We start from the raw sequence: 144,179 nt of genomic DNA on the forward strand, positions 1-144,179 counted from the left end.
AAAAAAAAAAAAAAAAAGAGAGAAAAGAAGAAAGGAAGCAGTGACTGGTCTCACATAGCCCTGGGACATTGCTGTTGAAATTTTTTATTGAGAAGATGACATCCTAGAATACTTCAATAAATTCCAACTTTTTGAACCCAAACTGTAACCATATTTGTCACACATTTCAAACATGTTTTGACTGACCCTACCTTACATTTTTCGGCCAATAAATGATTTGCCTGGACAATTTCAGCCAGATCTGTTTACAAGCTTTGGGGAAGCTCCAGCTGATGTGCCCACATCACTGCATGGGCACACAGTGTTTGTCCTCCAGAGGAATCTGGCACAGGAACCAATCTTTGGAGCCTTTGTTTGCCCTTGGCATGTCTGCTTTGGAGTTTTGTGCCAAGAAGGCACCACAGAGTTTCCAGAAAATTAGAAATACTACAAAAAAGAATGACTTTTCATGTAGTGGTGCAACAGTACCAAATATTTATAAAGTATTCTGACAGCATTCTTGTCATCTGGCTGGCAATTTCATGTAATCAGGTTTCTCCTTTAGTTCCTGTTATATTAATTTATTAGTTTGTGGATCTGAAAAATTGCAGTTCACACTCTGTTCAGCTTCCAGGTTCAGACTTATTGTTTTAAAAAATGCACAGTGCAATATGGAAATCTGGGCTTTTTAATGCAGTTAAATTTTTTGGGGTGGGGGGAAAGACACATCCATGGGTAACACCTGTTTTGATGCAATTAAAGCCCTACAGCAATGTATGGATAAAATACTTCCAGAAAACCTTGCTCTGTAGATTTTAAAATGATTACAGGACTAAAAGGGTTGTAAGTAGTTAGTCCCTGGAAATAGATTGGTAATGATGGAAGAAGATTGATTTGAACTAACCATTGCCCAGGTGCAATGTAAGGTGTGAGATAGCTACATTTAAAAATGTAAAAGAGTAAATGGAGAGACAGGTGCTGCTTATGCTGAAACTCACCAGTTGTGGTGTACACAAACTAAGGTAATGCTGCTAAAACAACATCAATTGAATTATTTTATTTTAAAAAATGATAAAATGTGTCATTGGCTCCTCTGTCCTTTCCTGCACTAGTTGTCCCTTAGCAACTGTCTCTGTGAAAGTCATAAATTTGGAATAAATCAAATACAGCACAACTTTCCCCAAAGCAAACTAAGTCTCCCATTTATTTCTGTGCCAAGTGCTCTCCTGCAGCAAACAAGTGCAGTTCTTGAATCTTTACAACCCAGCCTGTTGTTTTCCTACAGAGAACATGTGGAGAAGGTGTAGGTCCTTGCTTACACTGAGATTTTTCTCCTTTGTCTTCCGGACTGGCTTGATATTCACTCTGGATCTGTCTTAAAGCATAGTACAGAGTACCCCAGGCTTAGACTATTGTGCATCCTCTTTCTTTCCTCTCCTCACATCCCATGTATGTTGTGTCCTCTCTGTTTGCTCCCAAGCTTTCGTCTAGGTGGATTTTTGATCACTGTGTTTTTTGAAATCATTTCAATAAATTGGCAAGAAAACAAATGAACAAGCAAAAAACCCTGCTGAGACATTTTCTTGCAGGAAAAGCCAAATGTGTAGTGGCTTCAGCTGGCTGACATGGCCACTGGATGATGAATTTGCCTGTGACTTGTTGGAGAGAGGGAGCAGAAGGGACTTAAAATGGAGACACAGCCAGCATGTGTGTGGCTGCATTGTGGGCAACTGAGGATCTGAGGAGAGGAGGTCAGGGATCCCAGGCTGGGAAGACTGAGCTCAGGGTGTACCTGAGCTCTGGAATGGGGGCTCAGTTTTGGGAGGCACTAGGACACCCTTCTACCTGGACATCTTTCATCATCACCCTGGCCATAGCCAGGGACCCATCTCCTTGGCTTTGCTGTGTGGCTCCTTGGCCATTCCCACTTGTGGCCTTCCCATGGCCACTTGGGGAAAACAAGGCAAAAAATAGCTGTGCAGTTCGTGTAGTGCCTCGACCCTGTACCTGTACCAGGTGTTCCTCTTGGTACTGGCTGTTTATTTCCATGGAGAACTGTGTTGTTTACAGATTTATTCTTGAAAATTAGTTCAAGAGCTTTAAAAAGCCAGTAATACTGCTGTGTTCTCCGGCCCTTAATACCATAATGAATAATTGTAATAAATGTGATTATTATTTTTTTGATAAATACTATACCAACAGAGCATCCTAAGAAACTATAGCAACCAACTAACAACAACAACAACAAACCTTCAGAAAAGCCCCACCAAAACCCTGCTTGGATGTAATTTGCTCCAGCCATACCTGGAAATCTTTCTAATCTTTGCATTAAATCCAGCCACGGCAAACAATCCCTTATATAAATTGACAGTGCAGAAGAAAGCCAGGAAAGCATGCACTGAGAGCTACTTGCTCCTCAGTTTAATTTCAGATCGTTTCGTGATTCACTTGCTCTGACCCTGACTGCTCACTTGGTTTTGTTATACTTCAGTTGCCTTAGCAGCGGGTAAAGGCAAGATTAAGATATTGTCTCCCCAGTCATAAAGACCCTGGGTAGAAAAAAATGCAATGACTCTGCCGTTAGGTGGGGTGGAAGGGTCACTAAATATATTAAGACAGAGTGAACTAAATTCATCTGCAATAATACCACATGTGGTTTGCTAGAGTTAGGGCAGGGGTTGTTTTGCCCCAGTATGCGTTGTTTTCTCCCACCTTTAATGAACTAGAGTGATCTGTCAGGGTTTAATCCAATTACTGATGACATTGGAGAAAACAGCAGCAAAAGTGGGCAGGACAGAAGAAATGCATTAGCACAGAAAAAGCTCATCCTTCCCTAAAGAAGCTGGCTGAGAACAAATATTGGGAATTGTCAAGTACCTCTTATTTTGGTTCTTTGCAGAATTTAAGGTTAATCAGTTCATTTGTGATTATTTAACCAATTAAAAAAAAAAAAACCACAACAGTATACAAAGGAGCTGGCTGCAGTTCTGAACAGTAATTGAAAGTAAGTTTTTCTTTCTATTTGCTTTATATAGGAGTTTAAAATAATGACAGAAAGAAATTAAAGTAGGGTTGTTTAAAGAGGTGTCACTTTTAAGACAAGTCTACAGGACTATAGTGAACTGAAGAACAGTGCCTAGCACCACAACCAAATGTTCCTCCAAGGGCTTCGAGAATGATTTTTTTTTCGTTTGTTTCTAAAGGAAGGATATTACTAATGTGTTTTGCTCATTCTATTAAAATTAACTGTATCTAGTTACTTTCTTATTTGCGATGATTTCTATCATATTTGCAAACCTAACATACGCACATAATATGAAGTCAGAAGTACCTAAACCAATAGCTGCCCCATTGCGTGTAGGATTTTGCTTGGCCCTGCTTGAAGGTTGTATGGTGGGACCCATCATTTGTAGTTCTGCTCCTTGCTGGAGCAGATGATTCCCACATCACAGCTCTCAGGACAAGAATACAAAGTTTGAGTAGTTGCACAAATAGGCCATTGAATTAAAGAATCTGCGCATGTATATGAATTTCCCATTTTTATTTCCTCTGCAAGGATATCCTGGCAGCCATGGAGGAGCACAAAAGCTGGCAAAAGATAAGAGCTCAGAAAGTTACCCTCGGTGCTGCTGAGGTTCACACCACTTTGCTCACCCTGGTCCCCTCAAACAGCACTCCTATTAGCAGCATGGTTTAAACAGTGATTTATTTTCTAACATGAATATTTTCAGCAGTCCTAATTGCCTAAGATATCCAGATTTCTCATGCCTGCAACTCGAGGTCTCTTTGAAGCAGGTTAGTCCGTGTGGATAGCAAATCCCAGGCCAAGTCTGTGGACAGCATCTCACCCCCGTGTCACACACAATGGCCTGACTGTCACATCCAGAATTCACTGCTGTGACTTTTGGCAGTTTCAATTTAATTCATTGGCAATAATGAGGCTGGTTCAAGCCCACAGATGAGTTCTTTCAGTGGCTGTACTGCCTTTTTTAGACAGGTGGGAAAAAAATGCATTTTGTAGCGTGACTGATGTCTGTTGGGCTACTATATTTAAGTCTAATAGACTTTTAAAAATCCTGTCTTAGCCAGCAAGACTTAACTTCATTAGATTTGAAACAGGAGATAAATGTTAGCCACTGTGCAGTCTTTGATTATACTCTGGGGAATTTCCTAGGGTTAAATTAACCACAGGGGAACTCTACTCCCGTTCTTTGAATGCCAGGGAAACATATTGAAAAATACAAGGGAAAAAATAATTATAAAACTGAAATGTAAAAACTATAAAGTTCATCTTATGTATAATCCCCAGTGCACAATATTTTCTGTATACTTGCAACATTTAATGCTAATTATACCATTTATTTTATATTTTGTTTTTACTTTATATAAAAAAAAAGCGCCACACCACCATCAAGAGGATTTGACCATAAAGGGAGTTTTGGAAAACTACCATTTCACCAGACTCTGTTTAAATTCAGGAGGGAGATAATTTAGCCACTAAATGTCTTGCCTTATCCACAACATCATTGGAGAATTGCTCTCCAGAATTGCTTTCATCCCCCAGCTGCTGACAATTTAGCAGTGCTGCTCTCCTTTAATTAATCTCTTTGAATCTACATGTAGAAGGTCAGAGTCAATGACTATGATAGAATGAGCAAAAATTTTTTTCCAAAAAATGTGTTTTGGAAGATGTGATGTCATTGGTATCAAACCCATTTTTATCACTGTATTTTATCTTATTCTTGGAAAATATGAAATGAAAGATTGTTTCTAATTTCATGTATCAACAAAGATCTCAGCAATTTAGTCTCCAAAAAATGAAAATTAGCCAGTTTTGGTTTTCTTTTCTTCTGCTGATTTTTTTTCTTTTTTTTTTTTTCTCCTCATCCCACAATTTTCAAATGGAAAATCAGGGGTGGATGACAGAAAGATGGAGTTACCATGTGTAAAAATAAATAAATCTTTCCTCCCTCCAAGAAGAGTCAAAAAAAATTAAGAACATTTGTGATTTTATTTTATTATTTTATTTTATTTTATTTATTTTATTTTTTAACACTCTTAAAAATGTTCTCTTCTTTTTGTATAAACAGAAAAACAGATTAATCAAAGCCCAGCCCAGATCCCAGATCCTCAGGTCAAAATTTTCCTTTACAACAATATGAAAGAACCACTATTTCATTTTTCCAAAAATCGTCAAAAATAAAACTGCTAAAATTTTCCTTTACTTTTTCAATTTTCTTATCTTGCGAATGAAGTAGGATTTCTGTCCAACACATGAAGAGCCTGAAGAGCTGTATTTTATATGAGCCTGGGAAATAAAGAGGGAAAAAATTTATTTCTTCTCCAACTGAATATAGTGTTTCATACAAAGACATCTACCTAGTCCCTAAACTGCTCCTTTGCTCTTTGCTCTGTTGTACAGATACTTACTCCAATCTTTACTACCTCTTCTCCTGCTTGATCTTATGCTGTGATTTTAAAGAAGCAGTCCATGCCTCTTCCCACAAGACATAAAAATGATGAGTTTAAAAAATGTAGCTGTGTGTATGTCTTATGCAAGAAATCTGTTATGTGCCTGGACACTCGATGCCACTTAAATATATCAGGCTAGTGACATGCCTCCTTCCTTTATGAAATAAATGAAATGTGCATTTTCTTTTCTTTTCTTTTCTTTTCTTTTTTCTTTTCTTTTTTCTTTTCTTTTCTTTTCTTTTCTTTTCTTTTCTTTTCTTTTCTTTTCTTTTCTTTTCTTTTCTTTTCTTTTCTTTTCTTTTCTTTTCTTTTCTTTTCTTTTCTTTTCTTTTCTTTTCTTTTCTTTTCTTTTCTTTTCTTTTCTTTTCTTTTCTTTTCTTTTCTTTTCTTTTCTTCTCCTCTCCTCTCCTCTCCTCTCCTCTCCTCTCCTCTCCTCTCCTCTCCTCTCCTCTCCTCTCCTCTCCTCTCCTCTCCTCTCCTCTCCTCTCCTCTCCTCTCCTCTCCTCTCCTCTCCTCTCCTCTCCTCTCCTCTCCTCTCCTCTCCTCTCCCTCCCCTCCCCTCCCCTCCCCTCCCCTCCCCTCCCCTCCCCTCCCCTCCCCTTCCCTTCCCTTCCCTTCCCTTCCCTTCCCTTCCCTTCCCTTCCCTTCCCTTCCCTTCCCTTCCCTTCCCTTCCCTTCCCTTCCCTTCCCTTCCCTTCCCTTCCCTTCCCTTCCCTTCCCTTCCCTTCCCTTCCCTTCCCTTCCCTTCCCTCTCTCTCTTTTTTTCTTTTTTTTTTTTTTAGCTTTTTTAAATCCTTGTGATCTGTGCACTTCTTGCACAGAACCCATGTTACTCATGGCTTTTACCGACTCCTTATGCATTTATGACTGTCAAAAAGGTCATGTGTTTCACCATTTTCCAGACTACAGGATATATGGAAGTTGGCTGCCATTTTCACTCATTGGGGTAATAGGAGATGCTTCTGGCAGTCTTCATCCACACCTACACTCCTCTTTCAGTGTAATATCCTTTCAACAGCCTGCAGGCTTCAGACTAGTCTTGGCAAAGCTTTTTGCTGAGAAAAGGCTAAACCACAATACCAAATGAGAAAAAGAGCATGGCAATACATTTTTCAAGACTGATTTTGAGGGTCTGGGCTAGCTTATGACTTCATTGTCATTATTTCAACTTCACACACCCCTGCAAGGTAGGATGTACAATATTGCTTCTATTCTAAAGATGGAAAAACAATTAGTTGATTTAATTTAAACCTAAAGAATAATGATTCGACACTTGAGCTTCAAACCAGGACTTCACTATTCCTAGCTTTACAATGAGTCTGTAGCTACAGCTCAAATAACATATCTTTCCCTATAGTATCCTTATACAGAGAATAAAAGATGATCACAAAAAAATAGTTCATGACCTGAAAACCAGAGGTTTGTAGATAAAATCAGCAAAAGATAGGAATTTTTGTTATTTTTTTTTTCCCAAAATAACAATAGCCTTAATTTACACTAGATTCTGCTAAAAATAAATAAACAATTAAAAGATAGGGGAAAAACATCTTTCAGTAGGGCACGTTCTGAAAAAGAAGAGATATAATAGGTGTAAGAAAGCAGAAGAATGGGATAAACCACAGGAGAGAATGAAGACACATATGTGAATTGGTATCTATTGTAAGATAAAGTGATCCATGAGCACGGGCTGTGTGTGCTTTTTAGAAATAAAGATACCAGAATCCAGAGGTCAGGATGGATGACTCAGGAATACAAAAGGTCGCCCCAGACACAAAGGGGTGTGTGTAAGAAAGAAGATGGTTGGCATCAGGCAGTATCTGGGATGAAGTTAAGACAGCGTAACACAAAGGAACAGTGAAAGAAGAGACTGTGAAAAGAGTACCGACTATGCTAAAATAAATATTTCTTTTTTAGATGCTGGGGAGCGATACGGTCATGTAATCTGCATATTGCCATAACAGTTGCTATAGCGAGTGTAATGTACTGTATTTTTTTTACCACCAGGGAGACTGTTGCAGCAGACTCAGAGCTACATTAGGAAGTTGTGCTTAACAAGTCATGTGTGATTTTACTGTCAAACTGCAAAGTGCTGTTCTCCTATGGAAGAAGGCTGTGAGTACTTTCTAGGAGTTGATAAACACCACATGATGCAGCTTTCTGGGAAAAACAGAACCCTTTGAAGCATTTCCAGCGAAACCCTTAGAGAGGGGAGCATATTTTCAGATGCATGATTCTAGGTTAAACAGCTATGTCCCCCACTTGTTTACAAAGCAGCTCGACAGCTGTTGTGAGCCGCTGGCCCCCTTTGGACAGACAGGATGCATTTGGATCTGTCACATGGAGCCACCGCGCGCCTCCGCCGCATTACTCTACAAAGATCTCATCTGAGATCTGCTACCGGCAAGACTGAAAGCCTCACTGGCTTTAAGAGCAGCAGATGAGTCGTTTCATCCCTGCTTTAGCTTCCTTTTTTTAACTCTCGAGTCAGGGAAACATTTTGAGTGGGGAAATTTGTCCTGGGAAAGCTGCACCTTGCTTTATACATGAAAAATAAGTTATAAAAATAACCGGCAGTAGCGGGTTGTTAGCAGAATCGAATTGAAGAAAAGCCTGCAGCCTGTCTGAGTGCTGAAATGGAGAGTTTCCAGTCTGAAAATGAAAAGTTTAATTAAAAGAGCAGAATAAATACTGATTTTGCATCTATATTCAGTATTTGGGAAATCAGGCTGAGAGGACCCACCTCCCGAGCCACGGTCCCGGCCATTGGGAAAAGACCCAGAAAACATGGCTGAAAACAACCCCAAAACAGAATATCTTGTAGACGCCAGTGAGATGGGGAAGGGATGGTGAGACGTCTCTGTGTAACCTCATATTTTAGATGAAGACACGTGCCTGGGTATGCTGATTTTGGGGGCTGTGAAGGGCTAGGAATGGGATAACCTGGTCTGGGTGGGAGGCAGGGTCAGGGGGTGTCTGTCTGGCTGCAGGGAGGGGACAGACACCAGAACGTGCTGAACCTTGGAGAAGGATGGAAAAGAGAAGCTTTCTACTGAATGAGGAGCGCAGCTGGCCACAAAACCTGTGTCTGATTGCTGTATCTGGTCTCCAGAGGTCGGACTTCCCCAGCATGTGTGTGGGATGTGCAGCACGCACGGGACTGGCTGGGATTTCCCTGGTTTCAGTGCAGGATCTCCTCTTGCTGCTATGGCTGCTGGGGAGCAAGAGGGAAACAGGACAAGAGCAGTGAAGGGCCAAAGCCACCAGCCTCGCACCAGCCTGCTCGGCAGTACACGGATCCTCTGCTGTCTGCTCTGCTGGATTTTTCCTGCTAAATAGCTCGCAATGAACATTTACTTCAATGCTGTCTGTCCGTCAGTCCTTCCGCAGCCTGGTTATGAAGCCCATAGCAATCCTTTAGCTCTAGGTAATGTGTTACTTGAAGCATTTATGTCTATGCAGTATCTCACTACAGGTGCTTCTGCTTACCTATGTGCAACTTATTCCTCATTTCCTTCCCCCAGTGACGTTTTTCTTCTAACCAAGGCAGAGGCAAACAAGTGATTTGATAAATCTCTCTCAGCAAGAGCTGCATGTCCATCAGGGAGGGTGACAGGGGTCCCCTCTGCCTCCAAAGCCCACACATCACAGGCGGCTGGTCCCTTGCAGCCAGCGACAATATTGTTTCCTTTGCCCTTCTTACAGCAAGTGGTCATAGCAAAAAATTATGGCTGATGGTATGTGACAGGCCTACATCACATTTTGACATTAGCTTTTAGCTACTGTTTTTTTTTTTTGTTTTTTTTTTTTAATAGCTGCCAGTGTGTTCAGTCAAATACCTGTCTGTCATCGCAATCAGACAGACCTTAATGTGTCTGTATTATGGAAGGGGACCTCGGCTCCTTTCCAGCACTTTATTATGGCCCCAGCATAGCTTTTTATCACCAGTTCCTTACGCATAGCTGTCCCTGCTCTGCCACAGAAATCTTCCAAGTTGGCAGCTCTGGTGTCGGCTGTCATTAATCTTCTCCATGCTGCAGAGAGCGGGGGGCACGGGATGATTTATAGCAATTCCCTGTTCTGACACAGGTAAGTGGGGCTGGATCCTTGCTGCTGCTGTGAGTTGTGGCCCCAGGCAGCCTGGGAGTGCAAAATATGCCTTCATGCACCTGCATCTTCTTTCCTCCTCAAACAGTTAAACAAGTCTGGGAGGTGGGTGGAACATGCATTTTAATCACATTTTAAAATAGCATCGAGGTGGTAGTGCACCGGTAAGTGAAAGGTTAAACACTTTGACACCAATTCAGAATTAAAAGCAGTAATCAGACGTCTTTGTTAGTTTTGTGAAAGCAATATTTTTCCCAGGAAGGTTGTGAAATGCACATCTTCTACCTGTGATTTCCCAGGCTGAGGAAGTTCTGGCTTCTATTTTAAGTGCCGTTGTCAGGTTTTACTCCTGACTTTTTATTCTTTGAACTGGCAGGGACCTGGAGTGATGCGCGGGAAGCAAAGGTTGTGCCAAGCAGAGATCAGCATCGAAGCCTTGAGCCAATTAAGGAGCGACGCTAATGGGCTCTCTGGGACTCCTGCTAAGCCTTCCACGCCAGAAAAGATGATGCCCACAGCACAGGGCTGAGCTGAGCATTTAAAATCTAGAGAAACGAGAGCAGGTCTTCAAGTCTTCGTTATTAAGCAGCTTCCCTACTGGTCGTGGTGAAAAGGAAGACTGTTTTATAACGGGAAGACATACAAAAGATTTCTCTTCTTCGTGAGCGTGTGTGTGTGTGCAGGTGTGTGTTAGAGCATCTCCACAGCTGATATCACAGTGCTGTGGGGACGGCGGTGGCTGGCACGTGGCCCTCTGAAGGCGCCGTGCTGTGCCTCCTTGTTTTCATGTGGGAAATCCCGGCCGTGAACGACAGCCCGGCAGCCGTGCCGAGGTGGGACACGCTTGTTGGGGAATAAAGAGTGGCTCTTTTTTTTTTTTTATTTTTTAACTCAGCTTCAGCTGCTTCCAAAGTTAAGCTGGGAAAAAAAAAAAAAAAAAGAAAGCGCTCATTCTGGAATGTGAATCCATGAGGGCCTTACAGGAATATAAATATAGCATCTTATCTTGTGCTGCTACAAACTCCCACACAGACCAGCCCGGAGGCAAGCGGAAGAAGTGAGGGCTGCTCATGGTAGCTCTGGCTGCCCGTGTGGGCAGCTGGGGCTGACATCTGCTGATGGCATTAACATACGGGAGTGGAGCCCTGCCATGTGGGGCACAAAGGGCCTGGTGTGGAAGTCATGTTCACCAGGGCACTCTTTGGCCATCGAGCCTTCTATTAAATGTTGCGTGTGATCCACAAACATGTTATCACCTCCCGTGCGCAGCCGTGACTTTCCTTCAGGATAACTGAGAGCACAGTAAGGTGTTTTGGGGCTATCTTCTTCTCCAGTGGCTGGACCACAAATGCCCTCCTAGCTATGGGGCCCAGGGCTTCCCATGTCCTTGCTACCTCAGGGCTTTCAGGCCGGTACCACTGTCTGAGCAGGCCCGAAATAGCTGGCTAGCTGTGCTCTCAGAAGCGATTCCGTTTTTAAACATTTCATTCTGTTTGCAGTCTAGGGCCATCTCCAACCCGAAGCCCTGTCATAATCTGGTGGCACGCTGGGGCTTGTTTACAAGATAAACTAACAGCTGCTTTCCTCTCATCCCCTGCCCCTGATTCGAACTTGAAACAGGAATTATCTGTGTGTGTCAGAACCAGAGGAGTCAAAGCCTCCTTGGAGATGCCCTTTGGGCCTCTCTTTCTGCTACCTTGCGAGCATCTTTCTATTTTCAGGGATTGCAACCCAACACCTAATCTTTCAGAGGCACATGTATTGCTCCCAGGGAGGCATGTTAGGAACGAAGGAACTGATTTTATTTTTTACCCCATGGATTAACCCACTTCTGCTTATCAGACTACCTCAGCATATGGCGTTTGAAATCTGGATCAGAATGTGTAGGTTTTCAGGTCCTACGCGTGATTTTTCAAAGTGGTCTCATTTGCTTTCAAAGCAATTGACAGAAAATCCGTCCATTTTGGTTTTCATGCACCTGTAGTTAGAAATATATGAGGGGAAGCCTTAGTATTTTTTTTCCCCTGAACCGATGTTTAGTGACTGCATTAAAAGGCCACACACAAGCTCCTCTCCCATTTGCATATCAATACTTAGCCTATTAGAAGCCAATGGAGTGAGGGTCTCGCAGTACATACCCTCTCGCAGCGTGACGCTCAGACTTCCCATGACATCCTTTCTTCAGCTTTCATGTCAGTGAATATTATATTGCGATGCCTTGAAGCCAGGATAAACTGGGGCCGTTAAATGTTCAGAAGTATGCTCAATCTGTGAAGCTTGCAGCTGCTCCACTCTTTTGATAATGCTAGTAAGCAAAATTAGTAAATAAAATAAATGCTCAAGGTTCATTTGCTGCGCACCCCAATACATGAATTAGAATAGAATTGAGGACATCAAAGAAAAATAAAAAACAGGCAAGTAATAACATGTTCCCCTTAGGCCTTCTGCTTAACCTAAATGTTATGTTAAAGGGATAAATGGGTAAACTGAATTATTACACACAGTGAAAAGGCAGAAACGAGCTTTGAGATCACACCTCTCTTAGTAAGATCAGCATTACCTCCTTAAGACCGATATATATATATATATATATATATATATTTCACCAAGAAAATGTGACATGGTTAACATGAATTTTGCTTGTTATTTACCCAGCAGAGTGAAGTCCTGGTGTGGCCCATGAGGCTGCAGCAAGGTCTTGCTTCTTCCCTCCCGTTCCACCACCCCTTGTGTGGCTGAAACATCGGAGAAGTGGTATATCTGCCACAGCTGCTTGTGAATTAACTGAAATAGGAAGGTGTCCCAGGACAGGGCATTCTCAAGAAGTTCAGGTGACAAAGGACACCACATATGTGGAGGGTGAGAGCCCACAGGCAGCAATGCTGGAGCACCACATGGTGGAGAGAAGTTGTGCTGGTGGTGTGAGATGGGACCTGCGACACAGGCAAGGGGAAGGTGAAGGCACATGCAGGTGACTGGCAAACCGTGGTTCTGGTGCTGCTCACACACTGCCATGTTCTTCTCCTCCTCCGTGCTACTCTTCCGTTCTCTATGCAAAGAAAATTGTTGAACACTTGTGAGAGTTGAGTTTCACTTGTGTCACTTGTGACACTTGAGTTTCTCAAGGCAACATTCTCCCAGAGCTGCAACAGCCCTGAAAATGCACAGCCACCTCCCTCTATCCTACTAGACTGTGGACCCAGGAGGGAAAAATGCATTGGCATACATGCACCACTAACTCATCCTACTGCTGGATTAAAATGTCTTAAAATTTTCATCCCAGGGATTACACATTTGAGAAATGTTCCTCCAGGAGGCTCATGTAGTTGGACTAATGGGGTAACCACAAGAGATGGTGCCTGAGGGCGTGACCCTCATCTATGGCAATGAAGGTCTTTGTCACTGATGTGACAACAAGCAACCCAAAGAGGAATGGGTGGAGAAGATCCTTGTGAACCTCCACCCCCACTCAGTTCTCATGTTGAACTGGAGTTGTTCCCTTTACTGTTACGAGTTAGCACATACGAGAAGTTCTGCCAGAAGAAATGAGTTACTTTTGGTGAGAAGGTATCTTAAATAATAATAATAAAAAATTGTCTCTGCTTTCTTCAAAGCCAGTGGAGTGTGTCAGGTTGGTATGTTGCAAGATGCAGAAGTTGTATGTTTTTTAAAGAAGATCAGAAAGAACAAAAAATAAAATTGAATAAATCTGAAAGTGATTTTACATGAAGCATGCAGAAGAACAAGATCAAATGCTGGAGTTACACCCTGGATCTGCTGACTGGGGAAGGCTACATTTCCCTCTCATAGCCTGTGCTGCTTAACATATGATATGACTCATGGCCCTGTGAAATATTCACCTCTATTAAACCCCAGCCATCTCCTCTTTACTATGAAGTCAATTAATTAAAAAAACACACCCTTAAAATAGGAAAATCAATGGTAGAAAAAAGGATTGCTTTGGGAACAGTGATCAGAAAAGCTGGAGTCTTACAAAGGTGAGGTAATACACTAATATGAAAAATAGGATCTAGCAACAGACTCATTTAAGAATATGCTTTCTCAAAAAAGACACTGACTATATGAAGTGATCGTATCCAAAAACTGCACTTGAATATGGAGGAAATAAAGTGAGAAAGTATAGCACTACTGCAACTCTGGGGTTGAAGACTGTATTCTAAAAAATAAAAAATCATTGGAAGTTTAAAGTTAATTCATCAAATTTCTCTCATCTACAGTATGTATTCTTTTTTTTCTCTCCCTCCAGTGATTGAATGTACCACTTGCGGTGTTAACATTAACTCCTAATCTGATTTTCTGTATGCTTAACTTTACACTCTATGAGTTCTCATTAAAACTCAAAATGTATAAATTTAAACACATGCTTAGCTCTTTGCAGAATTAAGGTTGCATGTTGTGAAATACATAAGATATATAATACAGTTGCATTAAAATTACAACAGAATTCCTGGCTGGATTTTCCTGGTCACTTTTGTTATTTTAATACATTTTTAAAGGTGAGTGCTTTTAAAGATTGTGCTGCAGCTGAAAAATGTCATTGGAATTTTATAGCAGAACACACTTTGCCTACCTAAAACAAATATTTGACAAATACAATACTCTTTCTCATTTCAAAGTTATGCATGAGTAACTTACACTTGTACAAATTATGTTTGAGATTTTGTCCCAGTTTTTCCCAGATCTTGTTCTGCAGAATTTATAGAAATGTTTCACTGGGAATGTTCAGTGGGAGACTGTCAAGATGTCTCTTAGCTTTGCCAGGACAAGTCATATCTTCTACCTGATTTTTTTAAAAAGTGGTCAGTGATATTCCTGCAAATCTCACAGTTTTAACAAGCTTTCATATAGGGGATCTCATTTCCTTTATTGCTGGTGTAGAACCATGGAGATGTGAACAACGAGAATTTCTTTCTCTTTCTTAATGCTTTTTGTCTTATCTAAAGTCAGTGTGGGTACTTTCATTTTCCATGGAAGTGCATAACCCCTTTTCTAGGTCCTGCCATGCTCCTGGCCTCAGTGACAAGAATCTCCTCTGCTGCAATCTCACGTGATATCCTTCCCTTTCCTCGCTGGAGCCTGTTAGCAGCCTGAGCTATGGAGAGCAGCTTCTGGTGTCTACATTTAGGTTTGATGTGCTGATAGCAAGCAAAGAGTAAGGTAAAATGACAGACCTCTAGCACATCTCCTTAAATTATTAGTATTTGTATTATCTGTCATGTTTTCAAGCCAGTTTTCACCGCTCCTTGGGCAATTTCCAGGAAGACCCAGACCAGGTTGGGCAGGAAGAGAGGAAGAGCAATTAATGGGACCAATGTGTGGTGCAAATGGGGACCTCTAGGCCTCAACCCTCCAGGGCTTCTGGTATGCAAAACTTTGGGCTCCAAATTTCTCAAATCTGGCTCCAAGAATGGTGTATCCTCAGCATGAAAGGCAAGACAAGTCAAGGCAAAACAAGAAAAGGCAAGGTAAGGCAAGGCAAGGCAAGGCAAGGCAAGGCAAGGGGGAAAAATGAAACCAAAACACCAGTTGGTCAGAGGAGCAAAGAAAAATTAAAAATAATGGAAGGATTCAAAACTGGGAGCAGAGCTTCTGCAGAATGCTCTCTGCTGAGAAAGACAGAATTACAAAGGCTTCATCAGGTTTCAGGCCAGAAGGGGACCATTATGATCAGTTGCTCAGACTTTCATGCTGCTGTTAAGGATGCTGAGGCAGCCAGTTTTGCCATAAGGCATCCCCAGAGAGGTGGCAGACTCAGTGCTGAAACCCATGGGCTCAGCCACAAGTGCTTTTTGAAGGCCAGGAGTTCGATAGGCAAGGAATCCCTCCCATTGCATGTGCACACCTTGCTTGTATGCTGCTCTGCGTGCAAATATTTCCCCTTCACCCATGGCATCCCTCTGCCTGGCTTGCCCTTGACTACCACCACCTCCCCATCCCTGCCCTGCCTGCAAAAAAGTCAGGAGGAAAGCCTTGCCTCACAAAGCATTTGGGTATGGTTTTCTTAAAAAAAAAAAAAAAAAAAAAAAGCCATGCTGTTTTGGCTGTTGCTTGCTGTTTTGAAAAACAAGGGCAGCCTGGGTGATGTCAGGGTGGGAGGCATGTGGGGTGAAGCTGCTCCTTCTTTTAACTTGCTTTGTTTTGGTTTGTCTCATCTTCTGAATGTGCACAAGCCAGGAAAGGACTTCCAGGTGCTATATGTTGTCCATGCAGTCTCAGAACTTCCATAGAGTCATGGTTTGCTCTGGATGAGGGAGGTGCATGCTCTGCTCCATTGCTGTTTGCGCTCCTGGAGCACTCTGTGCCCTTACTGAGGCTGCCAAGGCAAGGACTGAAAATCTCCCTGCTTCCTCATCGTGTCCTAATGATTTGCACATTCCTCTTCGCAACTGCAGTGAAGATTTTAATGTAGCAAACCCACCATTTTTATACGTAGCAATAACATATTTTGTCCTATAGTTTACAGCAAATACTGGCAGCTGCTTACAAATGAGTGGTGAAGGAATGCAGTCCGGTGGGTATACTGACTGTTCATTTATCCAGAGGGAGTACACTGTAGTGAACAGCATTTGGACTTCAATTTAGTATGCATCCAGCCGAATTATGCGATTAGCTGATATGCAGTAAACCAGAACAGAAACACTTGCACTCAAATGGTGCCAGATAAAAAGCATATGATTCTTATACAGGTTCTTATAGTATTTTATTGTTAAATTATAAATACATAGTTATATTGAATATGGCTATCTTACTGTATATCCATACTTCTGGTTCACTGTCTGTATACATACATCTGTAGCTATCTGTACAGAGATGCACCTATTTCAAGGTCTTTATACTATCCATTAAATAATCTTTTTTTCTTTTTACTTTAACTATGCCAGACTTCAAATGCTGCCATAGCGGAGAGTTTTTCTGTCACTTAAAAGAAGATGTAAGAGTTAAAAGAGAGTCTTTTATTAAGAAAAGTTTCAGAGAAAAAGTCTCACCCAGCAGAAAAAGCTCAGTGATTTTTTAAGAACAAAGAGAGAAAGAGATGTTTGGTTGGCATTGGAGCTTTTTACAATTATGTCATTTAAATACTCAAACTTTCCATGTTTAGGTCTGGCAGTTGGTAGGGAAATGGTTCCTAGCTTTGACCTTTGCTGATGACGCTCCTGTTCAGCCAGCTTCGAGTAGTCAATTGGATTCTTTTTCCCCTTCCAACTGATCCTCCAGGCTACCTCACACTGCCAGCACCTACAAGAGAGAAAAGGACCCTCCTGAACTCCTGGCTCTTCTTCTTTGTATAAGTGAAGGGCAATTAGTTTTACCTGCTCTTCCCAACATCCCCTGACTGTACCTGTAGGAAATCTGCTGGCCACCAGCCTCCTGCCTAGCAGTGAACTTGGCACCCCAAATATCCCAAGCCAAAGCTGCCACCCCATTTGCTGCCTCGCATCCCCCTGCCCCACCCCAGCCTGTCCAGCAATGTTGCCTCTCCCTAGGATGGCAGGGACAGAGGTGGGAAGAGGAGGAGAAGAGCTAGAAATACCATCGTACGGGCCAGCTTCAGGCAGGAGCTGGTTTTGGTATATAATGGGTATGAACTTGGTCTTAAGTGTAACAAATGTGGCACCCTAAATCAATGGATGCTGTTTAATCCACATGTAACTCACCCTCCTGCCAGCACACAGGTGTAAAATCCTCTCTGTCCTTCCATATCCACGAGACATCCTGTTCTTGTCTTTCTAGCTTTATCACTTTGACAGATATTAAAGTGATCAGTGCTCTGGCAAAGCTCACACGGAAGCAAGCCTCTCCTTGTCTTCTTGTTTTGCCAGGCACAAAACATTGGCCACATTAGAGATGAGAAAGAAATAGTAAACAGCAACTCGTATGATAGTCACTATTCATTCCGTGTGCTGTGTGAGGCTTTATGGGAAATGCGATGTACGCAGGTAATTAAAACTATATTGTTGTTTGTGCCTAACCAGACTGAAATATGACCGTAAGCAATTCTTCCAAAATGGTGTGGTAGAAAAGTTCTTGGCCTCACGATGAGGCATAATATTGTAGGAACAATCCCATGTCATCCCCAGCATGTAGAGAAATACCCTTATGTAATAAAATACAATCTGGTTAAACACAACCAAAAATACATAAAAATAATAACCAAAACCATTATAATGCAATTAATATATTTGCAGACATTGTATTGATAAAAGGTAGTTTTATTTCATGCTTTGAAGGGCTCTCCTTTCTTACAGATTAATATAAATCAGCAGTGCTCTCTCTATTCCTTGCAACAGTTTCAAAAATGTGCAAGGTTTATATAAAAATTCTGACAAACATTTTGCCAGCTTGATTTTTAATTTGTAAAGTAGATTTGCATCAGTCCCTCAGAATAGTGGGAGGTTTGTGGTCCATTCTGTGTATAACTGTATTTATTTATTTTTTCCATGTTTTAGTTTTATGGTGATTTAGCAGATTTTTTGAAAATATTTTCATGAAATTTTGATACATAAGCATACAAAAAAAAAGAGAGAGTGAATGAATGTCTACAAATTACATGATATTCTAAAATTGTGTTTCCAAATGCCTTTATCTGAATTCAAGCTGTGACTTAATAGCTGTAGCTGTATCAACACTGGATCAGTTTACCATCGGAGGAAAATATATGAAATGAGACATAACCTACTAAGGTCACTTCAGGGGCTATCATCGAGCGGAAAATGAATGCTAATATTTTCAGATTTAACATGGGTAAGCTAGTCAGAACCGATAGTTTGGGGCTGAATTCTGAAATGCCCTTGGTGAAAGCAACGCAAGGGGGATGGTCAGAGAGATGGGATTATTAAAAGATAGGGTGGAGCCAAGCCCAGCCATATGGTGAATGCCATAACCGGGGCAGACCTGTCATGGCTAAGCAAGCTGGGAAAGCAGGCGAAAAGAAATTGTCCTGAAAGAACAACATGCATCCCGCCATGAAGAAATGAGGGCAGAGGGCTGTGGGCAACGTGTTGGCCAGTGACTGACACTTGTGCTGATGAAAGACAACACTGGAAGTTGAGCCCTAGCTATGCAAAGTTGATTAGGGTGGATGGGACCCTTCATCATGCCTTAAAAAATCATCACAGCTCAAAACACTCACTTCCAATATGCCTAATAAAACACTCGGTCATTCAAGCAAGTTAGATGAGTGACATATCTATCAGCAAAATAGCTGCATAACTGGGTATACCAGGCATAGCTGTTCATAACGTACAAAACCCAAAGTCCTTGCCACCAACAAAAGATGTGAGGGTCTCTGTCTAGCTGAAACTGTGACAGAAGTCTGAGGCTTACTGATGATTTTTTTTTCCAGTTGTACTTTTTGGTGAAGGAATTTCTAGATTAAAAATGTGTAAAGATGTTTATCTGCATTTTGGTAAGTGTTATAGATAATAGAATCATTCAGTAGATATTTAATTATCAGAATTGGGGGTCAGTCTTGAAATACTTTATGATTTGAATGACTGATGGGATGAGTAAGCTCAGTGAAACGTACTTAGGTGCTTTCAAAACTGAGCTCTCATGCAGCAAAAATTGCTGTGCATGCAGCCTGCCCCCATGCTCCCCAGTTTGCATTGGAGCATTTTCTGGATCAAGGCATGGTCGAAAAAGTGGATCTACATTGCTGGAAACACTTGAGCTGGTCTCACTCCAGGTTCTTGTGTCCATGTGGTCAGTGCCATGCTGATATGGACTAATTCAGAGCTGGCTTGGCTACTGATAGTCCCATTTCTTGGTCTATGGTATGGTACAGTAGACATATCTTCTTTTTGCCAATAACCAGAATTGCATGAGGTTCTAAAAATCCCAAAGTAATCTATGCTAAATTAACGTGGTACTTCCATGTGTGTCTGCAACAATCCCTCTCTGTGTAGGCCATAGAGGGAAGTGCTGGTTTTGGTACTGATCAGGTGGGTGCATCTTTGAACTGTAAGTACAGAAAGAGAGCAAAAATCAGTCAGTAAAGGCCGGGAAGACAGGTTCCTTGTTGTTAAGCTGCAGTCATTGTCAATGTGCTCCTGGGCTCAGTCTGCACTGAGCTACTGACCACGAGCATGAGCAAGTTCAAATGTCCTTGTATCTTTAGTATCTTAGAGGAAAGCATTCTGTTTAATTCTGGTTATTTTCTTTTTGCAGCCTTATTTCTTTGTATGTTGTTTGCCGTTTTGTCAATATTCACTTACATCGTTGGTCTTTTTTTTTTTTTTCTTCTGTAAATGCTACAACTTTGAAATGCTCTTTTGCTCAAATAGGAATACTTTTCATTCATTCTCTGTTGTCTGACGTCTTATAAATTGAAAAACTTTACATGGTTTTGCTTTAAAAAATGTCCCTATTAGTTTTTCTAGAAAAAATATATTTCCTTTCAGGTGGATAAGAAAGTATATAAAAAAGAAATACATCTCTATCAGGTCTTATTTTTTTCTAGGAATAATCCATCCACTACAGCTGAACATCTGTGAGACTCGAGAACAGGTTTTCATACCTCAGACAAACATAGAGAAGTAAAGGAATTTTCTAAGAAGCCAGATATAATTTCGTGGCAGTGAATTGCTACCCTGTGAAAACCGAGGAACTGTAGCATTCCCCTTCTCATTATGTATGCCCACAAGAGAAATATTAAACTAGACTTTTCTTTGACTGTTGCCTTCTTTCCCTCCTTCTCTTGTACATACTTATAAAATAAAGATCAAACTTCCTCAAATCCTTTTTATCTGCTTTGAAGTCTAAGGAAAACTTTTTTGGAAATTCTATTTTCATCTCTGTGAATTTATTCTCTAATGTTTCTAACTTGTCAAATATGGACTGTGCTGTTCAAGGAGCAGTTAAGGAAAAAAAGCCTATGTTTGAATCTGCATGAACGGACAATCATTCCTACCATTCACAAGAGGCCTCAAAAACGTGAACTTACAATATACTCCTCTTGTGTTACAATTTCTTTTGGACTAGTTCTGAGGCAAGTCCTATAGATTCTTTGGAGGGGAAAAAATGTGGTCTTTTTGTCCTCTCCTTGCCCAGAAGATTACTTTAAGTGTGTAAAAGAAGAAAATCCTTCAGCTTTGAAAAATCTCTTTTAATATTCTTGCCTTGTTCCTTCCCCAGAACTGAATTTTTACCTTAAGAATTGTAAAGGGATGAGATATTGTAATTTCATATGGATAAATCAAAAGTATCCAACTCAGAGCTGTTGGCCAAGCATGGGAAGTTAAAGAAATGTGCCCTTACACCCCATATGGTTAATTTCTTAAACAAAGCTAATGTTATTGCACTGTGGAAATAAAACCAAGGCACTGACCTAGGAAGACCAAAACATGCTAGCAAGTTTTATTTTTGCTGTTCCTTATTGACTGAAAAAAAAAAATAAAAGAAAGATGCTGTTTTGCTTACTACGACAATGGAGATCTTTTACAGAACTGAAAATCTGCTCTAATAGTGTGGGTAGGTCCTGCACTGATGATCTCTCCCCATTACAAACTCTTGAGTATAGTGCTGTACTTATAAATGAAGAAAACACACGTTATGCATTTTTCTTTGTGAGCAAAACTAATATTAGGTACTATATGGACTGGATATGCCCTGTGATAATACTGAGTTGAGCTAATTTGTGAAAGGAGCTTCTGTCCTAACCTCTGCCTGGTAACATCATCAGCTGCTGGTATGTGCCACAAATTGTGGCTGGCATGAACAAGTGTGGTTATTCCCTTTCCCTTGGGAGGAGCTTTCTGTGTCAGCCTGGGGTCCCTTGAGCTCGCTGAAAGAATCCCCAGTGCCTGACTCTACTTGGAGAAGCACCAAAGAGATGTCCAGGGGCAGATCTGACCACTCCGCAGCAAAGCAGAACAGGTGTTGACAGTCCTCAGGCAATGCCTTAGTGAATCTGGGAAGTAACCTGCAATTATAAACTACAAGTGCATCTCCTGCCCGGGCAGGGTGCTGCAGCCCAACTCTCTGGTGCTACTCTCCAACACCTCAAAATTTCTGTCTGAGATAGTGCTGTGTCCCACTGCTGAGATTCAGCCCCATCTCTGGGGCTTCTGCATTAAATTGTCCTCCCTGTTTTCTACATTTGTATCCTCTTTCTACAAAACTAGCTCTTCCTTCATATTTTCCCAAACACCTGAACACAACTCGTGCGGTACAACACGATGCTTCTCATCCCATTCTCTCAGACCTAGTGGTGGGCTAAGTGAGCCATCAAACCATCTTTCCAGGTATTTGGTTTTGTAGGGCAGCTGGATAAGGAGGTGCTGCCTTTGTGGTGAAACAGTGCTGGGGGAACCTTGTGTGGCTTCACGGGCAACTCAAGGAGCAATGCTGCTCTCTGAGAGTGACCTCTATTGGGCTACCATTGCATGTGTTTGCAAACGCACTTTTTTTTTTTTTTTTTTTTAGTGGTGGCCAGAAAAATACTATTCATTCTTCAAAGATGTTTGCCATGCTGTTTAAAATCTTCTCGGGTCTGAAATGCGTGCAGTTTGATCTGGGATTGTCTTTAGCCTAAAATACTGTTGTAGAAGTTGCATGGATATTATGGTTGTAAGAACTTCCAAAATGGACATGTGGACATTTCTGCTTTGCAAGTGTACCTATCAAATGGTGGATGTGCATAAACACACACACTCAGTTTAGACCTCATCAAAAGAATTATAATGGTAGGTTTTACATCTCTTAAGTGACAGGACAGTCTTATAAGGCAACGTATCTAACTCAAAGATCTGAAAAGGCATTGTATGTCTATGTTTTTAACAGGGAAAAAACAAAAACAAAAACAAAACAAAACAAAACAAAACAAAACAACAACAACAACAAAATAAGCCTGCAGTAATAAAGTGCTTAGTGCAAGATTTCAATTCTCAACTTTACAGCTATTACATTTCAATTTGATGCAGCAGAAGATTTTGCTGATCCTAAATTAGTGAGTGGCAATAAGGAAATAACCTTCCCCCTACCCTCCTTTAAAGCAGGTGGTTATTGTTTTATATTATTAGGGATCTAAGCCTGGCCACCATCCAAGATATGTCATGGAGCTTAGGTCTTCAGCTCCCAAGTGAAAAGCACACACCCAAATACCCAAATATTTGATCAGAGCATATTCTTCCAGCCTTGCTGACAGACTAAGAGATGACAATACAGATTAAAATTTTCTTTCAAAATCAGAGGCTGTTTTTTTTTTTTTTTCCCGGAAAGAATTAAAGCATGTTCAATCAGAAAGGTCCAATGTGTCTCTGGCAAGCAGAAAAAGTCCTCAGGGATCCAAATTAAGAATAAAACAAGTGAAGAAAGGGGCAAATCACAGCAGTGTATAGACAATGCGTCTTGTACGATTTTACTCTTGTGTTTTTGATTGCCTGTGTGAATCTTGCATCTTGTATGTTGTTGTTTATCAAAGACCAATCAACAAGAAGGAGGCTTAGAGGGGAGGAAAAAAGGAAAAGAAAAAAGGAAAGGAGGAGAAATCTTACGCATGTGTGAGGCTGAGGGATATTGCCTTTCAGGGTTCATGCACTGTTATCTTTAATTTTTATGGTATTTAAAAAGAATGGTAATGAGTATCAGAGTTTAAATGCAAGGCTTGATGATTTCAGAAAAACTACACTGCCCAGAATTAGCTAAGGCAATGGTCCCCAGGGCTTTTCTGGACCAATGAACCACCTTTAACCCTCAGCTGCCATATGGCCTTTGAGGAACCTACCAGGGCATTTTTCAAACCAAGTCCCAGAGAACTGTGCAAATTGCACTTTTCTGAAAACTTCCTTCTGGCAAATCAGAAAAGCTACATGGAAAATAGCAGCACGGAATGCTGGTGGAAACTGTAAGTTTGTACATTTTCCTGTTTATTATAGTCTATGGTCCATTTGTGATTACTTATCCTAGGCTTTTGGGCCACTACAGAGCCATGGGCTACAGTTTGTGGACCACTGAGCTATGGTACCAGCCCTCATTAAAGAACACCTGCCAGGGATTATTCATCCTTCAGGGTAACTTCCATATATTGAGTCCTGTTGGTAGGAATACATGAAATGAGAATTTTAAAAGGCCTAGATTGCTGGGAGGTGATTTGCTTTTGCTCATCGGGCTAGTTCAGCTGATGATGCCAACAAAGTTTGTGTGCTTCGCTATTGCTCAACTTGGAATCTGGGAAGCCAGTTCTTCCTGAATATGCTTTTAAAAGAAATGCTCCCAAGACCTTGTAGAAGGGTCAAAGATGTTTTTAGTGATTTTTGAGCTTGATAGATGAAATGGACCCAACTGCAAGTTTGGGTCACGATTTCTTATGCCTACTGATTTTACTGGCAAATATTTTAGGTGTGTTAATTTGCTTATGCATGATCAGATTTGTTTATGTGTTTTTAAATAGCCACCTATAGAATTACTAATGTGACAAATGAAGACATGCTAAAACACCAGTCTACCCTGGTAGTTGTAGGACGCTAGGGCATTCTTTCTACCAGTTGATTACCAGATGCAATGGTCTCCAACTCTGCAATGAATGTGGGTGGAAGAGAAGACTGCCGGAACAGATCTGGTTTTCTGAAGGTGTAGACAAATATACCTGCATATCTTGTGGGCATGGTAATGAAAAGCATTTAGAAATTGGCTTTCATTCTGTAAAACCAGCTTACTACCACTGATCTGATATACTGGCTGCTCATGGGCTGCTTAATAAAATGACAGTGTTGATGTGAGATCCTTCTTGTAAGGCACAAGCAGGAAGGAGAAGCAGCCTTTCCATTGCCTTTCCTTAATTTTGTGCATTTGTCAGAAACCCATCATTTTGTGAGGTATTGGTTTGTGTTGCTGGTTTTCGTGATCCTTAAACGATATAATGCTATGTAAAACACTTTAAAGAAAAATGCCACAACGTTGCATTGGAACTAACCGTTCTGTCAATAAGTAGTGTAAGTGCACCACAAAACCAACTCACCCTTAACATGACAGCAATTTCTTCAGTGACATTTACGAGCTCATTGAAAGAACAGTAGCAATTTTATTCATTGTTTGGGACTTACTACCCAATGTATAATGAAAGTGTTATGAAAATTAGAAAGTGCATATAACACAGCTCTTTTGTAGTGTAAATAACACAACCATTGAAATTATACCCATACTAGAATTATATTATACACATATACAGTACACACGAGCTAGAATAGACCTTTTACTGAACTAAGCTGTACTTTAATTAGGAGAGTGGTAACAAGCCTCTAAAATCAGCCAACACTGTATTTTGGTTTTAACTCAGAAATTCTAGGGCTTTATGAATTCATGACAGACCCTTAGGGATACATTTTCAAAGCACTGCACAGGATTTTAGCCATGCAAATCCCATTAAAATCAGTGGTAGACATGTGGCTAAAACCCACACAAGGCTTTGGAAGCAACATGCCCCTTAATGTTATCTAGACAGTGTCTCGGTCTGTGAATTTCCTTGCTTCCAATTTTTACAACTGAATTCAAAAGGAAATAAAATTTGCCATGGGGATGTGAGAATTTTAACAAGATGCAGCCTCTTTTAGTTCCAGAGAAGTAGTTCTGATCTATCAACTGCACTAATGCATTATGAAGATATATTTTCAGTCCCTGCTTTATGGTTTTAATCTGTTCCCAGCCATTCTGATTTGTGATTAAATAATTTTACTCTGTAAGTAGATAGCTAACTGACTTTGAAAATATATGTATGTTGTAGTCCTCAGTCAATTTTAATTTCTTTTAATAAAGTCTTTGAACTGGATGGACCATAAACTTCTTTTTGGAGCAATGATTGTATTTGACTTGAGTACCGTGAAGCCTTAAGCAATGTTACCTGCTGCCAGGCATTTTGGAAAGACCTAAATACACTGCAAAAGTCACAGATCCATGCTCAGGTGAGAGCAGTACCAGATCAGCATCAGCTTTAGACCGGCAGGCCTTCCTTGGCTGCCTGTGTCGCGGTGGGGATCTGCAGCAGGGAAGAGATGGGCAGAGATGCACCAGCAAGCACGTTTTTGTTAGGTGAGAGGGAAAACTTTAGTGTCTGTCTGAAGCAGATAGAAAAATTAAGTTTTCTCTAGGCTGTGTGTCCATTTACTAGACATTATATTTGGAAATAAAAATTACTGTGCTTAAAAAGGTTACTCAGACAAGTGCCTAAATTGCCAGGTCCCTTATTCAAATTCAACTTGCAGTTGGCAGAGCAGGAACTCTTGATTTGAGAGGCTATTGTACATGAAAGTGAAAGGGAAAGCCTGCATCTCCTGGAGGTGTGTGTTGGCACGAGCAGCAAATCCAGGGCATTCCCAGCGAAGCACCTGCCTGTCTGTGAAGCAGGGCAAAACAGGGGCCACAACCTGAGCCCCAGGCAGAAGCATTACCAAATTCCACGTTTTTTGAAACCTGTAAATGAAAGTGTCTTGGAGAAGGCTAATTTCAAAGAAGTCCCCGTCTGCCTTCCATGTCTAAAAGAGGAGTCAGAGCTGCAACGAAAGCGGGGCGGCTTCGCCTCAGTTTTGTGAGCTCACCTGGGACCTTCACTCACTCTTTTTCCCCAAATCCCCCAGATCCCTCTGGCTGGGGGAAGGTTGTTCACCCCGAAACAAGGGATGCTCGCTGTACACAGTCTTGCCGGGAACCTGCAGACCCTCCCCAGCCCCTCACTAGGTGGAGCTGCAGCCCGCTGCGGGGAGCTCCGCCGCCGCCGCCCCCCTTTGTCCGCCCGGGGGCTGCGGGGCTGATGGGGGGGCTGGGGGCGGCAGCATCCTTCCCCCCGCATCTCCCCTGGCCCTCGGATGCTGAGCGGTCCCCTCCACCACACGGTGCAAAAATCCTTTCCTCGTGGGTGTGCGGTTTCTATTTTTTTTTCTGTTTTTTATTTACCCGTGTTTCGGCAGAGCTTAAGACAAATTTTCCTAATTATTCCACCTAATACTATAATCTTGGTATTAAGACTTATTAAAAAAAAAAAAAGATGGTTAAAAATTAAATTGTGCTCCCATGTAATTTGCTGCGCAATTGTTGGGAGATGTCTCTGCATTTGAGAGACATTAAAGTGCGTTGCTTTATCTCTCTGTTTTTCTTAATTCCAAACGGCATGATATGTTTCCCCAAATTATCCAACTACACCATTATAATGAATTTATTTTTTTGTCTCCCTAGTTTTATCTTACTAAATTGTCCAGGGGAAAAATATAAATAACGAGAGTTCCTTTTTTTTCTTTTTCTTTTTTTCCCCCTCTTCGTATATGTGCCTTTACTTTTTTCTGCACTCTAATGACATTTGGCAGGCTCAACTGTGTAATGCTTGACTGGTTTTATTGTTGTCTGCTCCCAGTGGGGAATAGTTGACACTGCTCTCTGTTTTCAATTGATATCCATTTTCAACAATATTGCTTTCTATTAGATTCCTGCACAGTTTGTGCCAGCCAAACCGAATATTTACCATGTTGCCCTCAAAGCCTCAAATCAACAAACATTAATATAAGTAAAATATGCATTTACTATCTGACATTTTCAAATTTCCCTTTCAAATTATTATTTTGACTATATTTCACAACAAATGAATCAAGCGTTAAAGACACAGTATTGCCACTTAAGGTAACTCAGATTGATTTTGAGTTTTAAATGACAGGATAAGAGGGTGCACGGATACAGGAAAACCTAATGCACTTATCTGCATTTCATTAGCTTCTATGATCACTTCTCTGAAATAGGATGCACAGGTTTATATTGATTGTCATTTCCAATGCTTGTGTTGAATGACATTGTTCCCTGTATAATCTTATTAATTTCAAGTAGTTTGCTCGTCTAGTAAAAGACTAAAATCAACCCCTGGAATCCTTAAATTCTGAGTTACCCCCCTGAGATTAGCAGCTCCTGTGGGGCAGACTTCTGTCTCTTGTCATCACTTTCAAGGCTTGATATCTGCCTGCTTTTCCTAGCTCTCCAGACCAGCTCTGTCTCAGTTCCTTTCACCAACCCTTTTCACCTCTCACACCTGTTTATCAGTTTCCCACACTCATCTCTGAAGTTTCTCCATTAATGGTACTTCTTCTTAATTTTCACTCACAAGTCATTTATTATGTCCAATTTTTGTCTTTGTAAAGCCCCACTTAGACATTCAGTCCTGTTGAACTGCATGCAAATTTTAGCAGATCAGGTAGTGAAACACCACTTATATACCTTTCCTCAAGGTTTTCTGTGATAGTCTTTTCTTCTGGTCTTCTCCTTCCTCCTCCTTATGCTTCTTCTTCCCCATCTTCATCTTCATCTTTGTCTTCATCTTCACCTGAAGAAACTCTAATTTGTCTATACTTTTGTCTATCAAAAGACCTTTTGGCAAGAAAAAAGCATCAAAACAAAGAGAATTCTTCCCCCCCCCCCCCGCCTTTTTTTTTTTTTTTTCTCTTGTGTTCCTTTCTATCTCTCCTCAAAATGCCAGCTAGAGCTTTGGATGAGATATATATTTTGAAACTTGTATGTTTCTGATGTGCTTGGGACCCTACATGATGCACTCCCCACTAAGTAGTGCTGGACCAGCTCTTCCTTCTCCCAGTATGAGGGCAGAGAAAGGCAATGCTTGACCCAGACACCTCTAAGTCATTAGAGAGCCATTCCCTGTCCACAACAGTTAGTTCCTCCAGCAATGCAGTAAAATTAGCCTATGAGCCCTGCTGTAACCAAAAGGTTTGGAAGTATAAGTAAACTTGCATAATGTTGCAGCTGTTGTATGTGCTTGCTTTTAAACTTTCTTAGTAAAAGAGCAATAACAAAAAAGGTACCAACAGTATAAGATAATATATACAGACTACATTCTGTAAGAGAAAATTGCGAAGTGTATCAAAATTATAAAGGAGGAGAATTGAAGATGCTGTGAAAATTTATTTGGCCCTTTTGCGTGCATAGCATTTGGATACAATTTTGATTAACTGATAATATTCCCCCTAATCCATAGGCAAAAGGCTTTCTTCCCTGCACAGGATGGATGGTGTTTGCTGAATTGGTATTTATTCAATATTTTGTTTTCCCCCATCCGTCAATGCATGACCCCAGGCTTTATTTACCAAGCACCATCCAAGCCCTGCACTTAATACAGAATTATTAATTTCCTCCTGGGCTGTTCTTTCACTCTCCTCATCAACAGTGCTTCACAATTGTTAATGGAGTTCTATATTTGGCCTGTGGCATAGGACTTTCAGTTTTTCTCAAATCGAGTGTGCGATATCCTTTCCTTCCCTGATATTTATTACCTTTCCATAATGGCACAGATGTGCAGAGGTCTGATCATAAATTGGTTTCATCTCCTGTGCGGATCCCCCAAACCCCTGAAGTCCTGGAGGGGAGACGCCAGCTCTTCCCCTGTGCCCTGGTGCTTGGTGTTGGGCACGTAGACCCTCGAGGGCATCTCCAGGAGCCTCCCTTCTGCTGCAGCCCCTTTGCTCTGTGCTGTAAAGAGGATGAACGATGCCATTCCCTTGCAATCCGTCTGGATGATTTGTGTTGTCATAGCTCATACAGTGTGGAAAACACATTCAAATATAACACATAAGCTGTCAGAAAGAGCTACCGGTCTAAGACAAATAATGTACAAAGGAAGAGGCACATGATGGAGCAGAGACGGTAAGGCTTAAAAGTCGAAACCTCAAAATCTTGTGAGACAAGGGACTAATCTTTTTTTTTGCTGTCATTCCTTCAGGTGAAGTTCATTTGGTTGTGAATGGATTTGAGAAATCCCAAATTTTCCCTTCTGGAAGTTAAACGAGAGCCAGTTTCTTGCAAAGGAAGGCAGTTTACCATCACAGCACATGAGGAGAAAACCCTCCTCTTGAGCAGAGCCCAAGTGGAGGAGCCCTACGCTGCTGGGAATTAGCACAACTTGAGGGGCTCTAGCGTTGGGTTTTACCTGGTGGAGATCAGGCTCGGCGTTTTCACTTTGTCACAGCACATTCATGTCTGCTCCAGCCCTTGATTAAAGTGCTGATTAAATTTGGTTAATTACAATGGTAACCAAGCACGGCATCCCAAGGTGCCCCCCACCACCTGTGAAATCCAGGATATCTTGTAAAAGAAAGACATTCACACGAACGTTACAGGGATAAGCTAATGTTGCCTGAGAGCTGGTTATTTTGTGAGATAATATTATGGGATAGTGATTGCCTGGTAGATAATTGTGTGTGAAAGGGTATTTTGTCATAGTTGTTTTGCTTTTTTCCTTGAGTAGGCTGAAGGCTGGAATGTATTGAGTTTCCAAAATAGAAAGAGCTGGATTCTAAAGTGACTCCACAAAAAAATAAACACATAAATCACAGCATTCACATGAGAAAGGATGCAAATGAGGTTCTGTAATTACCAAGGTAGATTCCACTTTATTAAGCAGAGGAGAAAATATAGCTTTGTTTTCAGATTGTTTTTAACATTAAGTATGTACATTCACCAACTGACAGAGAGAAGAGCATAGTAGATTATACAGCCAAGGTATGATTGAAGACATGTAGGCAGGGGGCAACTTGGGAAGCATTGATCACAATCTCATTAGGTCTGAGATTGCAGAAAAAAAAAAAAAAAGAATGTTAAATGAGGAGCAGGAGAACAAAAAGACGCTGGAGTGAGACTTGTACTTCTCTAGAGGATGTGCTACATGCTTGTAAAAATCAAACAGGCTAAGGGGTGGGACTAAATGAACAGAAAGACCCAAGAACTAAAGATTAGAGAAAGAAAACTATTTGGACCACTCTTCTGCTAGCAAGAAATGCACTAAGAAAAGACAAAGATGAGGCTAAATAAGGAGTTTCACGCTGAGGTTGGAGGAAAAAAGAGAGCAATCTGATGGGCAAGTTAGACACCATGAAAGGAGAATCCATACGGTCCAAGGAGAGAAATGCAAAGTGAAAAGAGAGACAAAAACAAAGGCAGGGAGTTAAGTACAAATAGCCAAAGATATCAAGCTAATTAGTATGAAGCAAACAAGCTTGACAGACTCGCTGAGGCCAGACGGAGGGTGGAGAGGGGAGGGCAGGTAAGAGGTCAAACGAGCTCTTTGCTATAGTATTCATTTAACAAGATGAAGGTCACATCTCAGAAAGTGTGATAGATTTTTCTGGATGGGGAAAGTGAAATGTCATCAAGAATTATGGCTGTGTCATAGCAGCACTCTCATAATCTTGACAAGTCTCCAGTTCTTGTTTAATTAGTAGACCTCATGTTTCTGAAGGGGCAAATATAATAAGAAAAGCTAGCTGAGGATATTTAGCAATTCCAAGGAGATGTGTGACATTTTCCTCATTGTATTTTCCCATCTCCCATGCATTAGCCACAAAATTTTAAATTGTCTGCAAGAGAATTGGTGGAAGATGAGTTGCTTGTATATTTAATCTACATCATCTAATGCCTCAGTGACTGCCTCTTATTGTCAAAATACAAGAAAACACTTATATAAATACTTCTAAGCATACAAATAGCTCTGCTGAAGTCAATGGAATTACTCTCGTGCTTAATATTAAGCCTTTTGTCCAGGACTGTATTGGAGCAAAAGCTAAATGCTAGTGTAGCCATTCTTAGCAAAGTGGTGCACTTCCTTATAAATTGCTAGGAAAGACATGACTGACCTGTAGCTGAGGGTGAGCTGGGGATGCTCCAGTCAGAGAAAATGCACCCAAGAAGTCTCAAATGGGTGCTCATCCCTCCCCTGCCAAAGAATTATTTCATTCCTGGGGTCATGATTGGAAAGCATTGATCACAATCTCCTTAGGTCTGAGACTGCAGCAAAAATGAATGCTGGACAAAAATGAACTGGACAAAAGCTCTCCTAATGCTTTACCCATGCTGTGACGATACGGCCAGGCTGATGAAGGGGAATACAGTTCTCCACAGCTATTCAAGCAAGCTGAAACTTAAATAAAACAGCTGATGGCTGGAAATCTCTAACATCCCCCCTTCTTCCCTCCCCCCCGTTCCCATCCACACAAAGACCCTGTGAAGAAGCTATTCTAAAGTATTTAACATTCTCAAGTAAGATTAGATGGATTGATATATTCTTGGAGAAGTATCCATGTGTATATTATATTTGGCATAATTTATTTTGGAGAAATGCAAAATAACAGTAAATCTTCCAACAAAAGAGAAAGCTCTGTGAAGGATGTTATAGACTCCAAACACAAACCAGATGAATGCTTTTTGTCATTTTCTGGTGTTAGATCAGAAGTCTTGTCTGTTTAGTATGGAAAGGAGAAGAAAGAAAAAGATAGAAATTGATAGAGGCTTGGAAAATCTTGAATGGCCTGTCAAGAGCTCTTACTGATGCAAGTTAAAGGCAACACTTGTAAAAATGAATTACACGCACTATTTTTTATACTGCACGCAAGTTTAATAGTGGACCTCAATCTATTTTATGAGACAAATACCTTAATATAGATGATTTGCAAAAAGAATGCAATGTTTACACAAATAAGAATAACATCTTCAACTACATTTAGTGCTAATTTAAAATGACAAGGGCTATCAATCCTCAAACTCCTCAGTATAACCTAATCACCAGCTGGGGTCAGGCCAACATTTGCTTTCTAGCAAAGTATTGTAGAAATAGATGAATTGCCCTGCTTCCAGAGCATTCAATATTGGCTGCTTCTGGAATCAGAATACCAGCCTAGAGGAAGCATCATAACATATTGTGCCTTTTTCTTTATTAATTTTATTATATTCTTAGCTGTTAATATTTTTAAATGTGCTACTTTCCAAGTTCCGTTACCTTCTTATATGCATACTGATTTAGAATCTGTAATTTATTATTGTAACCTCCAAAAGACCCTGGAAAACAAAATCTGCCTTTCAAAGGTCTTTTTTACCTTAGGTATATAAATGTGAAGAAAATAAATAGGCTGAAGTTAATTGCCAGAACAAATAAGAAGTTTGGAAATATTATTGTTTTTAGGAAATTAAAAGTAAATTACCTGAGTCAAAAGGCAAATGTTGAGCATAGTAATAGATTTGCTGATGAAGAAAAATCTATGATCATAAGTCATTATCATGATAGATTTCTTTTCTTTATTTTATTTTTTCTGGGTGGATACAAACTCTGTAGCTTTTGTACAGTCCTCTCTGCTTTTTATGTGCTTCTTAAACTTAGTAATAATAATGTTGTAGTTCACTGTAAATTAGTTTGATTCTTATATTTCTCTTTAAGAAAAGTTTGCTGAAGAGTTAATGCAATGAAACTGTCCTCTGTTGTCTGGATTTTGGGCCCTACACATTGAAAGAGACTGGATTTAGGTCCCCTCCAAAATCTTCAGAAATGGTCTGATTATGATGAGATAGAGTAGACATCAAGCCCTGACATAAGGATGAAGTTTCTAAAAAAGTTTCTCACATTGGACTTCCAACTTGTCTTTTTTTTTTTTTTTTTTAAAGTAGGTCTAAAAATACAAGTGTACTGTGTAGTTCCATTTTCTGCTACCAGCTAGAAAACAGCAAAATAATTTTACCTTGTCATAAATAAATGGACTTCTGAGTAGTCCACTGGGAGGTGATGGATGAGAGTTCACCATTCCACCACATTCTCACGAGCTCTTGTAACATAATACCACAGCATGGGAATTTTTGTATAGAACACAAACATACATACATATAATAATATCTGTCAACCGCTGCGCAAAATCTTCCCTAAGAAACTTGCAGATCATCTTCAGTGTGATAGTTTCTCAGTATTATTACATGCAGTTTAAAAAGCTTGCAATAGCATTTTTGAAACACAAGATTTTTTTCCCCTCCTAAGTGCAGACACTTAGCTTAAAAACTGCTGACATTTTATTGCAATTACTTCCTTTACTCCATTCCCACTTCCTTATGTCCCATTACTCCCTAGGCAGTAGAGCAGGATATAAAGATCTGTATGCAGCCAGGACTGGGGTGCTGTGGGATGGGACATTTCTCCTAGCCCTTCCCACATTGAGTAGAAAAGTATGCAGCATGTTGTGACTGCTGTTTTATGTACTAGGACAAGGCATATGGACATTTTCAAATGGAGCAATTTTCTCCTCTTTCTGCCCCAAAACAGCAGCTCCTAGCTTTCTGTATTTATTTCACTGATGACTGCAGACGTGAGTTGAAGCAGTAACTCTGCATGTGAATTAATTCAGTCTTGTGATGTCCTAAAAGTGGACATTCCACAGTCAACTTCATATCACCCTGAACTATGACTGCTAGATGTTGTGATGTGAATCATAACTTACAATGTTTCAGAATCCCTTCATTTAGGTCTTTAAATTATTCTCAGGCAGTATCTCTGAAATAAAATCTTTTATCTGCTTTGCTGGTGCTCTTCCATGTGCAAACCTTTATTACAATATGTCAGGAAAGTTAGTCATTTAAAAGTTACCTGGGGAGATGATGAAGACATCCTGAGTGTATTACTCTGGTACTGTTGGGTCTGTCTGCACAGCACTTAGTTTTGCCACATTGCCTTCTTGGATCTTTGCAAGAAGTGCATTTAGGCCCAGGTTGGACAATGCAGTCTAAGAAGCTCTTGAACAGATAATGGAACTATTTGTGTGCAAGTTGCATAGGAATTTCTAAGGAATCTCTCTCTCTGTCTCCTAGCCTTTCCCTCATCCCTGTCACCTCTCTGCAGGGCTTTCCTCTGACAAGGGAAATGAGCAGTCCATTTCTCCTTTACACAGCTGCAGGAAGTTGTGAGCAAAGAGTGACAAGAAACATCCCAGAATGTTATCAAGGTTATGTACCTTTAGAGTTATTGTCAACACCTCGTGAGATATCCAGTGCTTTTCACTCTGATGTCTGTTGTGAGGCTCAGTCTGCGGTTAAATCATGCAAAATCTCCCCCAGTGAGGCTGTTTTTGGCTAAAGCTGTGTTTATGTTTTGAAGATGGCCTACAATGGTCAACAATAAAAAAAAATAGTCCTCATGTATTTTTTGGTTAGGAAGTAACAACTTGTGAATGTGAAACTAAAGCAAAATGCAAAGAGATATATATGAAGCATAGTGATCTGATCTGGCAGGACAGCAGAAACTCTTCTGCATCTGTAAAAATACATATCTCAACTTTATGAAAGTTGCAGCCTGTAATAAAAACCCAAGTTGTCAACTGTTGTCCGCATTCCCATTCACATTGCAGCTATATATTCCCTGAAAACACTGAAAGCTGAAGACTTGTAGATCTTGCAGTACCCATAACATCCAAACTAGCCACCATCCCTGCTGTCTTTCAAGGACAAGACCATTTTGCCTAAGTACCAAATGCAAAAGAGAATTTCGAAGGTGTCTGTATTTACAAAACTTGACAAAAGAGTCTCTCAGTACCTCCACATTGTTTACGGAAAATAAGGCTGAGACTGTTTCTCCAGCCTAGGAACTCCCTTCCCCATCCCCTCACTAGGAAGGCAGCCCTTGCAGCTAATGAGGCTGTAATGAATTCAGCTCACAGTCTCAGGCAGCAGTTAGCGTTAAGCAGCTCCATGATTATCACATGAGATTAAAAGTATAAGTGTCTTGATCTCTTAGAAAAGCAGACCTAGACTGCAGGAAAGGACTTTGTTTAAAAGAGGTTTTGCGGTCTTCTCACCTCAGAAGCTAAAGAGACAGTGAATCCCTTGCAGCCTGTCTGTTTGACAAATATTCTTCCAGATGTGAAAAGTTGAAATGTATCTATACATTACAATACAGAGAGTATGATGTGTATTTTTTTTTCCCTTTGCTCTCTCTCTCTCTTTTTTTTTTCCCCATCCCTTATAAATTAATGTTATTTTATTCTACTTTTTTTTTTTAAAAAGTCTCATTTTTTTTGTACTCCAGTATTTGCCCTTGCCAGAAGAGTGAGGAAGGATGCACATACTAAAATCAGTGATGGAGAGCAATACATCTTCTCCATGGTGTTGTGTACAAGACAGACCCTTGTCAGTGCCCCTATTTTTCCTACAAACCCTAATATTTCCAAAATGTAGACTCCACTTGGCAAAGCCTATGAAGGAGAAGCTGACATTTTCCCCAAAAACATTACAGATGACTCCAAGGCTTTAGCTTTCTGTAAGCTGTTACACTTCCCAGTAGCTGGCCTGTGCTGGAGCAGGCATAGCTGGGAATTTTCCCTGCCTGTGGGAGCTCCCAGGAAGCACAGAGAAGATAAGATAAGCCACATTGACTCTCGCATAGGTGAAGCTCCAGATGGGGAAACCTTTTGGTGTCCATGCCATACGCGCTGTGCAGCTCAACAGCATGCTTGCATCTTCTGTGCTGTCAGTACAGCGCTTTTCCCAAGCACTACACTTGCACTACAAGATTATAAAAAGGAAATTAAACTGGAGCCCATTAAGCCTGTTTACTCTCTGCTGCAAATATTTTTACCACGTAGTTTTGTGTGCAGGAAGTGCTGTAAACTTCAGCATTGCTGCTGGCTCCTTTGTAATCACTCTGCTGATTATGAATTGCTGCCTTTTGGCAGTTGCTGCTTGCATGGTTATGATTTCTGCTGGTGGGAGGGTAATAGAGGGGAAAAAAATGGGGAAAAAATTGCAGGTCACTGAGACCTCAGGACAATTAATGTCCTTCAGCAAAGTGGAGCAGGGTGCAAGATAAACTAGCCAAATCTGAGGCTTGTGGCAACTCTATCTTTTTCCTCCCGCAAAGGCATTATCTAAACAGATATATGTGAAGAAAACAGACCAACCAATTGGTACTCGATCACAATATATTAGAAGAAACTATGTAGCCTGAGAGCTGGATTACAGACATCACAGCAAAAGTCTGCTAAATAAAAGTAGAAAAACATTAAACTTTAAAATAAAACAAACAAACAAAAAAACTTTCTGCTGTATGCAAAACAGTGATCTGAGGAAAAAAAATATCCCTATGGTTATATGATAGCTGATGTGTTTTATTTATTTTTATGGGATAATATAAAGCTTCATACAGTAAATGTGAGCATTACAGGATTTGGTGTGTTAGTATTTTCATTATGAACTCATATTTTTTCAGGAGTTTATAACCTGGTTGTTAAAACTGGCATGTGAGCTTTGGAGCTTGCTGCACCTTCGCTCAGCCCAGCAGGGCACTGACGGGAAGCTCTGAGTTGGAGAGGGCGTATGGACCTCTCTGATTTGTTTTAGAAGAGCTGATTATTTGGGGGGGAGGAGGGCACACGTGTAGAGATCTTCACCCAGTGGATTTCACTGAGCTGAGCGGGGCAGTTCGTTGTTGGGCTGCTGGCAGCACACGACCAACTGGAGGCATCACCCAGCCTTATCTTCCATTGCTCTCTTCCTCTGTTGCTTGGCTCTGTCACCGGCTGGACATTTAGGGAAGTGTGCACAAGCCCAAGCCTTTTGGTTTGTGATTTATAGGCACTCTTCAGAATGTCCTTGTTGGCCTTTTCCTCTGCATTTTGGCCAATCATAACCCTCCTCAGACTACTAATTTCACAATACCCTCTCTGTTTGGCTGCTCTGTCTTTTCTACAACATTGGTCCTTATAGAAATCTATCATTACCAAACTCATGTTTGTTGTGTCTTCATCTCTCGTGTCTTCTTTTCATCTCATCCTGTTCTTTTTCCCTTGTTTAGCCCAGTGGCAGTAAAGGACTATTAATTATTCCTGTGAAACTAGCATTTCAGCTTGCATGAAAGTGTCGACGGAGGGATCACATTTGTTCACATTAACGTGTCTCACTAGATTGCAGTGGGGCACCCGAGGAAGTTGGATTCAAACTCCAGGATTTCACATCTGTCCCTGCACTCATTTTTCCCCAGGATGACACAGATTTGAAAACTGCAGTGCTTTGGCCAACATACTCTCACTTCTCTGTGCTCACTTTTTTACCTCTGGTACTAACTAAAACCATTCTGGGGGTAAGTGTTTCAAGCTTTTACCTGTGCACATAGTCCATACATGCTGTGGAGAGAGCACCAGTAGCCAGCAAGTCAGATCACAGTGGGTTTTGTTAGAAGTAAGCTTGATATGATGGGATTTGAACTTGGATACTTTTAGAGTAGAATATCCAAGATAACACCACACCCCATCCTTGTCTCAGCATTTTTGCAAAGGGTCAGGTTAAAAAGCAGGTTTTGCTCACAGGATGACTTTTAATTGCCTATTCTCATTCTCCAGTCTCACTTCTTCAGGAAAATATGTCTGAGCAGATGGCTTTGACTATAGCATGGGCTATGTACCACATAAGAGTACTCTGGCAAATATAGTTAGGTATCTGTCTGATACGGATGACAAGAGACAGTGAAATATGTGAGAGTGTGAAGCAGAAGTGTGGTTACTTCTAAGTGCTGAATTAGCTCCGGTTCCATTTTTGTTTCAACAGTTGTTGCTTCCTGCAGGAGCACTGCAGCAAGATGAACTCGACTTTTAATCTTACTGCTCTGGTAGGATGAGTGACCTTTGGTTTGCTGCACTGATGCTCCCACAGATGAAAGAGGTGAGACAGTCTGACAGAGCACAGGAGTCAGAGCTCGGGGAGTGGGGAGAATGCCATGATAAAACATAGTGGTTGGTGATTTGCATGATTGGAAAACCAATTCATCTCAATGGTACCTGGTGGAGCAGTTAAGCCAGTGTTATTATCTCCAGTTCCTCCTGAAGAGGAAACAGAAGTGGGGTGCTGACATGATGCTGTGAGTAATAGTCAGCATTTTGGTGTCAGCATGGGGAAATTAAGCCTTCTTACCCCTATTTGTTTAGTCTCTCCATCACACTGGAGTGTCATACAATAGGTGAAGAGATAATACACTTGGCTAGTCAGAGAGATTTGGGCTATCATTTGGGAACCATTAACAAAAAAATCCTTTTCTGTTTTAATCTCGTCTTAATTCCACAGAGTCTTCTTTATATTTTTTTGGTATCTGAGGAAGGGATGTTCTTTGGGAAAAGGCTAGTATGAAGAAATGGATTTATACTACAACCTGAGGACATCGAGGTTTGTCAGTCTGATACTGTCTCTAGAAACAAGAGCCATAGCAGGAGCAGTTGGCCAGGGCTTGTGTGAGCCCCAGCTCCCACGTGGATTTACGTGGCTGCCCCTTTCTCAGCTCCAGTGAAAACCAGGCAGCCTCCAGTGAGAGGAGTTTTTTGCCTGAAAGCTTGACTTAAACCCTTGTGGACCTCTTTGACCACATCTTCAAATTTGCTTCAGCATTCCTGGGAAGCTACTAAAATGAGAAAATATGTTTTGGCAAAGCTAAATGCCCATAGTCCTATGAGAACAAGAGTTGTTTGACATTTCTTTCTTATTATTTTTCATTAGATAATTCTGTCATTCAACACGTTTGGAAGCCAAAGTAATGCCATGATGTTGGGGTTACCAGACATAAGCTCCGAAAATTAGAGAATGACTGAAGTAATGTGTGAACCATCTGTGCAGCTGGATGTGGTTTCCCACATGATGAATAACCAATACCTCTTCAAGAATTGGGGTGGACTCGTGAATAATCTGCGTAGGGAAAGGAGATGACATTTGTCAGCCTCCACTCTCTGGTTGTTAAAACATTCAATTTTTGAACCAAATATCTTTTTTCTTTGTCCCTTGCTGTCCCTTGAAATAGGGAAGGAAATTATGTTATACATCTTGGTGTCTTCTCTTTGTGTTCATCCTCAAAAATCCTCATTGTGTTATCTACAAAATATCCTTTAGAGACTCCTTGAGAGTTAATGATTGGACTTGATGATCTTAGAGGTCTTTTCCAACTTAAATGATTCTACCATTCTGTGATTCTATGATTCTGTGGATTCTAGAGAACTAAAACTCTTTTTTTTTTGTTGTTGTTGTTTGTTCGTTTTTGTTTTTCCTTTTCAGTTCCCTTCTTTCTGTAGCTGTCTGTCATCCACTGGTTTATGTTGAGATTGGAAACTAAGGGACAAAGACTGCAGGTTCCTGAGTAGGGCTCATAAAATAACAATTACAGTAATTGATAACTTATTCTCTTGAGATAATTGAGTCACTTCTAGCCACCTTGCTTTAAAAGCAAAGATATTCTCTTTCTATCACTGTTCCTCTTGCAAACTCCATGATCCTGTTTCCAACATGAAAGCAATTCTCAGACTGCATATGTTTGTGTGTGTACCTTATAACAGAAATATTTTCTCAGGGAGCTATAATGTTTCAGTTGCCACTGCAAACATGTCAGAGGAGTATGTGAAACTGAGCTGACACAGTGCAGAGGCTTTATTGGCAATTACTCCTGAGACACACACCCTGGACATTTAATTAGTAACACAGCCAGTTATACGGTGAACTTGGAGATAGCAGGAGTTTTCCCTGTGATTCTTTAGAAAAAAAGTTTAACTTTTTTTTTCTTTTTTTTTTCCTGTTAGAGCAGTGATATGATACCTGTGGTCAAAGTGGGGGAGGCAGGTAAGGACATGGGAGCTGACAGCTTGGAGACAGGTGAGCGATTCCTTCGCACAGAGGGTCCAATCCTACACACTGACCACAGGAACTGCATTTCTGTGACCCTTGCCATGGGAAAAGCATTGGCTGCTTTTTTTTTTTTTTCCCCTAAAGAATGGATTGAAAACTGGAGGGTAGCTGGGGGAGCAGATCCCGCAGCTCACCCAGGATGGGCAATGCTCCAGCCCTTCCCCAGCATGGAGGGGCCCTGTGGACCCATTTCTTCCAAAGAGGCTCTTGATCCAAGAGGATCTTGATCTGTTTTTTGACATGCAAAGGGTAACTCACCCCTGGTAAGGGTAGGATCTGCTACAATTATAAAGCAACTCCTGTTTGAGGAATGACTCCTGCCACTATTTCAGCAGGAGGAGATTTAAGCTGTGAAGGCATAATGAATTTCGATGTGTGTTCTGTGCTGTGTCAAACTGTTTAATTTTGAGAAGCTGAAGTCACTAGCCTGTTGTTTCATGTTTCTGTCTAATTGAAATGTTAAAGAACTGATCTCTCAGTTGTGTATTTAGTCTGGACATTCCAGCCTTTGAACTCTCACCAGCACTGTGAGTAATGTTATCCACACACATTCATTCTATTGTTACAGAAAAATCTCTACATCTGATTAATAAAAACAAAAATCAAAGGACCAGCATGACATATATACTGAAAATATTCATTTAGAAAGGAAAGAAAGAAAGAAAGAAAGAAAGAAAGAAAGAAAGAAAGAGAAAGAAAGAGAGAGAGAGAGAGAGAAAGAAAGAAAGAAAGAAAGAAAGAAAGAAAGAAAGAAAGAAAGAAAGAAAGAAAGAAAAAAGAAAAAGAAAAGAAAGAAAGAGAAAGAAAGAAAAAGAAAGAAAGAGAGAAAGAGAGAAATGGAAGACAAGGAAGGAAGGAAGGAAGGAAGGAAGGAAGGATGGAAGGAAAAATCCTCATCTCATTACACCAGCTCTTGGTGAAGGAGGGAGGAAGATTTCATTAGCCTTACCATCATTTTCAGTTTTAATCACCTCTGTTCTTTTCAAATTAAAAAAGAAATTTTGATCAAGGGTCTAGAAGACCCAGAAGTGCCTTCTGGGGTTATCTGAACCAGTCACCTGTTTGGAAGAGACAGCCTTTCACCATCAGACGGATATGCATTTTCAATAATTAACTATTTTTAGCGTGGCATAAGTGAAAAATTAATAAGCCCCAGCAGCAAATAAGCACTGCAGTGTGGGTAGAGAGGAAAATACAGGCCACAGCTCAACCTCCTGCTTTGAAAGTTCATCTCCCTTTCTTCTTCCCTGCCCCCCACCGCTGTCCCTGAAGGGACAGGTTCCTCTTTAATAGATCCACATTTACACCGAGAGGTCGCTATTTCCCAGCTAGTCCAGGCATTAACATTAATCACCTCATTCCAGCACTTCTGGGGAGTAACTGCAGCTCTGAGGAATGGTATCCCCCAGCCCAGGTCTCCGCACAAACCCTGGGCATTCCCCGGAGCTTCGTGCTCCTATGCTGCTCCCTGCCCTGCTCCCTTACTCCTTCCCTTTGCGAGGATGGGACCCGTCAAACATCATCATTGCAGAGATTGGGGCACTCGTTGTTCTCCTTTGTTTTAGCTAATTTTCCAAAAAACACAAATCAGGGAGAGTTTTGGACAGGCAGAGCAGAGCGGTCAGCAGTGCCTCAGCAACATTTGGGATGCAAAATTGGTCTAATGAGCAATAAACTGGGAGAACTGGAGTTTGTGGCATGCAGGTGTGTGAAGCTGGGTGAAGCCCGAGCAAAATAATTGTGCAAAATGAAAATTTTGTAGGCAACTGCACCTCCTTTTGCAAACAGGCTGTCCAGCCCGCCTGGAGCTCAGCATACAGATGCATCCTAAATAGTTGGTAGGCTTAAAATCAGTGACTGGTCCTCTGCTTCCTATTCCTTTAAATTAAATTGAAAATATAAATTGAATCAAGAAATGCACGGTCTAATTTCTGTACGTTAGCCATCAGTTTAGAAAGTCCGATGATCAGTCCTCAGGAAGCTGCTAAATTAAAATACCAGTAACAACGGAAGAAACACTGAACTGGGGCAATAGAGCTTGAACCTGGAGCACATAGTGAAGGCATTGTGTGGAATAATGAAATGAAAATTTATTAGCAAGGCTCCTACAGACTAGAAATACTGTATTGTAACCTATGGGTCCCCCTACATTAAATAGGGACCAGATACAGAAAGTCATAGAAGCCATTCTTTATGTTATCACTCAAATTAGAGATGAAAGAAACAGTCTTTAAGAAGAGACTAAAGAAATAAAACAGTGGATTATGCAATAATGAAGGCTCAGATATCCCTAATAAATTTGGTTTTAAAATAAGCAATATAGTCACCACATTTTGGTGAATAAAATAGGGTTTTGATTAGCTGCGACAACTATTATTGATTTCAGTGCATCCTTGGCAGGGTGCATCACCAAATTCTTATGCACAAGCGTGGGACAAAACACGAGGGCAAGTGCACTTGTCTGCCTGACAGATGTCAGTCATACAGTCTTGGGGGCATGATGAGGATTTGAGATGCTGGAGTCTGAACCTTTCATTTCTCAGAGTTGCCCAAACTTTTTTTTTTTTCCCTTTTTTCCCATAGACAATGCATTTTTTCTCCTTTGCAATGCTGAATTAATTAGTTGTTTAACTATTTTTTTTTTTACCAAGAAATTTATCTAGATTGCTGCAATGGCTTCAGGATAATTACATGTTTTTAAACATTAAGAAAATGACAGTCCTTTTTTATTTGAAGCATCTTAATGTAGAAGGCAAAATAGCAATTCTTGTTTATAGGTTTGGAAGATAGCTGGTGTAATAGTAATGTCCTGGTCAGAAGTGGGGAAGGGCATTATGCCAGAGAGAAAATCAGGATTTTATTTTGAAACTGCTGATGCTTGAGCTACAGAATTTCAATTAAAAATGGTAAAGTTAAATACGCAGCATGTCAAGTTAGCACAGGCGGAACCTTGAATGAATTGTGAATTATTTGTAATACACTACGTAGACACAACTTGCCTCACAACAGTAAAGTACGTCTTTGTACTGTGTTTGCTGAGTGGAAACTCTTACATTTTCTGCAGAGGAAGGAGATGCCACTGGTTAAGTCCTGTTTGAAAATGTATTTATGGTCAGACCCTGGCGTATTTGAAACCACTGATGCGAGGTGCTGACAGTATAGATCAATGATTCTTACTGACTGAGCTGACCTTTTTTGTACCAAGAAGTGAAATCCTTACGGGACAAAAACTTTCGTATCTGGCTGCTAATAGTTGGATTCAATTACCCAAGGAGGGAGCTGAAAAAAGGTACAGCAGCTGAATATTTCTGAGACTGCTCTAGACAGGTGGAAGACAGATCACATACCTACTGATAATATAATATTCTTTGTATGAATTTTGAATGTAGATATAAATTGCCTGCTTCACAGCCAGACCTGCAGTGGTGATTTCACTTCAGCACATGTAACCCGGAGTGCAGAATTGTAATTAATAATAAATCTGGGCAAACAAACTTCGCACAGCCTCTGCCTTCATGATCCCGAAGTACAAAATCAAAACACAAACCAAATATCACATCCCTTGAAAGGAAAGGGATCACACACAGGAAAAATCCCACCAAAGGCTGCCCCACAACACATTCACCCTACACTAAATATACCAACCAACAGAAGGCTGCCTTTTCGAGAGCATGTACCTTTGAACAAGTTTTGCTTCTCTGTGGCCTGGCAAGATGCAAAGCAGCAACACGCAGAGCTCACAGCAGCACAGGAAACCTTCCCTCTCGTGCCTGGCACGAGATGCACAGGGATTGTCATCCCCAGCACAGGACCGCGGCACCGACACATGAAAGTGTCTCTGACAGCCTGGGGAAATTGCTTTATTTTTTTTTCTTGCAGAAGAAGATTTGCAATGCAGGCTAACAAATTATTCTTTCATCTATTTGTTTGCGTTATGGGACGCCGATGGAGGATCACGGCTCCTTCGTGGTAGGCGCTGTGAAGACATGCAAGGAAGAGAGCAGTTGGCACCCCAGAGAGCTCGCAATCTGCATAACAGGCAGGAGCCACGGGTGGAAGGCAGCTGGGCTGGGAGAATACAATAACGATAAAATGGGTACGCAGAGCATCCTTCTCATTAAAAGATGGTGGTAATTTGAGGGCATCACGGTGTAGGTAGCTTGAAGGAAGAATTTAAATGAGGTTAAGAAGGCAGCTATACAACAGGGATATTTTGCAGTCATGGCTTGGGCTGGGAGGCATCCAGGAGGTGCTTGAGGGAGGGGGGAAAGCAGGCACCGAGGCAGTGCTGAGGAAGGCTGGCGGCAGGTGATGACAGTCTGCTGAGCAGAGTCCTCATTAGCATTTCTCAAGCCACTGCAAAATACTCTTTTTCATTGGGGTGGGCAAGCCTAGGCCACACTGGCTTTTTGAGGGGAATTTCAAGTGTTCTTAAAATAGGGGCTGGAATACGGGCAACGCTTCTGGCACTAATGCTCTCTGGGTTAGACGTACGTAGCCTTGGATGCTGCCTCCTGAGTTACGGAGCAAAGGATCAGTAAGGAAGGAAATCTGTCCTTGTTTTCACTTTGGTGAGTACCCCAGGGTCCTCAGGCTCGAGGACAGGCACGGGAAGGATTTCAGGGTAGATGGACAAAGACACACAGCCACTCTGCAGGCCGGAGCTTACATATCTCACAGCAAAAACGAGTCTGATGACGGGCTCTGGGTGCAGTCTGGGATCACTGAGAGCTCTTTCTCAAATCTTCAACTTCTGAATACGTTTCTGTACAGCTAGAAACTCCCTTAATGGTGCTACTTATCCCTCATTTATCAAACTAGCAAGAGTTATTTTTTTCCACTGGCTTTACTGGATGCTGTTCACCGGCTGACATTTATAGACTAGTTTCTGATGCTGAATTGTGCTGGAGAGTGTGGGCAGGTATTGTAACACCGGGCTGAAACAGCAGGAGTGTAATTTCATAAAAGAGGCTTGAAGAATGTGCAGTCCCTATAATCTAGGAAGGAATGATTTGCAGTATGAGACTATAGACTAAAATATGAGTGGACAGGTTAATGGGTATTTGTAACTTGGACAATAGTTTGTGAACAGTCATTAGGTGTTGAAATCTGCTCTGAATTTCACTCTGGCCGTGTACCTGAAATAGCTGTGATGCAGTTAGCAGAGAAGATGGATTTGTAGAAGAGCAAAATTTAACGCCAGAGTTGCATTTGTGTGGCGAGGAGAATGCCTCATAAAGTTTTTCGGAGCGTCTCTGCAGCTTTGACATCCTAGCTCTTATTTCAGAAGTGGCTTAGGCACTTAACAGCATGATATTTTCCAAAGCATCTAAGTGGATTAAAGACTTAACCTCCTCAGAAGTCAGTGGCAGCCCACTATGCAGCTAGATAGCTAGATTGTACTGCTTAGGCACCTTTTTTCATTTTCAAGTCAGTGGGATTTGCGTTTCTAGAGGCGATTGTCACTTTTGGGCTCGGGTTTTGTAGTAAATGAAAGCGTACGCTACAGGGCAACTCAGACCTAAAGATTTGCTTGCTTGTCCAAGGTGAGAGCACGCCAGAGGTATCTTTATACCTTTCCCATCCTGTGTGTGACCAGAGAACTGTAACTTAACATGCCTTGCCACTGCATGCTGCAATTGCACATTGTCTTTGTGGGCAGGACCTATGGGGTGGCTTTATGGACATTATGGACATTCGGAGCTCAGTCAGGGACTTCCCAGGGCATTAGTCCACTCCCTCAGGTCTCAAAGGGGAGCAGACATTGACAGGTCTGGCTTTTGCCTGGTGTCTACAATAACAGCTTTCTGCCAGCTCTCTGGCTGTAAAGCAGCCTCAAGCATCTGTACTGTGGGGAAACGGATGCAAATCACAGTTTTTTTTTTTTTTTTTTCCATCAGTGCTGGTCAGTGAGTCGAGGTTGCAGGCAACCTGCTGGTATTATTACCAACATGAAGCAATGTTGCTTCCATTCCCACCATCAAAGATCTGTGTAGGCACTAGTCCAGCGACGAAGACATGCTTGGTGCAGCACATGGGGAAAGGAATAGTTTTATGTACAAAGAAAACATTCACCTGTCAACTCTCATCTCCCTAAAATGCTTCTTATCCTGTGCCAGCAAAGCCAGTGGGTGCGGGGCGCGTGAGTGCGTGTGTGGTAGCGGTGGGTGAGGAATGGGGATGGCGGTTTGTTTACTACAGTTTTACTTCATTAATATTTTAGTCTCAGGTGCAGAACTTGGAGAGTCTCACTGAAATCGCAAACAGCACTGATTGTGGTGTTTGTGACAGTGCCATGGGGCATTTGCATTATTTATCCCAGGCTGCACTACCCATACAGCTTTCAGGGAATATTTTCAGACAGAATCGCTAATTAGCACATATGTGGAATCTTCTCAAAGCAGTTGGGAACTCTCCTCATTACTTTTTAATTTTTTCTATTTGCTGAACGTATGTCAAAGATGAAAACTCAGAATGATGGTTTGGAGGAATTTTGCATATTAAATACTCCAAATGAAAAGACTGGGATCCTTTACTGGGACACTGAAAAAGACCACTGGTATCTCCGGTCCAGCAAGTGCATGCTGCATCTCTCTCACATTGTCACTTGGTTGCCTAAATCACCAAGGATGGCTACAGCTTTTCTCACTGTCCTGAAGTCTTTAGGGCTGTAGCTTGGTGGCACTTTAAAAAAACACCCGATTTCACCTTGGATGTTACTGCTGATTAGTTCTCTGGAATCAGATCATAAAACATGCCACACATTTTCCACCTTCAGATAACAGATACTTTAGATCTGTACGTGCCCAACCGTCAATTTAAATTTTAATAATATATATAAGGAAACACTAAGTACCGTGCTAAAAACATTGGGAACCCTCTATCAGTGTACCTTGTCAGATTTTTCCTGTCTGATTTTATTAATTTTTAGTCTTTATTTTCCCATTTTAGTAAATTCTCTCTGTTTTTACCTTGACTTCTCAACCGCACATTTTATGTGTTCTTTAAGTAATTTCCCTGAATTTACAGGAATGGTAGTGAGAGCAAACTGTTTCGTGTACACTTGTGCATTGCAAAAGACTGATTTAAGAATCAGCTTTTCTAAGTTAAGGCTCAATTTAGCAGCAACATAGTGTTTAAATTTTATTTATTATGGATTTAACTGCAACATCAAAATGCTTCAGTCTGATATCCTAGGCACACTTTTCTGCAAAGGAAAACTATACCAGTGAGATGATGAAAACCTGAAACGTTAGCACACCTATCACATCACAGCCAGCTACAACACATAGTGCAGAGCAGAAAATTCTCTTGCTTTTGTTCTCATCAGCTGAAAACAAAAGACAAGTTCTCTGTCCCCTGCCACAATTGCTCTGCCCTCCCATATATCTGCTCGAGTCTCTCCAGCCTCTGGGTGAGGTCAACAGAACAGAAAATACAGGGAAATCAATGTCAAAACTGAAGGCTTTGGGCTGGTTAAAAAATTAAGAGGCTTTTGCTGAATAAAACTTTTCAGCGAAGAGGTAAACTACGCGATTTCAAAGCCCAGAAATATCACAGCATCTTGCTTTATGATCATAGCTCAGTCCTTCATCTATGTTAAGGTCTTGACTTTCTGAGCAGACCACATAATGTGCCATAGCTTTTCTTTGTTTGGAGCCATGGCAGAACTGCCTGCGGATGGCTCGGGCCGTGGTGCATCATGGAAAGCCTGATCTCGTTAGGGAAGTCAGTCCATACAGGTCAATAAGGTCAAGAAGCGTCCGACCGGGAATGAGGTATCACAGCAGCATTTCTGCATCAAAATTGCTTTGATTCTGACTTATAGTGTGCTTGAGACTTTACAAGAGGATCAACAAAAAAACTTGGAAATTGAGGTATAGAGCGTTTCAATGAAAACTTTAAATAACCATGGGAAAAACAGATATTCCTTTAACAAAGAGATTCATTTATGCAAAAAATTCAATTTTCTGCCCAAAAAGCAGATTTAATGGAGAATTTTGGCAACTCTACAAAGGATCAGTAATGGTGAGAATTACTGGTGGCTCTCTGTCTCTTCAACTCTGACAGATCTGGCTTCTTCTTCTCTTCCTGTGTCAACTAAAACAGTTTGGCAGAAGGCAGTGTCAGAGTCATTCGTCTTACAGTAAGAGCCTTGCAGAACAAAAGAGCTGCTGCCGTCTGTGTTGTTTTGATCTTTAATATGTCCTCAAGAGATGGCCTCAAGTGGTGGACAGGTCAAAACACACAATGCTATTCATGAAATCGATGAAATGGGAAAGGAGAGAACAGTAACATTTTTCTTTTTTTTTTTTTTTTTTCATTTCAAATGTAGGTTTTACCCCCTTGATATGTGACTGAGTCAGTTCAGCTAAAATCAATCAGGAAAAGGAAATGAGTCTCAAAGATCATTTAGGAAATCAGCAAAATGTTTATAATTGGCATCTGTGAATGACTCCACGGTGGCTGCATTCAGCCTTAGTAAAGGCAAGCTGGAATCCCCTCAGTGTTTTTTGGAAGGATGGAGATATTGTCACTAAAGGTGAAAGCCTGTTTTATTTTTTCACCCTTGTCATATACTCTCTGTGCTGCCAACCTCCACTTCAGTTGCCACAGTGCATAAATTACAGTTTAGCTAACACAACCATCCATCATCGAATCACCCCATGGAAGTGCTACTAAAGCATGTTGCCAGTTCTCCCTCCCGATTGACACTCTTCTTGTGATTGACACATATCTAACTTACACTATCACTTGTGTCACTGCTGAATTTGGCCCTGAAACTTCCCTGGGAGCTGTGTGCATTAAGTCAATCTGAAAGTTTCATGTAAATCAGCTCACTTTAGTTGTCCTTTTTGTTAACATTTCCCCCTATTTACTGGGGCAGTTCATTGGCTTCTTTCTAGCTAGCTCAGTCCTTACTTAGGAAAGGTAAGAACAGAGTAGAAAATGGGTCAGATACTTCAAACTTTTGTTAATTATAATATGAACATTTATTTACTGACTGTCAGTGAGGTATCTGGAAGGCAGCCAGCACATAAAATGAACATACCTTGATAACATGCTTTGATAGTAAGCCAGTGTCCAGAATTCACATGCATACGAACAATTTGCGTATATATATTTGCCACATGATCTGTGAACAGTCTGCATGATTTTTTATATTTATATATATATATATATATATATATATAAACCAGATTGCTCTTTTGGCTTAGAGTTGATGAGTCTGAATGAATAATCATGAGTGCTTTTGATGGGCATATAGTTGTGCCTTTTTCACAGGCAAGTGCACCTAAGCCATGTTAAAACCTGACTCCAAGTTCTCTGAATTTGATTTTTTTTTTTTTTTACCAGTGTGCTGTTAAGATGAAATAAAAAATAATAGTTTCTGGAACAGATTCTGCTAAGGATATGGTGTGTGTATATATGTCTGCATATATACATAGATAAAAGTAAAAACTATCATGAATGAAAGGATCTAACAAAATGAAAATAGCTCAAAATCATCGTATTTTCCTAAATGGTGTGAGTCAGGTGTGCTGTGTTTGAAATTATATCCATTATGTCTGCTTTTCTCTTTCAGTCACTCAGAACTGCTGTAAACTAACTGCTAGGTAAGGTCTGCTAAGTGTGAATCGTTTGATTGTCGTTGTTTGTGCAGCATCTGTTCCATAGCATGTTTAATTATTTTTGTGTGTTAAATTCGTGTAGGTTACTTGAGAATTGCCTTAACTAAGTGTTAAAATTGCAGCTACTGCAGAATTCATTATCTTGATTATCATTAGAGATGGGCAGGGGAGGTTATGCCAGTCTTCTTCACACTTTATTCTGAAAGTTCAGCTCAAAATTATGCTTTCAGGCATATATGCACCTTGATGTTACCTTGCCAACGTTCACTCTTTAGCTGACCTCTGTTGGGCTGGGCAGTCACCAACTGAATGAATTTTAACAAATGCAAGTGCTAGATTCTGCATGTGGGTCTGGGCAACTCGATGTATGTACAGACTGGGGGACGAGAGGCTGGAGAGCAGCCCTGCAGAAAGATATCTGTGGAGTTTGGTTGACAGCAAGTTGAATTTGAATTGACAGTGTGCTCTGGCAGCCCAAAGGGCCAACCCTACCCTGGGGTGCCTCAGGCCCAGCACCGCCAGCTGGTTGAGGGAAGGGATTGTCCTGCTCTGCTCTGTGCTGGTGCGGCCTCCCCTCGGGCACTGTGTGCAATTTGGGATGCCACAATTTCAGAAGGAATTAAAACTATTAGAGAGTGCCCAAATGAGGGCTACAAAGATGGTGAAGGGTCAAGAGGCCAAGACGTGTGAGGAGTGGCTGAGGTCCCTTGGTTTGCTCAGCCCAGAGCAGAGCAGGCTGAGGGGAGGCCTCATGGCGGCCTGCAGCTCCCTCACGAGGGGAGCGGAGGGGCAGGCGCTGAGCTCTGCTCTCTGGGGACAGCGACAGGACCCGAGGGAACGGCATGGAGCTGGGACAGGGGAGGGTCAGGCTGGGGGTTAGGGAAAGGTTCTGCACCCAGAGGGCGGTCGGGCATTGCGACAAGCTCCCCGGGACAGCGGTCACAGCACCGAGCCTGCTGGGGTTCAAGAAGTGTTTGGACAATGCTGTCAGACATAGGGTCTGATTTTTGGGTTGTACTGTGTGGAGCCAGGAGATGAACTCAATGATCCTTGTAGGTTGCTTACAACTATTCTGTTTTGTTCTGTCCTGTCCTGTCCTGTCCTGTTCTATCCTATGATCTCAGAGCTCAGTCGAGCAGGCACTGTGTTCAGTTTTCTATACTGGTGTCACTGTATCTCAGGTGTGTTCAGTGAGGCAAACATCAGAAAATCCCAAGAAATTCTGTATTTAGCTTCAGCATGGTAAAGTAGGTTGTCACCTAGCTATTATGTGTGTATTAACATAGAGCCACATATGGTCTTACATTTCAATAAGGTATTTAAAAAGCAGAGAATACTAGGCAACATTTCTCAAACTTAAAGGAAAAAAAAAAGGAAAAAAAAACCAGCAACATCATTTAAATTTATTTATTTATTTATTTATTTATTTATCACTTACAGGAAGTAAACTTTTAGGGCTATGAATTTACTTGGTTCTGTAGTCTGATGCTTTTGTACTCTGACTATTGATGTATCATTTTTTAAACTACAGTGGAGTCTAACTTTTATTAGCCTGTGGCTTTAGGCAAGCAAACTGTACTATCCAGTCCCATTCTTTGTACATCAGGAACTGAATCTCAATGTGGTTTCCAGTACTTTATTTCAGGCTTTTGACGACTTTGAAGTTGCTCTTGGGAGCTATTTTCAGCCTTTTTACCACTGTGCAAGCTAGAAATATTCCTTTAGTTAGAATCAGAGCTTTTAACATTAAAAAATCACCTGATTCCAGCAAGTGGGAGCTCTTGGTGCAGCATAAAACTTCACAGTTCATGGTGAGGAATGACAGTGCTACTAACAGTCCTTACCACTGGCCTTTGATGCTGTAAGCATGGGATATCACTGGTAATACACCATGGCAATTTATGCAAGCAGCTCACACATTTGTACAACTTATTTGTCCTTAATGGGATTGTGTTATGTGATGATGGATATCTTATTTCCTAAGGAGATATTTAAAACACTATCTGCATTTAGAAAGCCCTTCAGGACTGAAAATGGAAGAAAATGCATGCTATACAAGTATCCTGAAAATACATAATCATGTGGAGATTTTAGGATATGGACATAAGTGAAAAGCCTAGCTGAGTTTCATGAGAGAAATTTCTCATCTCTTCCTGGGATTTGAACAGCTATTCTATCATGAAAATCAGCGAACAGGAGGGCCAGAACTCTGCTTGATCTTTGCAAAACGCACCAAGCAATTACTAAGTGATTCTCAGACAACTTGAAATACAATTACATTAGAAAGCCAGGTTCAAAAAATAGTATGAGATTTCAAATAGACTGGTTGACTCACTTCAATTAACAGTTCTTTAATTATAGAGGTTCATTAATATCATAAAGTTCTTCTACTTGGCATCAATTGGTATCAGGCATGTAACTAAAGTCTCATTTCCCTGAGGGTGTACATGGCTAGTTTAATTTGCCTGAGGGCTTTTGACTGTAAAATCTCAACCAACATTAAGCAAGAAAAGCTAAGGTACATTGGTGAAATCCCAAATCAGGACAGATGTTTCTTCGCAATGATGTGCAAGCCCCGATATTCCCATGGAAACAGTTTTGAATTTAATATTTTCATGTAGTGATTTCAACTACATAACCAAAGTTAAATAATGTGTGCGTGTTCACATGCACATGTGGCTGTCGGTGTATGCTAACAGGTTTAGGCTGTTATTCTCATAGTAAAGGTTGCCTATGTTTTTATGTGCGTGCATGTCTCTACACATCCATATATACCTATTTAATAGTGTAAGTACGTGATGAAGAATTGATATTTCTCTTCTGTTCTTCCATCTGTTTTGTTCCTTGAGAGAGGAGAAAAGGCAAAACCTCATTTCAGTGACAAATTCTCAGAACAATGTTGAGGTCTTTGAACACAGCTCTTGGATTTTTCCAGTTACCAATATGTCCTGGTTTCAGTTAGGACAGAGTTAATTTTGCTCCTGGTAGCTGGTAGGGTGCTATGTTTTGGATTAGGATGAGAAGAGCGCTGATAACATGCTGATGTTTTAATTGTTGCAGAGCAGTGTTTACACCAGGCCAAGGACTTTTCGGCTTCTTGCTCTGTCCTGCCAGCGAGCAGGCTGGGGGTGCAGCAGGAGCTGGGAGGGGACAGACCCAGGACAGCTGACCCAAACTGGCCAAAGGGGTATTCCATACCATCTGGCGTCATGCTAAACAATATATAGGGGTGGCTGGCCGGGGTGGGGGGCCGGCTGCTCGGGGATAGGCTGGGCATCGGTCAGCGGGTGGTGAGCAATTGCATTGTGCATCACTTGTTTTGTACATTTTATTATTATTATTATCTGTCCTAATAAACTGTCTTTATCTAAACTCACAGGCTTCACTTTCCCGTTTCTCTCCCCCATCCCAGAGAGGGAGGGGGGAGGGTGAGCGAACGGCTGTGTGGTGTTTAGCTGCCGGCTGGGTTAAACCACAACACAATACCAAAGCAAGAAACAGAAAGCTGGACCAGTGCTGGTGGGAAGCTGGTACTGCTGTGATGAGCTGGCTTGTGTGGAAGTGCTTCCTACACACGTGATGGCAGGTGAGCATGTTTATTACGGGTGAAGAATGACTGGGCAGATAAACCCCACTGTAAAGGTGAAAAGGCATTAACTGAAGCATTAGGTGGTCATGATTTGCTTCAGTGGCCAAGGAGAAGGCAAAATGAGGGACAAAATTAAGAGAAATACAGTGAACCCCCAGTTCTTCAGGGAAGACAAAGATGGGTAAATTTTCAGTATGGCAGACTTTAGCTGTTTTTTTATGTTGCCAGATCACATGCTCAGTTTATGTCCAACCTGCTGTATGCATTCACCCCAGTTGTGAATGCACTCTGTTGCACTCTAGTTTCCTTCTTTTTTCACTGACCCTCTCTTTTGCAGGTGAAAGTCATTTCCATTTCCATGTACACATTATCTGTCATTTTCCATGCCAAATATTACTTCAGCATTTTTATGTTGGCATTTCTAATCTGTACAGGATGATTTTTATTTTTTCTCTCTCCTTAATGGTGTTTACTTTTCAGCCATATTATATTCTCCAGATTTTATATGTAGAGAGTAAAACCTTGCAGTGAAATTGAGAGAGGGTAATTGGATCTTAGAACGTGGCAATCTGTAGTAACCAAGCCTTGCTCAGAAGACAGTTGATGAAATACTTTTAACCACCAACATTAGAGAAAGATAGAACTTATAAGAATGTTTCTCTGAACAGGACAGTCAGGAATGCTTTTTTTTTTTTTTTTTAATTGATCCCTGCATAGGTAGATGTCAGCAATCTAAGACAAAACAAACAAACAAAACCCCAACAGTTCTAGAAACTAGAACCCACTGAACTCTTCTTAAAGTAAGAGCAATACCGGAATAAAAGGGCCTTTGAAAAAACACGTTATGTTCCACATTAGGCAGCATCAGCTGATGAAGCTTATCGGGCACCAGGCTCCAAAATGCGTGACAGTCACCATCCAGGTCTCATATGGTGCTGGTGTTGTGGGATACCTGTCTCTGGGATGCAGTTTGACTGATTCTTCTGTGGGAGGTGGAGGCCAGTGCTGAAACAGGAAAGAAAGAAATTAGGTCAATAATATGCAGCAAGAACAATCCATACTAAATGGGAAAATACAAGTTGTTTTATATAAAGTCAAAATACAGGAAAAAAAAAGACATTTTGCTGTAGGAAGGTGCACATAGAGTATAAGGAACTGTAAGCACCCTCTCATGTTTGCAAGTATCATTGAAAATATTTGCACAATTGAGGAAACCAGCTCTAGTGGGCAGACAGGGAGGAAGTTCAAGCTTTTCATAGACTCCAGGTAAGAGGGAAATAAACTAGACTGCCTTGGGGCATTAGATATTCCTCTATTTTGTCTTTTGATTTGTCACTTAGCTTAGATGTTTCTGTGCATATGTGGAAGATTGAGTAAAGGCATTCAGGCCTGTAAGTTTTAGGTATCTCTGACTAAATTAAAGTACGCGATGTTCAGTTTAATTCAGTTAAATCAAGTGTTCTAGTTTGTTTTATATGTACTAATTCTCCTCAGCAGTATTTATTTACTTGTCTAAACATTTTCCATTATTTCCCCCAACTCATTTAGAAAAATATTGAACTGCATTATTATACACACCACCTTTGAGATTCCACTGTAGGCACTCTAACTCAGTTGGAAATGCCCATTAACAGTGTTTTTCTGAATTCTGTCATATAGTCAGTTTTTAATCCATTTAGTATTTGAAATATTGATGTTGTATGATGCTAATTTCTAATCAGAATATTATTTCAGTACTAAGCTGAAGTGTGTTCAGTCTAAATATATTAAGTCAATGCAGCCACTTTTATCAAAATATATAGTAATTTCATCAAAAACGTGATTAAATGAATTTGGCAAGATGTATTTTCCATGAAACCATATTGATTGACATAATTATTTATTATCATCATTTAAATCTGTATTGATTGAACCCCTCATTTGCTGGTCCATTAATTTGCCTGGGTTTTGATGTTGCACTAACCAGATTATTTAGATACTGCTCTAACATGAGATTTCCTATAGTCCTCTACAATCTTTCCAGTATCCCATACCATAAAAGAAAGTCAATGCTTTGATTTTCTTGGCCAGCAAGCTGAAAACACTTGCTAGCATGTTGTGAGATGTGGCAATTTAAGGAAGTCTAATTTTTGTAAATGCTCTTTAACATATTTCCATCTATTTTTGGAAAAATATTTCAGCACTATAAAATACCTTTAATTTTCCACCAAAAATGTGTGCCAAGTGAATAGAAACAGAGGTCAGGAAATGATCAGTGAGAGGCCCCAGGCAGCCAATGAGGTCTTCTATCCTTCATCTCTTGGCTTGAATTTATGACGTACAGTGTGCAGCTCTTCTTTTCCGCTTAGCACTCACATAAAAAGTTGATTTTGGTTTCAAAATTTTGAAAGGATATTTTCTTGTTATTTCTTTTCAAAAGACAAGCATTACCATACCACCCAAAAATGGGGCATGACAAAGCATGTATTACTGGGCCATTAATGCACTTCTCTTTGGCCTTCTGCCTCACAATGCTCCAGGGACTTGCATTAATGGCCCAGTAATACGACACGCCCTATCGTGTCTTATTGCTTAATTGGACTCCAGACAAATTCAGTTAAACCACATATGCTGTTCTTTTATGACTACTGCTATACAGTTTTTATTTCCTATGTTCTTGGGTGCTTTTGGAGGTATTTGAGTTGTTTCAAATGTGTCTCTTGAGATCACAGATTGTCGAAGCAGTTTTAACTCTGCCCCTTGGCCCTTTGCCATCTATGTACCAAATGAGTTTGTGCTCTGCTGGGCAAAGCAGAAACCTCGAGACGCACCTGGGAAATGCATAGCAGAAAAGTGGAAGGAGACATCAGAGTTGTCCTGGTCTACCCTGCATGACCTGTTGGCCACAAACCTCATTGTTAGCAGCATGTCAACCAAGAATATTGTGTGGGTTGTACCCACCTGGCATTCACAGAGTCCCCTTAGCTGAGAAACAAGATGAAATTCAATTCACAGGATGAGTTTGAGTGGTTTCTTCCATACATTTCCTGTTTCCCCAAGAAAGCTGTGTCCCATAGCAAGAGCATTATTGAAATATCCTTACAGGCCTCTCCACCATGTTCACTGCACTTCAGAGCAGACCCCGTACGAGGAATGCTGACAGCTGTTGGGATAATTGCAAAAAAACAAGCAAGAAAATCTCTGTCAGGCTGTGATACCCCTCAGCATTTCACATCACGTTCACAAAACTTGGGAAACAGAGGCTGAAGGGACATCTGCTGCTGCACAGGGTGAACCAGGAGGCATGGAGGCATCTGGTAACTGCTGTTAAATACTGGTGTCTGTCCTCAGCATGCTCTGTAGTGAAACCAAAGAGCACCTACCACTTTTTGGCTAAGTGGCCCTGGTGAAAGCAGAGAGTAAGACAGAAGGATGTGACATTTTTTGGATATGTATGTCACCTATACTGCACAGTAGAGTGAATGTCTGCCTCATTGAAGTATCTTTCTGGTGAATTTAGTTACTTCTTGGGTGTGACTGAAGTTGATGACTGATAAAGTTTCATGGTGTTTTCACAGGATCTTAGACTAAGAATCATTTCTGAATTCTGTAAGGCCTTGGGTCATTTCAGTTATCATTACTGATGATGAGTATTACATTAAAGTGTGGAATCACTTCAGCATTAAGATTTCATGAGTGTGACATGTATTAAGCATCATGGATGACAAAGATTGGTAATGCACACTGTTGGAATATTTAAAGTAGAAATCTTGAAATTATAGAATTAATCAAAACTCTTACAGCATTAATTTCAGAAGAAAATATTCAAGTGATTATGATTTGTATAAATTGCTTTAAGACATCGGACACAGTTTGAGTGCTTATGCTAATAAAATTACATCATCATGCTCGTTAGAAAAAAAGAACACTGCAACCAAATATGCTGAAATAAATTGTTATCAACTGGTGACAAGAAACAAGGGGAAATGCAGAGGTTTTAACACTCGTGTAAATCCTGATAATGACAAAAACAAGGCAAAAGCAGAAATGCAATCTATTCTCACTCAGTTTTACTCCAATATTTAGTATATCAATTTACATAAAGAATTGAAGAATCATAGGATGGTTTGGGTTGGAAGGGACCTTAAAGCCCATCTAATGCCAACTCCCCTGCCATCAGCAGGGACACCTCCCACCAGACCAGGCTGCACACAGCCCCATCCAACCTGGCCTTGAGCACCTCCAGGGATGGGGCATCCACAGATTATTTGGGCAACCTGTGCCAGTACCTCACCACCCTCAGAGTGAAGAACTTCTTCCTTATATCGAGTCTATATCCACCCTTGTTTTGTTTAAAAGCACCTCCCCTTGCCCTATCACTACACTTCCTGACAAAAAGTCCCTTCCCAGCTTTCCTGTAGGCTCCCTTTAGGTACTGGACGGCCACTCCTGTACCTAAAGGTCTCCCCAGAGCCTTCTCTTCTCCAGGCTGAACAACCCCAGCTCTCTCAGCCTATATTCATAGGAGAGGTTCTCCATCCTCTTGGTCATCTTCATGGACTCACTCCAACAGGCCCATGTCCTTGTGCTGGGGCCCCCAGAGCTGAACGCAGGCTCCAGGTGGGGTCTCACAAGAGCAGAGCAGAGGGGGACAATCACCTCCCTCACCCTGCTGGCCACGCTGCTTTTGGTGCAGCCCAGGACATGGTTGGCTTTCAGTTGGAATCAATTGGATCCACTTCTGACTCACAGTCTGGCATGTGTGCTGTCTTCAGGATGGGGCACTACTACAGTCACCTTAGGGCAGCAAGGCCAAAGAGTTTCGACAACCACCAGATCATGTTTCTTGTTAAGAACAGCTACTGTATCTCTACTAATGTTATGAGTCCCTTATTGCGTGGATGCAAAAAGGAGTTCCTGTTGTCAGTTACACTTGAAATATTGATCTTTATCTGTCCCAGACACAATGAGTTTTGGGCAACGTGGAATACATAGAATAAATGTCTTTTTTTTTTTTAGTTATTATTATTATTTTTTAAAGCATTACAATTATTTATGGGCCTTCTTTCGAAGAAATATGAATAGTAACAAATACACTGAGATGACTGGAGAAGCAAACGTTAAAGAGATCTAAAAAAGTAACATTAAATACTTCAGAAAGTCAAATATGTGGTGTTTACAAAGCATTTTAGAAATGATTGCCTACCTTATGATATAATCTAGGATAATCTTAAAAACATGAGTCCCCATCCAGATACTTTCAGTGATCCAACAGGATTTGTATTGCTAATTTCTCCCTCTCTCTCCTTGGCGCTCCAGCTTGGAGGATCTGCCACATGCTGTCTCCAGATGATGCTGTTTGGAAGGGTTGGCTCAGAGCAGCAAACTTTGTTCTTGCACCTGGATGCGTGCACTGATTGACAGAAAGGAGGAAGGCTGGCAGCACAGATTTGGCAGCTCAACAGTAAGTACCAGGGAGGTAACATCATATTCAACAGGACTCCCCTAGCCATGTGTGAATCAGTGTTGGCCTTATTTTAAAAAGTAGATATATTCTTGAATATGAATTATTCGTATGAAAGTATTTTAACTGTATTTCTCCTAAAAGAGCAATGTTATACAAATACGAATTTGTATTGTGTAAAATTATGCATCAAGTTGTTCTCACTGTGCAATTTTAGCAAACCTCGGAATGACCTCATTCAGCACGTGGCTTGGTGTGTTTATTGTGCAATGTATATATTGCCACTTTCTCTTTAAAGTTCAGCCATGGACAGAGTGAGGTAAGACATTACTAATAAACCCTACAACATAAAGAAAATGAAACCAGCTAAAATTGAGATGGAGGTGAACAGTGCCCCACAAGTATTACTCGTTTGGATGGAGGCTCTCCATTCCTACACTAAATAGCTATGGGTGGAACAGTACAGGCACTTTTCCACAATAAGGTCTTTGGATCAAAGCTCCCATTAGTCCTTGAGGTCTGCCTGCACAAGGACTTGATCAGTCAGCAGCTCACAGTAACCTCACGTGGGCCTTTACTCTGACCATCTCTCCAAAAAGCATAGGCAAGTGAGCCTGGGACTTTGTGTAAGCCTTTGGCTTCACAGTGGCCTTGTGGAAATAAAATGGGGGACCTTATCACATGTGCCCTCCAGCAGTGCAATTGTTGGTGGCCGTGTGAAAGGTTAAAGGATGAGTTTGCCTACCAAGGCCCATGGTGTCAGCTGTGCTGACAGCAATTTGTGAGCTAAACAGCCCAAATCCTCCTGGGCTTCACATGCATGAGAAACAGCCACAGGAGCAAAGGCCCCATCCAAAAGAGGTGAGAGCTCCTGGACCTTGCTCTGCCTCTTGCCCCTGTTGCTAGCAGAGAGACCTCTGGCTAATCAGACAATGGGTCTTAATTGCCTGACTTGAAACAAGACTGTGAAGGCTGCAGGAGTTAATGAGGCTCATTATGAGTGTGTTTTCATGCAGAGGTATTGGTGGCTCCATGTATTTCCAAAATTCCCCAGACCTTGCTTGCTCCTGCCAGGTGTTCCCAGCACAAACTCACATACAAGGTCTTCCCTGAGGAACAGAGCCATGTCCCATCCTCTTTGACAGGAGCACTTTGTTGAAAGGGCAGGTTTTAACACCTTCCAGATAAAAGGAATTATTGAGTATGATATGTAAAATAAAGCCACCTACATGGTATGCACTTCCCTCTGTTTCTAGAGATTTGTTTTATTGCATCTGCTAGCCGGTCACTGTGCCCTGAGCAAGGATACCCCATTTCATACACTGAGACTGTACAAGTCTCATTTCATGCTTTGCAGGGCAGCAGCATGCTGTGGTGCTCAGAGCACGGGTTGGGGAGCAGAGCATGTTGGACCCACATAGCTGCAGGCAGCTCACAGTCTCATCTCTAAATTGTACCAGGCTTCCCAGCCACAGCAGAGGGACAGTGATACTTATTTACATAACTCGTAGGCATGTGCAGTAGGCCTGGCAAGGCCATGCAAATTAATTCCTGCTAATGAAAGTTTGGGGTTTTTAATATCTCACTTCTGCTGTGGCTGTGCCCTCCCTGTCAGCACTTTTTATGCAAATCAATTGGATGTCATGCCAGCAGTGGCTCTGGATCTTCGTTGCTGATGACCCATTATTTGCTTTGTGGTAATGACCAAAAGAATTAGGGCTCCACTGTGTCACACTCTCAGAATAGGAAATATCTCTACAGTATGTAATCACTCCCCAGTTTGAAAGATGTTTTAGAAAGGTATTTACAGTATAAGGCCTTTATGCCGCAAAGTGTGCTGGACTAGCGTGATGGATGACAGCAGCTCCACTGATTTAGGAGTATGAAAGCTAGGCAAATGAGGATTTCTTTTCAGGAACTGACTGCAGAGGACAAGAACATGGTTTGAAAGATGGAGACCAAGTAATCATATACATCCAGATTTTCTGCTCCAAATGGCATTTATTTAAGCTGTGTTCCAGAGAAGCCAATTTTTGCTGGAGAATGAGAGCTACATTAACATATGTCTTATAACGTTTGGAAGGCTGCACCCAGGAATCAGTCTTAGCTTTGTCCACAAGTCACAAGCATATTGAGTCACAGAGCCCTAGAAAACAGCATGGTTCAAAGGAAGGTGACAGACATGTTAGGCTGTAGTAGCAAATCTCATTGTTTAGAAACTCCACTTCACTCATGAAGCACAAGATAGGCAGGAACAAAGCTGGAAGGTTTAACCGGCCTGGGAGGAACAGCGGAGAACTGCAGTGCATGGTGTAGAGTTTAGCTGTTCAGGCTATGTGGATGCCCGGGCAGAATCACCACAGATACCTAGTAGCTAAAGTTGTAGCAAAGGTGTTGATGACAAATGTCTTTCCTGAGAACTTTGGTTGTTTTGCTTTGTTTTCTGGATCAGAAATGTTTTGCAGACTGAGAAGACACAAAGCCTGAGTTCTGGTGTTTCCACATCCCAGCAGCATATCCCAGCAATCCAGTTCATGGCCAGTCCCTGGGATCTTTATTTCTTAAACACACACACACACACACACACACACACACACACAAAATAGTTTGACAGCTCTCATTTTCATTCTGACATGGACCAAAATCACATTTTCAAACCCGAACATTTTTCACACAGTGGATTTGTTTACTAGCCAGCCCTATAAATAATATTTCTCAAAGCTGTGTTTGACAAGCATGATATTGCTAATATGGCTCCCGCTGGTGTGTCATCCATGGCCAGGTTTTCAGAGAAATGTCTGCAAAGCAGAGCTATCAGAAAGATCTGCATATGAGCTGCAGACACCATCCCTTTTGGAAAACTGTCTTTTTGCAGGGCACTAAAGAACAGTGCCAAGTCAATGTTAAATCATCATATGGGAAATGGTTAACAAGACAGCTTTCCTTTCTACCGTCTATCTAATCTCTGCCAAACCAATCTACCACCTAAGACTGGAAGTTGAAAATCTAATAAACGGGTCCGCAGTGAAAGATTCACTGTACCTGTGCCTGGAGCCTAGCTCCCTCCTCATCTTTGTTCAACAGCAGTGTGCCCTCCCACCACCCAAAGGGAAAAAATAAAATATTCAGATTGTTATTATTTATTTAGAGGACATAAAAAAAAATCAAACCAAGTCAATATTTATCCATCTGCAAAAAAGTCCAGAATATGACAGACGCTTTATTCAGGGTAAATTAGCAGACATATGTCTTAGAGAAATGCTGTTGTTGTTGATTTATTCCTTTGTCTTTCTTTCAGTTAAGCTTTCCTCAGGTGTTTTTCAAACCCCAGAGGTTCTAAAGCTCATGTAAAAAGTCTATTTTTTACTAAACCACATCAACTCTTTAAAATATACAGGAAAGATGAACTCGTCTAATAACAACCTCAGAAAATAACTGTAGCTGAATATAAATAAAATTAAATTTGCACAGAGGAAAAAGCCATTTCAAACTATTTTTTCCATATAATCCATACCACAGATACTCAATAATTCAGTGAGCTTTCAGGCAATATAAGTCAATGTTGACTCATTAAATGCATTAGCTGTAAAATGCGTCTCTAGTAGGAAGGATGAGAAATGGTTTGCGTTCTTCCCTTTTCATCATTATTCCTTAGTGGGTTTAGTTTTAGGCTTTGGTTTATTCTTTTGTTTTTACATTTCACACTTTATAAAAAATGTTTTACAGCAACGTTGGGAGCTCCAGTGCACCATTAAAAAATAAACACATTTTCTTTCTTACCAGAATCCTGACCAAAAGCAAAATTGTCTTGGTTTTACTTAACGGAAATGCTGACAGATACTAAATTAATGCTTAATTAATCCTTCAGAGACAGCCAGGCAGATGAAAAAGTGGAAGAGAAAACTGGTATGGCTGGGAGTGAGGAACTCTCCCAGCCTGGTAGGGCCTAGTTGCATTGGTTTTTTAAAATGCATGTGAGACAAAGAACAAAAATCCGAGGAAACAAAAAGTACCAACTGCATTAATTTGAAAACAGTGTAGAGTTCATTTCTCCAGGTAATAGCTGCATTTACTTAGCATTTTCCAAGTGAGGAGCTCACAATACTTTTTGAAAATGAATGACATGTCCCAGTAGAGCTATATAAATTAGGTGACAGCAAACTTGCTGATATGAAATGTCACTGGAAGGAGTCTTCCTGAGGAAACACTCCTCCAAACACCTCAAGGTAGCAGGAGCCTTCTGCAAGGTGCCTTGTCTCTGATGGACATGAGAGTCCATGGGCCGGGTGTTGACTTGACATGCAGGATGGTGGGCACAGCATAGAATCGTAGGGGAGCCCACAGAAAGAGAGCTGCTTTTCTGCAGGAGGTTGAACCAAGCCTGGTTCTTGCCACCTTTGCAAGGTGCCACTCCTCCAATCTTTTTTAACTTTTTTGGTTTTTCACCATGGATCATAATTAGGATTCCTCCTGTCTTGCCTGGAGCTCATCTCTTCAAAGAAGGTGTTGTAAAGAAGAATGGGAGGTGTGCTGAAAAGTCTCACAGATGCTCTAGGAATAAACTGCTGTGATAATATGTATGTAATAATAATAGCCAGGGGAATGTATATGTTAACATGGGGAACTGTAGGACTGAAGAGGAAGCAGGTAGTTGAAAAGAAGTTCTCCTGACTTGCAGGGTCTCTCTGCAGCCTCACAGCCTTTCTTTCTCCAATGATGGGTCTCTGCCTGGGCTTTCCACAGCAGCACTTTTGCATTGAGGAGACAAAACAACTCCCAGGAGCATAATGGCCAGCTCAACTGCCCCTGGTGGCTTTTGAAGAATGGACATGGGATATGTTTCCAGTACAGAAGGATACCATTCAGGACCAATCCTTTAAACTGATGCATATCATTTCTCTGCTTGTCCATAAAACATCACTGAGATCCATCATACTCATGCTGTAACTGAAACTTGTTGGGCACAGTGAAACCACAGAAATACTGTGGCATCAGAGTGCCAAGTTTTCAGCCAGTTAACTGGATTTCTGGCAAAGGCTAACTCTATCTTGTCAGGATGTTTGAAATTAATGGATCCCAGCTTCTGCATGTGGAAAACTGAAACATTATCCCCTAATGTGACAGTTGTGATCCATATGTGTAGTTTCAGGTGGGATGATATGGGAACACGACTGTCAAAAGTTAGATGATGTAGGAAATTATCTAAGTTGGAACAATTCAATAAGTACATAGTTAAAGAAATAAAAGAAAAACATCCCTCAGGCAATACATTTGGCTCTTGGCATATAACTCAGTGAAAAGAAACTGGAAAACACAAGTCCGAGATGAACTGATTTTCTTGGTTATCCACATGTTTCTCTTCACTGTCACATATGGAACAAATAAATAATATTGTTTTGTCTGGTTAACTTAGGTGAGTTGGCTAAGCTACGAGTCTGGGATGCCATTACAAGTGTATTAGGTTGGTTAGCTGCTCAAAAAGGATTTGGCAAGAGAAAAACCCTAATGCCCCTTTGTTTGCTTCCCACCCCCAAGAAGCCATTTATTTCTTCCTCTAATGCCTAAAGAATTATTTTCACATTCTTTTCGATTAGTACTTCAGTGTGAAACCATTGTCTGCAATATGAGTTCAGCTGTTATCTACTCCCTAAAAAAAAATTATTTCCACATTTGCTATGTAACAGTCTGACAAACAAATAACACCTGCAGAGGATCACGCTCAATAAAGAAAGGAAAGAAAAATAGGTGGAAAGCATGAGAATTCTGCTAATGCTCAGTGATTGATCTTGTTAGTACGCATAGTCTGTCAGAGCACATTGCCCCAACACAAGCACGCAGCACCGAAGAACCAGCAGCACAGGAAAAAAAAATGCATTTCTATATAGATCACAGTCAGACACCCTCCCCCAGCTTTCTGAGCAGGGCTTGATTGTCAGCATTATACACACGCTCAGACAATGCTTTCAATGGACGCCTTTTTGGAAGACAATTGCAGAAAGCATGATAACGGGATTTGTCACCCTGATGTGGCTGCTGTTTCAGCAGGCATTATAATAATGAAAGGAAGTTTTACTAATTGAAAATGTGAATGAAATTCAGCTGTCTTTTTATTTTAATTCTTTTGGATGAAAGCCAATTAAGATCATCTGTCTAATGCATCTATTCACCCCTACTGCAACAATGTGTCAATTATAATGGATGTCTAATAAACTCAGACTTCCCAGGACAGAGAGCTGAGCATACAAAACAACGAGTGAGAAACATCAGCACATACCTGTAAAATATTTTGGAAGGATTGGCCAAACCCTGCAAACGGCTGAGCCTGTTTTCCACAGCCTGGCTGAGGGGAGTTAACTGAAACGTACTCAGCAGTAGGGGATTCAGGCGCATCTGTGTCCTCCCACTGTTGCACTGCAGTTGTGGTCCTCCTCAGGCACGACACGGGGGCTAATCAACCATATTCAAGGCTATTAGATATCTATTAATTTAAACAGTATGCATGGCAGAAGTGCTTCTCAGCCATGCTGTTGGGTAAGGGCTGAGTCCACCATGAATATGGAACTGCTGAGATGTGCGGTTGTAGAGATGCTCACCAAGGAGCGATGCTTGGACAACACAGGTGCAGTGGAGACTGCGGTCACCTGCTGCTGGGGAGTGTGTTTGTGAGGCAAATAAATCCAAGTGTGACTCATCACCTGTGTGATTCATCTCATTTCACCTCTTCACTCAGGTGTTTCCACAGCAATTTTGGGTCTTGTGCCCCAGGATGCATCTGGCTCTCCCTTGGGCTTTGTCCTTGTAAGTGTGTCCCAAAGGAAAACTGGTGATGGTCGTCCTTTGGGCACAATATACCTTTCAGGTGTTTTGCCATAGAATAGCTCTAGTCTGGCTGTATGTTTGGAAAACCTGTTGATGGCATTCAATGCTCTTCTAGAGCCTATCTTCCAGCTTAATTTAATGTTTAAATAAGCCAGTTCACAACATCCAAGATATAGTTGCAATGCAAACCAAGTGTGGTAAATGAGGCTAACTTGCTTCAAAAGCACACTCTTGGGTCCAGATGCAACAGTAGAAAGAAAGATGTTCAGAGGAGAACCAGCGTGCAGAGAGGGAAGTTAAAAGAATTATGGTAAAGTAAGTTTTAAAATACATTTTATCACTGGTTAAATATAATGTTAGCATTAGGTAAGGTGCATAAATATATTCAAGTTAAATATTTAACCCTCTGCCATTATTCAGGTCCCTTACAGAAATGGATGTTGGATAAACATTGCGAATGTTTACATAAGAGCACTGCCTCTATAAGATGCACTTTCTCGCTATGTAAAAGCCGGTTTAAAATTAACATTCATGTTAAACATTAAAGCTTGTCTGCTGCAGTCCTCAGTGCTTCTATGCCACTGCTTTTGATGTTTCTGCTGAATCTGGAGCAGTGTAGCACCAGTGGTGTTAAACCATCTTTCAGGAGATGGGAGTAAAAATACAGTAATTTCTGAAAGTTTTGTAAAAATGTCATTGCAACCCTTATGTGTTCTTCTGCAGATATTCTTGATGATGCTTGTTCTGGAAGAAACTCTTGCCCCCAGAAGACACACTTTGAGGGAAGACTAAAGCTTACTCCAAGATTAAGCTCACTCAGTCAGGCAACAGAAACCCTCCACACATATCCCTGTTCAAAGAAAACAGACCAGATGTAAAGAATGAAAACTTTCTCTTGAGTACATGAAAATCAGCTCCAAGTCAAGCATTAATTTGAAATGATTATGCTACAAACCCCTACAGCCAGCTAGAACCTTCCAGAATCTTATTGGTCATTTATAGACAATATGTAAACATAAATGAGACTCAGTGAATGGAACCTACTCCAATACTCAAATTACACAACCAGCTGTGGGTCCACCAAAAAGCCTTTTTGGCTGCAGACAGCACCTATGAGAGTAGAAGGTGCTTTGGGAATGAGAAGCACAGGGAGAGGAGCAAAGAGGTGAAAAACAGTAACAGTAGGTTTGGAGACTTGCTCGTTTAGGAGATTTTTACCTCAGTCCTTCCTGTTATTGTTACCTTTACAACATAATATAATAATAATATAGGATTAAATGTTTCTCCTTTCTATACCTCTGTGTATGCTGTCATTGAGCTTTCTGTTCAAATCTCCAATTTATATATATTTTTTCATTAAAACCACTATTAAGGTGATATAAATGGTTTCATAGATGAACTCCATATTTCCTGATGTGGTGAAAAACTCAGTCAGGAAATCAACAACTACATCTAGCCTCACCTAAATTGTTAGGCATCCATATTCATACTCCTGTTCTGGGCTTCAAGCATCAGACACCATCCTAATTGTTAATTCGTATGGTTTTCCATTGTGTCACTTCCTTAGTGTTGTTTTCTGTTGAAACTGCTCTACCTGCGTGACCCTACTAAATATTTGTTAGGTCCTAGATGGATAATATTTACCTTCTTACAGAAGAAATAAAATAAAATAAAAAATCACCTAGTGATGGTCACAGCATTTCCGACTTCGTAGGTCTGATAGGTGAGAGCATCCCACTGGACACTGATATCACATAAACCCTACTCTGCTCAACTCCGCCATGATAATAAATGGTTGGTGTATGTCTACTGGTGGCAATTTTCTCAAGTATCTGGGGAACAGCATTATGGAAAGAACTCAAATTGTGGGGGTATTCTGGATCTTTTGAGGTCAGGGAAAAGTTTTTAAGGATCCACACTTTGGGTTTAGATCATGAAAGCAGTAACACCAAATAGTAGTAACACCGCGCCACACCTTGAGTCTAGACCCAGCACATCCTACAGTGAGAATTTTTTGTTAGAAATATTGCAAGACCAGATTTTGAAGGAGAACAATGTACCTATCTAATGCTTATTATGAGCATATTATATCCCCTGACCTTCACCCTACCTCCCAAAGCCTCCCACCCTAACATTATAAAAAGTTTTGAGGGCCCTGTTTTGTAGTTTAGTAAGTGTAAAATGAAGGCTGATCAGAAGGGGAGATGCAGAGACAGGGGTGATAAATTCAAGGTAATGGAATGCTGCAGTCTCGCAGCAGCATTTTGGGTGTATATAATACTGCATTTCTCAAGACCAGTGAACATACAGAGAGCTTTACTATGATCTGGGCAACAGTTTTAGACAGTCTACTACAGTTCAACAGTTTACTAGGTGTGTGGAGCCATATGCAGTGATAATGCTTGGTGCAAACATATAGTAATAAACATAATACTTCAAGAAATGTGAGGCACTATGTGCTATCATGCAAATTAATATAGTTTTAGGGTTTATATTAGGATTTTATTGTAGATATTTTGCTGAATAACCCATCATCTAGGTTTTCATTTCTTGAGAACCAAAATTGTAACGTTACATCACAAATGCATGCAATATAATACAATTATGGTATAGAATAGAGGAGTCTTTATTTTCCCTTCAGTTTTCCTTAAGAAAATACAGTTGAGAAAAAAAAAAAAGAAAAGAAAAAGTAAAGTACTTTGTTAGGACTTTTAACAGCTTGTCCAGCTGAAGGACATTCAATTTATTTTCTGTGCAAATGCTATTCCATTATATGTTTTATCTTCCTAGATCGTGACTCTTCACAAGGAGGCATTATCAAAACTGTCCAGGACTGTAATTTGGTCAGATGGTAGGATCCCTGAACAGAAAGGCAGAGAAAGAGAATGGAGTTTGGAGGAAAAAGAGAAGGAAAAGTAGCTTGAGCATGACTCATCACCTGCCTCTGCTGCTCTGATACCTGGAAGGAAAGCAACACAGAGCTTCTAAAGAACATGTTACATGAACAGAGCTCAGGAAGAAAAAAAAGGTTTCAAGACCAGGAAGGCCAGCCCTGAGCAAGTCTTCACCATGTACTGCAGGCAGGTCTTACCAGCCCAGGCCCTGCTGCACTAACCAAAGACACATGGTTTCTTGTCATTTCCAAGTGAGGTTACATTTCCTGGGAAAGGCTCTGTTCACAATGGTAGCTGATGAAGAAGATGAGTGGTCTGGAAAGGGTTGTTCAAGTTTTCTGATAAGAACAGTTCACCAAGAGCAAAATGGAAGAGACAAAAGAGGAGATGGATGGAAAGTTTAAGTTTTCACAGGAAAATGAGAGACGGGACAAGGAGGTAGTTGAGGGAATGCTGTTATTCCAAGTGGAAAATTTGGAGAACTGCAGGCAAGAGAGAAGCTTTCATGTATTGTCAAAGGAAAAGAAGCAGTGAAAAGGAGAAGGAAGGTCAAGGGAATGACACAAAGCCGCAAGGGAAGGTTCAGATTAGACATTAGGAAAAGTAACCTTACTGTTGGGGTGGTTAAACACTGGAACAGGCTTCCTAGAGAGGTGGTTCATGCCCCATGCCTGCCAATGTTCTACAGGTATTTGGATAATGCCCTCATAAATACGCTTTAACTTTTGGTTAGCCCTGAAGTGGTCAGGCAGTTGGACTACATGATCTGTGAAGGTCCCTTCCAACTGAACTATCTATTCTATTCTAAGTTACGCAGTATTAGTTGTAAGATTTCTCCTGTGAAGAAATTGATGTAATATGCTGTGGAGGGAACGGTGGCAGCAGTTGGAGGTAAGAGCTAGTGTGGTTTCAGGTACAGGAGTCAAGAGGAGGGATGGAGCAAGATAGAAGCACTGAAGGAGGAGAGCAATGAATTTGTGAATTTTTAAATCTCAGTAAAAACAGGTATAGGGCTCAACCCAGCTAAATAATACTTACTATGTTATCATTGAAAAATAAGATATATAATCTTACCCAAAATAAGGATTTCAAGCCATGTTACTGAATCTTAAACATAACTTTGCCAGGGCAGAAAGGCACCCAGTTATGGGTATGACTGCTCAGGAGGCAGTTTCCATCCTTTTTTTTTTTTTCCCAACAACTTTAGTTTTTCTTTATAGTTTCTTTATAGTTTTATAGTTTTATAGTTTCTTTATAGTTTAGTTCCTTTATAGTTTTTCTTTATAGTTTCTATATTTTCTATATATTTCATTTTTCCTTTTATTAGGAAAACTTTATAGTTTTCCTAAAATAACAAGTTCATCCACACAAATCTGTGATTATTATCTGTGATTTAGTCTGTATTTGTCTACAAGGTATGTGAAGTGGAGACATAATGCTTGGTGCAAACAAATAGTATTAAATATAATACTTAAGAAATGTGAGGCAGTATATGCCATTGTCCCAGTAAGTGTATAGTTTTAAGGTTTATGTTAGGATTGTATTTGTGGATATTTTTCTGAATAACCCATCATCTGGAATTTAATTTCTTTAGAACAGAAATTATCATGTTACCATGAATGTGCAATATAGTACTACTATTGTAAGGATTAGAGGAATCTTTCTTTTCCCTTCAGTTTTCTCTTCTTATGAAAATACAGGGGAGAGAGAAAACGTGAGATACCTTGTTAGTACTTTTAACAGCTTGTCCACCTGAGGGACATTCATTTGCCTTCTCTGCAAATCGTATTCCAAATTATCTCAGAGGTTGCTCTCTGCTATCATCCTCCTCAGATTGACTATGTCTCCCTCATCTGTTGTCCACAGAAATGCCCTCAGACTGCATACAGAAGGGTTGCATGGTAAATGTGATAATATTTTCATCTGTACTGCCATGCCAGTGGATTTCCAGTCCCTTTCTGTGTAAGATAAAGTGTGGTGCAAACATCCGTGCATGTCTCCGGAACAGGGGAAGGATTGTGCCACCTTCCTCTAATACCTGCAAATGGCCGATCTGAAGTGCAAACCACCTGCAAATCCTGGCTGCACAGTCTGGCCTGTGACTCTTGTGGCACAAATCCATTCCAGACAGCCCAGACCTTTTTGAACCACTAATATGTTGTTGATCACAGAGCACACGGTCTGTCTCAGTACCTGCTGGTGACATGTGGGCTCAGTTCTGCAGGGAGATCAATGCACAAGATAAGTGCTCCTGCAGCTTGCTCTGCTCCTTTTACAGCTACATCAGTGCTTGCAAACCCCAGGAATCACAAATGGGGCAGATCTGAAATGGTGGTATTTCCCCACCCCTATGGAAGAAGAAGGCCAGGTTTCTAAACAGGTGATTTTCCATTGCCATTTAAGTGTCTCCAGCACCACAGAGAAATAAATGTTCCTGGAGACATCAGCAATCACAAATCTGGTTGCTAGATGGGCCCCACAGGCTAAGGCTAAAGGCCACCTTGGATCACCCTCACCCATGTCAGCAGAACTGGCTGCACACCAGACCTCTTCCCTCTCTGATCAAGAAAGCATAGTCTGGGCTCTGCCTTCTTCATCCCAGTCAGGACGGGCATCCCCAAAGGGTAGTGCAGACTGAAGACACCGTTTTTGCATCATCTTCTGCTTCTGCGCTGCTGGCCAGTGCTGGAGCCGTCTTTCAGGAGTATGGAGGCTGCATTCCCCAACTATGTTCTTTAGTATCTTTTTATAAACAGCCATGGTAAGGTGTCCAGCTGCACTTGAACATAAAATGTACAAATCGTTCAGGTTGCACATAAAAAAATCACTCTGTGAGTAGCAGGACTGAAGAAGGTGGTTGCCTAAAAGTTGCATCCCCTAAATCCTCCACCACTGGTGTTGCATTCTCCTCCTCCATCTCATTTGTTCATCCCTTACACGCTGGGCAAGGAACATGTGCCTAGGCAGAATCTGAGCTGAAGTTGCACCTCAACTGCCTCCTGCTGTCGAGGTGTTAGGGTAACGTTTCTTCTGGGGCCAAGTTTGGGTCCTCCTTTCCCCAGTTGGGCTGACATGGATGGACAGAAGGGAAGAAGGGATGGGGTACGAGCCCTCTTCTTGCAAAGCCACACTTCTGCACTATGAAGGGGACTGAATGGAATCAGGAGGCCTGGTTTGTAGCTCTGGTTCTGCCCATCCTATTTATTTGTACTACCTGCTGCTTCCATCTCTTGCTGGCTCATTGAAGCAGAAGTTTCTGCAGACCTAACACAACAATACCCTCATCTTATTTAGTACCTCTAGATGACACTGTACTACAGATGAAAAATAGAAATTCAGTCTCAAAAAAAAAAAAACCCACATGTCCCCTTCATATTTATTAATAATTAATATAATCTTTGATTTTTATTATTTTAGTGGTTTTGTGAAAATAGAAATAATTGCTGCTGATTATTATTTATTTAAGTGATGACAACATGATTAATAATGCTTCAGGATGGGAAGGATTCACACTAAACAACCTAGAATGGGAGATTTTATCTCTGTTGGTGGCAAAACTCATAATACACAGGCATTGGAAAAATAATAACCCACCTGTAGAGGAAGAATGATTAAAGACAAATATATATGCAGCGACACACAGATAAAGGAGATCAATATTTAGGACATAAAGCAACCTAAGAGTCTGGTTCCATGATCTCCCCCTGACACAAGCAGTCCTTGTTGGGGTCCCTAACATATGGGTTTAGCTGCAGGCCCAGAAGGTGGGTTCAGGAAGGGGGGTGTTGAGGAACAACCAGCATGGCCAGACTCTTCCCTGGTAGACCCCAACTGTCAGATGTAGCTTTACCAAAGATAAATTCAAACAGTGATTCCTGTATTTAAAGAATTACTGAATTGTTGAATACTTTTGGCAAAGCTTAGCCCTGTTTCCCCCCTTCCTTTTTTTTCCTATAAGCAAGGACCTTCTGAGGTCATATCACTGGTGATAGCAGTCAATGCTAAAATCCCAATCTTTGTGACTGGTCCTACAGCCAGAAACTACTCTGTTTCCCACATCTTAAGAGAATCATAGAATCACAGATCCACAGAATGGTTTGGGTTGGAAGGAACCTTAAAGCCCACCCAGTTCCAGCCCCCTGCCATGGGCAGGGACACCTCCCACCAGCCCAGGTTGCCCAAAGCCCCATCCAGCCTGGCCTTGAGCACCTCCAGGGATGGGGCATCCACAGCGTCTCTGGGCAGCCTGTGCCAGGGCCTCACCACCCTCTGAGTGAAGAATTTCTTCCATATATCTAGTCTCTATCTACCATTTTTTTTACTTTAAAGCCATTACTTGTTGTCCTATCACTACACTCCCCAACAAGGAGTCCCTCCACAGCTTTCCTGTAGGTACTGGAAGACTGCAGTGAGGTCTTTCAGGAGCTGGAATTCCTAATATTTTGTTTATGAAATTATGATTATGAAATTATGACTAGCCCTTTGCCTATCTCATGCTTGTATTCACACTTATATTCTCACTCTGCGCTTCTCATAGCACCCAGTATTTTTTCCCACTTTTTGGGACAGTACACAGAGCAGTCAAGGCCAGCTGTGAGCCTGATCCATACAGTAGAACAGAAGAGTGAAGCAGTAGGACATACCTAATTTTTCCCCAACCACCTTAGTTTCCACTTCTAAAATTGCCAGGTTTGGACCTTTTTCCTTGTTAGTTTGTTAAAACTTAAACATTTTGCAAATCCGGATTTTCATACCTACCAAACTGCTCTCATGTGCTCTGGGATCCTTGGGCGGGCCTTTAAAACTCATGGAGTGAAACACAGGTGCATCTCCTGTAGCCACTGCTACTTTTCTTTTCATGTCCCTGTACTGGTGACTCAAAAGTGGTTCTGCCTCCCTGCTGAAGCCTGTATTAAACAAGATGCTTGTTGCCTTCTTGTGAGAACTTGGTTTAATAGAGGCTCAGTGTTAGAAAGAACATGACTGTGCAGACCCTAAGAGAGAGAAAATTTCTACACAGGCACGATTTTTTTCTCTTTCATTTAATTAAATGAGGGCAGGTATGGAGTTGTGACTGTGTTTGGTTATAAATGCATGGATTACAAATAGAGTATACAACAATGGTCAGGTTAAAGAATATTTCCTCGTGTTCTCTTTGTGTTTGTTCTGCAAAAGATTTCTGTATGTTTCTTCCAGAGATTTTTCACGGTAATTAGGCCTAATTCTTTAATTGCCTCCCCCTCCATCCCTAAAAATGCTGCTGCTTCCTAGTGATTCTGGATATAACATATGTTGCCGGATATAAACAGGGGGGCCTATTAACACGGTAATAAATTTGCACGCTCTATAAATTCTTGCATCATTCATAATCTAAAATAAAAGATGAGAAAAAAGGCTTTGATTTGTTGCCTTTGGTCTGACCTTCAACACGTAGATTTATACGGCAGAAAGCAGTGTTTTGAAAGTTGCCATTTCTTTAGTCTGGGGGAAAAAAAAAAAAAGAAAGAGCCTTTTTATAATTTTTTTTAATGGAGTACAGTTGGTCCATCAAGTTTCAGTTTCATTTTGAAATGTGCCCTGGGAGAATGTGCCGTAAATGCCAACATATTCAGCAGCATGAACTCAAGATGATATCAGCTTGTAATGGTGTTCTGTTGCCAGTGAGTTCCACCAGCTCCATTTTTTAAAACGCAAGATAGAAGAAATGGCTTAGGATTTTGTTTATTGCCCGTTTCCTCAGAGGAGCAGAACACAAACTATTATCTGCCTGCCTAATCTGTGGTGCCTTCTTGATTGAAAATTCTCAGGCTGGGCTTCTGCTTGTGCATTTACTGTTGACCCCAGACAGCAGTAACATGATTTCCTTGCTGACTAAAGAAAATACAAAGCTGCAAGGGAGATGTGTTTTGATTGACAAGCAATAGGTACATCTGTTTTCAGGCTTCCAGATCCTTAAAGATACTGCTGAATAAACTGTGCAGTTGCCATCTTGCAATAAACATAATTCATTCCTCACAGAAACACACTCGGTTTTAAAAGTCGCTTTGTGTGAAGCGATAGTATTAATAAAATGACAGCAACATATATTATGGGAAAGACTCGTAGGCAGCGTAAATCAGTACCAATCAGCTGAAAACAATGGACTTGTTTCTGCTGACTAGAATATATACCTGTTATCTCAGTTATTTTAGGCAATTTGTTAGCATAGGTGATAAAACGTGTCTAAATAGTACAGGTAGGGTAGGAACATGGTAGGGACTTGACAAAGCAGACCCTGAGAGAAGGTGCATTTTTCATGAATCAGAAGTTAGTTCTCTTGGTGAAGATAACAGATAGGATTCCTCTACGTGATCCTGTACATAATTACCTTCCTTGCAAAAAATGCACCTAACTTCTCTCTGTTGCTATGCATCATTATCTTAAATATTTTTGAAACCGTTTCATTACCATTCCCATCCCATTTTTTCAGTCTTGTATCATAACCGTTTTGTCTGACATCATCAAACTGAATATTAATCTTGTGCCCCGTACAGCCTTTAATCCTGGTATCAGAAACCTTGTCTGTAACAAATACACCCAACGTGGCTCATTATTAACTGTTGAGAAGGTGCCCTGGTGCCTGCAGCTTCTGCAGGGAGGTAGAAGAGCCTGTGTAGTTTTTGAACAAGCACCTCTGAGAAACAGCTACCAGGTTTACTTGCTGACATTTAAAAATAATGGAGTTGTTTACTCAGTATTTTTTTTTTTTTCTCTCTGAGCAAATAAGCATAAAAGATCCTGTTAGGGTTTTGTTTCCAGAGTGACACTCTGGGATTTTTTTCTCCTCTCTCTCTCTCCTCTCTCTTTTTTTTTTTTTTGGTTTGAAAGTGAAAGTTTATTATTTTTATTGATTGGCCAATTAGAAAAACTGGTGCCTGCTTACCTGTTAGAATGGAAAGATTCGATTACAGAGCCTCAGGAGCAAGCTCTGGCTGAGTCCTGCTCTAAAGAGACATGAAAGGATACAGTGGCAGTTAAGTCTCCTGGCACATGAAGGAGTGTAAACCATTGATCACAATACGAAATGCTGAAAACTGAAAAGGAATCCAATTTATTCTAAATAAAACTACTCTGTTCTCCAGTGACAGATTCCAGAGTCAGACACCAGAGAGGAACTGACAGCAGATGTTTTAGAGCCAAGACACAGAGAGGCTGAGTAATAGTATAGAAAAGAAATTGCTTTGAACTTCACCCCTGCTTTAAATACTTCAAATCAATAGGGTCACAGAGCTCTTTAATAGAGTGATGAGGTCTTGCCCCAGCAGATCTTCACAGTGACAAGTTGATGTGCTTCCTAGCAGCAGGGTCATAAAAATTTCAGGCTTCCCTCTGAAAGGGGGCTTTGTATTAGCGGGGTCCATTTGGAGTAACTCCCTTGTATGGCCACTCTCAAAAGCTGAGCCCTAATAGTCTACATCTAAATGGGACTGACCTCATGAATTACCTCAAGAAACTTAATCTATAAACTGGCTTCTTCTTATGCAGACTGATGAATTCTTGTTTATTCCTAAATGGCTGTCACAAAACCTATTCATCAAACTCTTAACGGGGGAGAGAGTCTCACATAATCCTGCTTCAAGTGCGGCACCATTAAATAATCATTAGACTTCATTGCTGGTCTTGAGACCCACTCCAAATCCACAAAGCAAGCTTTTTACCATTCATCAGAACTGCATTTAGATGAGATTTTGACCTGATAAAAAAAGGGTGTTTTTTGTCACTATCAGTTTCATGGCTGTGCTCTTTCTCCTTTCAGAGGCAGTGGTGGGGTTTATTTTTTTTTTCTCCCTTTCCTTAACAAAAGTAAAAGAAAATAAAGGCAGATGGCCAACTCTTTCCAATATCCGTTTGCTTTATTTGAGCAGTTTAATGTAGTGAAACAGAGTGAAATGTTGCTACTTGCTAAATGGTAAACAACGCCATTACCCAGAATTCAGCAGCAGACTGATACAAAACAGGGTGCTGGTGATTAATTAAACTGTTGTTGTAATTGTAATGCATGATACATAATAGATAGTGTGCTGTGTATTTTAAAAGCTGCAAATTAGCAAATAATAACTTCTCTACATAGCACATCTCCATTCCGTGCTGTTAATGCACAAATAATCAAAAATAAAAGGTCATTACTGCTAACTAATAAAAAGAATGTCTTTTGATTTTTCTTAGCCTGTGACATGTGCTGGAGGAGTTGTGCATTGTGGGGCTGCAGACCACACACCCCTGCAGGAAAAAATGTGGGCCTTTTTTCTCCCCTTCCTTTTGGGTGCAAATGTACCATATTTATTATTAATCAATAGCAATTAGAACGATCGGTCGGAGCTGTGAAATTTCAGGATCTGGTTCTGAGCTGTTATAATCCCAATTCTTGTCATCCCCATTAACAGAACAAAGCTCGTGTTCTGCAAATAACGGCAAGTGGATGCCCTCATTCATGAGGCAAGTTCAAGCGTGGCTGCTGTGGAGAGGTAGGGTGAGGCTCCTTTCCCTATTCTCTGTGCTGCTGAAGCATGTACCTTACTTTCAGCCTGATAGTGTCACTTGTTAAAGAAGGACAATGCCTGCCTTTAAGTTGAAACACGTGCTAATGCCTAGCCAAACTTGGCCTAAATCCCTGTCATGTATCAGGTTTGAGCTGATAATAAAACAGGCTTAGCCTGCTGATTTTTTTTCCTCTGTTTGCTCAGTGTCTGTCAGCCAGGGCAGGATGCTCTGACTTTGAAGGTTTTCTCACTCATTACCAAAGTCCTAAAACCTGCCTGCTTAGGACCGTGCATTTCTGCTGGGGGTCTGAGCAGGGATGGCTGAAGCATCTCATGCACAAACTGCATTTATATACCAGTCTGCCATATGCAATGTGAAGACCAGTGTAAATGTTCCAGGAAACCCAATGTAAATGTTCGAGGTGTGAATGCGCATTTCAAAACTTATCATGGGCAGCATTTTCCTTTCAAACTCTAAATGTTCCCCTACCTTCACAGCCTTGTTTTCACCTGAGGGGCTGCAATGTTACTCTTGCATGGCACTGCACCTGCAGCTGGGTGTTGTTCAATGGCAGAATTGTTCCAAATTGTTGATGCTGTTGCTAACAGGCCAACTGTGAAGGGTAATTAATCAAATGGAATAGTTTACCGTTTATTTTTAGTCACACGGATAAAATAATTATTGCCAAAAAAAAAAAAAATCCCTGAAAATACGAACTACAAAATCCAATTGCAGTTTTCTGCATTTCTTTTTAATACTCAGATACTTTTAATTATCTGGCAAGTGATCAATGTGCTCTTTTTCCTCTCCAATGAAGCTTTTTTTCCTTTCCTAATAAATATCTTCAGGTACTTTATCCACATACGTATGTGTGTGCTTAGTTTCTGCTCAATTCTCAGTTACTGACTAAGGGACGAGGTAGTTGAGAGGGGATTGTGGGGGATAGAGGAGAGAAATGAAGTACAACTGCTGCCTGTGTTTACAGAATGAGGTTCACAGGATTATGTGTCTCAGAGAAATTTAATAAGATTCTGCGAGTACGTGATGTACTGTACTGTCTTGTGTGCATAAGAGATGCACACAGGTCTTGACATTCATATTTATTCATACAGGATTCTGAAATGGCATGATTTTAAATATAGCATGAAATCCAAGGATAGTAATAAGGACGGAGGATGACAGTGGAGCCTGATGCCTTAATTAATGCAAAGGCTAACCCTGATTTTTGAGAAATGGCAAGTTCCCCTGCCTACACCCATGCTGCTGCCATCCTTTGCTGCACAGAGAGGTGTGAATCCTTGGCCGGAATGCAAAGAAATAGTGCCTTAGTCTGGCTGCATGCTGCTGTTCAAGGGTAGAATAAACATCCATCTGCTACCTTTTTATATCCTCCCTGCCGTTTCCGTGATCTGAGGATGTGTTGTTTACCCATGCTGTTTAGTCTCCTTCTCCTTCAACTCTTTCTTTGATTCCCTCTGCGAGGGATGTGGGTATGTCTGTAATATCTTTTACGAATATTATATTTTCCATCTGCTTTTTGGAGTGCTGTTGTGGTGTTTGCAATATTATAAGGGGTTAATTCCAGTGAGAGCTCACTGCTCATAGCAGAGGAAACAACAGGTTGGGATTGTAGAGCTGGTGATCAATATTTTCAGCAGGCAATGCAGGTGATGCTTTTATGTTTTACCTTACTTTTCTCAAAAGTTTTGCTTCAGGTGTGGAGTATTAAGGAGGAAAATGTGGTGGAGGGCAAAGCTGTAGAAAAGGAGAAAGAAAAGTTTCTGGGAGTAAGAAAGCAGAAATCGAGCTGAATGCTAGTTTGAGGACTCAAGTGCCATTCACTATGATTCATGTCCACCTCTGCTTCCTTCAGTGCAAGGAGCCCCTGAGATGCAAACCATGAGTATTTGTAGGTCTCTAGCTTTGGGTTAACACAAACCATCTCTTTATTATCCTGTTCTTCTTTTCTCTGCTCTGTTGGCTTGGCACCCTCCTTCTGTTCCTATTACTTTTTTTCTGTATCCAGCACTTTCTACATTCTCATCTAGCTTCCTACCATTCCTCAAAACCAGCATCCTCCAGAAGTGTTACATGAATTTTTGTCCTGTTTCTTGCCTCACCTCTCTCCTTCTGTATGAGTCTTGTATCTTAGTTTAGGTTGCAAAGTACTTTAAGGAAGAACTTCATTGGTTTACCATTGCTGAATTTGCCCTTAATTTAGTTTGAAGCTTAGGTTAATCAGTGTTTCCTCATCATTTTGTTTTCTCGGCTATGGTTTAGACTGACTGAATTTTCAGTTTGACTTTAGCATGCTTCTTATTCATTAACCTGAATGGTACACGTAGAGATTGCCATATCTATAGATTGCAAGCTTGCTGCTTGCTTTATAATGGAAAATCTGCTATGAGAGCTTGGTTTTGTTCAACTAATGCTAAAGAGTAAGTCATATGCAATTAAAAAATTGTTATTTCTTGGTGGCTAAAAACGTATCGACATAGTCTCTTCCAGTCACCTCTACGTACCACCTCTTAAAGATGTGCAAAAAGCCTGTCTTGAGACACCTATTGAATTGCATCGCTTGCGGATAATAAGACACATCGTCTTACCGACAAAAGCGCTGTTTTGCTCAGGCATACATGACAGCTGCAGGGGAGCAGTTTCACTGGGAGTTTGGAAATCAGAATGGTGCTGACCCCACAAGGCGTTATGTGTGCAGGAATGCAGAGGTTCTGCATCACAGGTGGAGGTGACAATAAAGAGGTGTTTCCTGGTCCACGAGAACTGTTTGTGGAAATACATGCCTAAATTAATGCTTACAGCACAGTATAGGAAATTAACCCAGAGCTTTGGTTTGATATTTTTAAAAAGTTACTGAGAACTGTTTACGCTTATTTTGCCCCGTTTTCCTTATAAAGTACTTCCAAGGCAGTATAGACCTCTCCAGTACAATATCCTCATGCTTATAAGCCTTGACGGATTCCTCGTTCACCTCTACATTGGCTGTAGTACCTAGTTTCTCAAACTCCATTGTCTCCTTCTGTTCTACTCTTTAAATTAATAATAATGCTCTTTTTTTTTTTTTTTTTCCCATTTAATAGTCCAGTTCCAGTGGAATTTACTCTTTCAGATTTTTGATTTTTTTTTTTCCTTCGTAACTATATTAAAGATGGTTCATTATCAGAAAAAGTATTGCTGCCTATCCAGGAAGGAATCTTGCATTCTACACCCAGGATGGTAAATTCTTTGGGAGGATTCACCAGATCACTTGCTGGAGCTAATATCCTGCTTGTACCAAGACGTTATATCTGAAAGTCAGGTATATTATTAAATAGATATCTCAACCTCACATCACCTCAAAGGGCTGGGCAGGGAAAAATGTTGAAGTATTTATATAAAAATATTTTTATTAAATATTTTATAAAATATACTAATTATATACAAATATATAGTATAAAAGTATATTAACTAGTCTTTATATTAAACATCTAAAATATTTATATTAAATGTAAGGATTTTTTTTTCTTTGGTAAAATATCTATTAAATAATTGTATATCAGGAATTTTGAGTAAAGTTTGCATGTATTTATCAAGACTCTTCAGAGTTTCATATTACTTACTAGATAGCAAAGGAAAGAAAAGATCAGAGATCTGATGACTTTTATTTTATAACAGTGAGAAAAGAAAAAAAAAAGTTTTATTCATGTTGTTTAGTATGGACTCTCATGTTCAGATCATTGTCACTTGCTTAGTTTATCTAAGCTCATAAAAAAAAAAAAAGAAAGTTTGTTAAAGAAAAGAATGTAAGGACTAATTAAGTGGAAAATATTATATTAAATCCCTAGCCAATCTGAAGAGACTGAATGCCCAAATGAAACCAGGCTTAGTCAAAGTGTCATGAGAAACAGCTGCTTGACCATGCCGATTTCATACTGAGAATTCCTCAGATTCCTGCGGTGTTTGAGATTTCCATATAGTATGATACCATGATAAGACTTTATCAACCAACTTACTTGCTTTGTGATATGCCTGGTATGCTGAGAGAAATGCAATTCCTCTGTTTCCATCATACCTTGCTCTTTGGATAAAAATTCAGCAAAGGTCTAAGTGCCCCAAAAGGCTGGTAGCCAGAGAAATCAGAAGGAGGGTGCATGGTCATCACATTCTCTGCGGAGAACCTGGTGGGTTATTATGGAGATCTTTTCTCCCTCACTGCAGTCCCAAGTTCCTTTAAAGGCCTTTTCCCCTGATTTTGCTCAGCTGTCATACTGGCTTATAGATGAGTCATAAATGATGCCACAGGAGGAAGGAAGCTAAAATTCCTGGCATGAACATCTTATGCTCATGGTAAAATGTGACCATCTAAGGCATAACAAAGTCATGAAGCCTTAGTTTAGGGATGTGTGGGCAAAATTAAAGAAAAAAAAGATTCATATTAGCACATCGGCAAAGTCAATTGCAGCACAACCATTTTATGAACCAAAAAGACTAGATTGTAAGATTTGACACCAACAGAAGAGAAATTAACTAATTCTTGCTGTGAATACTCTGCTTTGCCACTTGAATAGCTTCATCATTTGTATTTGGGCACCCTCTTTAGGAAAAGGGCAGCTACATGAATGTGTGGTCTGGATTTTGACTCTTCGTGGATGTCTTCATGTCACAGCTTTTGCGTTGGCCTTAAGGGCTATAGACGTGGGGGGCTGACACTGTCTCTACAGCTGGAAGCAAGGACACAAGTGGCCTCTTGGAAGCCTGGTGAGGCCTCCTCTCACATTATTGAATGCTGATAGCTGTGGCTGAAGTAGCTGTTGTTATCAGATCTCTTTTTCTGGGTTGGAAGGTGGAGATTATTGGGGAGTTACATGTCTGGACTGGGGATGGAAATTGCATCTGTTTTGTTGATCAAGGAGCTCTGCATGACATTAAGTAAAAACACTAGTAAAACACTTCCAACATGATTTTACTGGAAATGTCAGACTTCGCCAATCTTAAAGTATTTTTGACAAGCGCATGGTTCTTTGTAGTACTAGCTGGAACTTGCTTTGAAGTGGCTTTGCTGCTTTTTTATACTGCAAAAGCTCAAAGGTCAGTAGATTTATCCATTCGAAGGTCCCTGTGAAGAGGTCAGCTCAAAGCTTCACTCTGTTTTACTCCTTATTCAAACGAACATGGGGCGACTGCAGAGGTTAGTTAGGAGATAGGGTTACAGTGTTTGCAGTGTGAAGAAGGTGCGCCTCTGAATGTCCCCATTATGGCTAATTCCATGTGAACAAATGACCCAATTCATGAACATCCAGGCTTCGGTGAGATTGCCGTGGTCAAAATAGAAGTCTTCCAGAATTATATCTGCACTATTAATCGCTGGTGTAAAAGTATTACCTACTGTCAGGTTTTTAGGACCTAGGGGACTGAAGTCATCTAGGTTAGACCTCTAGTATCTGAGAAACTGGATGCCTGAGAAGTAATCTGTGCTGAAAATTGTATTTCTGTTTCTGTGCTTTCTCGTGTGAGAATAACCTTTTGTTTTGGGCATGAATCCTCTCCTGCTTATCCATGTTACTTTGAGATCAGACACTGCAATGCGTTCTACTTGAAGCTATTCCTACAGGGAATTTAAAAGCGTGAGCTATCCCACTTATCAAAGGCAGGGAACATTTAACACCACGGTGCCACGAACCATAGCAATTCCCCATGGTCCCCTGGGTAGGATTCAAGGTGATGGCATTGACCTGTATAAACTTAAATGGTCTGGCCCAGCTTATTAGTGCCTTCTCTGCATGCAATATTCCACAGCTGTAATTGGGAAAGGTTCAAACTGAAAGTATTTGGGGATAATGTTTTGATTGTGTAAGAGCCAGGACATTTTTTCCCCCTTATTTATTTATTTATTTATTTATTTATATTTCCCTGAAAATTCTTCCAAGTGTATCGAGTTTTGGGGGGCATTATGGAAAGGCATGTAACAAGGAGTTGATGGATTTTTCGTCAGCATGAAATAAAACATTGTGAATGCATATTTCTTCATGAACTTGTCTGTTGCTGGCAAGGAATTTCATTTGACTTTGATTGAGTCCAGACCATTAGCCCATTGGCTCAGGAATTCATTCAGGGATACAGGAGAGTGTAATTTTAGTTGCAACACTGGAACAGCAGCTCTATAAGCATTATCCTGCTATCCTAAAGCCTGAACCGTAAAGGCAGCCAGCCTCCAAATCTGTGTTTAGTTACTAGCACAGGACCTATTTCCCAGACTTCTAGGTGGTGTTAGTGTGCCTGAGGTAATGGGTAGTGAAGGGAAACCCAGCTGCCGAGATGCGCTGATCTTCCCCAGGAAACCTAGTCATTAAAGAAAGTTGTCATCTCAGTGCCTCAGTGGGGAGAAGACTCATAAACGCAGGGCAACGATGAAGCAAAAAGATCATTTGATGTCTGTTGCAGAAGCAAGGCATTCAGTTGTTTTAAAAGAGGTGTTTTTCAAAACAAAATCAATTCTTCCATATCTTAAGTGTTATGAATTAGAAATCTATAACTCTTGGGTTTTAAACAAAAATTATCTGGACTTGCCCACAGGAAACTCTGCATTATTTTTGGTCATCCTCACTGACTAATCCCTTCTGGAGCTGGATGCTGGTGTAATCTGGTGCATCCGTCCCACCACGGAAAATTATTTCAGATGCAAGCTGGAGGTGGCATGCAATAAGCAGAACAGTTTCCAGTCATAAAGTTACGGCAGGGTGGTTTCTCTCCATATGTAACCTCTCTTAACAGAGCAGAGTAGCACAAGGGCACAGCAATGCCTCATATCTAAATGTCACCAAACAGTACACACTGGGCTGCAACTGGCTTTAGCATCCCTTCCATGAGGACTCTGTGTGAGGTTGAGTGGAGAAATGTGGCAGCGGGGAAGCACAGGGAGGATTTATCTGGGACTTGGAAACCTGGTTAAGGAGATTTGCTCTGTATGAGCTGTGCAGACTCTGTGCCATGTCCACTATGTTTATGATGGTGCTTCATAAAGCAGACTACGATGAATTGGGGAAGGGAGGAAAAAGGTAAAGGTATTATCTGAATACAATTGCTAATCCCACAGGATTTCTGTTTTGCTGCTGGATATTAAAGGTCTTTGACCTACATAGTGAAAGCCCCTGTACGTAGACAAAAGAAAAATTGCACAGAGCTTTCAAGTTACTCAAGTTTATCTGAGGAGTAACAACTCCTGAAGGAATGACAGAAATGTTTTTTTCCTTCCTCCCTCCTCTGTTTATAGCTCTGACCTGCACTTCTTCAGCACTTCAAACGAAGGCAGAAACTGTATTTGCTCTGCCTGGGTTTTGTTATTCTAGGTTGCTTGTGTGACAGCGGAGTCTTCTCGTATTGCTCTTATCTGTGTTGGCTTGGAGAGATGTTAAACCTCAGAGCCCTAGGATCCCACACACCACCAGAGCAACTATCATAGCACAAGTTGGCCTCCCAAGATATAAACAAAGCTTCCAGTATCAAAAGGTAGTAAAATACAGAGAACTTTAAGATCTTTTGATAGTTTTGCAGTGAATAGCTTCTTTATGAAGCGTCCTAGTGTTCCTCTGATAGGCATGAGACCGAGAAAGTGGTATAGTGTGACAATCCCTAAACTTGTTTTTAATAGTAATATAATATTATCAGTGTACATCATTTCTTGAGTGATTTGTCTTGTTAAAACAGACATACCTGGAGTTGGAGTTGTTCCCTAATATATTAAGCACAGCACTGGTTTACAGCATCAGTGGGTACACAAAGAGTGAAGGATTTCAGTCAGTACTAGAATGAATGGAAAAAACCTGCCACGGAGCTGGTACTTTTCTGTCTTTCCTTAGCAGCTAGTGCCCCTGTTACACAGAAGAACTCAAGGCTGAAAGCTTATAAAACCCTATCTCCTTTGCTATGATTTTCCTGCTCATGTAGTAAGCTGTCATCACTGTTCAGGTAGAGACCTGGATTCAGCCTATCTTTAAGCATCTAAAATACAGACCATGATTCTCTGTAGTTCCCCTGTAGTCAGAATAACCAGCTCCAAGGTCATTTCAGTCCACTTACACTTTGAATCACCCTGGGGAGCTGTCTGGCCTTCTTAAGAGCACAGAAGCCGGGAAGATGAAGTTCCCAGCCTATCAGCTCTGTGCAGCTTTTAATTCTGCATAGAGAGATGGCATCTCCACCAGATGCAAGCCTTTCTTAACCCCACTCACTATCCTCCAGCCTTTCTCTTGTGTGATTACAACAAGATATAGTCCAATGAGATGTACAGTTAAAAAACACTTGGGCCTCATTCTAGGAAAGCCCATGTGTACCCTGTGCAGAGTGAAGCAGAGACTGCACAAATGGCACAGCTCCAGGATGCTCTCCTCTGCAGAGGGAGGATGCTCCCAACCCTGTGGCACCCACTCACAGGCAGGTGAATGATCTTTGCTGTCCTGGCCCCATTGACCTGGGTACTGGTACGGAAAGGTACAAAAACAGAATTGCCCATGGTTGTCTCACTCTTTAAAGAAGAGATGCAAAGGTTGCACTGACCTTTAACAGAAGTCAGTGTTCCCCACAGGACAAAGTTGCAGTCTCACGTTGCTCTAAATTATTCAGTTTGATAATTCAGCCCAGCAAAGCAGGCAAATAGCAGCTAGTGGGCTGTAAAGTGCCCTTATTCTGAGCTCTAGTGGTCCTGACTCACTGCTCCAGCCCAGAACACTCTGCCTGGACAGTGGAGATGTCAAAGCTGCTGTCTGATTACATTGGTCAGTAAGAACTCAGACTGGCTTCTATATAAATTTCATTAATCAATACAGATGGAATCCTAATAAACACTCTTTAATCAATGGGGTTTTTTAGTCTGGAGAAAAGAAGTCTGAGGGGAGACCTCATCGCTCTCTACAACTACCTGAGAGGAGGTTGCAGTGAGGAGGGTGTTGGTCCCTTTTCTCAGGTGGCAAGTGATAGGACACAAAGAAAAGGTCTCAAGTTGTGTCAGGGGAGTTTTAGATTGTATATCAGGAATAATTTCTTCACACAAAGTATGGTCAAGCATTGGAATAGGCTGCCCAGGGAAGTGGTGGAGTCCCCATCCCTGGAGGTATTTAAGAGACGTGTGGATGTGGCACTGAGGGACGTGGTTTAGTGGTGGGACTCGATAGGTCAGGTTGATGGTTGGACTTGGTGATCTTGAAGGTCTTTTCCAACCTAAACGAGGAGCGCCTGTCCTCAGACAGAAAAGTCTGAGAGAGCTGGGACTGTTCAGCCTGGAGAACAGTACCAGCTCAGGGGACCTCATCGCTGTCTCATACCTGAAGGAGGGTGCAGAGGGGATGGAGCCAGGCTCTGTCAGTGTTGCCCAGTGACAGGACAAGAGGCAATGGGCGCGAACTGGAACACAGGAGGTTCTGTATAAACATCAGGAAGCACTTCTTTACTGTGCGGGTGACAGAGCACTGGCACAGGTTGCCCAGAGAGGTTGTGGAGCCTCTTTGCTTGGAGATCTTCAAAAGCCACTTGGATGTGGTCCTGGGCACCTGTCTCTAGCTGGCTCTGCTTGAGCAGGGGTTTTGGACCAGGTGACCTGTCAACCTTAACTTCTCAGTGATTGTGATGCTGTGATCCAGAATCAGATAACAGAAGTCCAATATACAAAGGATATTCTCTCACCTTCCCCTTCACTAACTGATTTTAATTTAGTTTTATTTCAGTTTCCTGGTTACCTTAAGCTCAGTCTCCTGAAATACCAGTAGTTGCCCCAATTATTCTGTTGTTGTCAGCCCATTTTCAGAGGAATAACAAGGCTCCCTGCTGGCCCAAGGCTTTAACACTGCTCCACATGCTGGCAAAGGTGGCAGCCCATCCTCCTGTGACAAGGGACTCATCATTCACCTCCTCCATCAGACCTTGTGTCCCTCCCTTCCTTCTCAGCTGCTCCGAGTGGTCCACAAAATAGATTTCTGTAGGAACCAGGTAAAACTTCGGACTCCCTTTCACTGATGTAGCTACATCAGGATCAGAGTCAGGTTCACTGGCTTTTTTAGAAGTAAGAAATATATATATTTTTCCTGCATTGTGAAACTTTTCCTTCAGGAGATTTTGTTATGTTACGATCCAAGTCCTGCTATTTGGCACAGCAAGTAATTATTGTACAGTTACTGATTTTCTGACTCACCCCCTTGCAGATCAGTTCTGCTTCTTCGGATTCATTACAAGCCTCAAGGAGCTGAGCAGAAAAACAGCATGTCCCACCTTCACATGTCAGATAGTAAAGCTTAGTCATGCAGCTTAAAATAAAGTAAGCAAGGGGCAGATGGCAAAAAGGACAAAATGTGGCTTATTTAATCTGCCTGTGTTTGCAAGGAAGTAATTGTCTTCTAGGCTCCAGAAAACAGAGTGCTACCAGAAGACAAACAATGAAGCCTCTCTTTCCAGGGCACATATGACACTATTTGTATAGCTTCAACAGGAGCCTGCAGTTAATTCAGGGCTTTCAATAAAATTTACATTCACCATATGTAGAGGATAAAACACCTTCCCTGAATTGGGAAGCTGAATTGACCTGCTTCCCCTCCCTCGTGTGATCAGTTCACCCAGAGAAACTGTAATCCTCTTTTGAGCCCATACAGTAAAAATGTCTTTAACAAAGCAGCCTTTCCAACATAAAACTATTACGCGAGGAAACAAGGCAGTAAGTGGTACAATAACTTGAAACACATAATACCGTCAGAAACAATGACTATAGGCTTGACAGGTTCCATCAAACCGGTACCAATTTAAAGCTTTTAGTAAGTGCAATCATTAATGTATGCAGAGCTGTTAAGTAATGAGTCAGAGTAACGTAGCTACATTTTGTTGTGTACCAACTAACCAGGGAAGAACAGCTCACATACTGCAAGTACACTTGCTGATTAGGTATTCAATTTTGAAAGTATCCTTGAAGTTTTATTCAGTAACTTCTAAGGAATGAATGTTTACAGCACGGTTCTACGCAGGGTGAAAGAATCCTTTTCTTGCCTCGGACAAATAAGACTTGTTTTAAACCTGCCATAGAGCTGATGAGAGGAACAGCTCTGAGCAAAACCAAAGAGATGGACAGCCTGGATCAAGCTAATGTAAGAGAAAGCACATAAATTCAAAAGGTTCTTAAAAGTTTTAGCTTTTGGATGTTTTTAACCTTCTGAAGGTACCAAAGACACTAATGTGTTATGTTTAACTCCCTTTTGAAAGCCAGAGAGGAGCTGGCTAGCTCTAGAGGGTGCTGTATGTATTTGTACCTGGTTGACAAATGACAGCTGCAAGACAGCTTAACTGGAGAAAACAAAACACGAAAATGCGATGATTCCTATAAATTTGTTGTATGCCCCCAAAGTTCCAAACTTGAGCTACAGTGATTTCTAGGAGTCTTTCTAAAACAGAGAAGGAGGTGCAGGGAAGACAACTGCATTCACTGGGGGAGGAAGCATCAGCCTTACGAGGAGGGGCTGGAGCTGAAACTCTTGTAGAGGAAAAAGGCTGGTGATGCAGGGAAGATGCTCCAGGAAGATAAAACCATGAAGATGCCAGATGAGGTTAGAGCAACACTTTCTTCCACCAGTTGTGCAGGCACTCAGTAACACCAGAAAATCTCTTTAAAAGAGCCAAAGGGGCATTCTGGGCAAGGTTGTAGAAGCAGATAGCTCCAGATAGTTCAAAGAAAAAACAGACAAATTTATGGACAGGAAGCTATAAGCAGATAATAAGGGGGATCAACAGATGCCCCTTCTGTCACCTGTAATCCAGTGACTGCAGAGAATAGATTAGAGGCTGGGGCCAGGCATCTCCTGCTTTTGCTATTGAAACCCAACATATCCACCAAGTTTGCACAGAAAACCCTCAAGAGAGCAGGCAGAGGTGACGATGGAAATACAAAACTGTTCCTCAAAATTCTGCATTTTTAAAGGTTCCTTTTACTTCTACACTAATGAAACCAAAGTATAAGGTTTGGGATTGTGCTGAAAGTCAGGATGGTGAGGTAGCATGAGAGAGGTGTTGCCTCATCTGTGTCCTGTCTTAGAAGTCAAGAAGCTGCAGTGTAGCTTTTCATAATATAATTGTTTCTTTTATGAGGAATAAGACCAGTTTTGGTCACCACTTTCAGTTTGGTCTTCCCATTGCTCCTGAATGCTGCAGCTTCTGACCTAATCTTCCCACTGTCTTTCCAACTCTCTGTCTAATGCAAGTTCCTATATGTACCAGGTACTATAGCAAATTCTTATCTAACTTTTAAGTTACCTTGGTTCAATTTCTCTCTGTGGCTTTCCCAGGGTTGAAAATAACAGCAAAAGAATGGCTCAAAAAGCAGTAACACAACCAGGGAACAGTTTGGGTTTATCTTTGTTTGTTTGTTTGTGGTTTTTGTTTGTTTTGTTTTGAAAAGGCAAGTTAACCCTTATGACCAAGCGAAGCATGTCAATCTTAACTCAGACAGATTTTTAGTTGCTGCCATCCATCTCCTTCCCTCTAAATTCAGGCACCTCTGTTAGCAATGCGGTGTCTGATTAGCAAAAGTATTTAGTAAGCTAATGTTCACTGTCCACAGCAGGAGGCTCACACAGCTTGGCTGATGAGAAATGAACTGCCTGAAGCTAGCTTTTAATGGCAACTAATTTCCCATATTTGATACTCAGCTCAGCCAACTAATATCTAGCTCAACCGTGACAAGACAATCACAGTTCCTTTTGAAAATCCTTTAATCTGGGATGCAAACCAGTGTGCTCAAGGCTATAATGAACTTCTGAGATTATGTACTGGCTATTTTAGAAGGAGGAATATTTTCTCTTTCTTTTTTCTTTTCTATATGAGAGAGGCTTAAGAATACAGACTTTCATAGTTTCCTGCTTCTATGCATCTTGCCTAGTGCACAGAGATAATCTCCTGAAAGTCACTGGTAAAAAAAAAAAAAGTTTTAAAAGGTCAAGTAAACAGCTTTCCCTTCAAATAACCCAAAGGATGTGGCAGTTCACAACAGCACAACATCATAAGTGGCTTTTAAATCAATTGATCTTGTTATTCTAAATGTGTTTTAAATATCTAACATGTTTTATACTGCACTGGCTTGGGCTTTGACAAATCCCATTACTCTCTGTTACTCTATCTCATTACACAGTGAATTATTAAATAGAACACTTAACCTAATTAGATATTATTGTCATGATACAGACATCTTGAAACGAGTCATTCCTTTTTGTTGTTTTGACTAGTCCCTCAATTTTTTTAATTTTTATTCTGTGTTGTTTTTGTTTGTTTGTTTTTCCTTTCTTTGGAGGCATCAAATTTATGTTTTTTTGTTTTGTTTTGTTTTTTTTCCTTCCGTAAATGTTTCCTGGATATAACAATACACGATCACGTATGGATGTAGATTTGTTAGAAATACGGCATGTGTGCCTGTACATATATACATGTACACACAAAAAACAAAAATGACCCTGGGTCACAGACAATTTTTTTTTCTCCTGTAGTGGTGTGCATGGTCTTTCACTTCTGTGGAGTAAATAAGGTTTTAGACTAGAATACAAATTTTCACCTCAAGGACATTTGTTCCAGGAGGGATGAAATTTTTACTCTATTCTACAAGTTAGTTGAAAGTTCCCACTCTGTCCCATGAAACATGTCTAGCACACCACAGGGCCTTCCCATGTGCCATCAGTCCTCACCAATGGGCTCTAATTCCAATGGCAAAAGCGTGCATCTGTAAAGCTGTGTGAGATAACTGCTGGCTATTCATTTCAGAGAGTATCGGATCTACAAAGCCAGGCTAGTGCATTTTCTCAGTCTTTTCAAAATACGGCGCGGTCAGGGCTGGTTAATTGGAAAAGATGCTTCCCATCAAATAGTATACTTTTAAATTAACAAACTGTCACTTGCAGATCTGTTTCGGATCACTTCATTATTATCCCAGCAAACTTTCAAACTAAAATATTTATTTTCCTCAGTCACACTGTGCAAATCAGGTCAAAAATATTACTTGACATAGGAATAACTTGTAAGAGTTGCTTTGGCTATTTACCAAGCTGTCATGTTTATCTTTTCAGTGGCATTTCCCATATTGGGAAACATGGCAAATGCTGTAGACAGTGTTATTGTTGTGGAAGGGAGTTATCCAGTGTTTAATGATGCTAACTATAGATTATTCATTTTTCAGAAATGGTCCTTCTGTATGTTATCTTCAAGTAACCCCCTCCAAGAAGTACTAACTTATGGTTACTTTGTGCCACCTGAAGTCATCTCTCTGCTGAGGATGGGATGCACTGAGGGCAATGCAGTTTCTAAGCGGAGGTCTCCATTGCCATTCACTTTTTATGACACCACTGGCTCCTCTGAGTGTCCCCTCTCTCGCCCTACACTGCAATGCAACATATTGGATAATGGTGTAAATTGCTATGGGCAACATCGTTGTTTATCCCTACTAAAGATACCCCCAGTATGTCAAGTCCTTCTTATAACTGTTTTTTTTTTTGTTTTTTTTTTTTTTGTTTTTTTTTGTTTTTTTTTTTTTTATGTGAAAAATGCTGGAGAATCATACCTTTCTTTTTTGTTTATTCCCGTACACCTGTTTCCTCTTCATTTATTTCCTTATTTTTAAATCTAAATGAAGGAATTTCTTCTGTGCAGTCAAGACGACTTTCATTATTCCAAATCAGCAAACTTAAACACTTTTGCTATTCACAACATGCATGTTATCAATCACAACTGTGTTTGTTGCAGTATATATACATAATGGGAAAAGTAAAAATTGCCTTAATTAGTACATAATTTTATTATTTTAAGAGTTTTTTTGTTGTTGTTTTTATGAATAGCTGTTGTAAACTAAATCAGTGTCTTCATGCTTGTACTTTACATTGAAAATGAGAAAGGCACTCAAACATACACCAAATGAGAAAGAAAATACAAAATGGTGGCAACCATTTTGGGTAAACGAGGTGCTCATGTTCTTATCTGTGTGTATAAAAGTGAGATTATTGGATTTCTTTAGCTACTTTATGATTGAAATTAGAAACTGTCTTGTATGACAGTAAGACTCTTACCAGTCACTCATACTTGGTGTTGCATGACAAGCATCATCTCTGTGTAGATGAGCTGGTTTCATCATTTAAAAAAAAAAAGAAAAAAAAAAAGAAAACAGGCATAAGTATTGCCATTTCTACAATCTGGAAAGTATGTAGATTTTAAAAATGATGGGCTCAGTCATAATGCTTTATGCTCAACATAAAGCAACCTTGAAAAAATGTGCAATGCTTGTAACCAAACGGAATGCCTTGAAACCAAAACCCAGAGATTCAAATCCACAGTTTCAACTGATGAGATTTATTTTTTTTTAATGTACCAATTAATATCTGTGATGCAGCAGAATGCCCACTCAGAGTTTGTGATGAGCTATTTTGCAATCTTGCCAAGGGCCACAGAAAAGCAAGGGTTTTTATCAAGGCCAAAATTCAGTTAAGAATTAAAAATAAATATCAATGTTTTTTAAAAAAAGTATATGCCCTCTACAAATCAGTATTTCAAATGACATATTTCTGAATTGAAAAGAGATTCCTAGGGTTTGTTTTGATGCTACATATGCTCAATGTTACGTGTGCTATGTATGCATTGTGTTATATGAGGGGGAAACATTATGTTTAGAAGACTTTCTGTTTGTAAAATCAAATGTTAAAAAATTAAGAGAGAGAAGATTTGGAGAGCAGGATTAGGAGATGGAGATTAAGAGAATGGCTGGCTGTCCATGAAGTGCTAACCAGAGCCCTTGTGATGCAGCACGGTCTGTACTCATGGTCACCTACTACTTTCTGAAGGACACATTCAGTTTGTGAAAGGCAGAATGCAGAACTAATGTGTTACATCTATGTGGGGGAAAGGCTTATTACCTGCAGATCTTGGCTTTCTTTGTTACTGCTGTTTGGATACACTCAGTGCTTGAGGTAGGATGTTGTGAGAAGAAAAAGGGTGATTGTTTCATGGGAAGGCAGCTCACAGAAACCTTGTGAAATTGTATTTTTACCCTCATTCCACCACCAAGTTTTCAGGTAATGCTAGAAAAAGTCACTTGGATCTGTTCTTTCACAAGTGGCCAATAACTGCATGTTCCTCTATTTGAAAATGCTTAACTTAGATTAAGGCCTCTATACAAAAAGTGCCAAGCACACATAACTGCAGTGAAGTTCCTGATTATATACAGACATATTATGCTAACTACTCTAAAAAAGTAATTCCTAGACATCCTAAAGTGGACACCTAAAATTAATGGGCATTTTAAATATTATTTTCATCTTAATCTCTTTAAGAATTAGTTCCTCACTAGTCGGGATAATTACACCTCTCTCCATCATCAGGTTATTACATAGGTACGGTCATTAAGGATTTTGAATCACTTAGTCACTAGAGTGATGAGATCACAGCAAAGCTTTCCTTCTAAAAGACATAGTAAAAGGGCCCATTTTCACCAAAAATCACCCTAGCAGATCTCGGTCATCTTTAACAATATGGGTTGAAAGTGGCCAATGCATTCAAAATACGTGCAGACATCATGATCACCAAAGCCTTGCTGTCGGGGGAAGACGGGCTGAAAATAATTCGTGTTGGTGTAACTGGTACACAGGTGTACAAGCGTTTGTGTTCAGGATGACACCTGAATTGTGTTTCTGGTGTTTCTTAGTGTCTTAAAGAAGTTATGGGGTAGATGGAGTGTCTATCTAGAGCCAGCTAGCAGGGGGATCCATATGGTGTGTATATAGGCATATATATTTATTTCCATTAAATGGGTGTTATCCGGATCTGGTCTGTGTTGGTCCATGTGGCCAGCCACAGACATACATGTATATATATGTATTTTGAGTGTGCACGTGTGCACACGAGCCTATTGGGAATGCATGCACAGCCTCACCACCAGCTGGTCCTGGGGATCTGGAGCTGCAGCAGCCTCCCCTCTGTCGGGCTGCTGGGTATGACGAGCCCTAACAGATGGGCCCTTCTTTGCCAAAAGCTTTCAAACCCATTTCCTAAACAACCAAGGAATGATGGAACTCGTGAATACGAAATTTGCTTCCAGGATATGAGGAATTATGGCCTAACGGTTACTGATCCTTTTGCATCTCTTCCTCTAAACCTGGCCCTCTGGTACCCTCACCTGCTGTACAATCACATCTCTCTTGGGAACAGCAGGCAGCACTTGGCAGCTCTCTTTCAATAGCAAATACACCACACAAAACAGAAAACACCACTGCATAACTTCTTCCTTTGTGATAACCTGCTTCATACTGTTCGTCCTCCTTCAATGCTGTTCTTTACATTTTTCCCCCCCTGAATGCTTTGCTGGAAGGACATTTAGATGAAAAGAGAGGCTGTTGCTAGGTTATCTTCCCTGGGCTAGCTAGCAAGAGATTCAAATGCCTCCCATGTTCCTGAACAGACCTCTCCAGGCACTGATAGTTTTGCTGTTTTCCAAAGGCAGCAACATCCCCAGCTTGAAGGAAGATGTCGCACCTGCAAGGGTGTAGCAGAACAGGCAGTGGGCTGGGTGGAGGGGTGAGCTGAACATGCAGGCACACAAATCTTAGGACAGGAATAGTTAGGAAGAGTCCCAGTAGCTTGTTAATTACTGCGGATCATCAGTGCCTCATGACAGGGCTGTTGGGATTACGAGACATTAAAAGATGTGTCTGTCGTCTGCAGCTTGCTCATTCCTTCTCGCGTCTCTTCTTCAGAGCATGAGGGACACCACAGATCCCAGAGTGGCTGAGGCTGGCAGGGCCCTCTGGGGGTGACCCGGTGCCACCCGTGCCCAAGCAGGGACACCCAGAGCAGGGTGCCCAGCACCACGTCCAGGCGGCTTCTGAAGGGCTCCAAGGAGGAGACCCCATAGCCTCTGGGCAGCCTGTGCCACAAATTGATGCGCTCTATGCACATTTTTACTCAGTGAGTTGCAATCTCTTATTTCTCACTATTTACCTCACAAATAAAGAGATTAATAATTTATTAATGTAGATGTATTACAACTGATGAGTTGTACAACCCAGTTGTACTCAGGTTCTGCTCTGGTTGGTCCTTCAAATTTAGCTGGAGGATTGGGCTCTCCTTGTATGATCCACACTTTTTCCAGAAAAGCTCAAAAATTGAGCTAACTGTACTATTTACTCCGTAGAAACTATTTGCTAGGAGGAAAAAAACAGGATTTTATTTTAACACAATTTTTAGAGGAAATCATCCAGTTTAGAATTAGATGATACTTAGTAGATAAAAATCTCCTTACAGGCGTTTTGCCATACTCTGTTGTTAATTTTTCCTTGATAAATTGCTTGTTCCCAGCATTGCAAAACTCTGTGGTTTACTGTAAACGTATTACTGCTAAGAAATGAATACAGAGGTCTTTTTTTTTTTTTTTTTTTTTTTTTTTTTCCGGTGTAAGCAGTGCGGCTGCTGATCAATTTTGTGACATGAAGGATGGTGGTGTCACGACCTGGCAGGAACAGACAGTGACAGCAGGAGACGGAAGAGGAGTGGATCCAGATGAGGAAATAACCCACCGGTGATGCAGTGTTCAGTAAAAAAGCATGGGGGCAAAACGTACAATTAAAGAAATCAGGGAGAGATGAGGAGGTCAGGTGGCTGTGGGTTGTAAAATCCTGCAGTCCAGAATTGAAACCTCATACACCCCAAATTTCTATTACCTTTTCCTCACTCTTTTCCTTGTTACTTTTGCTCTTTGGTTCAGCAGTTTTTCTGAATATAAGATAATTCGTCTTAGACTGGGTGGCAGGGGACAGACTTCAGCTGGTGTTCATGGGTCTAACTTCACGCTGGCTGCGAAGCCGCTCCAGCACTCTTTGTTCTTTGTGCAGGAAAACAGAAGTACCGAGAGACATCAGCTGCGCCGTGCTTATCGCAGCGCTCGTGGCTGGGCTCTCCTCATCCGCTGCTTTTGTCACACATCGCTTTTTACCGTTTTCCTGCAGTTTTGTCAGCCAGGTAACTACATGTCATTGATGGTATATGTGCAACTCATACTCCTTGGAATAAATAATAAAAAGGCAAACTGACACTTATACCGTAAGTGCCTGGAATTAATTCTGGGAAAGAATAATCTTTCAAAGCCGGAACACTATGTGGATGGCAGATTGTCAGCTACTCCCAATTTCTCTCTATTCTGACTTGGCATCAGCACGGGTATCTTTTCCTTTGCTCTTTCCCTAGTTGCATTAATGCCATCACATGTAGCTTCAAGTTTACTGTTGCTGGATGCAGCAAAAATGAATCTGCATCCCTGCTGATGTTGTGATACTGGGTTGGACTGGTGAAGAGTAATTTTACTAAATAGATTTACTAAACCTAGTTTTACTTTAGCTTTTCATTTTCTTTTCCGTCTGTGCTATGAAAAAATGGGTCTCACTGAGACATCAGAAAACAGTGCTGGATTCTCTAGGACTTTGTATCTCCATTGGCTTCAAAGCAGATACTCCTGATTTACAGGTGTTGAGCAAGGGTAGGGTCGAGGCCATAGTGCTGCACATATTTCACATCAACTATCTCTGGTACAGTATCACAAATGCAGTTTTTTAATGTCTGTGTCTTCTGAATAATTAATCTAGGAGTGTGTTTGTCCTGGCCCAGTAATACCACTCTACTGGTGTTTACCATTATTTGTGATTTAACGTTAACTTTGTTTTTCTGTCAGATAAAACAGGGTACCTTGTGTGCACCCAAGTCAGATGTTTCTGAGAGAACAGGGCCTCTGATAACACTGAGGGAAAAATTTAATTGTACCCCCACCCCCGCATCATTTACATAACTCAGATTGATGAGATAGGAAGGAAAGTGTTTACAATGCAAGAAGATAGGAATTTGGGGATTTAAATAGGAAGCGAATCGAAATGAGCTGTCTGAGGTAATTATGAAACACATACTTCATATGTTTTCATTAGATATTGCTATTATACTACACAAGGCAAAGGAGTTTGATTAAACTACAGCTCAGTATATAAATTTATGCATAAATTACCCAGAAATCAGTTAGTTCATTATCTTTCAGGAACTCAGCAGGGGACTGAGCAAAAGTTTAGCTGTACTGGGATAAATAATTTGAACAAGAATAAGAAGTGTGTTTGGTAGGAAGAAAAACACCAGCAAGGTCGTGAGATGGAGCACGACAAGGGGTTAAATTAACTGGTGTGCAAAGTCCCAGGCAGGGACAACCACCAGCAGAAGGAGCCTGGCCAGACTGAGCAGGACCTGAGCTCCATCTCCACCACATGAAGCCCAGGGCACAGGGAACATCCTCCTGCAGCTCCGGTGGGGCCACATCAAAGCCTGCTGGCTGCACAGAGCACCTCGAGAAGGGATATCTCGCTCCTGCAGGCACAGCTGCAATGTAGGCGCTAGCTTTTCCCTTTCTGCTTGGGAATGGTTCTTCAGGCTGGTTTCGCTGGTAGTTTGCTCATGGAACAGGGCTCAGCAAACAGCATGGAGCTAGATTATTTTCTGATTTAATTTCCAGCCTCTAGTGAGTGTGTGTTTTCTTTTTATATAAGGACATCTTTTCATTTTTTATTTTTTAGAAACATTGCATACAGGACCATTGAATAATTGAGCTATTGAAGAATCATAGCCAAACTCCATCATCAGACTACCCTCAAAGTCGGCTTTTGACCACTGAATGAAAGGTGATGCTGCCAAGCCATCAGTGGCAAACAGTCAGAATATGATTTCTACAGACCCTTCTAGCATTAAACTTTATTTGATTGTGCTGAATATTGCTCAGTGTATGTTCCATTTGTTGGTATTCCATGGGCCTGACTCTCCTGTTTATTGAAACAAATGTTCATGAGAATGTTGCACCAGCCATCCAGTGAGAGAAGCTATCACAAAACATTCTGCATTAACCTTTCTGTCATTGCAGTAAGGCTGTGACTACACCCCAGCTCCATGCATCAGCATGTCACAGAAGCCTTGGCTCTCGCAAATACTTATACACTTCTTTTCCCATTCCTTAAAGCTAGCTGGACTGAATGTCTTCACCTTCTGTAGACGTAACACGGTGCTGTTACATTCTTGTTGCTAATGAGGATACAGGTTTAGTACCTGTGTTCAGGATCTATGGTATGATTTCATGGAAATGCCTCTCAAGGATCTGTCTCTCCGGGCTACTTTTCTGCATTTTTCTTAATAACTGCTACAAGCACTGTCAAAGTGCTTAGAGTTTAACTTATAGCTGCTTATTTAGCCTTTTTTAAAAAAAAATCTTTTCTTCTGTGTCTGCTCAGGATGCTTGTTCCCTTTTTACCCTTCATCTCTTTAAATTTCAATGCAATCAATTATAAGACACCAATCTACCTATCTTACTCCCTGTCTGTAGTGTATCAGCACTGGCTTCTACTGTAATCCACTCTGCGTTGGTATTGACTGCCTCTCTCCAAGCCTGGTATCGTCAACAAATACCGCTGCCTGACTAAACCATCTTTTAATAAATAAACACAACAAACCTTGGCCCTAATAACAAAGCTTGTGGCTTTGATAATCCCCTTTCCCATTAATTCACTCCGAAGTCCAATATTCTTTCTACATTCCCTGCCAGAATAATCTATCACATCAAGCATTTTTCAGGGAGCTGTATTACAAACACTGTTCCGCTTCCACCATGATCTCCTGTCAGCAGACGCCATGTGGTAAGCTTGTTAACTCCTTCAGAAGTTTGACTGGTATTTCATATATTTATACATTTTTACACCAGAAGGGACATGTTGCTTGATGCTCTGGATGACCCAAACTATACAATTTTATTCAGCATCTCTTATGTTAGTATAGACTCCCCCTTCCCAGGAAGTCTGTTAGGAAGACTTCTGGTCTCGAATTCAAGCCATGGATATTTGTCCACCGCCACTGGTCATTTATTTTTGGTGGCTAATTATTGCTGTGAAAAATGCACACTTCTGAATTTGCTTTTTGGAATCCAGTTTGAATTTGGCGGATGCCAGCCTCCAGCCACTGCAGTCTGTTATGTTTCTTTGTGCATGACTAAACTACTATATGCCCTCAGAATTTTTCTCCCTGCAGAAATTATGGAAAGTTCATTCTGGCTGTTGAGTAGACTGCTCCCTCTGCCCTTTCCTTCGTCCCTCCCTCCAGTGTAAGTCCCTCTCTCCAAAGAAGGTCCTCCACTTTTCACAGCATCCTCGTGCCTGTGATCTTAGCCCTCTCCTATCCTTTACTGGCCTTCATAAGTGCAGAAGGAATAAGCAAACGGTTCATTCCAGTAATGCTCTCACCTCTGCTGACTACATAGATAAATTAATTTCCATACCTTTGCTTTCTGACTCCCTATTCATCCATGAAAGGTTCATATTAGGTCTTTTGGCCATGACATCCTGCTGAGAGGTTCACAGTCTACTGCCTTTAGTGCCTCTATGATGCTTGCTGTAACTGAAACAAGAACTGTCAGTATAGCTTTCTCTTGCATGTTTTCCCCAATATTTTCTCCGACAGCACTTTCATCCAATATTATCTTTACCTGATTACTTTTCCCAGTGTTGTTCTGCATAAAACGAATGGTTTCTTGCTGTCAGATAAAATCCCTTCTTAAAAGTACAGGCATTAAATTTGATACCTTCTATTACAACGATATTTTCTGATATTTTGAAGAGCTTTTTAATGTAGTATGTGTGCTAACATACCTGAGTTTATCATTTATCCTTTTTTTTTTTTTTTTTTCTGAATAGGCAGGGGTCTTTGTTGCTGGCCATTAATTTAAACCTTCCCATCTCCTATTTTCTTTGACTTTCTCTTGGATGTGGCCTTGACTTATGGTATATTTTCTTCTTCTCGTTGAAAATAAGTATCTGATTATTTCTCCATCACATTTTGTGAGCACAAGAATAAAGAATTCATTTTACTTTTTACAGTGTCAGCCCTTTCTGCCAATATATTACCCCTTCCATGTCTCATTTCACCTCTTGTGCCATCTCTTGTTCCTTTATGTATACAAAACATGTCTTCCCGTTTATCTTGCCTCTCATTCATACCTCTTTTCATTCTTCACCTTCCCTTTTCTTATCATTTTCCTACAGTTTCACGATCATTTCTATAATCTTCCTAGTCCTCCCCTGTACTGATGCTTTATATCTGGTGCTAACCTTTATCTCATTCCTGATTACTTTTTGTACTTTTGTTCATCGCACAGTCTATCAATCGTTATAAGCTTTGGGCTCGCCTGTTCCAACCGTGCTTAGTGCTGTGGATGTATCAGTGCATCTGCCTATATGGATCTCTGAACATTTGACATTTTTCTGCCCAAGTCCATTTCCTTGCCATGAATCCTTTCCCCAGTTTCAACAGGATGACTCCTCTGCCTAAGCTGTCTGCAGCTAACTCATGCCTTGCCCTCCTGTGTTTTTTTTTTTTGTTTGTTTGTTTGTTTTGGTTTGTTTTTTTTTTCAGTTCTGGGGTAAAAGAGCTGTTCTGCTCATGGGGACGAACTTGGCACTGTGAATGCGCAAAGGGCAAAGTACCAGTGTCTGAAAACCTGTATACTGGGACCAGCTGAAAGTGGGAGGGGAAGCACAAGTTCCTCCTGCTGGCCTCTCTCCTGGTAAGAGCAGCCTCCTCTTGCAAATGAGAGGGATGGGTGGTGGGTGAGTTTGGGTGCTGGAGACCCCAAAAGGGGAGAGGAACATCCTCATGTGCCCAAGGACATCTTGGACAGAGTCACAGCTAAACCCACCCCCATCTCTGGCTGGGTCTTCATCCTCCATTATCCCTCCAAGTACAAAGTAACCCCTTACAAAAATCCATACCTTCTCTAAGCATACATTGAAGCCATATTTTTATTCTTTCTGTACATTCTACTTTCTGGGTATTCTACTGTGCTAGTGGGCTTATGGGGTAAGAGAAGGAGATATAAAATGAAACGTTTGCTTTCCTAAAAATGTTTTCCTTCCTTGCAATTGTCAGAGAAAAGACCCATGAGGAACTATCTCCCAGGAAAGCATTTGAGAAGTGCCGTTACAAACCCACTGGAAATAACGAAAAAAATTCCACTCTGTCTGAAGAGGCCAAGATCTCTTGCCAAGCAGCAAAACACTTTAAGCTCTTCAACAGCAACACAGCACTGTCTAAGGGATGCAAGGCTGCTGCTGGTGTAGAAACCACACATCTACACCATGCAGTGGAGCCTCTTGCAGGACCTTCAAACCGATGGCATCCATCCTGGCTCCAAGGAGAACAGGCATCATCATGCAGGGCTGCGTGCAAATTAATGAGGTGCTCTGGACTGCTTCTGGTTGGGATAACAGCATCAGGGTCACATCTCCAAGGATTTTGACCTGCTGGGTCAGCCAGAAACCTGTCAGTGGATGACGCTTGTTTTTGCCAATGCTGCTGTCTGGGAGGCAACAGACTCCAGCAGAATCAGGATCACAACTACAAGCTACTGAACTTGCTGTTCCCATGTTCTGCCTCTGTTTAGCATCAGAACAGGCCTGAGGCATATTCATTTATTATTTTTTTTTTAGTGTGAAAATATAGCAGAAATGTTATGTTTGGACTTCAGTGAAGCTGAGTCCCAGTCAGCAAATTCTCTGGGTGGTTTGTCTTGCCCCAGCTCTTTGTCCTTCCCACACCAGTCTCTGCCCATGCACACGGTTGTTGCTGCATTGTTTGTTGCACACACTCTCTGGTAGCTGACTCCAGCGTTTGGGCACACTTGTAAAACAATAGAAGGTTTCTTCCACACATGAGAAGTTTGTCATTGTTGTTTTTTGTTTGTTTGTTTATATGTTTTCCTGTGCTGCTTGTTAATAACAATTTACAAGTCCCTTTGTACCTTCTGATTATAACCTAACCTGCGCTATTCAGATTTTGTGGATTAATTCATTTTTCTGTATTACTTTTCCCTTAAACTTTATAGGCATGTATATTCATGAAAAGAACAGAGGGGAAAAAAATCCCAGAAATTACCACAAGAAAAACCCCTGCTAAAAGCAATAAGTTTGCTGACAGATGGTAGAATCAGTTGAAAATCGAGTACCATATTTACTAAGTCTAACCCATTTAGTAAGCCAGAAAAGTGTTATCTAATTCTATCCCCTGTGTGTTTGTGTTTTGGAATAAACAGATGCCTAATGAGGAATGTGTCTAGTATGGTTTTTGAAGAACCTGGATGGATCCTGGTTCTGATTCAATACTTGATTTTGACAAAGATGATAACACTCACTGCAGAACCTATTGTTTTGTCTCACAGAACCACAAATATTCCCATGCCTGCTGACAGACAAAAAGTGGTTTCAGAAAAAAAAGGTGCCAGAACAGGGCACAAATCAGAAGAAAAAAAAAAAAAAAAAAAACAACAACAAACAGAAGTGTTGAATGACTTAACCTGCATTTTACATTTCTTGTTCTATTTATACAACACCCAAAAATGCAGTGAAGGAAAGGGCAAACACACTTGAATCACTTGCAGGCTTGACAGCTACCACAATCAATTCGTGTATGTTTTGTGCTGGGTTTTATAAAATAATAGGGACTGGCTTAGAAAGACACATGCTTGTGTACTTTGTGGCAGATCTGGGTGAGAAGCAAAGACTGAATAAACAGAGCAGGGTAATGTGAGCAACAAGTGCTTTAGGGAAGATGAACCTCTTGTGGGCCATGCTTGGCCAGTGAGGCTATTGCATCTGCAATGTCGGTGCAGAAGAAAGTGAGCTCCCCCAAAGGCTGGCAGGATGGCTTCTAACATCTCACCCTTGACTGGAACCATTAGGAAGTTTACCAAAATAAAAAATCTGCCCTCTGTGAAGTCCATAAAAAATACTTACGGAATGAGAGATATTAGACTTTTAAAATACATCTACTTTTTGTAATGCTGCAGGGAAGGAGTAGATAAAGAATAGGATCTGGTCTAGTGTAAAATAAATGATATCTTCACATAGAGGGGAATATTTAGAAAGGATTATTTAAAAGGAGGGAGATATAACGTTTATTTTTCCACAGTATTTTAAAATTAATTGATTAGCAATAGATTTCAATAAATTAATATTCACCCATTCCCACTTATAAAAGTTGTTTAAGATCTACTAAAGAATTTTGCTAAGTCTTGTTTTCAATTATATGAACTTGTTATGAGAGACTTAGGTTCTGGAAATTCAAAATATCTGCCTAAAAATACCAGGAAGCTGTGGTTTGATTATTGGGAATCTCATCCCTGTTCCCAGCACTGGCTGTTTACCTGTTCTGTGGGCACAAGTGAGTTGTTTCTATTCTCTTTCTGTGTTCCCCTTTACACCCAGGAGATGCACAGTGTTTCTCACCCTATGGAATTCTAAATCCAAACTCACACATGCGTTACTCTAATATAGTCAATTTTCTAATTTTGTCATAAGATTATCTAAGGTATTGGTCAAGTCAGTATGTTGTCGTCGCATTACTGCAGAAAATGCCAACTCACGCATCAAAGGAAGGTGGACGCTGGTGGTGGCAACAGAGTGTTTTAACACATGGATATAGATGTGATTCTTAAATATTAATAACGAGAATTGCATTTCACCTCTTATCTAGGCGGTATCCAAAGATGATTTTCTGTTCACATTTTAGCAAAAGAGAGCTCTCATGGGGAACCTGAGGGAAAAGAAAAATTGCTGGCACTATGCATTTCTTCTGCAGGCTTTTCCACCCCTCAAAGGCAGCAGAGGCAAAATGCTTGTGGGAAAGATCTTACCCTGTCCTTGGTTTAAAAATGTAGCAGGAGTATAAATTTGTTCTGTTTCTAGTTTTATGTGAAAGAACGAGGGAAACTGCAAAAGACTATGGATCCTGATTTTGATGTTTTACATTTTTTCTTGCCCATTCTTGGCTATACTTTGTCGCATTTCCAAGGCATTAAAACAGAGACTCAGGGGCCTAGCTAGGCATAATGGTATAAAGTTTCCGGTGCGGTAAGCTGTAACACTCTGTATGCTCTGGAAAGTTTGCATTCAGCCTTTTAATAAGTGAAGACACAACATAATGCTCCTGATAATTTTCAGCATGGACAGATGGTATATGAACAGCCTGGTGGGAGGAGAACCAGCCCAGCTTAGGGTAACAATGTTCGACTAGCTATCAGGGAGGAAACAGACTTCCTCTGCCATTGCCCAGTGCCAAGGAGCTTGTTTTATCTCCTGCTCACCACACTGATCATGCTTTGCTTTCTTCTGTTTTATAGGCATTGGCTTTGTGCAGAAAGTGCAGCTCCTTTCTCCTGCCAAAACGAAACAGTATTTTAGATTATAACTAGGCTAGGAGTCATTTGCAATTAATTCTGCTCAAAACCTCCTCTAGCTGGAAATGCAGATTGGACCAATTTGCTGTGAGTTGCTACAAGGTGAGGAAGGTGCTCGCCACTTCTATTCCGTACTGAATTTTCCAGTTTGTGTGCTAAAGCTGGAGCTGGCTGCAGCCGCTGCCCCAGCCACGAAGCAGGGCACGTTAGCAGGAGAACGGGTGGGTTCAGAGATGCTTTGGGAAGTTTCTCTGGGTCTGTAGCATCCAAATTAGATTCTTCAGGGGCTGTGTATGTGAGTCTGTCAGTGCTTCTCCCTCTGCAAGACAATTCAGCAGCAGTGGCAGCAGGAAGTGGCATGCTGGAGAGAGGCAGCATGCTGGGATGGCTGAACGTGATTTTTGTAAGCCTACTTCTGAAAATGCCACTTGTCCTCTTTCAGATTGCCTTCCTTGCCACTGCCCACCTTGGAATAAAGGAGCTAGGAATATATTTCATCACCATTATCCTTTCTGTACATGAATGTGTTAATTACACAGGGCAAAGCATTTCTGCAGCCCCGGAGTGCTGCCCGCAATCAGCAAAGTCCTGCCATGTTCCACCTCCGGACAGATGCTTCAGCTGAGCCAACAGAGAGATGGTTAATAGGTCAAGGAGATTGCTAGTGACGGGAGGATGGATTGAAGATGTGCATTCACTCCCAATTCTGGGTCTTGGGGGCTAGCAGAGACAAGTGTCTTCCATGAGCAATAAATTAGTCTTAAAAAATAAATGATTTCTTTTAAAAGTGCATTCATTTCTCTGGAGCCTCCATCTCTCTACTGAGCAGGTGGCACAGAGTAAAAGAAAAGAATAAAGAGAAAATGTCACCTCTCTCTCCTGCAACTCTCTTTAAAATGTTTGAACACTTTTTTTAAATTTTACTTTAATTTTCTTGTCTCTGCTCTTTATTTTTATTTTATTTTAATTTTATTTTTATTGTGCCTGAATTCAAGGCTGCTGAAAATAGCGCAAGATAGTTCCTGTAAATCTCTATCTGCTTTTCTTCTCATCTCAGGGTGGACAGGAGTTTTTTGTTTCATACATTATTGACAATGTGATAGAATGGTGATTCCACGAAGTGAGCAGGAGCCTTAAAAAGTTAATGAGGAGGGACAACACGGGATTGTTGTTATTGTTACTTTTTAATGTTATGTAGCATTAGGACTGGGCAGCTGGGCACGCTGGATACTGACTGCCACTGCTGTCATTTTTATTGCACCGTGCTGCTGACAAAAGCTGTTACCCCTCCTGGGCTCTTCGGTGCACCCGCCACCTTCCCATCACTGCACCTCGCTGCACCTCACTGGCAAACCGGGGGACACACATGCTGACATCCACAAAGCACAGTGAATCCACACATAACATTTGTAGACAAACATTAATCTCAGGAAGGAAAAAAAGAAAACAATATAATTTTGATTTCCTAAAGACTGAAGCATCTACCTTCCCTAAAGACATCCACTGAATAAGCTTAGTATGTCCTCTGGCTAACATCTGTAGTAAACTTACCTCAAAGACACAAGTACCGGGAGGTTTATTACAGTCAGTACCTTTGGATATATTATTTTACACGATGATACCATCTGTTTCATACTGTAGCACATATCTGAGCACTCCAACAGCAGTTGCAAATACCTCTGTCAGGACACTTGGAAGCATATAGGGCTGGTGCTGGGCAATATCATGGGGCTAAGAATATGCTGACATATTCTGGGCTGGATCCTCTCTTACATTGGTGTTATTTTTATATAGCTGCGGAGACTTCAACTGAGCAAGTCCATACTTATACAAACATGAGGTCAAGACCTCATCCAGGATTATTTAAGGCTAAAACATTTTAATCTACAATGAAAATAATGGAGAAATTCCTTCTCATGAGAGTGCCTAGTCCTTGTGAAATGTCTGTCTCTTCAGCTGTCCAAATGAGAAATAGAGGAAGTAGAGCCCTCTGTATGATAGTCTGACGCCCTGGAATTTTAACTGCTAAATGTTTCAGTTAAGAAACCCAAGTCAGAAAATGATCTGCACTTCTGTGTGGCAAAAAATTCAACCACTTTCTACTATTGGTTTTGTGTCTTTAGCTGGTAGGGTTTCATTGGCTTTAAATGGACCTGAAGATTTTTCTCAGAAGTCAAACGAGGATTTTGTAAGTTCACCCAGAATCGCTAAGGTCACAACTGATGGCCACATATCATTATTAGTGATATAGATAGATGTTGACATTGATTTTTTTAAATATCTGTCTCACCTGTCTTTTCAAAGTTGTTATTTTTATGTGCTTTTTCTTTTTTCTTTTTCTTTTTCTTTTTTTTTTTTTTTTTATACATCTTATCAATTATTGCTGCTTAGAAGAGTTTCCTCACCAACCCTTCCAACTTAGTCCCCAAATTGTGGGAAGGAATCAAAGGAATGATGTTTGCTGCTGTTTAACTTTGAATCACTGGCAAATGTTTTATGTAACTCATTTTCTTCCACACAATTAGATTGTAAGGACATAGGGACTAGGCTCTTTTTTTTTTTTTTTTTTAATTCAAAGGTCTCAGTAAGCAAAGCATAATGTATTCTGCCCAAACTGTGAGAACAGAGCAATACAGAATAATTTACTTCACTAATGCCAAATTAAAATTCATAACACAATTCTTTAATTACCATCTGAATCCAATTCTCAAAGAAGTTTGCCCTAATTGCATTGTTGATATGCATGGATGCAAATAAGATGTTGACTGTTTCCCTTGTAGCAAATGACTCTGTTTCTAATATGCACACATCTAACAACATGGGGCCAAGTTCATCCCTGGTAAAAACCCATTAGAGTTAGCAGAGTTATAGCAGGGATGAATCTGAACCACTCTTCTCAGGAAAGCTGGTCTAGTTATCAGCCACTAAAAATTGCCCCTCCAGTGCCTACAGACAAATGCACTGTCCCTGTTTCCCCTGAGCAAGACAGTGAAAAGCTCCCAGAACCCCCCCAGCAAGCTGGAAAGACAAAAGTGTGAAACAGGCATGTGTGGAACAACATTTGCCAGAAGGTAGCAGGGACGTATAAGTCCAGATGTTCTTCTCTGCTTTTGTGACAGCACTGAATAGGGATCTTATTCTTAGCCCACAAGCACAGGTGTTTCAAAGGAACAGAGTGAGAATTTCTGATTGGAGACACAGGAAATTAAATAATATTCACCAAAGAAGTTAATAGCGTGGGCATCATTTGGGCATATTTGTAACGGCTGCATACTTCTCTCAGGTGAGCTAATTAGATGGAAGCACTTTGATATATTCTCCTGGTTACAGAAATTAAAATAGATTAAAAAGTTATTTTTGGTAAATATCTGGGCACAAAGAAGGTGTCACATTTTTGTGGAAAAAGGAAACCAAGCACATTTTCTCAAGTAAAAGCCACCCATTCTGCCCATGGCGCTAGCCTGATGGTAAGCAATGAATAAATATAAGTGCCTATTGTAGTCCAAGGGATGCTTACAGAAGAATGTAGTGCTCCCTTGCAGTTAGGACAGGAGGGGGAAGAGTAGCAAAGAATCATTTTTCTGAGCATGTTTTTGTTTCATTTTTGCCAGCCAGATAAGATGAGCTGAAGTCCTCCTGTTCACTTTTCATTAGAGGTTGTGGTTGAAGGGAACTAGTATTCATAATGTGCTTTTTCAGTTGCCTAAGCCATGTTTTCTTAAGGAGATCTGAAAAAGGTGAAGAAATGTGCTTGCTGCCATTCTTTCTTCTTTAATGATGCTTTTAATGATGCTTTAAAAGGCCATAAATGTTTGCATTTTTTGTTTATTACATTGGAAATTCAGCCTCAGTCTACTTTGCTGTTCCTGGGAAGAAAAAAAAAAAAAGTAGGTCTGTGTACAATTAGAGAATAAGTTGTTGGAGATATTTGAAATACCTACATAAATAAAACTCTTCCAAAAGGAAAACTGTTATTATTCAGATGGTTTAAAATCCTGAATCTAGTTAATACCTACGTATCTCAGAGGCTTGAATAGGGTCATTAAAACTTTTCTAAGTGCACTAAAGATCCTCTGCAGTTGTGGCACCTGCATGGCCTGAAGGAAGGTGCTTCTCTCTGTGGTCAAAGCCAAGCCATCGGTGCAGACCTCCTTGTGAGGCTCCGGCTCTGGTCCAGCCACTCAACCAAGGCAGGAGGGTGGTGAGGCTCTGGTGGTCGGTGTGAATGTGGGTCATCTGGGAAGTCCTGTTGGTGGTGGTCTTCAAGAGAAAGTCATGGAGGTCATAGAATCATCGAATGGCTTGGGTTGGAAGGGACCTTAAAGCCCATCTGGTTCCCATCCCCCTGCCATAGGCAGTGATGATGCCTGCTACATTAGGTTGGCCAAGGCCCCATCCAACTTGGCCTTGAACACCTCCTCAGGTGAACAACAGCAAAGTAGAAAATGACAAGGATGAACTGGTGAATGTGGAAGTTGTAGGAAGCTGGAGGTCTTTATTGCTTAGCTGCTTCTCATTAACATTTGGCACAGCTAGCATGGGCTTGGGCCATGGGATCAGGGATCTCTCCTCCTTCCTGCATGGAAATGGCTGTAGTAACTAATACAAAGTGAAACCAGCACAGCAAGGGGAAATGAGTGCCATGAACTCCAACTCTGCTTGCTGTGAGCTAACTGAACTGCTATGTTAAAAAACATGAACGAGGACATTTTTCAGTTAGAAAGGCCAAGGACAGGAAATCAGGTAAGGAGGAAAATAATCAAATATTGATGGATGAGAAAAAAATTGCACATAATTGCCCTTACTGAAGTCTCTGGAGTGATGGAAGAGATGTTAAAATCTATTTATAAATGGCAAAGTAGTAGAAAGTTGGGTACCTAGAGGATGTTGGAAAGTTTTATTTTGGAAAACAGAAAATGTCAGTGTTGCCAGAAGACCCCGGTTGTCCTCTGGGGAGGTCCTTGTCACCTTCACTCCCAGCTCCTGGTTGAGCTGTTGAGGTTACATACTGAAGTCCTTACAGGTGATCATTTGTTGGCACAAAAATGTGTGGTTTTGTTTGCTTGTTTATTTATTTATTTATTTTTAACTGATAGGAGAACCCGATTTTGGATTTCATGATGAAGAAAATCAGTTGCTGGACTATAGCCAGGGTCACCAAGGTACCAGATTTCACTTCATCAGTAGGTTTAACATTGTAAAATGGACATCAACCTCAACCAGTAATATATCTGACACTTCAAAAAGACTGGTTTCGCACAGTTAAAGATATGGTGTGGTGAAACTGACTCTGGAGAAATATCTACATGAAAACTGAGAAAACTTTTTTTTTTTTTTTTGTGAGGAGCTTGTCAGAGGACCAGAAAGTTTGCCATTTCCCAGCCAAGAAAGAAGACAACTTTGCATAAAGTCCATCTGGCTATGATGAAGGAAAAGCAAGAACTAAAGATAAAAAAAATAAAATAAATATTTAGTAGGTAGAGAAGTTAGGAACTACTACATAAGTTTTGAAGTGTACAGATTTAATAAGGGAGCCAAAGACAAGGTTAATTTCTGTTTTTCTGTTTAGCAAAGCTAAGTGTACTGAGAAATAATTTTTCAATGGCTAAAGTCATTCTAACACCATTGTCAAAAACCCAGAGCATCAGGATGTAAACACCAAATTTAAATCTGTGTTATTACAGGACAGTGGTCACTAGGCTCCACCACTGTGTTTTTATGGCTAGCAGCTTTCTGCTAAGAACCACTGCTGTTCATCACTGCAGCTCTCATTCTTTGAACCTATGAATTTCCTTGATGATACACAGAAATTTTACTGACATTGTTTTAATATTTAGTAGAGTTTTAATTTAAAAATGAGCTCCGTGACAGAGCAATTAGAAAGACTAAGATCTCAGAGGTCTTGAGAAATCACATATGGGGAAGCTGTCACATTATGGGTCATTTTGAGTCATCTTGTGCTGTTCAGATAATTTATGTAATCTGCAGGTAAATACAAAATTAATACAAACATATATGAAATTATTGCTAATCTTGAGATATATTTTTGAAGCTCAGTGCTCATTTTACACCCACGAAGGGAGTGCTGTTATCCTTTTCAGTTAATGGAAAAGTAGACAGGAAAAAACAGACAAACAAAAACAGTTAACAAGGGCAAGAAAGCCATACAGAGCGATACATACAGCTTGGCAAACTGGTCAAGACAAAGAAAATGCATTTCAGTACAGACAAATGCAGAGAGATGAACAGAAAATAAGAATGGTGGCAGACTTTCACAGCAGCAGATCTGGCAAGCAATGACTCCAAAAGTAGTAGCAGTCCTAGGGATAAACAGTTCAAAGCGAGCTCCAAATCCCAAGCTGTTACAGAACAGCTAATGTAATCACTGAATCACAAAGTAGGAAGCAGCTAGAGTGTTGACTTTATGATGGACACGTGTCTATGCTTCACAAAGATGTTGAAAGATTCAAAAGGGAATTAAATATAAATTTTAAATATAAAAACACATATATATGTGTGTGTATGCGTGTATATATATATATATACACATATTTCCCAAGCTTGAGAGAAAATGGTTTGCATTTGCAAGCTTCAAAAGATCTGTTTTTTCTGTTGAGAAGGAGAGTGAAAGGTTACATGAGTGCTATAGATTCACCTTCACGGTGAGAAAATATTGGGTGTTAATGGACTCTTCAAGAAGCAATCTGGGATCCCTGGGGCTGCAAGAAGTAAAAAAGGCAAGGTAAAAATTAATCACTGGAATACACTTAAAATGGTGCATTGTCCATGTATTGACATATTTTCAGTCATTAACACTTACAGGAAAACATCATCTATGCAAAGCTATTTCCTGCTGTAGTGCCAAGTACATTACTGAAGGCAGAATAGAATTAACTGGAAGTAGGACATTGGAAGCAAGCAGAGGTGAGCCAGGGTGACCATCCTGCTTTAATCAATGTCTACCAGATGAGACAAGTTCAGTGGAATTTATTTCTTCGTCTTAATTTACTTTTTCCTACAGAGGAAGGACAAATACGGAACAAGTAGGCTGTTAATACCAGTAACACAGTTAAATGCAGCATGATACAGGTGGGATTGTGAAGTCCAACTGTATGTTGTTGGATCTGGCCTCGTTAACCCATCTGAGTGTATTGGGTTTACCTGGCAAGGGCCAGGTAGCAGGAGGGCTGCAGGGGTGGCCTCCGTGAGCAGAGCCCAGCAGCTGCCCCATGTCAGATCTGAGCCAGCTCCAGCTGCTCCAAAAGGGACCTGCTGCTGGCCAGAGCCGAGCCATGAACGATGCTGGTTGGGCCTCTAGGAGAAAAGATCGAAGAAAGAGAAAAACACAACTGCTGTGCAGCAGCAGCTGGGAGAGAGGAGTGAGACCCAGCCCTGCAGCCCCCAGGTCAGTGCAGCAGGAGGGCAGGAGGTGCTCCAGGCAGGCAGCAGCAGTTCCCCTGCGGCCTGTGGAGAGGCCCCTGGTGGAGCAGGCTGTCCCCCTGCAGCCCACGGGTCCCACACGGAGCAGATCTCCACGCTGCAGCCTGTGGAGGAGCCCCCGGTGGAGCAGGTGGATGTGGCCTGGAGGAGGCTGCGGCCCATGGAGAGCCCCCGCAGGAGCAGGCCCCGGGCCGGAGCTGCAGCCCGTGGAGAGGAGCCCACGCAGGAGCAGGGGTCTGGGGGGAGCTGCCGCCCGTGGGGGACCCGTGGTGGAGCAGTTTGCTCCTGGGGGATGGACCCCGTGGTAGGGACCCATATTGGGCCCCATGGAGGACCAGCAGATGTGTCATCTGCGTTCGCTGGGGCATGAGCATAAGTGCTGGATTAAAATTGATGCAAGATGAATTTTGCAGTTTGCCACTCATCTTAAGCAGATATTTTCAATGTAAAATATTGGGGTTAGAAACAGCCATGTCCCTAAAAGCATTAGATTGGTCTCTATTTGTTCCCAAAATATCAAAATATATTTAATAGGGAAAGTGAATGGTGTTCTGTAAATAATTTATATAGTTGGGAGGATAATAATGGCAAAAGTTTTGTCTCAGTGTTGTTTAAAATGTTGTCACAAATGTTCCAATCAGTGCTTGTCACACAGGAACTGGAACAAGTTATGAGGTTTGAGACAGAGAATACAAATTGGTATATATACCTGCAGTTTCCTTATCTGTCTTTTAAACCATTTCTGGCTGTTAAATTATCTAAAAACTGCTTCACAAATCAAAGACTATGTGGTGCCAAGAGTAGGGCACCTTGAATTTTGTTTAGATTTTCTCTGGGAGTGTTACATAAAATTCTCCAAGAAATATCATTTAATGTTTTAAGTTCATCTTCTCTTAATTTAAGTGGAAGAATACTCACCAAATTTCTAGCATAACACTGTCTCGTGTTAGTTCATAAGCTTTAAAACCATAAAGTCTTCAAAATGAAAGAATTTAAAACTCATATATTTTCTCTCACCTGTGGAATAAATTAATTTTTGTATTTTTTTTTAATTTTAATTTTCTTATTTCTTATTATTTATTCTATGAAGTTCAGAAAACCATTTTCACTTTGGAGTTATTTTAATTTTTGCAAAGCTAGCCATATCTGTTTTCCTTACTGAGCTTTTCTTAAGTTGTTTAACCTGAAGCTCACTGTAGCTAGAAGGTGGTCCTAGTATTGACATCACTTAATATTGTCTCTGATATCTCATTTTAGACCTGGAGCCCTCATGCACTTCTACTTGATTATGTATCGTTTTCTCTTGAATAAGAAACAATCGCGTGGGATGTTTTGACAGAATTGGGTACCTGGTTCCTTAAATTGTAATTTAGCTCTTCAGTCTGACAGTAGAGGAAAAACGAGTATCTTCTGCCACTCCAGAGGTTGTGTCACACAGATAATAACCTATTACAGCCACTAGTGAAATAATAGCTCACTGAAAGGAGGTCTGCGCTAGGCAGCTACCCACAGCTGATGGAGCATGTAGGGATCCAGCTGTTGACGTTTTCGTGGAGAGTGATGGGGAAAGGGGGGTGTTCCATTTGCCCTTTTTTAAAGGAAGTAAGAAATTTCAGCCAAAGAAACCTCCACATATCTTCACTGCCAACAAAGACAACTAAACTCACCTTTTGCCTGGCTCTTTAAGTCTGTTATTGTGGTGGAACCTTGTTGTTTGAACACATGTTATGCCACTTGCCCTAAACTGTGGTTATGTTTTGGCTTGGGGTCCATGCAGCTTCAGGTTTAGCTACAGACTATAATATAGGGATGCTGTGTTTTTTTGTATGTGTGTTTGTGTGTTTTTGTTTCTTCCCAAGCAAGAGATTTCATTTCTTTTAATGGACACCATTGTGCTCTTATGAAAAGGTCTGCGTGTAAGTGCTGTGATCTGGCTGCCACTGCATGCCCCAGCCATGAATCAGGGCATAGATTTTTAGGATTACAAAGTAAGTGGGAGGTATACTGCTACACAGTAGATGGCACGCAAACTTGTGTACGGCATTAAAACCAAAGGCAAAAAGTGTTGTTTTAAACCTTCCTAAGGGGAGCTCTTTGACCCTGCTAATTGATAATATTAAAGTGTGAGAGTAAACAGACATTTGTAAAATGAGCCTCTGTAAAGAAACCTGAACAAAAAAAAAAAAAAAAAAAAAAAAAAAAGGAAAAAAAAGGGTGTGTGTGTGTGCAATTCAAAGCAGCCATTTAAATCTGTATTTGCAATGGGTTCTATCTGCACTGAAACCAACTAGTGCATCATAGCACTTGTGATTTATTGCAGCGTCAGAAGGCAAGCATGAGTTGACGAAGAACAAATGCTGCCGACTACATCAATCAGAGGGATCTTTGGGGTGAAGCAGAATGTTTTTCAGAGAGGCTCATTGAGTCACTGAGAGATACTGGCCACTTGTCAGTGGTGCAACAAATTTCACAGTGGACCTACAGCTTGAGCTTGGATTGTAGATATCTACTGCCGCTGCTCTGCTCTGCTCAGACCCAAGGCAGAGCACGAAAGGTATCGCAAGGTGTTGTGAGTCAACAGTGCTGCACAGACACCACTGAATATCACCTGCTTAGGGAGTGCTTTCTGCTTGTGAGAACAACCAGTCTAAGAGGTGGACTGTGCATTGAATCACTTCTGGATCAATATATATGATATCAAACAGTTTATGACTTGTATTGTTGCAAGGGAGCATCGCATTCCAAAGTTTCAGTATGTGTGACATCTGTTCAGGAGATCCTAATGGACTTTATGTTTATCTGCCTAAGAGCTTTTTGGGCAGGTCATGTACGTGTTGAGTGACCTGAATTTTACTGTTCTGAGGCAGATTAATATTGTGATTTATTTCAGGGTCATTTTGGAGCACTTAGGATTGTAGAACAAAGCTTTGGGATGCATGTCTGACAGAGTGCAGCTTGCCATGAACATGTTAAAGATGGCTGTAGTCTTCATGTGTATTTTTGAATTTCATATCTAAAGGCTTGATTCCTGACACTGTGCGAGGGTGTAAAGTGTGCTAAGACATAAAAAAGGCAAATACTGCAGCTGGGATCTTAAATTAAAATCATCCCAAGCTTGTTACTGATCTGAGATACCAGAAAGGCATCCTGCTTCACTTTCACCAGGGGACAGATAAGAGATCACCAAGTCAGGGAAATTCACACCATTCTGAATTACTGATAAATTAGCCTGCTGGCATTATATCTTTAAGCTAATCCTATTTAGTATTCACTTTGAACCCTCCTGCTATGACTCAGTCTGGGGGAGGCTTACAGAGAAGTGTGAGCTGACATCATCAGATACAATATGATACACTTTTCATCTTTCAGACTGGCTCCACTTGTGGTCTGAGGTCATAATAAACTTCTTTCTTGAAGGCAAAATGAATGTGACTGAAAATATTATAGTACTTGGCAGAACAGATGCAGCTGCAGAAAACTCGAATGCCTTTTGTTGGTGCCTGCTTGCTACTCTGTCATCTAGGAGGTTCTCGTCTAGCTGGGAGGTGACACCATCTAGCCAGACAATCTAGCCATCGTGGGGATGGAGACACTGGAAAATCACAGAGAAAGCCAAGATCTGACTAGCAGACCTTCCAGGAGCAGAAATTTCATGGGTTCGACATACTGCCTGGCCAGATGAAGAAAGCCCTTGTTTGCCAGTGGAGTGATGTAAGGTGCTTTCACAGCTTAATTTCTCACCCTCCCCATGGAAGGTGGGGACCAGTCCTCCCGTGGTTAATCATGAGGCCGTGGCGTGCCAAGACTGCCTGTGTAACTGGTCCAGGCATGTGGTCCAGGGTGCCCTCTCCTTCACCTTGCAAGCTGCAGGGAGCAGGGCATAGTGGAAAACTTTCCCGGGAGCCTCCACAGTCACTCTGCTCCTCCTGGCTGCTTTGTGACTCAGGTTGCTTTTAACAAGGTGAACATTGTTGTGTTTCCAGCAACAGATGTGCTCAGGGAGCGAGAAAACATCAGGGGTTCCTCGGTGACATAGCAGTACAATCCAAATCTGAATACCGCCTGTCTGTCTCACAGTCTGCCTTCAGCCACAAACGTTTTCTGTCTGAGGAGTCCCCTCAAACACTGTAGCTGGCGTTTCTACCTCTTTGCTCCAGCAAGCTGGAACAGCAAGAGCGATTTGCAGTGCAGAAGTGAAGAGCAGCAGGGGGAGGACACGGTGTGCTGCCCCCCAGCACCACCAGGAGATGCCTCTTTTTCAGTCAAGCTGCTCTTTCAGAGCCCTCAACCTTTCTTCCCGTAGCTGGACTTCCCAGGGGTTGGTCCCCACCCCTGATGTCTGATAGTGCAGTCCCAGAACACATTTGCAATGCCTTGGTTTTCTGGAAAGCAGGTCATTTCTCTTGGCAAGGAAGTGATGAGTAGCAGAAACTTTGGCCTTGGAGAAGGGAGTCAGCCTTGGGCACCGGGGACACAGTGGGTACAGAGAGAGAGGTTCAGGCTCTTTGGCAGTGGGTGTGTGGTGGCTTGGGACGCAAAACTACACTAGGGCTGTAGTGGATTGGATGTGCTTGAGGAGAGAGAACCTGGATGCACTTCTACTAATTATTTGTTTAATAATTACTGCTTTACACTCATGGAGTGACAAACAATCAAAATCATGACAAGAGGGATAGTGGAGAGGTTAATTATTGGTAAGGAACTCTGGAAATTCAGTCAAGAATACAGCTTCAGGATAATGTCGTTAGTTTTCACAAGTGACTGGGGAGTTGTGTAAATTCTGACATTTCTTTTTAATTAAAAAAGAGTAATTATGAAAAAATTTAAGAGGAAATCCCAAAGACCTTTGAACTTTAAAACCTATACTTATTTTGATGTCTGAGAAGGCCTTTGAGGTTTTGCAGTGGTGTTTGGATGCAGATATTTCCGTAACAGCTGGCTACTATTGGGGTCAGTCCCAATCTCAGTGCTGAGGAGCACTTCCACAGACTTGGTCCTCCTCTTGCTGTGACAGGGCTATCGTCTTCAAGCCATGCCATTCTCCCTGTTTTCCTCAAGAGCAGCCCAGCCTCTTTGGAGGTCCCAACGGAGACAGAGTGCGGCCTTCAAGGCTGAGAGGAGATGACCCTGTGGTAGGAGGATGTGTGGTGTCCTTGGAGGTTCTTAGATGCAAACCCTAATTAAGCCCAAGGCAGTGTGATGTTCCTCATGCAGCCTCCTACATGGGCTGTCATAGCTGGGGGGTGCCCTGAGAGTGGGTTTTGGGGGAGCTTTGCTGATAAGGAAAGGTGTGAGGGCAGCCTTAGGCCTTGAAAAGCCTTCAAAGGATTCCTGCTGGGCTCAGAGCCAGGCTGGAGACCTGGCCCTCTGTAGATCCTCTCAGAGTGAGATGAAACAAGACTTTTAAAACAAATTGAGTGCTTTTTGATCAAACTAAAAAAGTTATTTCTTCCAAAATTTTTATAATGGCATGGATTTTAGGCCAGCATTTCTCACGACCCAAAGTATTATATTTTTCACTCATGACCCCCTAGTTGTACAGGCTTTCAGTAGCTACTTCACTAGCCATTAAAATTGAAAATTATTTTGAACAAAGGGCGGGAGAGGGAGGAGATGAATTGAATCGCTGGAGTCAGAAAACACTTTTTTTTTCTGCTGTGAGCTCTGCTTGGACTTCACCAGCCATAGGGGTCAGTCCCTGGTGGACACTACGCCTGATCCTTTGAAGGGATCCACCAAGGCCTCTTGGAGGGACTGGGGGACTTCCTGCCCCCGAACCCCAGCTGTCACGTCTTCAGCAGCGAGGATGAGCTGGGTTGCTGTGGCTTTGCTTTGGCTGCTGATTTCCTGTAGGGGCTGTTCCAAAAACCTGCTGATGGTCACAGCGTTAAAATCCCCAGTTTGATAGATGGAAATCACTGCTGAAACAAATGCGAGTGCATTACCAATCTCTTCCTTTCTTTCACAGGAGGAAGCCCCTCATAGCAAAATAGTTCTCATTGTTGCCCTGATTATTTAGTCAAGACACCATTTTGTTCTACTTTGTGCATTGTTTATATTTCATAGTTCAGTACAGGGCATTTCCTTTCCTTCCTAAAATTCAAACCTGAGCATTCACATGCTTATTCTATGACATGGAAAGGCATATTTCCTTTTTGCAAAAAATGTACGCCTTTGAAAGCACTGCTTGAAATCCTCTCTGCAGATTGAATCACTCTTTATTAATAGCAGAGAGGTAAATCTTCTCCAGCGTGGGAAAGGTAAAAGCCCTTTGCCTTATAGGGGCTCTCCTTTAATTCTTAGTACATGTGGGATGTTGTCTGCAAAGTAAGTGAGAAGAAGACTCTTCTTTTTTTTTCTTTTTTTTTTTTTCTTAATTTTATCAGGATAAGCAATTTGCAGTGGCACAGACAATCTGCTCTGTTAAGAATCTGGCACCATTTACAGTGGCTGGAGCAAGAGACTCGGTGATAGATTAGTGCTAATTTCTCTTCACACAAATAATGGCACTGATGACTCTTGACCATGTGACAGGTTTGTGAGTGATGAGCCTTGAGACTCCAGTAGTGACACTTTTCTTTCTCCACAGTGGTAAATTATTCATTATTGGTGCAGCCCTGGGAAAACATAAAAAGAGAGAGTGGGAGAGGGGAGGGATTATGTTGCTAATGATAGAAACTGCTGACAAGTCCATTGGGGTTGGGGTTGAGGTTGGGATTGGGGTTGGGGCTGAAAAGAAAGCTTACAGTACATGTGCCAGTTGAGGCATTGTGTTATTTCAGAATATAACAGCCAATGTTCATTTCACTAATATTCCTCAGAAGTGCAAGCAAAGATAAGTGTAAAGCTGGCAGTTTGAGAGGCAATATGAAAATGCAGGTGCCTCTGGCTTGCAATTGGCCCGATGTTGTTCACCCTTTCCCCCACCACACCCAGTTTATGTGAAAATCCTACTGTACTTTCACTGAGTTCTTCGTTTTTAGTGCTTCTGAACACTGTTAAGCATTTTCTTCATTCCGTCGCAGGGCTGGCAACATTTGAAGCTGGACAAAGAATTTCTCGGACAGAGAGGTTGTGAGAAACTCTGAGTTAGGGTTTGCTGGGAGCTGTCTGAATGAACGAGCATCATTATGTGTGTGAGAGCTCATCACTGCTCCTTCTGGATGTGCCGTGCTGCACGTGAGTTATCACTGGTTTCAGTGTGTGTCATTCCTTCACTCTGTCTTTCATTCCTGGCTGGTTTCTTGTTCTTCCTTTTTTTTTTTTTTTTTTGAAAAGGACTGTAGTAGATATCATTCTTCTCACTAGCCTGAATGAGATAATGATTGTCTTCAGGAAACACCTCAGTTTCCTCCTCGGAGATGGGGGAGAGCTGCCTCTGCTCAGCCTTCTCTGGCCCTAGGCTGTGTCCCTGTGATTTGGGAGGAGGCCAGGAAGGATGCAACACCAGAAGAAAGCCATGGCAGTGAAGGAACGAGTCTGGCTGAGGATCTTCAGGAGCTCCCAGCCTGGAGAAGATGCCTCTTTTTAGGAGAAGCTGCGATCTTTTTTCAAGGAAACAGAGTTTCTTCCATGTTCCCCGCCCCCTTACACGGAGCCCCGGTGGTTTTTACCCTGTCTCTGAGAAGTGTCCATCTCCAGTGCAGTTCTCTGAATGTCAGGAGCTATTTCGGTCCTCTCTAGGAAGAATTCCTATATCTCCCATCTGTGTCTGCACCTGATGGCTGTCTGTCATGCTGAAGTCTAACCAAGAGAGCGCTCGGAGCCCGGAGAGCAGCCTCGCCAACCCTCCACACTGCATATAAATGCACAGCTTCCCTCGCCTGCCTATAGGCCTGTTGTCTGGGCACAAGAGCTCTTTTCGGATGAATTTATTCTGTTCCCATTCTGCATCCCATCACCATGAGCTGATTTGATGCCAGATCCCGCTCTGAAGGTGAAATGGTCCCCCTCCTCCTCGGAGCTGCTGCATGGCAAGATCAGAGGGGAAGAGGCAGTCTCCGTCAGTACCTCCAGAGCCTAATCTCGATCAAAGCACCCCGGGGGATATTGCAGTCTCTCGGCATCCCACAGGGTCATCTCTGGCTCTGCCTGGCGGTGCCACGATGTCCAGGGCGAACACAGCTGCTCTCAAACCTGGTAGGGCTTCAAAGCAGAAACAAAGCAGGCTATGGGCTGATGAAGGTGAAAACCTGTATGAAAACAAATTAGAACAGGAAGCCAGACAGTAACAAACAACACCACTGGTGGGATGCCTTCCCCCATGTATGCCCATCTTTTGTCTCCCTTGCAGTTCTTACTGTGCCTGCAAGGGAAAGGAGGCAAGAAAATCTCAAAATTAACTCCTTGTTAACTAAAGAATAACAAATACCTCTGTATTTGAATGTGTTCTGATACTAAATAAAGATCCGATGTTTTCTCCTACTAGTACAGCTAATTTGTATGCCCATCTTTTATTTTTCTTTATTTATTTTGCAATGAAAAAATATAAAATACAGGCTGGATTTATTTTTTGGTTTGTTTTAATCCTTGTTTAAAAATAATCACTTCAAAAAGTGAACAACCCCCCCATTTCAAACACTGCTTTTTACTAAGATAGGTAGTAAAAAACTCAAAATTAAACCTCCTTCATTACTATATCTGTAATGAAAGAGAGATGAAAAGAGGAGGGAACAAGTTTTGGCTCCGTATGTTCAAGGGAGTGAACTTGAACTCGGGAACACCCCTCATGCCTCTGGCTGCCTTTATTCTCAACTTTATTACAGCAGCCTTATATAAACCTTCCAAACAGCCCACAACAGGATGAGGGCAGCTGATTAGGAGTCTTAGTCCTTAGTCTGGTCCAACAGGGTGATCTACCTGTGGTTACACCTGGGGAACAGAGGACATGGTACAGCCATACACCATTTTCCTGTTCAGTTCCAGGAGGAGCATGAAGCAATAGTCCCTGTATCTGCTCTCAGGGTCCCAGCTAGCAGGTTGCACAGCTTAAAGCCATATTTTTTAATATGCTTGAATGATAAGCACTTGAAAATGGAGGCAGATAAAACAAGTGCTTAGAGCTCCTTTGCTACTGTGTCATCATAACTATGCAAATTTGCAAAAGAATTGATTGCTAAGCGGAGTAAAGGACAAGTTATAAGCATGTTGTTCTGTTTAATCGTGCAGGTGTTTTCGTATACAAATATTTGTCAGCCAAACCCTGGGAAATGCTTATTCCTTAAATCTATAAACTAGAAGAAGAAGGAAAAGAAAAAGATGACACTGTTCTCAGGCAGTGGAAGCCAGAAGGAACTCCATTTTTCATTTTTAGTACATCTGTAAAGTTTTTTTTTCTTTTTTTTTTTTTTTAAAGTTCTTCAAGGTGATTCATAGTGTTGGTACTTACAGAGATATATGAGCTGAAGGCTACCCATTTAAAAAGCCTGCGAAACTAACTTCAAGGAGAGATCTCTGAACAATCCATTTAAGCAGATATGCTGCTGCATCTGGGTGCGTTTGCTTATTTATTTATTTTATGGTCAAAGAGATATGGTAATGCTGCAGGATTGGCTGAGTGCTGCTTAAAGTTTGAGCTGATGTCAGAAAGTGCCAGGCAAAATGACAGGGGAAAGTGCATCCCTTATTCATCTCATGCAATGATGGCTGTTTTGTTTGGAGCCACTGGAATGATGCAAATAGAGCTATTTTTTTTAATGTTTCACAGCAGTCTCTTCCCACGCTCTGATGCTTGAAAGGGCACCCCACAGACAAAATTTGATTTATGCTACTTTTTAATTTATATATGTGTTTTTGTTTATTTAGCTTATGAAGCATTTTTGTTTTCAATCTTTATGATTCCCTTAGCTATGCAGTATCTTTTTGCTATTAGGACACATAACAGGCAAATATTCATCTATTATATGAACAGCCATTCTGTTTAATTTCTGAAACGTTTAAAATGCATCAAAGAAACTTCAACACAAAAAGCATTTTAAGAAACAACAACAAAATATTGAGTAGGTTTGGGCAGGAATACAATAACTGTTTGTTTGTTTGTTATGGATTTGTTTTGTGTGTGTGTGTAAGTAGGAAGAAGTATCTGAGGCATGAAAGAGTGGGGAAAAGGCAGGGCTGGGTCTCTTCTTTATCCCCATTTGTCCATGACCCAGGATTTATGACCTGAGACACTGGAGGCAACTGCTGTATGAAGCACGGCACCCTGGATTTCTCAACTCCCAGGGGGAGCAGGCAAAGGGCTGCTGCAAGGTGTGGGCATGCTTGATCTGCCCTGCTGGCACTGTGCTGCTGTGGATGAAACACAAACCATGCTCTAGGCTGGGCTCTGAAAAGCCAGTATCTCATCTCCCTGTTGTTTCCCAAACACAAAGATCGAAAATCCTTCTTGAGGGGGTGAGGAACTGGAAAAAACAGGCTTGAGTGCCCTCCAGGAAAATGGGAACCGATCCTGAGTCTGCCACATCTTGTGTGCTTGGATCTCGGTGCCATGGCCCAAAGAGGGGAAGAAGGGGCATTTCTGTGGTTCTTTGGCTTCTTTCTTCTCCTTAGAGGTAGACAAATAAAATGTGCATATGCTTTATGGACTAAGACTAGGAAAGAAATAAATCTTACACTCGAATCAATCTGAACTGATTTGGTTATAGCTATATGCGGAAAGACACATTAAGCTAATGGTCAGTCAGATAGCTGCCCCATCGCATCATGTTAGGTCATCAGGGAGAAAGCAGTGAGGAAAAAAGCAAATCCACAAAGTGTCCCAATTGCCAAGCAGCCCAGCGGTGCCGTGTCTGCAGCCTGCTTTCCAGGAGAAAGAGGTATGCAAGGAGGCACTGAAAGCAAGGGGACAAACTTGGACCAGACTGGCTCCTTGGCAGACCCTGGGAAATGAGAAAGCGGAACGTGCCTCCCCAAACATCAGCTTTAAAATGACATTTTCATGGAGTGTGAAGCAGAAGATATAATTTGTTTCTTCTCAACACTCTTCATGCCATCATCTGTAGCAGATTAATTATGCTATGGCCACGAGATTACAGGAAACTTGGGGTGGTCGATAAAGAAAGTGTTTCGGTTATTGCTCTTTATAGGGTCCTGTTATTTTTCTTCCTTGCCAGCTCGAGGTAATATCTTGATTGCCGCCAGTTTGTTTGATGTCAGGGCCAGCACAGTGCTGGCTTGACATGTGCACTAAGCACGCTGACAGCAGCTAGGAAGTTCATTGATGCCGGGATGGCAAGAAATGAATGGACTCCAGAAGCAGTAAAATGCACTCTTAGTACATCACAGTGGAGGCTTCACTTTCCCGTGAGATACTGGGCTATTACTTGTCTGTGAGACACACTTCAACACATTGTGTCAAATGGCAGAATCATGAGAAAACTTGCGAAGTATTCCCATTAAGGCTAATTGATTTTTAAATACTCTATTATCCAAAGTTGGCATCTAATTATTTCTTTCAGGATCCTGACACGTTCCTGGTAGTTGCAAGAAGCAATGATTGTTCCGAACACAGCTCTGTGGTGGGCAGCAGAGCATCCATCTGAAAGGGAAAGACGAGGCTTTTTATATTTTTCCTAGCTGACATGTCTGAGGCTGCTGCAAGAGGAATTGTGGTGCAGTAAAAAGACGTGTGAGATGAACTGATGGGAAGCTTGGGGATGTAGGCAGGCTCCAGCTGGAGCAAGACTTCTACACAGAGATCAAACTGTTCTGGCAGATAATTTATTACCTTTCTCAAACAAATCAGGTTGGCCTTAGGGTCATTAATGTTTATAGTGAAGCCCTAATTAAGCAAATATAAACCTTATGTTCAGCAGAGATCACATTAAAAAAGAAAATAATCACATAGTCTTTCTTGTGCTTGCCTCTCCCTCTGATTTCGTGATGACAATATTAATTGACTAACAGCAACAAAATTCACATCAAATGTTGGAGAAACATCAGGGCCAACCAGGGTTGTCATCTGTAGTGAGCACAGCTCGAGTACAGAGAGCTGCTGGGCCCAGCTCTCCTCTGACTTGTGTTTTGAGCATCGTTTCTGCCTGTAAAAGAGCGGTGTGAAATGCTGTTAAAGCAGAGGACGCGTTTCACCTTGCTGTAAACGACTTCCCAAGGTGTCTGTGCTCCTCCGTGCGGAAACAAGCCCTCACGTGCTGAGCAGCTTGTCTCTGAGGGCTCCTTGTGGTATTAAGAAAGGGATAGGGGAAAGGCAAAAATAAGGAGTCTTGGCCCACGTGCCTACATACGTGCACCCTGTCCTAAAAAAATCTCCTTGCGTGTGTCCTCTGTACAGGGACACAAGTAAAGGAACACAAAATGGCAGCTGTGTGGCAGGGGGAAGACGTGTCATCATTAAAACATGCAGAAAAATCAGAACATGCCAGCTACCTAGACCACGTCTGTGAAATATTGTCATGTAGCTCCTATTTAATCACAGGCGGGAAAAAAAACAGTGAAATTGCTCAGATTTTAACAATTTGCTTTTTGAGATACAACAATTTCTTCTCAATATCCTGGCTTGCCGTACTAGTTGCTTCATACTTAATGCTCACTCATGCAGGCAGACAGAAATAAAGTATTTCCACAGATTAAAACTGCCTCAAACACATATGGGTTTGGTTTAAAAGAAATAGATGGAGTTTGAAACTATAACTATTTCAGGAAATGAAATACAGTTTTGCGTTTTTGTAAGGTCTTTAAATATTTTATGAAGTACCAATGTTTGCTTGTATTTTTTTTAAACACCCTCTTATGTATTTTATTATGTACTTTAGTTGGAAAGACACCAAAAGGAGGGGGAGGAGGAATCTTACACCTATGTGCAGAACTGGGTTACCAACCTGTATTATTATAACAGGAATATAGGGACGTAAGAGGGCAAATACTGTTAATTTCTTGTGTTTATTTGTTAGGCACATTTCTTTGATTAAAAATACACAAATATTTGGTAAAAGAACATTGCCCTAGGTAAGATGAAGTAACTGTGTAGTCTGGGCATGAAATAAATGTTCTGTAAAAGTGTCCTTTAATCTAATTGCCTAATTACCTTTGCTCTTTATCTGGAAAGCCTCATAAGGAGGTGTTCGGGACAAGTGATTATGCTGGGCTGGTAGGAGCCTGTTGGATCACACAAGGCAGGTAACTGGGTAAGACCAGACCAGTTTTGGCATCCACATGCAGAGCCATAGACTGTAACTACAAAACAGCATGTTCTTAGTCTGTGTTTTCTCTGGGTAGTAGTAGCAGGAACACTGTGTTCATTTAAATTAAACTGGTTCCTTGGATAATAACAAAGTAATTAAAGAAGCCACCGAGGAAAAAGAGCCAATTTATTTGAATCATGTTCATAAAAACTACAACAAGTGCCTGAAGGTACAAAATAATGTAGTTAAGATGGCAGATTGATGATTTTTAAAAATGCATCTTGATATTAATTTAAATTATTGTCCCTAGTCCGAGAATAATAATGGATGTGAATATTTAATTTTAGGATAGGAGTGATTCCTTCAGCTAAGTTAAATTGAGAGAAAATGGGCATAGATGTTGTAAGTCCACTTGGTCTCCAAACCAATCTATTAAAATCTGGTCATTTTAATGTATTCCTATATTCATAACTCTCACTGTAATTGCAAGACATGTAGACACTTTGCTAGATGACTTGAAATTAATATTATTTGATCCTGTGATATGTCAAATAGAGCATTAAAAAAAACCCTGCATTTGAAAACAGGGGGAGCCTTCTGTTGTGGATAGGGTCCCCTGCACTTAATTTATGGTTCTGGTATCGATCACAACTGAAGACCTAAAGGAGGGAGAAAAGAAAGGTTTGATGTCTTGTACCCCTCCAGTTTCAGTGGTGTAACTCTGGCTTAGTTTTTTTTGTGCACTCATGGCATCACAGTCGATAAAACAACTTTGTTGGCCAATTCTTAGCAGTTTGCCTGAAGGTTGAGCCATCTATAACAGCCTAACCTCAAAACACAAACCAGGCTGTCTTAGATTGCCTGTCACCAGGACAAGGTGGTCTTATAGGCCTATTCCTTCTACATACACTATCCAACCTCTTAACATGAAGGTGATATGTTTTTGTTCAGCAAATGCTTTTTCTTTCGGAATAGTGGGTGGCATCCCACAGGAGCTTTACAGACTTTGGCAAAACATTTTTTGTTGTTCTGTGTTAACGATGACACAACAAAATCGAGGTTAGAGAGGACGCTACGGTGCAAAAAGAATAACAGGGACAACGATTACAAGTGGTAATCTGCGAGCGACCCTGTAACTCTCCTGTATGTCTCTTTTTGGGCTCAGTCTGAATTGCAACACTTAACTAATTTGCATATATATATATATATAAAAATTAATTTCACTAACAGGTGTTACAGAGGTCTCCTGTGCTCCTGTGCCTGTGCAGCGGTCCTCCACGGAGGTTTCCCTGGCTATCCCTGGGCTTGGTGGTCCCAGTACCACTGAACAGATTCCCAGGCTCTAGCAATTTAGACAGCCTCCTAATTTATTTTAACATTACATCCACAAGACAAGGAGTCAAAGACTTGGGGACTCGTGTTATCATTATATATTCAGCTTTATCATCCAGGCAGAAATAGCTCATGCTTAATTCAGGGAGGGAATCTCAGTATTTCTAGCAATACCCAACCTCATTTTTTTTTCTCCTCAATAATCTATCCTGAATACATCATTTCAGTTCATCTGCCACCTACCATCAAACTTGGTATTCTCAGGCAAGCTCATAGAGAACCCACTTACAAGTTTATTCATGTTAATCTAGGGTCACAGGCGGTACAGACACAGGCCGGGGCAGGGAGCTGAATCTGTCTTACTGGCACTGATGGATGACTGGCACAGAAGGGCTGTTGCTGTCAATGGATACAAGGGAGAGATCCATTCTTATTCTCCTTAATATCTTTGCAGTGTGTGGCACTGTTGACCTTATGTCAAGTCTGACAGGTGGCATGAATCCAAAGTAACTCTTCAACTAGACAAAGACCCATTCTTTTTCTAGTCCCTTTCAATGTCTACATGCATCCAGCTACTGAGTGAACTGGGTTTAAAAGCCGGTGATATACAGATGGCACAGAACTGTACATCTTCTTCCCTACGTACGAATTCTTTGTTATCACTGAGGTTTCTGAGTGCTTGGATATGGTCCACTGCCTTGCTTTTCGAGAATATTGACAATCTCTGCAGTAAGAATAACTTACAGCCATACAGGAGGCAAAGCTTATCCGTGCAGCAGAAAGCCAGGCACCAATGGTCTTTTAGCTGTGGAAAATTCTTTTAGGGTTCTGGTTATTAAACCAATACGAAAAAAAAATATATATATATATAGGTTAGTGTAAAATAGCACAAAGCAGATATTAGTAAGAAACTTGCCATAATTGTTGAGGATAAAAGGATATAGGTATACTGATTTGAATACCAAGGGCAGAAATGGACGCTTCACTCTTGCATTTGGGTTTCATTATGGACAGTAGGCAGAAACATCACACACACTCAAACAGGGACATCTGAATCTAAATACTTTCACCTTATTGCAAATCATACTCTGATGAACTGCTTTATTACACTCCTCCACTGAGTGCTGCATACAGATTGATGACAGATAAAAGCTGGCCCCAAAAACTCATCTGGCTATCCAAAAAAAAAAAAACAGAAAAGAAAAAAGAAAAAAAAAGAAAAAAAGAGTGTTTCTTAATAAAGTGCTGCCTTGCATCATACAGGCTTTAATCCAAAATAGCAAGCAAAGGGGAATATGAAGCTGAAGAATTGCTCTGGGTCACTGCTACTCCATCTTTACCTTCCTGTGCTTTAAACCGTCGGTGTCCCACGCAGAGCACAGCCCAGTGTCAGATTTGCTGTCTGACCTTGAGCTGCCTCTGCTCAAGCCCAGGATTTGTTTAACAGTTGATCTGAATTAAACAGGTGAAGTTCTTTGTCCCTAACCCTGGCATTCGCCAGGTATTAACCCATGATAACAGACCATCTAGCACAGCGCATAACGTGTACTTCTGTGAAGCTTTGGTCTTGGGCACAATTAATTCTGGGTTAATTTTGACCTATAAGGCCCATCCTGCTTTGAAGGCTGTATATATTAATAAGCTCATTGCATTTCAACTTGGCAGATACAGCATCTAAAGAGACAAGACTTGATGTGTGCATCTGGCTGGGGGTGAATGCACATGGGATGGGTTTGCAACCGTGCAACTGCCAGCTAACCATCTGGTATGATCTGTAAGCGAGGGTGGTGTCAAAGTGCACCCTCCTTGCCGGGCCCTCTGGAAATCCACACCTGCGTCTCAGCGCAGGACAACTGCAAGAAAAGTAGCTGCATCACCTGGAACTAGTTTCTCACCCTCTCTTTTAACAGATCCCAGGTCTGTTGTTTCTCAAGATCAGCTTTGGGACTCCTTTTCTTTCCCTCAGGTGTTAATTTTCCCTTTTATTATTATTACTTATTTATTTTTCAGTGGTGGTTATTGTGATGGACAAAGGCTTTCGTGTTTTGATGAGGCAGGTTTTGATATGCTGGCTAACACACACCAGCTTAGCATCTGTCTAGCAACAGGGATGCACTGTGGCTTGTCTCAAAGACAGCTGTAGAAAGAGCACTTTGTACAGGGATTTTCTACATCTCCGTTAAAGAGTGCAGCCTTCTGTGTGTGCAGTCCGTGTACACACAGGGTGAATAGTGTCCCTTTGTAAAGTGTGTATGTAACCCTCTTTCTCTCACCTCTGCTACCTAATGGTTCTGCTGTTTTTCAGGCTCTCTATATCCATCCAAGTGAGACAGGATTTCCTGCAAAGCTAACACCTCTGGAGCTGCATTTCTTTCTTTCTTTCTTTCTTTCTTTTTTTTTTAATTTCAGTGGGGCAATTTATTTACTTATTTTAAAATATTCCCTTCATGAAGCCTTTACACAGAGGCTATCATTTCATTAAAGTGCCTGCTACTTTTGGCAGGAGGTGGGTTTTACAAGTATGAAGAGCCCCATGAAAGGACAGTCTTTTCCAGAACTGCATCTCACTGAGGATTCCAAGTTTTCTGAAAGCCTTGCTGTTCCCTCGCACTCTGTGAGCCTTTTCTTCACTGCCAGTATCATTCACAGACTTTTAAGGGAAAGATAGGGGTGATGCCAGCCAAGGTATCTGCCCCAAGGGTACCACAAGCCCTTCCTGGCCCTGCCCGTCTTCCCCTGGGCCCTCTCCCCACCCCTGGCCATGGACCAGGACCCCATTTCAGCTCAGCCCAGGGCCATCAGCCCCTGCCCTGTTGTAACTGTGTCTTGGCCAGCCCTGCCTCCTGCTGTCCCGCCTCTCCACTGGTTTTTAGAAGAGACCCCATTGAAATCAGTTCAGCTTTAACCCTGCAGATACAACTCTGGATGCCCTTGTTATTTGTAGATATTTATGGTTCTCTTCTAGAAGGACAAACCAAAATCTTGGTACTATAAACCTGGCTTTGTCCTCCTTCTGGTTAAAAGATTTGTAGAATAATTGCGTTTTGTGATAGCTAAAATCAGGTAACACACAACGAAGACCTCAATTTAATGTGCAGTTATTAGAATGTTCAAAACAGGGTGGTGAATTATGTGGATAATATACTGCAGCATAAATCAATGTTTCCTTGAGAATGCTTCTGCCCTGTATAAGCTTGCTCTTCATACTGGATACAAGAGGCCTGGGATAGTGTGGATATAGAAAACACAAATAACACAGCTATCACAGCTAGCTCATTTTCCAACATTAACACCTTTTGTGCTGTTCCGCCACACTACTTCTGGAACAATATAATATCTTAGACGTTGGTTTTAAGTTAGTCTCTGTTTTAGGGTTTTAGATAAGAGTCCTGGAGAACACGGTTTTGCGTTCACCATTTGCAGAGGTTGTTTCGTCCTCATTGTCATATGTGGGACACTGAACACTGCCAATTGTACATCTGATTTTGTACTCTGACAGTCACTGAAAGTTTATTTCAAAAATATATAGATGCTGGTTTTTTTGTTTGCTTGTTTTTGGTTTTGTTAACAGGAGCACATGACTCTTCAGGACAGGAGAATTAAATAGCAAGGTTGCCAGGTGCCCACTAAAACCAAAAAGAATACTACCTTAACATTTGATTGGCAGACCTACACTAACAGTATTATTTCCACTTAACTGCCTTCCAGTTCTGGTATATAATTTAAGAATATTCATATTATTTACTTACAATAATTTATAATTTAAACCTAATAAAAACTTTTCTGTTTCTATTATTGCATATGTTTTTGTCATCTTCCTTGCCATGGAGATTCAGACTATTCAGATTACAAAACAGCCATTGATAGCAGACAAAATAATGAATATAACATATAATCTTAGCATGCAATAGCTAAATAATAGCTGATAACAAATAACGAAAATAACAATACAATAAATGATTAAGCCAGAATTTATGCAGAGCAAACTCACTTTTCTGGTCCAAATGTTTCTAGTTTCCCCTTGATACTTTAGCAACTTTATTTGCCCATGACCATAATAAAAATCTGGAATTGTACTGGGCTGCCGTGGGGCTCTGCCCATGCAGTGAACTGCAGACAGCGTTGCACGGTATTGAGCTGGTCATCATTTTCTGGGACAAAGCACTGGAGCGATGTAACAAGAAACCTCATCGACAGGGGAGTGCCATGGGATTAAATGTTACCAAACTCTTTCACACTCCCAGCTATTACCACTTCTATCTGAAAATACAGAATGTAAAATGCTGTCCCCTCTGCACAGTCCCTCAGAGGACTGATAATTGCATTTGGTAATGTTTGAAACACAGACTAAGTGAGAATGGATGCCTTTCTGTGCCCTTCAGGAGTAAGTGCTTGGGCACTGGACTGCTTGCTAGCATTACCAATATGCATGACTGAGAGACACACTGGTTATTTATAGATGCAAGAAAGTGGAGTGTTCAGCTTGGAGGTAATTCACACACTTCAAAGCATGTTTCAGAACTAAATATTTAAATTCTATTTTCCCTAGAGAAAAAGAAAAGAAACTTGATAAATTTTCCCTGTGGAAATTTTGATTTTGCAGAAACTGCTTTTCTGTCAGAAAACATTTTATTGAGAAAACTCCTGAATTGCTCTGGGTGCTCACATGAAAGTAAGGAAAAGAATATGTATTTGCTTCTTTAAGTATTTCATACAAATGGACATAAAGCTGTTGATTCTCTTTTCAAGAATAAAGCAATTCATTTTCAATGGTATTTCTTTGATTAAAAAGTTTGAAAAAAAAATCTAGTTCTCTATTTTTTTCATAGAATATTATTTTTTTCAACCTTAAATATGATAGTTTCTTTTAGAAAACAAACTGTGAGATCGTTAACTATAAAAAATGTTCAGTATTGTTCAGTGCAGCAATGTGGGAATGAGGAATTAACATGGGGATAGTTGACAAATTCTGTTATGGAGTCATTTGCAATAGGGAAAACATATCAGATTTCCTTTCACATAGGGTTAACACTGGATGAATGAATCCCCAGGATAAACTGTAGCTGATTGCACTTTATTGCAACATGTTTTAACTTTTGTCATCTGTTGATTTTTCCATTGACCAAGTGCAGTAATTTGGGCAAGTTTTTTCAGCTGTTTCACCTCCTTCACCAGAACACAAGTTTGTTAAAGTACCAAAAATAGTGGCTTTTCTCTGTGACAGTAAAAACCACATCTATTAACCTACAGGAACTAAATCACTCTTTCAAAAAAAAAAATGTGGCCAGATTTCAGTAACATGAAGAACCCCTGCCAAGGAAAATTCAATGGAAACGTAATGAAAATATCTGATGCTAACAAATATGGACACTCTCACAGCACTACTTTATCTGTTCGGAGAGACAATGTAAGGCAACTGTCTGCCCTGGCTTTATCACTGATCTGATGAATGCCCTTGAACTAAGTACCTTGACCTCTCTCCACCTCTGTTTCCCCTTTCAATCTGGCTTGTTAAAATTATGGAAATTTTGTCTTTTGTGTTTGTATAGGATATTTTGCACAGTCAAGTTCTGCTCACAGTCAGAGCTACCCGGTGAAACCAATACATACATAATGATTTCCACACTTGCCCCACAGAGATATCAAAAGTTTACCTCCCTGTCTTAAGAGATGCAGTCTGCGTGATGCAGGTGAACATTACGAATGCCTGTTGCCATTATTAAGATATTAATCTTTATTTTGGGTGGGAAACCATGCGGAAGAGTAACAGCCCTGTGGGAGGTGCTCTGAGGTCTACATGCATAAAGGCTTGTTGGAACAGTCTGTGCTATGGATTTGGTCCCAGTTTGAGTCTAACTTTGCCTCCTAATTCATCAGCCATGCATGGAGTTGGTCTAAAGCCAGGCTCTTGCATCTTGAAGTTCAAGGTTTGCAGCCCTCTGGGGAAGGAGAGTGAGAGGAGATGTGGTTCGCTGCTGTGCTCCGATTTGTTTTAACGGAATATCGAGTCATAGTTGACTGGCTGCTCATGAGGTTTCTTGTAATGCCCTGTTGGCTACTTTAGTCTGTTCCTCGAGAGCAGCCTACGAAAGAGGAATGGGTATCTGCCACCTCTCAGGAGTCAAGGCAAGGCAGAGCATGCTGGCAGTAGGCTTCGGCCTTCAGTGAGATGTGGGGCTGTTGAGTGCCACCTCGCAGGTGAGACCAGCAAAGGCTGTGCAGGACATTCCTGCCACTCCATCTGCATCTGCTGCCAGAAAGGTTACTTTAGCAACCTGGAAGAATGGAGCAATGCCAGAGGAGCTCATTGTATCCAAGTCTATCTGAACAAAGAGGCGATCACTGCCTTTCACCTTTACTACATCTTGCCTGCATGAGTCATTCTCCATTTAAGATATTAATATCCATTTAAGCTTGACTGATAGCAGCAGCTTTGGTGAAGGGTTGGTGACTGCTAGAGCATGACACCTCTCAGAGGAGACCAGCAGAGAGTATCAGGACTGCTCACATATGGAGACTCTGGGCTTGGTTGAGGGGTGGTCATTTTGGGAGGTTCCTACCCTGCTGAGACCCACGTAGGAAATTTTTTTCACAGCAGCAGAGTGTCAAACTTTACAGACTGGAGAACAGCAGTGCAGCATATGCAGAAAGCATAAGTTGCTCCTGCTGTGGCCGTAGACTAGCAGAGTATGACTCAAGTCTTGCCAGTCTCACAGACTCGAATTAAAGATTGGCTCCTTGAGCCCTCTGTCAATCGTATTTCCTGACACATCACATGGAAAAAATACCTTCATGTTCTGTGGCTTGTTCATGATCTCAGCCTTTCTCCCATCTGAGATGGGTTCCTTGAATTCCTTTCTACAGCATATTACACTATAATGGAATTTGTCAAATTTATTTATTTATTTATTTATTTATTTTTAATCAGACATACTATGAAGTAGCTTTATATTTGCTTTTGAATTATGACTTTTTCAAACCTAAGTGTATAAGAAATTACAACACTGTTTATTAAAAAAAAAAAAAAAAGGTGTTTTTTCAATGCTACTTAGATACTCTGAGTTCATCTGAAACAGAAATAACAGAAAGGTATAGGCTGAAAACTTGGGTATCATTCTTTCAGTCCTGTAGCCCAGGCCACAGACACAAGGTGACAGAAAAGTTACTAATGGGATGCATAGTGAGGCAAGTCCTCTGCTGTGTTTTCAAGTGCCTGCTAGCACATTAGTCAGGCCAAATGAGATGGGTTAGATTTACTGGATGTTGGGTGAGTCAGGGAACCCCTTGGGACTGCTCTCTGTGAGATACCCAGGGCTGAAAAGCCATTTGCACTTGTGCGGTTGCCCTGGAGTGGTAGCATACACGATAACTCGCTTTGCCAACTTGTTAATAGGCGATGCTTTGAGCTGCCCTCGATTCTTGCCTTCCCTTCAGTTTTGGTTACACTGATGTCTATGGGAAGTGTCACAGCTGACATTTGCAACTGCTGAGTGAACAAGCTGGGCAGCAATGGTAGCAAAATGGGAGCAATGGGAGGACTCTTAATCCTGACCCAACCTTGCAAGAGCTTCCTTTGGGCTACTCAGGTGTACAGACATTAGATTATCTCATGGATCTCCTGGACAACATGGTCTGTTATCACTTACCCAGTTATCATTCCAAGGGCTGACTACCATTTATGAAATAAAACATAATTTATGGACGGGTAACCAGCACCTTCCAGGAAGCCAGTGTTGACTAAGCTTCCAAGAGATGGAGACTGTGCCCTGGTACTTTGATAATTCACACTGTTAAATGTTATTTCATTTGTATTACCTATAACATCTACCTTGGTGTCAGGACATTTTCTGTTAGATTAAGGCGGACTTTAAGGTCCTTTGTGATTCACCATCCAACAATCTCTCTATTGCAGCCAAGTCATTTCTCAGTCTATGTTTTAATAAGTTAAAGAATCTGAACGAGTTGTCTTTATTTGTAAAGTATTTTCCCTAGCCTTCATGTAAAGTTTATGACTTTTTTTTTTTTTCAAACTCCAAATTTCCAAGTTAAAACCAAACCTGAACACATTGTCCCACCATTAATCTCTCCAGTGTGCTATCACCACTTTGGCCCACCTAGTTACAAAGCTGAAACTAGCTTCCTCATCGCAATGAATTTGAAGCTCATGTTGATTTTTTTTGCCCTTTCCTTCCTTTGAATGTTAATCTGAACTTCTAGTTTCCAAGGTGTCATCTCTCATATTGCAGATGTAGCCTTCCTGCTCATTAAACGTATACATTTGTGGTAGGCTATAAAGCAGTGGATTCACATAAGTGAGCAGTCCAGATCAATCTTATTGTGACTTACTGTCATCATCATATGAACTACATAAGAAATGACTGCTTTGAAGCATCAGAATAGAGAAAAAACTTTATTGCATGTATCTACATGTGATTGAAACACTAAAACACAAACACTTGTAAATACACCAGTACCACATCCTCAGCTGGCATCGTCTGGCTTTCTATGGAGTTGTAGATGTAGCCCCTAAGTTTGTGGAACATTGCAAAGACTAAATAAATAAAAATTTAAAGGAGTTTCTGCCTAAAAGAGTACTCTCTTTTGTATGATTTTTATTGAACAGTTTATGCACAAAAAAAAGTAAGATTTTGTTGATTTTCACGGTACACATTTTCTTCCCTCTTCTTCCCCTCCCCGATTTGATCAAATTTACTGAAGTGACACGTGAGCATTTCCCAATTGTGACAGCCATCGTTGAGACATGCAAATCCAAGGAATTGTTGAAGAGAAAGAAAAATGGAACATTACTTAAAAAAAAAAAAATCCCAGACATCTCAGAAAGCAGTCAAATATTTATGCAAAATGAGTGTAGCTTTATACACTGGCACTGAACAACACAATGCTCTGTCTCACACAATACTGTCATTCATGTGCGTACATACTGCCACAGGCAAAAGTGCCACACAATGTATTTTTATACAAATGCTAGCATATTTCATTACAAGTTGTTTTTTTTAATTCCCTTATGTAGGGAATTCTCTTGATAGAGACATGCTGTCTCCCCAGAGTTTCTTAAAAGGAAAAGAGTCACAATGTAAAATCTAGCAAAAATTATGGAGTAAAACATTAAATTTCAGTTGTAAATAGCATTAGCAAAGAATATAGTTATAGCAATAACAAAGGAGATGGAAAGAATTTTTTTCTTCCCTTAAGAGAACTCAGGACACACTGAGTTATATTTTCTGTTCTCACAGCTATCATGTAAGCAACTAGAAATACAATGCAAAGTAATCAGAATTGCTGGTATTAAATTTATGATACATAGCACGTTAGGACGTTGAAATTTGTTAGCGTAAATAAGACCTGGAGCAAACCTGTGCAACTGAAGCACAGAGTGGAATGACCTGACAGAATGCAACTCGAGAAGCAAATTCAACCTGTACTTCACAGGCTTTTACTAATGGAAGTGTGCCTGATATCATCCTGCCTCAAAGGAATGTCTAAAGGCAAGTTTCCAAAGACTGAAGATTTGGGGGAGGCTAAGGAAAAACAGACAAGATGATTTACTCCAGGTATCTTGAGTGTAGTTATGTCATACAAACAACAGCTGAACACAGATGACACACAGGAGCCGACTCCTGGACTGCAGACTTTCTGTTAAACTGAAGCCCTGTGCACACCTTTTGAGGGCAGTGGTAGTGCTCGCTCCTAGCTCCAGCACTTGGATCCCCCCCTTTAATCAACTCCACCTATGAGGAAGGACTCCAAAATGTCAGAAAATGACCTGGCTCTCACTTTTGTACTCTCCCAAGCTGGACTGACCCTTCACTTAGCATAGGTAAGAAATTGGAAATATGGAAGCATTGCCTGTTTCTTTCCTGTACGAATAGACCAGTATTTTCCTGTGGGAAAGGGAAAAAAAAAAGGAAAAAAAAAAAGAAATTAAATAATAAAATAAAATAAATAAAATAAAATAAAATAAAATAAAATAAAATAAAATAAAATAAAATAAAATAAAATAAAATAAAATAAAATAAAATTAATCCTCTATGGAGGCATCTAGTGAGGACCCAGCTGTTTGTTCTTCTTTGAGATAGCAGAGACAATGAAATGATAAAATCTGCACACAAGACAGAGTCTGCATCATGAATGAATAAAACATTTTTTTAATTCCTCTGTGGGGGCTTTTCTGTGAAATCCAGGTGTCCTTTCCACTGAAACTCTCAGAAGAGGAAAAAATTATCCTATTCATTATCCGAGGCATGCCATTTGCATAGAACACTCTTCGCGCACCGGCTCCTGTCAAAATATCAGTCACTCTCCAACTTCGGCTCTCTGGCCACCGTGCACAACTTGTGTCACCTTGACACGTGTCCCCTGCGCCCCCTGCGCTCCAGCATGCTAAGCATCCCGTGGCCACGCTCCCCCTTCCCTTCTGCAGGTGGCTGAGATTTGTCTTCCTTCCTCTCCATGACAGGGCAGCCATCTCATCCTGCTTAAAACCCAAAAGTCTGTATGAAAACTTCAGAAGGGGCACTCTCTGAATGGTTTATAGGTGATTTTTTTGTCGGATCATTTTTTTTGTGGCATTTTTCCCAGTGGTTCACAGGTAGTGGCTTTCTGGGGAGCCAGTTTGTTTGGTTAAAGCGCAGGGCTTCATGTAGATTTCAGTTTCATTATGAAGCACAGAGGAGGCGGTGTTTAAACAAGCCTGCTCCTGTAACTTCATTCCATTTAAATTCACTCCTCTGCTTTAATATCCTCTTAAATCATTTATGTGTACACCACTATTGAACATACCATGCCTTACATTCCACGTGTAGCAGACGACACAAGACAATTACAACAATGCCAGCTAATTAAAGCTACAGGGGAAAACTCTGACCCTGCTCAAGTCAAAGGGAGCTTTGCCTCTTACTTCAATAGAGTTACCGCTTCACCCCCAGGCCCTTTCTGTCCCCCTAAGTTTCCCGGGCTGTCTATGAGAAGAGTCCTGGAGAATATCAGGTCTCAGAGAGCCAATTAGCCACAGACAGCAGAACAGCAAAGCTCCGATGGCCAGTGCCTTCAGGATGCAGGCCCAGGTTGGGCTGCAGCCATGGCTCCAGGCAGCAGCCTCCACGGGCCTAAGGGAAGGGCAGAGGAGCCTCCCTGCATGGGCAAGGAAACAGCTACGTGAAAGTAATTGAAGCCAAAGGGAAAGAGCCTGAAGCTGTGCTGTGAGGCAAGGATCGCAGCACTTGAAAGTCAAATGTTTCCCCAATTGCTCTTTAAAAGGCCTGCTCTTGACCAGGGCTGCCCAGCCTTCCCTTCTGGGTGGGCTCCCTCCAGTTGTGGAGAAGGGCAGGACATGGTGGTGCAGCCGCTGGCAAGGCCCAGATGTCCTGTGCACACAGAGCACGCATGACCTTTTGCTTTTATTTCCTGCTTTCCCAGGAGCCCCTCAGCATGGGACAGAAGGTAGGTGGCTTCCTGGAGGAGTTACTCCTTATTAGTAGTCGCTCTGGATCCCAGAGGGTCCCTCGGCCTCTCCCATGATATTTGAACAGATGTGCACTTCCCACATAGCAGGAAACGGGGTCCCAGGCAGGGCTGGAGCCGTGGGCTGACTCATCTCCATCTCTGCCTGCCAGGAAGGAGATGCAACGTGAGCTCTCTAATCAGCAACACCACCGGCCCACGGCCTGTGAAGTTTTAAAATGTGACTTGAAGGGATAGGTGCTCGTATATTCGAAGCATCCGAGGCGGCTGCTTCTCAGAGAACTGTGGCATCATCTTCGCAACTCAGTGGGGTTACTTGTCCCAAGTGTAAAATTAGTTTTTGAAGAATGCAAGCCCATTCTTGATCTGAAATAGTGAATGAAGACCAGGTTTTCCCTTGACACATTCTGTTTCAATGGAAAACAGATCTTGGCATGATCTTGCCTTAATATGCGATATTGCATTACAGATCATGGAGACACTGACAAAATGGAAGGATCATAAAATAATTGCAAGCCGTTGAAAGGTGCTTTCTGGATGAAGGTATTCCTACTAACAGAATAGTGCACTGGGACTACTGTGCTTGGACCAGGGCAACAGTTAGCGTGAAAATGAACTTAGAGAAGAAAAATGACCCTTGAGTTTGGTATTGGATCAAGGCTCTTTGGAGGTTTTTGAAATTCTTAAGTTTTATGAAAACCTGAATCAGACATTGTTCACCTTCTAAACCACAATGTCATTGCCTGAAGGGCTCCTTGGTGCCTGAATTTCCTTGCCATTTTCATATTCACTTCTCACTGTGGGAATTGAACGTGCACAAACAGTGTTCATTTGGGGGTTCTTGCATTACAAAAGGTCAGGTCCAATTTTATAATTCTATGTATTCATCTTTACAAAGAAGGGTTTTGTTCAGTCTGGACACAGCAAGATAATGAAAGCTCTTTAAACTGGTTAAAGGCAGACACTGCTTCATTTATCCAGTCAATTTTGTTGTTTTTCGAAGAATAGTAAAGCACTGCCTTTGAAAAATCTTTGCTGAATTGCCTTGAGGAAACTTAGTGAAATCAAAATCAATGTACTCGTGAATACTTAAAAGAGCTGCCCATGCCATGATGGCACGTACTGTTTTTTGTCTTCCTGCTGCAATTGTCGAAGCAGGTGGCATAGAAAAGGAGCTCCACTGTATTGAACATCATTTGGGGTTTTTATTGAAATGCTTTAGCACCACAGGGATATGTTAGTCAGAAAGAAGTTCAGATTCAGAAAAATAAAGTTATCAAAATTCATGACCATGAGCTTATCTGTCCCTGACAGTGTTATTGATGAAATGCCAGAGCATGTATGGAACACTGGATAAACCAGAAAGAAATAACTATATACTAAGCCATATCATGTGTGGAACTGTTTAATGATCACCTTATGAGTATGGAGCAAATCATGAGATTACTTAAACATATTTTGGTTTAATGGTTTAATTTCCTTTCTAATGATTCAGTAATTAGAAAAAATAATCTTTTTTTTTTTTTTTAATTGTGATCTATTTTGGAACACAGTAACCGTCTATGAAGAGTAAGAAATAGTTTTAATTCTAGACAAGCACAACTGGGACACCGTCAGGAGACCATGATAGATGGTCAGAAGTGTCTTCCAGGTATTCCATCCATCACCTTCTTTACTGGTTTACACAAGGAATAAGGTTTTATAAAAGGGATTTTAGGTGCAAGCTGATGGAGAGACTTTTAGCCAATAGGCAAGAATATGTCACTGTTTTTCCTTTCAAAGTCATTGCTTAGCTCTTGATATTCTTGGGCATCCAAGGTGTAGGGCTCAGTGAACTTGCAGTCATCATCATTAGCAATGGATTCAGCTGAGCGTAATTGCAGGCAGAAGCCATTAGACCAGCCTCAGGGACCTTCCACAAAATATCAGGGCCATGCAATATACTTCATGGAACTGTCTTTTATAATAACAAAGAATGATGCACTGAACTGCATGATTTCCTGCAAATCTGGATTTCTGCCATGGGAGTGCTCTACTTTACGGGTAGAACCGGGCATCAAGAGACACTAGTTTCCACATGTCCAGGAACCTGCTGGGCATGGGCTTTCTTCAGAATTGCTGGACAACTTCAGTCAACAAGACTACAACATTCATTGTAAATGTAGGCCATATTTTAGAGCAGCTCCAGCCAAGTGGAGTTTGGAGGTGTTCCCAGATTCAGCATGATATCCTGTTCTCAGAAATGGAGATATGGATTTGATGGGTGGACCACTCAGTGGATAAGGAGTTGGCTTGAAGGTCGCACCCAGAGAGTGGTGATCAATGGCTCTATGTCCAGGTGGAGGACAGTGACAAGTGGTGTCCCTCAGGGATCTGTCCTGGAACCGGTGATGTTTAATATCTTTATCAATGACATAGACAATTGGCATTGAATGTACCCTCAGCAAGTTTGCAGATGACACCAAGCTGAGTGGTGCAGTTGGTAGAACAGAAGTACGAGATGCCATCCAGAGGGACTTGGAAAAGCTTGAGAACTGGGCCCACATGAACCTAATGAGGTTAAACAAGTCAGAGTGCAGGGTGCTGCACCTGGTCCAGGGCAATCCCAGACATGAATACAGACTGGGAGAAGAACTCATTGAGAGAAGCCCTGCAGAAAAGGACTTGGGGGTTCTGGTGCACACAAAGCTCGACATGAGCCAGCAGTGTGTGCTTGCAGCCCAGAAGGCCAACTGCGTCCTGGGCTGCATCAACAGAGGGGTGGCCAGCAGGTTGAGGGAGGTGATTGTCCCCCTCTGCTCTATGCTTGTGAAGCCCCATCTAGAGTGCTGTGTCCAGGTCTGGAGCCCCCACAACAAGAAGGATGTGGAGCTGTTAGAGTGAGTCCAGAGGAGGGCTACAAAGATGCTCAGAGGGCTGGAGCACCTCTCCTATGAAGAAAAGCTGATAGAGTTGGGGTTGCTCAGCCTGGAGAAAAGAAGGCTCTGGGGTGACCTTATTGTAGCTTTTCAATATTTAAAGAAGGCTTATAAAAAAGATGGAGAGCAACTCTTTGTTCAGTCAAATAATGACAGAACAAGGAAGAACGGTTTTAAATTAAAAGAGGGGAGATTTAGATTAGAGGTTAGGAAGAAATTCTTCACTCAGAGGGTGGTGAGGCACTGGAACAGGTTGCCCAGAGAGGTAGTGGATGCCCCATCCCTGGAGATGGTCAAGACCAGATTGCATGAGGCCCTGGCCAACCTGATCTGGTAGGTGGCGTCCCTGCCTATGGCAGTGGGGTTGGGACTGCGTGATCTTTAAGGTCGCTTCCAACCCAAATCATTCTATGATTCCACAGCCTTTTGGAAGAAGGCCTTTCATTGAAATGCTTGTGCTGGCAGAGTGACCTTCCTAAAGCCTCTTCTGGGATATGCCTCAGGGTTTTAATCATTTAGTTTTGGCCAGGTGACTGAAAAATGGAGTTGCTCGCCATGCTGTGAGCAGCATCCTTTCCACTGTCAGTGGCTAGCAGTTTCAACCTGAAGTTGTTCTGTGATTATCTATCACGTGGCAAACAACTGGAAGTGGGTACAAGGAGGTGTCGCACCCTAACCAGGAAGAGGAAAGAGTGAGGACAGCTGCAGAGACCATGCTAAACAGATACCCATTAAGTGCCTGCTATGCATCTGTGATTCCCCAAGGTAAGAGGGTTCACTGTTCATATCCCGTGATTGCTGTGTCACCACTTTCCATATCTAATGCCACTCTCAGTTGTGTTCTACCCTTCTAAAAGTCACCTTCAAAATAAGAGTTAATATACCACACTCCTTTTATTAATCCAAAAAGGAATTTGCTTGTTATATGAAATGCCATATTTCTCTCTTCCTTAAACATTGTGAAGTATTGATCTCTTAAGTTTAAACATGCTCATACTTCCTCCTCTGTTCCAAAGTGAGCAGGGAAATCACTGTTGTTTCAAGGCTGTAAAGCCTTAAAATATGTGACTACATTTTGTCTCTGTAAGACTACAGTTATACCAACATGTGTTTTCCCAGTAAGCAATGAGACTAGCATCTCATTCTGCATAACCTGTGGTTGCTTTTTCTATTTAATGGCTGAAATATAATAGATAGGGGCATGTCATTGGACATGTAAAATAGTTTTTCCTTACTCATGCGTTTTACACTTTTCTGATGAACATCACCCAAACCCTAGTCTCCTTGACTGCTGAAAGGGCTGATGTGTATCATTGGCTAAGGATGGTTCTGATGCCCAGGCACCCAGCTCCCAAAGACTTGTCCTTACCACTCTTTCTAGGTATTATAATGAAGTGCTCTGGAGTAATCTAAATTATGTAAATACTCTCTCCTATCAACTATGCTTCTCATATATTCCCTTAGAGAAAGATTAAAACAGTGTAGGAAGTGTGTTTGATATTCGCTTTAAAATGCTATACACTTAAAATCTACTTTTTCATGGCTTTTCTACTGGAATGAATTAGGCAAAGCAGAATTAACCTTGTCAGTCACCAAGTCAGCTTCCATGACACAGAGTGCTGTAACTAAGAATACAGAAATAACAAGAGAGCCCCAGTGCAGTCACCCTCCACTGATTCCTGCATAGAGTATGTAAAGTGCTTTGGGGTACTCTGAGAAGATAGACCCAATATAAATGTAAAGTAACAGTTAGCAAAGAAAAGCCTTTTTGCCTACAAGTCAAGGGCAAGGGAAAGCGTTCTCAGGCAAACAAAAGGCTTTATGCCCCAAAGCACGGATGCTGGGAGAAATTCTGTACGTAGAGGCACTGAGCTGCTAACCGAAGTATGCAGCCCAAGCAGGAGTTTAGGGGAAGGAATCAGGGTGCTTTAGCATGAGGGAGAGGAAGAGCAGGTGACTGTGAAAAAGGAGTGAATTGGAAGGGAGAGAGCACACACAGAGTGGTGCAATGTGTGAGTTCATGTGGTGGGAAAACAGCATGAACCCTAGAGAAGGGTTGCCAGATCTTCTTGTTCTGGCTAGTTTAGTCTGGTAAAGGCAGATGTTAAATGGGAGCACGGCAACCAGGTGCTTCTGAAAATCTCATCACGACCTTTCAGCTGATGTACAGTCCTAGGAATTCTGGGCTAGAAAAGGAATCATCGAATGGTTTAGGTTGGAAGGGACCTTAAAGATCGTCTAATTCCAACCTCGCGCCATGGGCTGGTTGCTCAAAGCCCCATCCAGCCTGGCCTCGAACACTTCCAGGGATGGGGCATCCACAGCTTCTCTGGACAACCTGAGGCCTGGTGCCTCACTACCCTCATAGTAAAGAATTTCTTCCTAATATTTAATTGAAATCTACTTTTTTTTTTTTTTTTTTTTAACTTTAAAGCCATTCCCCCTTGTCCTATCGCTATACTCCCTGAAAAATATTCCCTCTCTAGCCTTCCTGTAGGCCCCCTATAGGTACTGGAAGACCACTAAAAGTTCTCCCTGGAGCCTTCTCTTCTCAAGGCCAAACAACCCCAGCTCCCTTAGCTTGTCTTCATAGGAGAGGTGCTCCAGCCCTCTGAGCATCCTTGAGGCCCTCCCCTGGACTTGTTCTAATAGGTCCATGTCTTTGTGCCGGGGGCCCCACTGCTGAATGCAGGATCATTCTAACTTTACATGTACCTTATCCCACTCTCTCTTGGCCTTCTTAAAGTCTTAACGATTTTTCTGCCCCAAAAGCCCCAGCACCATTCCAATGGACTGTTCCCAGGCAGAGGGCAGGATGAATGCAGGGAACAACAATTGGGCAGCTTCTGCCAATGCTCCTGGAGCAGGGGCAGGAGGGAGAGAGGAGTGACTTCTCACACTGAGGAAATGAGAAAAAAAGGGAGTAAGAAGGGGAAGCATCATGTATGAACTGCTGAACAAAACTGTTAGATATGGGTATGTAACAGAGTGCAAGGGGCACTGTGTTAGAGACACCTGAGCAACCTGCTGCTGCTGAGCACATCCATGCTGATGTTGAACTGTCTGCACAGATAGCAGCTGAGGTCCCAAATCAGAAATGCCATGCTATGGTTGGCTTGGGCACACTGACATGGTGTCAGGCTCACCATCGTGTCTGGCACTTGTTCAGGAGCCTCTGCAACACACCCTGCTGCACAGTGCGGACAGGACCATGGCCCACTGGTTACCAGTAGCTCTACCAGTGCACTTCAGGGATACAGTTGCTTTAGAAAGATGACTCTGTTCCTCACCAGTCAGGCTGTTCCCAAAACAAATTGCTAAAAATTATTCCTGCAGCATACCTAAGAGAACAGACAGATTCTCTGAAACAACAACTGAGGCTTCTGCAATTTTTAATAGCAAGAAACAACGATCTCTAAAATTGTAGGGTGTTTAATATTATCAAATCTTCTTCTCCATCCATCCCAGACATAGTGTTTCCAGTTGATTGTCTTTTTGCTTTGTAACTCTAAAAATATTGTGCCCCTTAAGTTCTGCAAAATTCATTGACTGTCGTCACCGAGTATAGAAGTCTGTTGTGACAAGATGTCCCCCAAATTGCAGACAAAGTAAAATGCTATATCCATTAAGTTATCATTAGTAACTAACCATTTCAGTTTTGAGGTGGTGTTTCCTTGCCAC

At 41.3% G+C, this 144,179-nt stretch overlaps 1 long non-coding RNA gene across 10 annotated transcripts; it reads left to right on the forward strand.

The window, feature by feature from the left end:
* Nucleotides 1–44,324: 44,324 nt before the first annotated feature.
* Nucleotides 44,325–102,228, forward strand: LOC310894249. 10 transcript variants are annotated; one of them, XR_014579714.1, is made up of 12 exons: nt 44,325–44,579; nt 48,344–48,550; nt 49,595–49,625; nt 53,020–53,226; nt 58,528–58,672; nt 66,215–66,656; nt 68,282–68,571; nt 95,354–95,470; nt 95,784–95,910; nt 97,497–97,601; nt 100,372–100,522; nt 100,885–102,228. It is a non-coding gene; the product is annotated as an uncharacterized lncRNA (long non-coding RNA). The 10 variants fall into 10 exon arrangements; XR_014579715.1 differs by lacking the exon at nt 48,344–48,550 and having other exon boundaries at nt 44,331–44,579; nt 100,885–102,219; XR_014579718.1 differs by lacking the exons at nt 48,344–48,550; nt 49,595–49,625 and having other exon boundaries at nt 44,335–44,579; nt 100,885–102,214.
* Nucleotides 102,229–144,179: the final 41,951 nt, after the last annotated feature.

The sequence above is a fragment of the Anser anser genome (genome assembly GCF_964211835.1).
Source record: "Anser anser genome assembly, chromosome: 2".
In the NCBI taxonomy this organism is placed as follows: domain Eukaryota; kingdom Metazoa; phylum Chordata; class Aves; order Anseriformes; family Anatidae; genus Anser; species Anser anser.